General features: G+C 48.3%; 1 protein-coding gene across 1 annotated transcript; it reads left to right on the forward strand.

Moving 5' to 3' along the window:
- The first annotated feature begins 596 nt into the window (after nucleotides 1-596).
- LOC145358193 (laminin subunit gamma-3-like) lies at nucleotides 597-115622 on the forward strand. Its single transcript, XM_080211973.1, has 28 exons — nucleotides 597-1036; nucleotides 33267-33571; nucleotides 40110-40240; nucleotides 54135-54301; nucleotides 55730-55918; nucleotides 56786-56903; nucleotides 58395-58493; nucleotides 61096-61232; nucleotides 63274-63384; nucleotides 65298-65481; nucleotides 70320-70426; nucleotides 71768-71980; nucleotides 76277-76465; nucleotides 80105-80350; nucleotides 83973-84126; nucleotides 85863-86005; nucleotides 87498-87676; nucleotides 89503-89641; nucleotides 90508-90710; nucleotides 92752-92837; nucleotides 97978-98112; nucleotides 99792-99939; nucleotides 101693-101839; nucleotides 103677-103779; nucleotides 106071-106273; nucleotides 109017-109175; nucleotides 112342-112441; nucleotides 114156-115622. The coding sequence occupies exons 1-28, from the start codon at nucleotides 661-663 to the stop codon at nucleotides 114404-114406; spliced, it is 4722 nt and encodes a 1573-aa protein (XP_080068099.1). The 5' UTR covers nucleotides 597-660; the 3' UTR covers nucleotides 114407-115622.
- Nucleotides 115623-122842: the final 7220 nt, after the last annotated feature.

The following is a 122842-nucleotide window of genomic DNA, read 5'->3' on the forward strand; positions in this document are numbered from 1 at the left end:
GCACAATGGCACAGTGGTTAGCACTGCTGCCTCACAACGCCAGGGACTCAGGTTCAATTCTGGTCTTGGTCACTATCTAAAGGAGTTTTGCTCATTCTCCCTGTCTGGGTGGGTTTCCTCCGGGATGCTCCAGTTTCCTCTCATAGTCCAAAGATGTGCTGGTTAGGTGGATTGGCCATGCTAAATTGCCCCTCCTGTCAGGGGGATTAGCAGGGTAAATGTGTGGGGTTAGGGGAATCCTGGGTAGGATTGTGGTCACACAGATGGATGGGCTGAATGGTCTCCTGCACTGTAGGGACTCTATGATTCGATGACTGCCTCATAGCAGTTTGTGGAAGCATGCTGTGAGCAAATTGGCTGTTACATTTCCTACCCCACAACAGTGACCACTTGAAAAGGTTCTTCACTGGGTGTAAAACTATATGAAACATTGGGTGGCCATCGAAGATTCAAGCTGTATAAATGCAGATCTTAATTGCAGACTGCACTCAGACATTCCTCTCCAGCAGAGGGCGGGTACCAGGAACATTCCCCCAAAATTACTTTCCTGTCGTCATGGGATGAAGTTGATTTGTGTTTGAGGGTCCGGACTGCATTCAGGCAGAGAGGGAGAGGGTGAGGAGAGGGGCAGATCCGCCAGCAGGGATTTGTGGTGTTGTCATGGGGCAGTTGGTTGCTTTCCTCGCTGCACTGTCTCTGCACCTTTCCAATGCTTTGGCCGGGATGGATTCCTGTTATCAGGAGTCAGGGAAAGCACAGAGGTGCATGCCCGAATTCTGCAACGCTGCTTTCGGGCGGACTGTGCTGGCGAGCCATGTGTGCGGCTCTCCCCTCCCGGAGGAGTTCTGCTTACAGACCGGGGTGACTGGAGTCACCAAGTCCTGCCATGTGTGCGATGCCCAGGATGCCCAGAGGAGCCACAATGCCAGCTCCCTGAACGACTTCCACAGTGAGGAGGAGCCCAGCTGGTGGCAAAGTCCATCCATGCTGCATGGGATCCAGTTCCCCAACTCTGTCAACCTGACTCTACATCTGGGTGAGTGAGAGGAGCCGGGAGCCAGTTCCAATCACCCAGATCATGGGAATTGTTACAATCCTGGCTCACTTCTTACAGTGCCTGGATGAATTATAAACTTTAGGACCAGTTAGTAATGTGTTACAATACTCTGTCACTTGTTAAACTTGACAATCAAATGGGTAACTAGTTAAATTTGTTACTATCGTTGAGTGAGTTGTAAACTTTAGAACCAGTTAGGAATGGTGGGTAACTTTTTAAACTTCTTACAATCCCTGGATGAATTGTAAACTTTAGAACCAGTTAGTAAAGTGTTACAATACTGTGTCACTTGTTAAACTTGTCCATCAGTGGGTAACTAGTTAAATATATCACTATTGTTGAGTGAGTTATAAACTTTAGAAAGAGTTAGTAACATCGGGTAACTTGTTAAATTTCTTACAATCCCTGGATGAACTGTAAAGTTTAGGACCAGTTAGTAATTTGTTATCGTACTGCGTCACTTGTTTCTTTTTTGAAATCTTTCCATAATCATTCATTTATTGCTTATGTTTCCAACTAAGCTCAATTTTGGTATTGACTGTGTCACTTGTTGAACTTGTCAATCAGTGGGTTACTTATTAAACTTATTACTGCCATTGAGTGAATTGTGAAGTTTAAGAACCAGTGGGCGATTTGTTGCAATCTAGTTAAACTTGTTACAATTCACTGAGATATTTGTTCCAGCCGCTTGTTAAACTTGCAGCAACAAATGGGCTGAATTTAACTCCGTTCCTGAACTTTATTAATGATGAAAAGCAAGAGGAAGAGTTTCACTTCGTGAGGTCTCGGGGGGCTTGGGGGGGGGGGGGTGAAATCCAGGCAAAATCTGGCGGATATTTCACAAGTGATGGTCTTTCACACGGTCTGAACCGCCTCTTGTCCCAGACACCCAGCAAGTTCAAAGATGTGATTTCTCTCTGTCTCTGTGAATAACGCGGAGAGGGAGGTGGGGGGTTGTTTTTTCTGCCGGTTAGTGCGAGACATGAAACTGGAGTTTAATCAGCGGGAAAACTCAGACCTCAGGTTGTATTTTAGTTTCTCAACTCAGTAGAATTGCTTTCCAGTTTAACAGGATCTGTCAACACATAAAAGTTAACATGAAACTGGGGGGAAAAGCAACAATTAAAACAAAATAACCCTCGGGAATATTATTTACTTGGAGAGGTTGTTATTTCTGTTGCTCTTTAAAACTCCGAGTCCAAAAAACTTAATCATACAAGTTCATCAATGTTCGAATTGGTTAAACAAGTTAGGCGGCACAGTGGGTTAGCACTGCTGCCTCACAGCACCAGGGACCTGGGTTTGATTCCCACTTGGGCCACCATCTGTGCAGAGTTTGCACATTCTCCCCGTGTCTGCGTGGGTTTCCTGTGGGTGCTCTAGTTTCCTCCCACAGCCTGAAAGACGTGCTGGCTGCGTGCATTAGCCAGGTTAAATTCTCCCTCACTGTACCCGAACAGGCGCAGGAGTGCAGCGACTAGAGGATTTTCACCGTAGCTTCATTGCAGTTTCAATGAATGAACTCGAGTAGGCGCTAGGACCACACAGTGTACCTGGAGTCTTCACACAGGGAGAGGGTGGGTTTTAGAATGTAATCTGACCAATGAGAGCTGGGTATGTATATTGATTCAAGGCATAGAACCCTGATTCTAATCAGCCTTCAGGTATGTAAATTAGGGGGTGGTGTCTCAGTCACGTGTTTGAAAGGTTGGGTAAATGGGTGTGGGGAGTGCCACACTGTCAGAGGGTCAGTGCTGAGGGAGTGCCGCACTGTCAGAGGGTCGGTGCTGAGGGAGTGCCGCACTGTCAGAGGGTCGGTGCTGAGGGAGTGCCGCACTGTCAGAGGGTCGGTGCTGAGGGAGTGTCGCACTGTCAGAGGGTCGGTGCTGAGGGAGTGTCGCACTGTCAGAGGGTCGGTGCTGAGGGAGTGCCGCACTGTCAGAGGGTCGGTGCTGAGGGAGTGCCGCACTGTCAGAGGGTCGGTGCTGAGGGAGTGCCGCACTGTCAGAGGGTCGGTGCTGAGGGAGTGCCGCACTGTCAGAGGGTCGGTGCTGAGGGAGTGCCGCACTGTCAGAGGGTCGGTGCTGAGGGAGTGCCGCACTGTCAGAGGGTCGGTGCTGAGGGAGTGCCGCACTGTCAGAGGGTCGGTGCTGAGGGAGTGCCGCACTGTCAGAGGGTCGGTGCTGAGGGAGTGCCGCACTGTCAGAGGGTCTGTGCTGAGGGAGTGCCGCACTGTCAGAGGGTCAGTGCTGAGGGAGTGCCGCACTGTCAGAGGGTCAGTGCTGAGGGAGCGCCGCACTGTCAGAGGGTCAGTACTGAGGGAGTGCTGCACTGTCAGAGGGTCAACACTGAGGGAGTGCCACACTGTCAGAGGGTCAGTGCTGAGGGAGTGCCGCACTGTCAGAGGGTCAGTACTGAGGGAGTGCTGCACTGTCAGAGGGTCAGTGCTGAGGGAGTGCTGCACTGTCAGAGGGTCAGTGCTGCACTGTCAGAGGGTCAGTGCTGAGGGAGTGCCGCACTGTCAGAGGGTCAGTACTGAGGGAGTGCTGCACTGTCAGAGGGTCAACACTGAGGGAGTGCCGCATTGTCAGAGGGTCGGTGCTGAGGGGGCGCCGCACTGTCAGAGGGTCAGTGCTGAGGGAGTGCTGCACTGTCAGAGGGTCAGTACTGAGGGAGTGCTGCACTGTCAGAGGGTCAACACTGAGGGAGTGCCGCACTGTCAGAGGGTCAGTGCTGAGGGAGCGCCGCACTGTCAGAGGGTCAGTGCTGAGGGAGTGCTGCACTGTCAGAGGGTCAGTACTGAGGGAGTGCTGCACTGTCAGAGGGTCAACACTGAGGGAGTGCCACATTGTCAGAGGGTCGGTGCTGAGGGGGCACCACACTGTCAGAGGGTCAGTGCTGAGGGAGTGCCGCACTGTCAGAGGGTCAGTGCTGAGGGAGTGCCGCACTGTCAGAGGGTCAGTACTGAGGGAGTGCTGCACTGTCAGAGGGTCAGTGCTGAGGGAGTGCCGCACTGTCAGAGGGTCAGTACTGAGGGAGTGCTGCACTGTCAGAGGGTCAACACTGAGGGAGTGCCGCATTGTCAGAGAGTCAGTGCTGAGGGAGCGCCGCACTGTCGGAGGGGTCAGTGCTGAGGGAGCGCCGCACTGTCGGAGGGGTCAGTGCTGAGGGAGTGCCGCACTGTCAGAGGGTCAGTGCTGAGGGAGCGCTGCACTGTCGGAGGGGTCAGTGCTGAGGGAGCGCTGCACTGTCGGAGGGGTCAGTGCTGAGGGAGCGCCGCACTGTCAGATGGTCAGTGCTGAGGGAGTGCTGCACTGTCAGAGGGTCAGTGCTGAGGGAGCGCTGCTCTATCAGAGGGTCAGTGCTGAGGGAGCACTGCACTGTCGGAGGGGTCAGTGCTGAGGGAGTGCCACACTGTCAGGGGGCTGCTGAAGATCTTGGGTCGATTTTCCATCCAAACCACCACATATTTCGCGATAGTTGAGGTAGCCTGTCATTGGCCAGTGGGGAGATCTTCTGGTGCTGATGTTGTAGATGATCCATCCCTCACTGCCATAGCCCCCGGAGTGGGTAGGCAGGGGGTGAGTCGTGGGGATGGTGTTTGGGGATGAGGGGCATTCAGTGGGTGAGGTGATGCGGGCATTGGCAGCAGAACGAACTGGAGGATCCTGCTGGCTTGAACTTCTAGAATGTTCCAGCCCTCGTGAGCAGAAGAATCCTTCCCTGTGCCCTGGCCAATATTTAACTTTCAACCAACATCAACAAAACGGTTTATTAGTTAACATGTTCCCTCCATTACAACAGTAATTACGCTTCAAAACATATTAAATTGGCTTTAAATCACCTCACGGTGCTTAGTCATTGTGAAATATTGAAGTTTTCATTCTCCTGTTTTAAAGTATTACTGTTGTTTCCAAAAAAAGGGAAGACTTGCATTTTTGTAGCGCCTATCACAATCTCTGGACATTCCAAAGCATTCTGAAATCATTATTGGTTGTAGAATGCCCTGGGTCATCCTGAGATTGTGAAAGATGCTATAGAAGTGCAAGTTTTCCTTCTCCAATGGTTTGTTTTGGTTTATTATGGCCACATGTATTGGTATGCAGTGAGTGAAAAGTATTGTTTCTTGCACGCTGTCCAGACAAAACATACCATTCAGAGCATAGAGGGGAGAAGGAAGGAGAGAGTGCAGAATGTAGTGTTGCAAGAGCAGCTTAATATAAAGTTTGTCCATTTGAGAATCATTGAATCCCTACCGTGCAGAAGGAAGCCATTCAGCCCATTGAGTCTGCACCGACCACAATCCTATCCAGGCCCTATTTCCTGCAACCCCCACATATTTACCCTGCTAATCCCCTCCCCTGACACTACGGTCAATTTAGCATGGCCAATCAACCTAATCCTCACAAATTTGGACTCTGGAAGGAAACCGGAGCACCTGGAAGGAACCCACGCAGACATGGCGAAAATGTGCAAACTCCACACGCACACAGCGACCCGAAGCCGGGATTGAATCTGGGTCCCTGGCGCTGTGAGGCAGCAGCGCTAACCATTGTGCTGCCCAGATTTGACAGAAGTCTGATGGCAGCAGGGAAGAAGCTGTTCTTGAGTCAGTTGGTATGTGACCTCAGACTTCTGTATCTTTTTCCTAATGGAAGGGAGAATGACTAGGTTGCATGAATCTTTTTCTCCATCCTCACTCCCTGGTGCCTTGGAGCTTCTGCTCTTTGCTCAGTCATTGACTGCTCCCTTTGTCTCAGTGTACTTGTCCTTTTCGTCGTAGAACATTACAATGCAGTACAGGCCCTTCAGCCCTCGATGTTGCGCCGACCTGTGAAACCAATCTAAAGCCCATCTAACCTACGCTATTCCAATATCATCCATATGTTTATCTAAAGACAATTTAAATGCCCTTAACGTTGGTGAGTCCACTACAGTTGCAGGCAGGCCATTCCACGCCCTTAATACTACCTCTGACTTCTGTCCTATATCTTCACCCCTCAGTTTAAAGCTATGTCCCATTATGTGTTTTATTGATGAGTGGTGGACATTCTGTTGCTGGTTGAGTTGATCCACTCCACAAACCCCGTGTTTCATTGGGAATGAAGATATGGCCTGTGTGACAGACAGGGCTCCTGCACGAATCCTTCTCGAAATTTGCGTGCTCAGCCGTTGAACTGAGAACTGTCTGTCTTATAATTTATGGATGTGTCTGGCTCAGGCAAAAATGCGGCACTTTATTTGCTGATGTTTTCTTTCAGAAGTGTAAATACTCAGTTGGTAAGAAGCCCAGCTGAAGCAACACAAAAGGGTTTGCTCCCCTGACTTAATATGTTTAGACTTCTGATGTGGGACTGACATCCTCAAATGTCTGGGCCTGATTTCTATCTGTGTGTGATAATCGCAGAATCAAATGAGACTTGGAATCTCTTCCTTATTCCACCCCAGTTTTGCTCATCCGAGTGGGCCAGTGTTGTGCAATTTAAAGAACATAAGAAACAGGAGCAGGAGTAGGCCATCTAGCCCCTCAAGCCTGCCCCGCCATTCAATAAGATCATGGCTGATCTGTCATGTCTCAAAGGGAAAGCCACTCCAGCTCACTGCCTCTCTATGTCTGAGACAGAAAGTTGTGGGTTCAATTTCCATTTCATTGAGTCCACAATACAGGTTGACGCTCCCAGTGCAACACTGAGGGTGTGCCGCACTGACGGAGGTGTTATATCATGGGAGAAACTTCTGTGACCTCTCAGGCAGAAGTAGAGGATTCACAGGAATATTTCAGAATAGAATGCAGAATCCCTCCCTGTTTTCCAAACCATTATTTACCCCTGTCTCTCGGTCTATCTCAGCTTTGAACATATTTAATGACCCAGCCTCTACAGCCCTCAGCGGTAGTGAATTCCACAGAGTCATTCCCCTCTGAGAGGAGAAATTTATCGTAATTTCTGTCTTAAGTGGATGACCCCCTTACTCTGTGTTTAAGCCCTCTGGTCCGAGACTCCCCCACAAGGTGAAACAACCTCTCAGCATTGACCCTGTCAATCCTCCTGAGAATCCTGTGTGTCTCAATAAGGTCACGTCTCATTCTTCTAAACTCCAATGAGCACAGACCCAACCTATCAATCCCCTCCTCATTAAAAAATCCCTCCATACCCGGGATCAACCAAGTGAACCTTCTCTGGACTGTCTCCAGTGCCAGCTGTCTTTCCTCAGATAAGGAGGCCAAAACTGTTCACAATATTCCAGCTGCGGTCTAACCAGTGCCTTGTATAGTTGGGCTGGAGAAGGATATGGATATCAGGAAGGGGCAAGATCACAGAGAGACTGGAAGACAAATAACAACTTTTAAAATTTGAGATGTTGGCAGACTAGGATACAACGTAACAAAAAGAAAAAGTCTGGAGAAACTCAGCAAGTCTGATAGGATCCGTGAAGAGAGAATGGAGCCTCAAATCTGGATTACCCTTTCTCAGAGTGAGGCAGGGTCACCCAGACTCGAAACGTTGGCTATAGTCTCTTCCACAGATGCTGTCAGACTGGCTGAGTTTCTCCAACATTTTCTGTTTTTGTTTCAGATTCCAGCTTCCTCAGAACTTTGCCTTTATGTTTGGATACAATGTGGGTCAGTGAGCACGAAGGACTGATGGGTGAAAGTTTATTTATCAGTCACAAGTAGGCTTACATTAACACTGCAGTGAAGTTACTGTGACAATCCCCTAGTTGCCACACTCTGGTGCCTGTTCGAATACACTGAGGGAGAATTTAGCATGGCTAATCCACCTAACCTGCACATCATTGGACTGTGCAAGGAAACTGGAGCACCCAGAGGAAATCCAAGCAGACACGGGGAGAATGTGCAGACTCCACACTGACAGTGACCCAAACCGGGGATTGAACCCTGGTCCCTGGCACTGGTGAGGCAGCAGTGCTAATCACTGTGCCACTATACTCCCCTTGGTGTGAATAGCTGACTTCGTGTGAGTTAGGATGTGGACAGCAGAGTGTGGATGAGCTGATGTTTACTGTAAATTATGTATGGTTTTCTCAAATCCCTGAGACGCTGTGGAGCGCTCTTCACTTAGGGGCTTACCTCTGACGTGTGATGACTATGGCTACATCGAGCTGTACTGTCACTTTAGACTGTGCTTGGCCTGTAGATTCCCTGCTCCCATTTTGGAGCTGCTGCAGTGTATTCACACCATTCAAACCGAAGATAAAGGCAAAGTTCTGAGGATGCTGGAATCTGAAACAAAAACAGAAAATGTTGGAGAAACTCAGCCAGTCTGACAGCATCTGTGGAAGAGACTATAGCCAACGTTTCGAGTCTGGGTGACCCTGCGTCACTCTGAGAAAGGGTAATCCACTCTAAATAAACATGGAAATGTGTTCAAATTCCTTCCGAGATTCCATGAACTTGAAACTTAAGACTTATACAAGTGATCATTGTTTAAATCAACATTACTTTATGATGTCTGGTAAATAAATTAATGGCTCACGTGAGTCCAGATTTCTCTTTCCATGAAAATAATGGAAATGATTGTGTAGATTGAGTGATAAACAGGAACTGTTGGGAGTCTGTTAGCTTGCTGTACGATCGTGGGAATGATGGGTGGAAGGACAAAACTCAGTGCTCCTTAGGAGTCACATCTGCTCCTCTGTTATAATTCACTGCGTGCAGATGGCACAGTGGTTAGCACTGCTGCCTCACAGCGCCAGGGAACCCGGGTTCAAGTCCGGTTGCAGGTGACTGTAGTGAGTTTGCACATTCTTCCCATGTCTGCGTGGGTTTCCTCTGGGTGCTTTGGTTTTCTCCCACACACCAAAGACGTGTGGGTTAGGTGCATTGGGCATGCTAAATTGACCCTTAGTGTCAGGGGGATTAGGAAGGTAAATATGTGAGGTTATGGAGAGAGGGTCTGGGTGAGACTGTTGTTGGTGCAGACTCGATGGGCTGAATGGCCTCCTTCTCCACTGTAGGGATTCTATGGTATTATGACTCTGGAGCCAGTTTTTCCTCAATGTGGGTTAATTCACATAATCCAGAGAATATGGGAATAAACTCCTGTTTCCTTTGATAAAAGTAAATTACTGTGGATGCTGGAATCAACCCTTTGGCTAAGATCAAGTGTAGTTTTGTTGTCCTGCACTTGTTTTGAAGTCATGAGGTTACACTGAGGCTTCATTTGAAGCAATTTTTTAAAGCGGCGTCTCGGCCTTTTAGAACATAGAACATAGAACATAGAACATTACAGCGCAGAACAGGCCCTTCGGCCCACGATGTTGCGCCGACCAGTTACAAAAACAATGACCCACTAGCCTATACCAATCCCTTTTCATCCATAAACCTATCCAGAGATCTCTTAAACGCCCCCAAACTAGACGCATTTACAACTGCAGCAGGCAGGGCATTCCAATCCCTCACCACCCGCTGGGTAAAGAACCTACCCCTGACATCCGTCCTGTAGCTACCCCCCCTTAATTTAAAGCCATGCCCCCTCGTGCTAGCTTTCTCCATCCGAGGAAAAAGGCTATCACTATCCACCCTATCTAAACCTCTAATCATCTTATATGTTTCAATAAGATCCCCTCTTAGCCGCCTTCTTTCCAACGAAAACAACCCTAAATCCCTCAGTCTCTCCTCATAGGACCTCCCCACCATACCAGGCAACATCCTAGTAAACCTCCTCTGCACCCTCTCCAACGCCTCCACATCCTTCTTGTAATGCGGGGACCAGAACTGCACACAGTACTCCAAGTGCGGCCGCACTAGAGTAGTGTACAGTTGCAACATTACACTGCGACTCCTAAATTCAATCCCCCTACCAATAAACGCCAAGATGGCTAAGATGCAAATGAGATCAAGCCTTGGAGGAGGAGCAATGTCTGCTCCAATCAGCTTGGATCATATAGATCAAGCCCAAGACAGGAAGTGGTGAGGCCTGCCCTATCAGCTTGGATCGGGAATGTCTCACTGCTGAGACTTTGAATTGGACTTTGATCGGACTGAATTGGATATAAACAAAAAAAAATCTGAATTTAGAAGAGAAAATGCTGGAAAATCTCAGCGGGTCTGGCAGCATCTGTAAGGAGAGAAAAGAGCTGACGTTTCGAGTCCAAATGACCCTTTGTCAAAGCTAAAAGGCACAGAAAGTGGGAGATATTTATACTGCAGGGGGAGAGAATGAAAGATGAGTCATAGCCACAGAAACAAGGGGAAAGGCTGCTAATGGCAGCTCAGAGAGAGAATATAAGGTGCGAATGGCCAAAGGACAGAGAAACTGAAATCAGAGGATAAACTGTGACAGATGAAGATGTTGTGGGGGGTGGGGGGGGGTCGGAGAGAGAGGTAGAATTGAGAAAAAGGGAAGCGAGGGAAGATAAAATAGGGGGAGAGAGTTGGGGGGGAGGGAAGAAAAATAAAGAAATAAAATGTAGAGAACACCTTTTACTTCCACTGGTCACAGATGGAAACCAGCACTTATATGTACTTGAGAACGATGCCCTAACTTCTCCAGTTAGTAGCAGCTGCTTTCTCTTACAACTTGTTTCAATGTGAGAGGATTACAACATTAACACCGTCCACCAGAGGATATCCTGGACAGGCCATCTCCCAATCTTCACCTGGCTTACACAGCACACACGAGGCTGTTCAGTCCGTTGTGCCTGCGCCAGCTCTCTGCCTGCCCTTTCCCCCTATCTCCGGAGGAAGGCTCCAACACTTTTGCCTCACTCTCTCCCGAATTGAAATGCTACTGGGGGTTCAGAGTGATGTCAGCAGACCCTAATTAGCATATTCAAAGAAAGACCCCACTGTGCTGCTACCCCCCCCCCACCCACTCCCCAACCCCACACCCCCCTCACCTGCTCAGGTTAAAATTGGATGAGGTGAGTCAGTAACCCATCCAATTACTGTTGCACAGAAACATGATAACATTCCCGCATCACCCACTTTGAGGTTTGTTGTGGTGCTTTTTAAATGTTAGTTATTTTTTTTCTGGGTCTTTAGAACATAAGAACATAAGAAATAGGAGCAGGAGTAGGCCATCTAGCCCTTCGAGCCTGCCCCGCCATTCAATAAGATCATGGCTGATCTGTCGTGGCTCAGTTCCACATTCCCGCCCTCTCCCCATAACCCTTAATCCCCTCTCTTATCAAAAACCCAGCAACCCACGTCTTAAAAATATTTAGCGAGGCAGCCTCCACCACTTCAACGGGCAGAGAATTCCAGAGATTCACCACCCTTTGAGTGAAGAAGTTCCTCCTCAACTCCGTTCTAAACCGCCCCCCCTTTATCTTGAGGCTGTGCCCCCTAGTCCTACTGTCCTTTCTGAGCGGGAAGAGTCTCTCCACCTCTATCCTATCCATCCCATTCATCATCTTATACGTCTCAATGAGATCTCCCCTCATTCTTCTAAACTCTAACGAGTACAAGCCTAGTTTATTCAGCCTCTCCTCATAGCTCAACCCCCTCAACTCCGGCATCAGCCTAGTAAACCTCCTCCGCACTCCCTCCAAGGCCAAAATATCCTTGCGTAAGTTGTGCCTGCGATGGGGAGACTTTTCCAATACAATTACATCGAGAATACAGCACAGAAACAGGCCATTCAGCCCATTGAGCCTGTGCTGTTGTTTATACTCAGCTAGCCTCCTCCCATTCACTTTCTATCTCAACCTTTCCCTCTATCTTTCTATTCCCTTTTCTCTGGCATGCTCGTATAATTTCCATTTGAAAGCATTTATTTAGTAACTGTTCTGTGGTTCCTCATTTTGGATCTCCTACAAAGAGAAACATCTTCACCGCATTTTGCTTTGTCAAACCCGTTTATAATTTCAAACACTCCATCAGGTCGCCTCCAGGCCTTTCCTGAAGAAGAAAAGCACCAATTGGTTGAATCTTTTTCCTATCTGTTTTCCAGAGAGACTCCTGATTCTCTTTGTGGGTGGAATTAATCTTTCAGGAGTGTCATGAGACCGTGGCTCAGTCAGCCCTCTCAGATGCATATTCAATATTCCAGGACACTGTTCTGAGGAAGAGCTGATGAATAGTCAGTATCGTGGCCAACATTTCTCCCTCAGCCAACATCACAAAGACAAATAAGCTGATTGTTTATCTCACCCCTGTTTTTGGGGGCTTGCTGGGTACTCACATTTCATAGAATCGTAGAATCTGACAGTGCAGAAGGAGGCCATTCGGCCCATCGAGTCTGCACCGAGCACAATCCCACGCAAGCCCTATCCCCGTGCATTTACCCTAGCTCGTCCCTCCGACATTAAGGGGCAATTTAGCATGGCCAATCCACCAAACACGCATATCTTTGGACTGTGGGAGGAAACTGGAGCACCCGGAGGAAACCCACGCAGACATGGGAAGAATGTGCAACTCCACACAGACAGTGACCCAAACCGGGAATTGAACCCAGGTCCCTGGCACTATGAGGCAGCGGTGCTAACCACTGTGCCACCGTGCTGCCCTTGCATTACAATTATGACTATGCATCAAAAGTATTTCATCAACTGTGAAGTGCTTTGGGATGTCCTGAGGTCTTAACTGAATAAATACTGAACTTTATTTGGAAAGGTAAGAATTTTATCACTATACCAACACCTAGACCAGAATTTTACTGCCTCGCCCACCACAAGAATTGGAGCGGGTGAGGGGCAGGCCATGGAAGGGTTTGTTGACCTTGGGAGGGATTTTACGGTTTCAGGATGAGCAAGTCTGGAAAATCCTGACCCTAGAATGGGAGTCGGAGAGACTGAGTCTGATGTGCCATCTGTTGAAGAGAGTTGATTTCTCCTTTACAGAGTCAGCCATTCCTGTGCTGCAGGAGTCCAGCGTTCTAAGGCCTAAGAATGGACAAATTCTGTCTTTCTGTCTATAACAAGGCGGCATGATGGCGCAGTGGTTAGCACTGCTGCCTCACAGTGCCAGGGACCCGGGTTCAATTCCAGCCTCGGGTCACTGTGCAGAGTTTGCACATTCTGCCCATGTCTGCATGGGTTTCCTCCAGGTGCTCCAGTTTCTTCCCACAGTCCAAAGATGTGCAGGTAGGTTGATTGGCCCTAGTAAAATTGCCCCTTAGTGCCAGGGAGATTAGCAGGGTAAATACATAGGGTTAATTGGATAGGGCAAGGGTGAGATTGTTGTCGGGGCAGGCTCGATGAGCTGAATGGCCTTCTTCTGTATGGTAGGGATTCAATGATTCTATGAACTTCATCTCTGTATCTCTCTCACTCTTTCTGTCTGCTCTCTCTATCTGAACTTCTCTCTCCTTCTCTCTGTCTGCCCCTGTCTGTCTTTGGCTCACTCTTTTTCTTTGCCTTTTCCTCTCTCTCAGTTTCTCCCTGGGTCTTTCTCTTTTTTTTTGTCTATCTGTCCGTCTCTCCCTCTCTCTGTCTCTCTCTGTCTCTCTCTCTCTCTCCTTTTATCTGTCTCCCTCATTATCCGCCTACCCATTTTTCTGGGCTGTGAGATTTGGGTCAGGTTGTTCCCAAAGCGGACACAGTCCAAGTATCCCACAGATGTTCCCAATCCAGGGGAAGTTTAGATTCGATTTCCTGCTGTGGGAGATAAAAGACAAAACACTTTGCAACTCCCCAGACCTGGGATGTTCCCAAACATGAATAACCATGTGTGCTTTTTAATCAGACTTAATTTTAATGAGAGCGTAACTAGGCCTCAAGCATTTCACCTCTCTCATACCCATCGCTGTTGTGGCAATTTACATTTGCAAATGAGTACATTTCAATCTCACAACATTCAGCAGTAGATTTTACTCAAGAGGCTGTTAGTAATTATTGGTTTAGTTGAAACCAGCCATGGTCCATGTCTCATTTTTTTTCTTGATGTATCTAATTACACTGTAAAATCATTGAAAGCTTGAATGTTTGTCTCTGGTGCCTTTAACTGGATGATTTGGAGTTTAACTCCATCTCTCTAACTTCCTCCAGCCCGACAGTCTTTTTTTTAAAGTTTATTCGTTCGCCACAAGTAAGGCTTACATTAACACTGCAGTGAAGTTACTGTGAAATTCCCCTAGTCGCCACACTCCAACTCCTCTTCGGGTCAATGCACCCTAATCAGCGCATTTTCCAGACTGTGGGAGGATACCGGAGCGCCCGGAGGAGACCCAGGCAGACACAGAGAGAATGTGCAAACTCCATACAGACAGTGACCCAAGTCGGGAATCAAACCCGGGTCCCTGGCGCAGTGAGGCAGCAGTGCTAACCACTGTGCTACCTTCTTGGCATTCCTCCAATTCTTGAACATCCCTGAATTTAATCGCCCCATGATTGGCTGCTATGCCATTAGCTGCCTAGGTCCCAAACTCTGGAATTCCCTCCCCAAACCACTTGAACATAGAACATAGAACACTACAGCACAAACAGGCCTTTCGGCCCATAAGTTGCGCTGATCACATCTATACCTACCAAGCCCTAGAACTATCTGTAACTCCCAATCCCATTAAATCCCATATACTCATCCAGAAATCTTTTAAAAGACCCCAGCGAGTTCGCCTCTACCACCACCAACGGCAGCCGATTTCACTCACTCACCACCCTCTGAGTGAAAAACTTACCCCTAACATCTCCTCTGTACTTGCTTCCCAGCACCTTAAACCTGTGTCCTCTCATAGCGACCATTTCAGCCCTGGGAAATAGCCTCCGAGAATCCACCCTATCTATTCCTCTCAACATTTTATAAACCTCTATCAGGTCGCCTCTCAACCTTCGTCTCTCCAGGGAGAAGAGCCCTAGCTCCCTCAACCTATCTTCATAAGGCATGCCTCCCAATCCAGGCAACATCCTTGTAAATCTCCTCTGCACCCTCTCAATAGCTTCCACATCCTTCCTGTAGTGAGGCGACCAGAACTGCGCACAGTACTCCAAATGGGGTCTGACAAAGGTCTTATAAAGTTGCAGCATTACCTCCCGACTCCTAACCTCAATCCCTCAATCCCTCTCCTTGAAGCTGTGACTCTGGGTTTTGCCAGGGGCTGAGGGGTCGGTGGGGTGGGGGGGGGGGGGAACGCATTTTGGAAGTGGGGAGTAAAGGGAACATCTGGGGAGGTTAAGTTACTTGGTGCAGGGGCTGGGGTTTTGGTGGGAGCTGTGTTACATGAGGTAGGTGGCTTTGGGGGTGTTGAGTTTGTGTGGGTGTGTGACTTTCGAAGGAGGGGGGTGTGAGTTTCGGTATAGGGTTGAGTTTTAGGGGGTGAGTTTCAGAGGAGGGTGAGTGTGGGGCAGAATGAGTTCAGAGGTTGCTGAGGTTTGGGGCAGGTTTTGAGGGGGTAGGTTTTGGAGGGGCTGGGTTTTGCAGGGTGGGTTTTAGGGATGAGTTTCGGGGAGGCAGAATGAATTTTGGAGGGGGTGAGATTTGCAGGGTGAGTCTTAGGGATGAATTTTGGGGGATGAATTATGGAGAGGGGATGAGTTTCAGGGAGGTCGGTGGTAAGTTTTGGAGGGAGTGAGTTTTGGGGAGGTTGGGAGTGAGTTTTGGAGGGAGTGAGTTTTGGAGGGACTGAGTTTTGAAAGGAGTGAGTTTTGGGGAGGTCGGGGGTGAGTTTTGGAGGGACTGAGTTTTAGGGAGGTTGGGAGTGAGTTTTGGAGGGGGTGGGTTTTGGAGAGAGTGAGTTTTGAAGAGAGTGAGTTTTGGAGGGAGTGAGTTTTGGGGAGGCTGGGAGTGAGTTTTGGAGGGAGTGAGGTTTGGAGGGAGTGAGTTTTGGAGGGAGTGAGTTTTGAAAGGAGTGAGTTTTGGAGGGAGTGAGTTTTGGAGAGAGTGAGTTTTGAAAGGAGTGAGTTTTGAAAGGAGTGAATTTTGGAGGGAGTGAGTTTTGGAGAGAGTGAGTTTTGAAAGGAGTGAGTTTTGGAGGGAGTGCGTTTTGGGAAGGTTGGGAGTGAGTTTTGAAAGGAGTGAGTTTTGAAAGGAGTGAGTTTTGGGGGGAGTGAGTTTTGGAGAGAGTGAGTTTTGGAGGGATTTGCACTTGCTTCCTTTGCTCTATTTATCATTCCGAGTTGGTGTTTGTGTCACTCGATGAGTCAGTTTGAGTTTTGTCTGGTCCGTGTCCTGCCAAAAGAACACAATCTGAACCTCGGGGCAGTGCTGTGGCGGGTACAAGACATTATGTAACTCTGATCTCTGTCGACACTGTCTCCCCAAGGCTGAGAACAGAACAGAATGAAAAATACCGACAATCTTCAAAAACCTGAATGAGGAAAGCAAAAATTCCACAAGTGCACAGGGGTTCTGTAGTGTCAAATGTAGGAATTTACCCAGAGCAGGTCGGAATGGTAGCACAGTAATTAGCACTGCTGCATCACAGCGCCAGGGACCCGGATTTGATTCCTGTCTTGGGTCACTGTCTGTGTGGAGTTTGCACATTCTCCCCGTGTCTGAGTGGGTTTCCTCCGGGTGCTCAGGTTTCCTCCCACACTCTGAAAGATGTGCTGGTTAGGTTCATTGACCCAAACAGGTGCGGGAGTGTGTCCGCTCAGGGAATTTCACAGTAACTTCATTACAGTGTTAATGTGAGCCTTACTTGTGACTAATAAATAAACTTTTTACCTTTTTTTAAACTTTAGAATGTGGAATTGTCGTATTCCCTCTCAGAGAGTGGTCGGTGTGGGAGGAGGGAGTGAGACTGGTGTCGGGGAAGAGGTGTCTGTGGTGTTTAGGGACAGCAAGTGTCAGTGGGATATTAGGCAGTGGGTGTATCAGTAATTTAATCTTATAAATTAAACTGGGACATGATTTAAGTCAGTCGGTGTGTAAAATAGGATACTTTGAACTTGAATTGATGAAACTAGATTTAAGTTGGCTCTGATAAACTGTTCCTTTTATTGAAAGGGTGCTGAATGTTTTGAAATAATCTCCAAACTAAAATTAAGATGCTGGTGACCTTCAGGTTCAGGGGGTTGTTAAACCTGCCTGGGCTAGAATACTGGAGTGATAATCTAGATGGACTGAACAGTCTACTTCTTTGAATGTTTGATAGGAATTTGTTAATCTTTCCATTTCTTGAGACATTGCGTGGTTTTACATGGTGGGGGGTTGGGCAGGAACAGTGGATGTTGGGGTGTCGGGGAGCAGGACTTGGGGGGGTGGTGGTTTGTGAAGAGACCCAGGCGGAGACCCAGTGGGTGCAGCGCAAATCCAGCAAAATAGTGCAGGGCCTAAAGGGTTAACTTACAAAAGGCGATTTTCCGAGACAGGACTTGAGTACAGGAAACTAGAGGGTGACTTCACTGTGGTGTTTAAAATGATTCTGAAGGTATTGATGGGGTTGATTGTGAGAGAGTATTTCCTCTCACGAGGGCAGTTCAGAACGAGGGGGAAGAACTTTAAACCTGGAGCCAGGCTGTACAGGGATGATGCAGGAACCCCTTCTTCACTCAGAGGAGAGTGGAGTGTTGAGATTGTTTAGCTCACCCCCATAACGCTATTGAGGTTGGTTGGGGGGCAGGGGCTGGTGGTTTTCCGAACCTTTACAGGTGCACCATAGAAAGCATTCTTTCTGGTTGTATCACAGCTTGGTATGGGGCTCCTGCTCTGCCCAAGACCGCAAGGAACTACAAAAGGTCGTGAATGAAGCCCAATCCATCACGCAAACCAGCCTCCCATCCATTGACTCTGTCTACACTTCCCACTGCCTCAGAAAAGCAGCAGCCAGTATAATTAAGGACTCCACGCACCCCGGACATTCTCTCTTCCACCTTCATCCTTCAGGAAAAAGATACAAAAGTCTGAGCTCACGTACCAACCGACTCCCCGCACCCCCCCCACCACCCACCCCACCCCAACCACCCCGAGGCCTCTGCATTCCTTTATATCCGGTCTTGTGAGCATCCTCCTTTTAGACGCTCCTTAAAACCTTTGACAAAGCAGGTTAAATGCAGGTGATTGTTTGCATGGAGATAAATGTAATGTTTCTTCTGAAAGACAATGCAGCAATCCCGCGTGGGAGTGTGAAACTTTATTTCATGGACTTAGCCCCTGCCACGGAGCCTGGACCCAAATCTTGTTGGGGGGAGGTTGGGGGGGGGGGGGCGGTGTGCGGCGAGCGTGGTGTAGAGCTGGGGGGTGGTTACACTGGTGGAGATCTATATTTGCCTGGTCTGGTGAACCCCACAATACACTGTGAGGAGAGCAGGGTAATCTCCCGGGTGTTACTGACAACCAGCATCCCTCCCTCAAACAACCACAGCATCAACACAAAAAGGAATGAGTTTATTTATTAGTGTCACAAGTAAGGCTTACATTAACACTGCAATGAAGTTACTGTGAAAATCCCAAAGTCGCCACACTCCTGTTCGGGTCAATACCCCTAACCAGCACGTCTTTGGACTGTGGGAGGGAACCCACGCAGACATGGGGAGAATGTGCAAACTCCTCACAGACAGTGACCCAAGCAGGGAATCGAATCTGGGTCCCTGGCGCTGTGAGGCAGCAGTGCTAACCCACTGTGCCAGCGTGCTGCCCTGGGTCCCTGGCGCTGTGAGACAGCAGTGCTAACCCACTGTGCCAGCGTGCTGCCCTGGGTCCCTGGCGCTGTGAGACAGCAGTGCTAACCCACTGTGCCAGCATGCTGCCCTGGGTCCCTGGCGCTGTGAGACAGCAGTGCTAACCCACTGTGCCAGTGTGCTGCCCTGGGTCCCTGGCGCTGTGAGACAGCAGTGCTAACCCACTGTGCCAGCATGCTGCCTGTTGTTGGTTCTCTCGCCACCTGCCGCAGTCCCAGTCTAGCAGTGATGTAGGACGTGGTCAGCTTGGTCTGTGGTGGTGTTACCAAGCTGCACTGGGTGACGGACGGTGAAATCTCCCACCTTGCCGTGTTGATGATTGTGTTCTCCTTCATCGGAGCAGCTACCACTCCTCAGGATCCTCCGGCCTCCTCCACCCCAACCAGCAGTCATTGTGGTGGACGGGATGGGAAGATCTGGAGAGCGCGCTGGTGTCATGGATGGAAAATCCTGCCCATTATAAGTGAAACGTATTGCGATGTTTGAGAGATGTAACCCAAATATACAGCACAGCTGGAGGCCATTTGAGCCCTGGTGCCAGTTGTCCCAGCTCTTTGATAGCGTTTATCCAATTAGTCTTTTCTCATTCCTGTAAATATTTCCTTCAGAATATTTCATCCAGTTCCCTTTTCCGATCTGTTTCCACCTCCCATTCAGGCAACACATAATAGATCAAAATAACTGATTACTTAGTCTCTTATCGCAAATCTGTTCTCTGATTACTGACCTTCCTGCCTGATTCTCCTTTTGTACTCTGTCAAAACCCTCATTATGGTGACCGATTATATTAAATCTCCCTTTATTAGTCTGCAGCAGTCGTTGGATCTGGGGCCAGCTGTTTTCTTACACTGAGAGTTGATTCCTCAGTCAAGGTTCGGGTGACAAAGCAGTGACGAAACTATCAGAATCTTGTGTGTTTTCTTTCGCAGCTTGAGGATATGTCATGAGGAGGTCAGTGTTTGTACTGGGCTCATTTTTTTTCAAAAAGCAAAATAAGAAACACATTTCAGTGAGACACGGGCACTGGTGCTGGAACAAGTCTCAGAGTGAGATTGGGGTCAGTTTACTTTGGATCAGAACCACTACCCTTTTTCAAGAAACAGTCACACTGCGCAGAGTCCACTGAAATATCGGCACTTTCATCAGGGAAACACTGATTCCACTCAGCCAGGGCTCAATGGGAAGCAATAACATTTCTGAATCAGTTGATTGGAGACCCCATTTCAGAGGATTGAGCAGATGAACCTAGGCTGCTACTCCCACTGCAGTGCTGAGGGAGTGCCGCACTGTCAGAGGGTCAGTGCTGAGGGAGCGCCGCACTGTCAGAGGGTCAGTGCTGAGGGAGTGCTGCACTGTCAGAGGGTCAGTACTGAGGGAGTGCCACACTGACAGAGGGTCAGTGCTGAGGAAGTGTCACACTATCAGAGGGTCAGTGCTGAGGGAGCGCCGCACTGTCAGAGGGTCAGTGCTGAGGGAGCACCGCGCTGTCAGAGGGTCAGTGCTGACGGAGCGCCGCACTGTCAGAGGGTCAGTGCTGAGGGAGCGCCGCACTGTCAGAGGCTCAGCGCTGTGGGAGTGCTGCACTGTCAGAGGGTCAGCGCTGAGGGAGTGCCGCACTGTCAGAGGGTCAGTGCTGAGGGAGCGCCGCACTGTCAGAGGGTCAGTGCTGAGGGAGCGCCGCACTGTCAGAGGGTCAGTGCTGAGGGAGTGCCGCACTGTCAGAGGGTCAGTGCTGAGGGAGCGCCGTGCTGTCAGAATCTGCGATCTCTTCATTAAGTATATTCAGTGAACATTCTGTGACGCTACTCAGATCAAAACAGGAGTATCTCTGATCCAGCTACTACCTTCCCTGTTTAATCTTTCCTTTCAAATCCTTCTGTGCTGTTTCCTGTTGCTCCCCATTTTCTCACCTGTTTTTCATTGCAGTAAAAACCACACTGTTTACTTTTCTCTCTCTTTCCCTCTCTCTCTCTCTCTCCCCACACAAGAAAAAACTAACACAAATTATAATATATCAGAAGAAAAAGGCCCAGGAGGCAAGAAAACAACAAGCCACAAGATAAAGGCAAGGAATCACAGGGAGCAACAACAGTTGGACGTGAGCCGAAAGAAAAGTGACAGAGCACGAAGGAAAGGGGACATGTTCTCTCTCTGTCTGACCCTCCAGAACAAATCTCTCTCTCTCTCTGATCCATTCACTCAGTGTTACACTCTTCATGTTTCCACATCTCTCTGAAATCTGTTCCCAAGTGTTCTTATTTATCTCCCATCCCCTGCAAAGGATCTCCAGACAGGAAAACGACATTCCAGCTGCTCTCACACAAAGCTCCAGGAATATACTGTAACCAGACTTGACAACCTCCTAAAGTACAAGAGGAAACAGCTGGCAGAGCTGAATGGATTGGCCTGTTCCTTGAATCATTCCCAGCTCCAGAGTTTAGAATGCACGGTGGTTAGCCCTGCTGCCTCACAGCGCCAGGGACCCGGGTTTGATTCCCGGCTTGGGTCACTGTCTGTGCGGAGTCTGCACATTCTCCCCATATCTGCGTGGGTTTCCTCCGGGTGCTTCGATTTCCTCCCACAGTCTAAAGATGTGCAGGTTAGGTTGGCGGCATTAGGAGGGTCTGGGTAAGATGCTCTTTTGGAGAGCCAGTGAAGACTCAGTGGGCTGAATGGCCTCTTTCTGCACTGCTGGGATTCTATGGTTCTAATGCATTCAGCCTTTTGCACCAAGAAATCAAGAGAAACTTGCATTTACATAACGCCTTTTGCAACCACTGGACGTTTCAAAGTTCTTCGCAGCCAATGAAGTACTTTTTGAATTGTAGTCAGTGCTATAAATGGGGAATATGGCAGCCAATTTGGACACAGCAGGACCCCACATTCAGCAATGTGATATTGACCAGGCAATCTGATGTTGATTCAGGGATATGGTGTGCAGATATTGGGGGGGAGGGGTGCGGTTAGGCTGTTGGAGCCACGGCGGTGGACTGGGATGGGCTCAGTAAGAAGTCTCTCAACACCAGGTTAAAGTCCAATTGATTTATTTGGTAGCACAAACTTTCGGAGCGCTGCCCCTTCATCGTTCACCTGATGAAGCGCTCCGAAAGTTCGTGATTCCAAATAATCCCGTTGGACTTTATCCTGATCGTGGGATAAATATTGCCGGAACCATGGAGAAAGAACTTTTCTGTTCCTCTTTGAAATAGTGGCCAAGGTGTCTTCTGCATCCACCTCTGAGGGCAGACGAGGTCTGACTTTAATGTCTCATCCAAAAAAAAGGTACCTCAGACACTGCAGCACTCCCTCAGGACTGCACCGGGAACATCAGCCGAGACCGTGGGGCTCAAATCACTGCAGGGACTTAAATTGATGACTGAAAGGAGGAGATGGTGTGAGAGGAGGGGTGGGGTAGGGGGTAGGAGGAGGAGGGGGGGCGGGGTGGAGGCTGCTGGAGTCATGGCGAATGCAGAACCTGGTGACTTACATCCCCAATAAGACACGCTGAGGTTGTCTCAAAACATTATGTATTTCGGGTTTTTGAGTCTGGAATGCATACGTCCACTGTTCAAAGTTCAGTCTGATTAAAGGAGGAGGTTTGGGATGTCGCTCATTTTGCGGTGAATGCGAATGCTGTTATTGTCAGTGTCTAATTCTTCGAGAATTCCACTGATGAGGTTGTGTTGGAATGTGGAGTCAGAAGTCAGGAATGGTCCGAGGGCAGCACAGAAGAGAACGCCTCAGTTTTAACATTTTCACATTCCTTTTCAATCCCTCCAGTGCCCTCATGTCTCCATCTCTGTAACCTCCTCCAGCCCACAACCCTCCAAGATCTCTGCCCTCCTCCAATTCCAGCTATTTACACATCCTTTGTTGCAATTACTTCACCGTTAAATGCACAGTAGAAAATATGAAGTGTTTTGGGATGCACACAGGTAGTGAAAGGCGCTATAAAAATGCAACACTGACAATCGAGCAGTGCCTCACGGGCGTGGAGAGAGATAGAGAGGCTGAGTTGCTCAGTGAGGGAGGGATGTATTCAGACCAGCTCACACCATTCAACTTGCAAAGAGACCATGGAGCAGTTACAATAATGCAAAGGAAATCGGAGTTGTGTCTGTGTGTGTGAGAGAGAGAGACAGTCTGTGTGTGTGAGAGAGACAGTCTGTGTGTGTGAGAGAGAGAGACAGTCTGTGTGTGTGAGAGAGAGAGACAGTCTGTGTGTGTGAGAGAGAGTCTGTGTGTGTGAGAGAGAGTGTGTGAGAGAGAGAGAGACAGTCTGTGTGTGTGAGAGACAGTCTGTGTGTGTGAGAGAGAGAGAGAGTCTGTGTGTGTGTGAGAGAGAGTGTGTGTGAGAGAGAGACAGTCTGTGTGTGTGAGAGAGAGTGTGTGAGAGAGAGAGAGACAGTCTGTGTGTGTGAGAGAGAGTGTGTGAGAGAGAGAGAGAGACAGTCTGCGTGTGTGAGAGACAGTCTGTGTGTGTGAGAGAGAGAGAGAGTCTGTGTGTGTGTGAGAGAGAGTGTGTGTGAGAGAGAGACAGTCTGTGTGTGTGAGAGAGAGTGTGTGAGAGAGAGACAGTCTGCGTGTGTGAGAGACAGTCTGCGTGTGTGAGAGACAGTCTGCGTGTGTGAGAGAGAGAGAGAGTCTGTGTGTGTGTGAGAGAGTGTGTGTGTGAGAGAGAGACAGTCTGTGTGTGTGAGAGAGAGTGTGAGAGAGAGAGAGAGACAGTCTGCGTGTGTGAGAGAGAGAGAGAGTCTGCGTGTGTGAGAGAGAGAGACAGTCTGTGTGTGTGAGTGAGAGTGTGTGAGAGAGAGAGTCTGTGTGTGTGTGAGAGACAGTCTGTGTGTGTGTGAGAGACAGTCTGTGTGTGTGAGAGAGAGTCTGTGTGTGTGTGAGAGACAGTCTGTGTGTGTGAGAGAGAGTGTGTGAGAGAGAGACAGTCTGTGTGTGTGAGAGAGAGTGTGAGAGAGAGAGTCTGTGTGTGTGTGAGAGAGAGAGTCTGTGTGTGTGTGAGAGAGACAGTCTGTGTGTGTGAGAGAGAGACAGTCTGTGTGTGAGAGAGGGAGTGTGTGAGAGAGAGTGAGTGTGTGAGCGAGAAAATGTGCGTGCGAGACACAGAGGCACAGTGGTTAGCACTCACAGCGCCAGCAACCCAGGTTCAATTCTGGCCTCAGGTCACTGTCTGTGTGGCGTCTGCACATTCTCCCTGTGTCTGCATGGGTTTCCTCCGGGTGCTCCGGTTTTTTCCCACATCTAAAGATGTGTGGATTAGGTGGATTGTCTATGCTAAATTAAACGGGGGATTAGCTAGAGGAAATGTGGGGTTACAGGAATTGAGCGTGGGTGGGATTGTGGTCGGTACAGATTTGATGGGCCAAATGGCCTCCTTCTGTACTGTAGGGATTCTGTGATTCTATGAAACAGCGAGAGAGTGAGTGTGTGTGAGAGAGAATGTCTGTGCGAGGGAGAGAGAGTGTTTGTGGGGGGTTAGAGGGGGAGAGAGAGAGTGTGGGGGGGGGGTTAGAGAGGGAGGGAGTATGTGGGGGGGTTAGAGAGGGAGAGAGTGTGTGTGGGAGGGAATAGAGAGGGAGAGAAAGTGTGTGTGTCGAGGTGAGAGTGTGTGTATGTTGGGGTTAGAGAGGGAGAGAGCATATGTCGGGGGAGTTTGAAAGCGGGTGTGTGTGTGTGTGTGGGGATGTTACAGAGGGAGACTGTGTGTGTGTGCTTGTGGGGACGTAGTTAGAGAGGGAGAGAGTGTGTGTGGGGAGGTTACAGAGGGAGAGAGTTTGTGTGTGTGTGGTTGGGGGGTGGGTTACAGAAGGACAGAGTGTGTTGGCAAGTTACAGAGGGAGAGTGTGTGTGTGGGCGGGTTACAGAGGGAGAGAGTTTGTATGTGTGTGTGTGTGTGGTGGGGGGTTAGAGAGGGACAGAGTGTGTTGGCAGGTTACAGAGGGAGACTGTGTTGTGTATGGGTGGGTTACAGAGGGAGAGAGTTTGTGTGTATGTTGCGGGAGGGCGGGGAAGTGGGGTTAGAGTGGAAAGGTGAAAGTAGAGTAAGGTTCAGCATCCTTTTACTGGATTTTGCTTTGACCCTGAGCTGTCAGCTCCTTCCTGTTCTCGTTTGAGAGGAATCTCAGCATTTGGCCTCCCTGACTGTGAGGAGGGGGAGTCACTCTGGGCCTGAGAGACCACATCTGCTGCTGTTTATATGAAGGTCCTGGTGGAACAAGTATTGTCTCAGAAAAGATGGGAGGGTAATTCTCACAAGCAGTGGGGGATCAGAGGGTGGTCTCTAACTGCCCTCCCTTTCTCCTTGCACAATAATAAAACTGCCCCCCCCCCCCCCCCCCTCAGCTCCCCACATGGTGATGTTTGGTGGGAATGTATATAGAATCTAGTGCACAGGAACAGGCCACTTGACCACACTGATCTGTGTTTCAGATCAGCATCCTCTGCCCTATTTACTTACCCACTCACCGTACCCTTCTATTCCTTTGTTCCTAGTATGTTTATCTTTTCTTTGTGGCATCATAGAATCTCTACAGTGTGGAGGAGGTCATTTGACCCATCGAGTCTGCACCCACGTTCTGACAGAGTATCTCACCTGTTGGACTTTAACCTGATGTTGTGAGACTTCTTACTGTTCTCTTTGGTAGATAAATCTCCCAATATATCCAGTCTTTTCTGTCAAATGTTATCCTCGGTTCTTGTGTCATCCTTGTGAATCATTTTTGCATCTTTTCCAGTGTTTATCCTCCTTGTAAAATGGAAATCAGAACTGTTCACAGTTCCTCCAAGTGTGGACTAACCAAGATTCTATAAAGTTAACGTGTCTTCTCTGGAAATCATATTTAGTTTGTTTTTCTTACAACTTACTAACCTGTGTTGTAATGGATTTGGGGTTTGTGTACCTGTTCCTGATGACATAAAAATAGCTGGGACTGTAAGTTGCAATGAGGAAATAAGAACCTTACAAATGGATATAGCTAGGTTAGGCGAGTGGCAGATGGAGTTTAATGTGGATAAATGTGAGGTCATGCATTTTGGTTGGAAACATGGTAAGGCGACTTATTATTTAAATGGAGAGAGACTTCAGGGTGCTCCAGTGCAGAGGGATCTGGGTGTCCTCGTTCATAAGTCATGGAAAACTAACATGCAGATACAACAGATAATAAAGAAACTGAACGGAATGTTGGTATTTGCAGCTAAAGGAATAGAATATAAAAGTAAGGAAGTATTACTGCAACTATACAAAGCATTGGTGAGGCCACACCTGGAGTATTGTGCACAGTTTTGGTCCCCTCATTTGAGGAAAGATGGAGGCAGTTCAGAGGAGGTTCACTAGATTGATTCCAGAGATGAGGGGTTTGTCGTATTGAACAGTTTAGGTTGATACTCTCTGGAATTGAGAAGAATGAGGAGAGATCAAATTGAGATATAGAAGATGATAAAAGGTACGGATAAAGTAGACGTGGAGTGGATGCTTCCTCTTGTGGGGCATTCTAGGACGAGAGGTCATAGCCTTAGGAAAAGGGGTAGCAAATTTAAAACAGAGTTGAGGAGAAACTACTTCTCCCAAAGGGTTGTGAATCTGTGGAATTCACTATCCCAAAGTGTGACGGATTTTTAATTGGTAATGGGTTGAAGGGTTATGGGGAGAAGGCAGGAGAATGGGGAAAAGGAGCCTATCAGTGATGATTGAATGGCAGAGCAGACCTGATGGGCCGAATGGCCTAATTCTGCTCCTGTATCTTAGGAACTTATGAACCTCCAGATCCCTTAGTTTGTCTGTTCCATTTCGATTCTTATTCTGAGAGGAGAACCCTCTGACTGGAGGAAGAGGCTCTCCGATGTTGAACATTCTGTCGGAGAATTCCCTTGAGGTTTTTCAAGTCTCAGGTTGTTTCTGAGAGTTCCACTGATCTTTCACTGAATGTAACTGTGATAGATCGGGAGATTCACTGCGCTCTTTATAACCCTTAAATTCCTGATCTTCAAGGAGCTGTAGCTCCTCTGGAGCCCATGGGAATAATTCATGGTGTCATGAACATGTAAAGATCATTTCCTCTATCTGCTCTGTGAGCGAAAGATTTATGTGCTTGAAGCCACCTTCTGAGTGCAAGTGATTCAATTTAAAAATAACCACCAGTAAAGATTTTGCCCTAAACAGGATGAAGGTTTGTTTATTACAAATCTATTTCAATAAATACTGAAATAAAAGCAATAAAGTCACTACAGTGACTAACTGCATACAAAGATTAAACACAAGTAAGGATAAAAGATACTTATCAAGATAAAACCTAGTTCAGTCTTTGAAAATGTTGTTATAGCTTGCGAGCTTGCAATCAAACCACCAATTGTCTGGAGTGAAGAGATGAGTTGAAGACTTGTGCTCAGCAGCTGCGACAGGTTCTGTAGTCAGTTAGTCACTATTTACCTTTTCAGATGAACTCGTTGGGTTTAATCAGTTTAAGGGAGAGGGAAATTTTCTTGTTCTTCACTAGTTCCCCTCCCCCCCCATGCCGACTCTATAAACAAGAAAGCTCACCAACACCTCTACTTTCTCAGACGATTAAGAAAATTTGGCATGTCAGCTACGACTCTCACCAACTTTTACAGGTGCACCATAGAAAGCATTCTTTCCGGTTGTATCCCAGCTTGGTATGGGCTCCTGCTGCGCCCAAGACCGCAAGGAACTACAGAAGGTCGTGAATGTAGCCCAATCCATCACGCAAACCAGCCTCCCATCCTTGACTCTGTTTATACTTCCTGCTCAGCGAAGCGGCCAGCGTAAGTAAGGACCCCATGCACCCCGGACATTCTCTCTTCCATCGGGAAAAAGATACAAAGGCCTGAGGACTCAAGAACAGCTTCTTCCCTGCCGCTGTCAGACTTTTGAATGGACTTAACCTTGCATTAAGTTGATTTTTCTGTACGCCCTAGCTATGACTGTAACACTACATTCAGCACTCTCTCGTTTCCTTCTCTATAAACGGTATGTTTTGTCTGTATAGCGTGCAAGAAACACTACTTTTCACAGTACCCCAATACATGTGACAATAATAAACCAAATCAAACATTCTGTGGTTATGTCACTTGAAGATGGCTTAAATTTCTTCAACCAGAATAGCAGTTGATTTTGAGATATTTTGGCCAGAATATTACTGCCCCGCTCGCCAAGGTAATTGGAGCAGACTGGGTGGACCGTGGAGAGGTCTGTTGACTCTGTACGGGATTTTACTGTTTCGGGACGAGCGAGGCCATAAAATCCCGCCTGTTGTATTTTGTTCTCCCTTGGCCGAGAACATAAGAACTAGGCGCAGGAGTAGGCAATCTGCACCCTTGAGCCTGCTCCGCCATTCAATAAGATCAGAGCTGATCTTTTCATGGACTCAGCTCCACGTACCCGCCCGCTCACCAGAACCCTTAATCCCTTTACCGTTCAAAAATCTGTCTAATGATGTCTCTCAGAATTCTTCCAGGGGGTTCCGCACGTTTGGCTTTTATATTGTGTCATTATCACAACCAGAGTCAAATAGCTGCTATGTTAATTTCAAACGAGCTGTTTTTTCACCAGGCAAAGTAGCTAATTATGGTGGGGTCCTTTGAAGTTCCTTCCTGTTCTCTCAGAAACGAAGGGGTCTTCACATGTTAAGAAGATTCGGTGGATATCCCGGGAGGACGTCCCTGGACACTGACACAGGACGGTGCCGGAGTGCCTGTCCATACCTCCACTTTGAAGAGGGCTTTTAAGCTCAAGAGTTTGAAAGCAAAAATACAACTTTAAGATAGTATTCCTTAAAATCAGTCATATTATCATCACACTTTACTGACAAAAGGAACAGGAGAAGGCCATTCAGCCCTTCAAGCCTAGTCTGCTGCTGGGTAGCACAGTGGTTGGCACTGCTGCCTCACAGCGCCGGGGTCCCAGGTTTGGTTCCTGGCCTTGGGTCACTGTCTGTGCATTCTTCTCATGTCTGCGTGGGTTTCCTCTAGTTCTCCAGTTTCCTCCCACAGTCGGAAAGACGTGCTGGTTGGGTGAATTGGCCGTGCTAAATTCTCCTTCAGTGTACTCAAATAGGTGCTGGGGCGAAGCGACCAGGAGATTTTCACAGTAACTTCATTGCAGTGTTAATGCAAGCCTACTTATGACTAATAAATAAACTTTAACTTCTATGACTGCTCTGGATCTCTTTATCTGTCTGCCTCGGTTCCATCATCACTCTTACCGAACATAAATCTATCCAAGTGATCAATTCATCCTCAGACTCAACAGTTTTCTGAGGGAGGACATTCCCGGGGGAGTGGGGGCAGGGCAGGGGTGGGGGCGTAGGTGCTGGTGGGATGTCCCATGCAGGGTTCAGTCTGGATGAAGTGTTTTTTTCCTTTCTAACTCTTTCAGAGTAACTATGAAGGTGAAACTGGCAGGATCAGCCGATGTTAGCGATTTAAATCACATTGTTCCCAGCCCAGCGTGTTTGTCCTGGGGAAGTTAGCGCCTCTGGATAATTGTTGGGTAAACTCTTACGAAGGAACCTCCCAGAGGGATCAATGCATCACTGGGGTAACCCTAAAATGTGATACTGGGGAGCCTGGAGGCTCTGACCCAGTTATCTCCGCCACTCTGATTTGATTTGATTTATTATTGTCACATGTATTAGCATAAAGTGAAAACTGTTGTTTCTTGTGTGCTATATAACTAAAGCATACCGTTCGTAGAGAAGGAAAGGAGAGAGTGCAGAATGTAGTGTTGCAGTCATAGCTAGGTGTAGAGAAAGATCAACTTAATGTGAGGTAGGTCCATTCAGAAGTCTGATGGCAGCAGGGAAGAAGCTGTTCTTAAGCTGTTGTCAACAACCATCTCAAACCCCTCAGCGAGATCACCCCTCTTGTCACCCAAATTCAAGGGATTGCAGACCTTGTCTATGCAGCCCATCCTCATCATTCAACCTGGGATGTCCTGACCTCGTGAAAGACTCTGTCCAAATGCACCTTTACCTATTTTTCATCCAATGGGTTTTGTGCTGTCGGGGAGAATAATCTGTGACTGTTAGCTCCAAATTAATCCCATCTCCAGAATAAACCGGCCAATTCGGTTTCCTGTGCGGGGCTAATGTTTTTTTTGGGATGGAAGTATTAAATTTGAGAAAGATCAGGGACTCAGGAAGAGCAGAGATAAAACCAGCCAGCGTCCCTGGGTAACAAATCATTGATTAGTAACTCAGGCTGGTTCCTGGGATGAAGAGGGGAGATTAAATCAGTTAGGGTTATGTTCACTGGAGTTTAGAAGAGTGAGAGGGGATCTCATAGAAACTTATAAAATTCTAACAGGGTGAGAGAGGGGAGATTCAGAAAGAATGTTCCCATTCATCACCTAAGGATAAGGAGTAAACCTTTTAGAACTGAGATGAGGAGAGATTTCTTCAACCAGAGGGTGGTGAAAGTATGGAATTCACTACCACAGAAAGTAGTTGAGGTTAAAACATTGTCTGCTTTCAAGAAGAAATTAGATATAGCTCTTGGGGCTAAAGGGATTAAGGGATATGGGGGGAAGGGGGGATCAGGATATTGAATTCGATGATCAGCCATGATCAAAATGAATGGTGGAGCAGGCTCGAAGGGCCAAACGGCCTCCTCCTGCTTCTCGTTTCTCAGAGTCGATGATTCCACATGCAGAATGGATTAAAGGACAATGGAGATCTCCACATTCCTCGCACTCACTTCATGCCAGTGACATTTTAGCAGACAAACTGTGTAGGAGGTTTTCTCAGACTGACGGTATGCCAGAACCACTCTGAGGAAAGGTCACTGTTCAAATCTCAATCAGAAATGGCCTGTTTTGAGATGTTAATAAAAACCAAAGCCAAATAATGCGCCCACGCCTTTGACAATGTACACATTGCTGTCTATTAATGAGTCCTTAGTATCTAGGCAGCAGCCTGTCAGAGGGAGCCCTGATTGACAATCTGTGCGTTGTGTTGGATCACTGCTGAACTCAGTTATTATCATCGATTTGATGACATTTATCACTTGATTAAATATTTCCCTGCGTAATTAACAGCAAGAGGATTAAGTTTATTTATTACTCACAAGTAAGATTTACATTAACACTGCAATGAAGTTGCTATGAAATTCCCCTAGTCGCCACACCCCAGTGCCTGTTTGGGTCAATGCACCTAACCAGCATGTCCTTCAGAATGTGAGAGGAAACCGGAGCACCTGGAGAAAACCCACGCAGACACGGGGAGAATGTGCAAACTCCGCACGGACAGTGGCCCGATCCGGGAATCGAACCCAGGTCCCTAGTGCTGTGAGGCAGCAGCGCTAACCACTGTGCCACCCTGATTATTGATGAAGGAGCAGAGTAATTAGGACTGAGTTCTTTATGTTTCAGGACTGATTTAGCAGTGGTACAACACGGCTGTGATGAGGTGACCGCTGGCTGAGTGGGTCGTGCTGTTAAACCTCCGAGTCAGAGGGTCGTGGGTTCAGGTTTTTCATCTGAGCAGGAATTCCAGGCTGACGCTCTGGTATGGGGCTGTCACAGGCGCTGTCTGTCTCTGGAGGTTCTAAGCTGCCTTTCCAGCTGAAAAAGTCACTGTAGCACTATTTGGATGAAGAGCAGCACCCCCCCACCCCCCTCCCCACCGTGTCCTTCCCGATATTTACCCCTTAACCAATGAAACAGAAATCTGAGAATCTGATTTTTCTCCATTTCTGTTTGTGGGCGCATCCCATGTGCAAATTCACTGTCATATTTCACGGAACCCCTACAGCACAGCAGGTGACCATTCGGCCCATTGAGTCCATAATCCCACCCAGGCTCCATTCCCATAACCCTCATTTATCCTTCTAACCCCCCTGACACTAAGCATCAATTTAGCATGGCCAATCAACCTAACACACACATCTTTGGACTGTGGGAGGAAACCGGAGCACCCGGAGGGAACCCACGTAGACACGGGGAGGATGTACAGACTCTGCACAGTCAGTGACCCGAGGCCGGAATTGAACCCGGGTCCCTGGCATTGTGAGGCAGCAGTGCTAACCACTGTGCCACCCTGTAGTTTCCCACATTACAGCAGGGTCTAGACTTTTAAAATACCTCATTGGCTATCGTATGCTCTGGGAGCCTCTGAGCTCGATTTGACGAGGAGATATTGGAGACAGGTGAGCAAAACGATAGTCAAAGGGGCGCGAGTTTTATGGAGAAGTTCAAAAGAGACGAAAGGGCAGGATATTAATATGGAATCGAGAAAATGCTGGAAATCTCAGCAGGCCTGGCAGCATCTGTAAGGAGAGAAAAGAGCTGACGTTTCGAGTCCCGATGACCCCATGTTAAAGTTTTGACAAAGGGTCATCTGGACTCGAAACATCAGCTCTTTTCTCTCCTTACGGATGCTGCCAGATCTGCTGAGATTTTCCAGCATTTTCTCGATTCCATACTAGTATCCTGCCCTTTCTTCCCTTTCCAGCATTTTCCCTTTTGGTTTTAGATCCCAGCACCTGCAGTAATTTGCTTTTATGAGTGTGGAATAGGTTCTGCTGGTGGATGTTAAATAGCCGGTGGTTTGGGGCAATAAGATGGGTTGGTGTTGAGCATTGATCAGTTAATTATACTTCGGGTGTGATCTTACTGGTCGCTCGTACCACACGCCCACTCCAGCGAGGACAGAGGATTTGGTGCCCAGCTAAAGCTCTGTCGCTGCAGCAGGATGGGAAAATCCCAATGGCATAAATAGCCGGAACGTTCGGTGTTAGAGGCTGCTAGCACTGACGGACTGGCTGGTGGGCAGGCGGGCAGGGGCTGGATTATTTGATTTGATTTATTATTGTCACGTGCATTGGTGTACAGTGAAAATACAGTACAGACAAAGCATACCGTTCATAGAGAAGGAAAGGAGAGGGTGCAGAATGTAGTGTTACAGTCACAGCTCGGGTGTAGAGAAAGATCAACTTAATGCAAGGTAGATCCATTCAAAAGTTTGACGGCAGCAGGGAAGAAGCTGTTCTTGAGTCTTTGTGTCTTTTTCTGGACGGAAGAAGGTGGAAGAGAGAATGCCCAGGGTGTGTGGGGAGAATTAGAGGGGAGAAGTGAGCTCTGTGGCCAGCAAGAAACAGCCTTCACCAAACCATAAGACTGGAAATTTCCGCCCGAGGTCAACAGACCTTTACACAGTCCATTAAATTTTCTGTCCCGCCCGTTATAATTCCCGCTGAGGGCGGGAAGAGAGCATTCTGCCCTCAGTGTCTTCTTCACAGCCAGGCTTGAGAATTCCGTTGACACTGGTTATGTTTCGGGACAGAATTCCAAAGCCAAAGGCGGAGGCAGCTGAAGGCATGGTCACCACTGGTGGAGCGACTAAAATCAAGGCAGTACTGAGGGCCGAAACTGAAGGAATGTCGATCTGTCCTGGGTTGTGGGGCTTGGAGGAGGTCAGAGAGACAGAGAGGGCAAGACCATGAAGGAGCTGAACGTGAGAACTTGAATTTAAAATCCCCAGTATTGGAAATACTTTTGATTTACTGTCCAGGTGTCAGTGCAGAATTCTGGTCCAGTAAAGTGGGCAGCACATTGCCTGGCGTAATGGAGATTTAACTCCCAGTAAATGGGCCGTTGGGATTGCTGACCATTTGTCAACATCTTTGAGTGAAATATTGAACAACGTCCATATTTCCTTTGCTTTAGGAAAGTCTTTCGAGATCACCTACATCCGACTGAAGTTTCACACCAGCAGGCCGGAGAGTTTTGCCATCTATAAGAGGACCCGGGAGGGTGCCCCCTGGACCCCCTACCAGTATTACAGCGCCTCGTGCCGCCAGACGTATGGCCAGTCGGCTGGGAGCTTCCTGCGGTCAGGGGTGGAGGAGCGGGTGGCCTTCTGTACGGACGAGTTCAGTGACATCTCCCCGCTGACTGGTGGGAACGTGGCCTTTTCCACCTTGGAAGGGAGGCCCAGTGCGTACAGCTTCGACAGCAGCCCCATGCTGCAGGTAACTCAACACCATCCCCACACTCCATCCTGCCTCCCACCCTTCTCCCTGCCCTCTGCCGCCCCCACCCACAGGGGAAACCTGTGGTACTCGGGCACTCAATGCTTCGGGTATTGGCTATGGTTCGGGAGGTTGCTGTCTGAGGTTCATGGGTTCCACTCCAGACACGTGATCATAAAATCCAGGCCAGAGTACAGAGAGTGATAGACTTCAGGAGGTGCTGTCTCTCAGATGAATATTGGTGCAGTTTTGGTCTCCTTTTCTGGGGAAGGATGTTCTTGCTCTTGAGGGAGTGCAGAGAACGTTTACCAGGCTGATTCCGGGGATGGTGGGACTGATGTATGAGGAGAGATTGACTAGGTTAGGATTGTATTCGCTGGAGTTCAGGTGAATATCTCAAAGAGTATCTCAAACAGACTTATAAAATTCTGACAGGACTAGACAGGGTAGTTGCAGGGAGGATGTTCCCGATGGTGGGGGAGTCCAGAACCAAGAGTCACAGTCTGAGGATTCAGGGAAGACCATTTAGGACAGAGATAAGGAGACATTTCTTCACCCAAAGAGTGGTGAGCCTGTGGAATTCATTATCACAGGAAGTAGTTGTATTCAAGAGGCGGCTGGATATAGCACTTGGGGTGAATGGGTTCAAAGGTTATGGGGAGAAAGCAGGATTAGGCTATTGAGTCAGGCAATCAGCCGTGATTGTCATAAATGGTGGAACAGGCTTGAAGGGCTGAATGGCCTCCTCCTGCTCCTACCCTCTATTTTTCCAAGAGACCTTAAACCTAGGTCCCATCTGTATACTTAGGTAACAGATTTTGGGGCCACTATTTCAAAGTAGAACAGGGGTGTTTTCTGCAGTGTCCTCACCAATCTTTATCCCTCAGTCAACATCACTCAAAAAACAGATCATTTTGATCATTATCATATCACTGTGGGAGCCTGCTGTGCGTGAATTGGCTGCTGTGTTTCCTACATTGCAACATTGACAGCACTTAGATATGTGGCAATCGCTGATAAACACTTTGAGGATGTCCTGAGGTTGTGAAAAATGCTTTATAAATTCAAATAATTTCTCTTCCATTTTTTACTTAATCCATGGGGAGTTATGGTGGATATTGCAGCTGGGAGAATTATGTGGTCAACATTTTAAACCTAAGGATTAGCATCATGTTCTTTTTGGTCAGGTGCGAAACCATTCAATATTTCTAAACAGCACTAGATACAGATAGTGTAAAGCTCCTTCAACACTGCCCCCATCAAACACCCCCAGGACAGGTACAGCACAGGGTTAGATACAGAGTAAAGCTCCCTCTACACTGTCCCCCATCAAACACTCCCAGGACAGGTACAGCACGGGGTTAGATACAGAGTAAAGCTCCCTCTACACTGTCCCCCATCAAACACTCCCAGGACAGGTACAGCACGGGGTTAGATACAGAGTAAAGCTCCCTCTACACTGTCCCCCATCAGACACTCCCAGGACAGGTACAGCACGGGGTTAGATACAGAGTAAAGCTCCCTCTACACTGTCCCCCATCAAACACTCCCAGGACAGGTACAGCACGGGGTTAGATACAGAGTAAAGCTCCCTCTACACTGTCCCCCATCAGACACTCCCAGGACAGGTACAGCACATGGTTAGATACAGAGTAAAGCTCCCTCTACACTGTCCCCCATCAAACACTCCCAGGACAGGTACAGCACGGGGTTAGATACAGAGTAAAGTTCCCTCTGGGTAAGTTCAAGTTAAAGTTTATTTATTAGTCACAATTAGCTCACATTAACGCTGCAATGAAGTTACTGTGAAAATTCCCTAGTTGCCACACTCCAGCATCTGTTTGGATACACTGAGGGAGAATTTAGCATGGCCAATGCACCCTAACCAAGATGTCTTTGGACTGTGGGAAGAAACTGGAGCACCTGGAGGAAACCCATGCAGACATAGGGAGAACATGCAAACTCCACACAGACAGTGACCCAAGCAGGGAATCGAACGTGGGTCGCTGGCATTGTGAGGCAGCAGTGCTAACCACTGTGCCACCAGGCTGCCCTTCACACTGCTTCCCTCAAAGAATCTGGAACCAGGAACAGCATGGTTTAAATATGTAAATTCACACCCAATCTTCATAGATACATACACGTACATGGCCACACTAGTGCACACACACACAGGCAGAATGTGCTGTTCTGATTATGCAAGTTCCATTAAGACCAGCTAATGAAATCCCAACTCTCCTGAGAGGCAACAGCTGCATTTTTCAATGTGAGAGAGAGAGAGAGAGGAGATGGGATGGTTTCTTTCCAGTCCCTCTCCATCTCCTCACCAGTTAATAACACACCCTAACTCTGTCACGGAGCAGCATCCTGTAATCCAAGGCACCAACCCTCTCATTTCCTCTGGAGCTTTTCCTGATTGAAGGTGGCCAATTAGTGCTGCAGACGTCTGTGGGAATTGCATAGTGATTGGCTGGAGATACAGTGACCACATCAAAGCCTTTTGGCCATGAGGATTTGCCGCAGACTGCTGTTCTTGTTCAAAACACGCTTCAGACTGTGGAGTTGGGAAGTCGTTAGGGTTAGGCTTCCCACTGCTCTTTCACCTCTTCAGTGTGAGGGTCAAATTGCTGACTGCCCTTGCACGCTCCTCACTGAAACTGGCTGCCTCAGTTCTTGTCAAAAAACTTGACAGATTGAGTCGTTGCAAATGGAAGATATTCGGGAGTGTTGATATCTTCCTGCAGCCACTGTGTTTGTGCTGACAGAGCTCAAGGAAAGGATCGTCTGGACTCGAAACGTCAGCTCTTTCCTCTCCTTACAGATGCTGCCTGACCCGCTGAGATTTTCCAGCATTTTTCTCTTCTGGTCACAGAAAGTGCTCCCTCCGTCTGGGCCTGTCTCTGTTGATCATCCTCTCTCCACAGGCTCCTTCCGGACCATTAATTGTCCCTGTTTTGCACTGATTCTCAGCCTCCCTCCCCTCACTGCTGACCACAACCAAACCTTAGTTGGTAACACACTCACCTCTGAGTCAGGAGACCGTGGGTTTGATTCCCATTGTAAAATCCAGGCCGACGTTCCAGTGCAGTACTGAGGGAGTGCTGCCCTGTCGGAGGTGCTGTCTTTTTGGCTGAGATGTACAAGCTTGGGTTTTCTGCTCTCTGGGATGGATGTAGAAGATCTCTTGGCCCTATTTTGGTAAAAAAAAGGGCAGCGGGGAGTTCTCCCTGATGCACTGGATAATACTTAGCGCTCAAACAACACAAAACACATGGGAAGGAATTTTACTGGCCCACCTGCCACAGGAATTAACACGGGCGAGGGCTGAACCATGGATCTCGGGGGGGATTTTACAGAGTGAGGCAGTAAAATTCCACCCTTTATCTGATTAACGAAAGCAAAATACTGCAGCTGCTGGAAATCTGAAATAAGAACAAAATGCTGGATCTTGCAGTAGATCTGCGATATCTACTGCAGTAGGTCTGTGGACAGTTCAATGAAAGTTCACTAGACTAGTTCCATAGAATCCCGACAACGCAGATAGAGGCCATCGAGTTTGCACCAACCCTCCAAAAGAGCATCCCACCCAAGCCCTCCCCTCCAGCCTATCCCCCTGTAACCCCGCACATTTAGCATGGCCAGTCCACCTAACCTGCACATGTTTGGGCTGTGGGAGGAAACCAGAACGTCCGGAGGAAACCCACGCAGACACGGGGAGAACTTGCAAACTCCACACAGACACTGACCCAAGGCCAGAACTGAACCCGGTCCCTGGTGTCATGAGGCAGCAGTGCTAACCACTGTGCCACCGTGCCACCCAGTTCCTAGGATGAGGATAAGGTTCGATGCTTAGAGATTGAGTAGATTAGGCCAATGGACCCTGGAGGTCAGGCAGCATCTGTGGAGAGAAACATCTGGTTCGTTGTCTCATTGATGTCTGTGGGATCTTGCTGTCTGCAAGTTGGGAACGCTGTTCCCTATATTTGAAGTGCTTACATTTTCAATTACTTCATTGGTTGAAAAATGCTGACCATGTGAAAGGTTCCATTGAAATGCGAGCCTTTCTTTAGAGAATTGGCTGGCACGATGGCTCAGTGGTTAGCACTGCTGCCTCACAGCGCCAGACGAGCTGGGTTCAATTCCCCGCTTGGGTCATTGTCTGTGTGGAGTTTGCACGTTCTCCCCATGTCTGCGTGGGTTTCCTCCAGATGCTCCAGTTTCCTCCCACAGTCCAAAGATGTGCAGGTTAGGTGGACTGGCCATGCTAAATTGCCCCTTAGTGTTGGGGGACCAGCTAGGGGTAAATGCATGGGGATATGGGGATAAGGTCTGGGTGGGATTGTGGTTGGTGCAGATTCAATGGGCCTCCTTCTGCACTGTAGGATTCGATGATCTCAATCCTAAATGGTCAACTGTTTTATTCTGAGACTGTGACCCTTTTAGATTCCCCAGCCAGGGGAAACAATCTCTCAGTGACTACCTGGTCAAGACACTTGAGAAAGATACGTTTCGATGAGATCACTTCTCAGATTTTTACACTCCAGGGTCCGTTGGCCTAATCTACTCAATCTCTAAGCATCGAACCTTATCCTCATCCTAGGAACTGGGTGGCACGGTGGCACAGTGGTTAGCACTGCTGCCTCATGACACCAGGGACCGGGTTCAGTTCTGGCCTTGGGTCAGTGTCTGTGCGGAGTTTGCAAGTTCTCCCCGTGTCTGCGTGGGTTTCCTCCGGACGTTCTGGTTTCCTCCCACAGCCCAAACATGTGCAGGTTAGGTGGACTGGCCATGCTAAATGTGCGGGGTTACAGGGGGATAGGCTGGAGGGGAGGGCTTGGGTGGGATGCTCTTTTGGAGGGTTGGTGCAGACTCGATGGCCTCTATCTGCGTTGTCGGGATTCTATGGAACTAGTCTAGTGAACTTTCATTGAACTGTCTCTGAGGGAATCTGTCCCTCCTTCAGATGGCTGGGGATTAGTCTTCCATTCCTGGGGGGGTTGGACACCATGCACCCACCCGCAGACAGGAAGAGGGACATGGGGTCGCGACCTGACCTCCTGGTCTCAATTAAAAAATAAAACCAAATTCTTTGCTTTGGGATTTGTTTTTGTTGGCAATCTAACAGCCGCAGTGCGTGCTGTATGTTTGTGTGGGAATGTCACAAAGTGGCCAAACAAATGAATGAGGCCGTGTGAATGTATGTTCATTCAGAAACGTCCAAACGATAGCCCTTCCCAGGAACCACTAGGTGAACAGCGTCCCCGTTCCCCCCCACCTCCCCCCTCCCCCCACCATGGCCCTGTACATACGATGCAGACTCTCACATTCCCTGCTCTCCGGGAACCTCTCTGCCATGTTCTTCCTTTGGATTTGAACTGGTGATTATACTCTGTGTCCCTGCCACAGCTGAAACTAAACTCAGGATGGTCTCTCTGAGCTTTGCTGTGGTTTTGTTCCTTCACTCTCACTTTGTATCTGTCACTCTCTCTCTTTCTATTTTCTTCCTCCTTCTCTGCCTCAATCTCTTTTCCAATCTTTTACACTCTCGCTCTACCCCTTTATCTCCCTTTCTCTCTCTCTCTCGCACTCTCTCCCTTTCTTTCTCCCCCCTCACTCTTTCCCTCCCTCTCTCTCCTTTGCTCTGAGTTTGTCTTTCCTACCCTTCCCTCTTTCTCCTACCCCCTCTCCCCCTCAATCTTTCTCACCCCCCTCAATTTCTCTCTCTCTTTCTCCCTCTTCTCTCCCTCTCTCTGTGCTTGTTCTTGTCCCTCCCTCCCCTTGCCTCCATCTCTCTCCTCTTCCCCTTCTCTTTCTCACCTCCCTCTCTCCTTCAGCCTTTCTTTCACTCTCTCTCTCTCCCTACCCTCTCTTTTTCTTCCTCCTTCTCTCTCTCTCCTCTTCCATCATGTCTCCCTCTCTTTCTCTCTCTCCTCTCGCCCTCCCTTGCTCCCTCCCTCCTTCTCTCATTCCCTGTCTCCCCTTCCTTCCTCTCTTGCTCTCCCTCCCTCTTTCTCCCTTTCCACCCCACTTTGCTCCTTCCCTCACTCTTTCCTCTTCACTCCCTCCTTCTCCCTTTCCCTTCCTCTCATGGCGGCACGGTGGTTAGCTTGGCTGCCTCACAGTGCTGGGGACCCGGGTTCGATTCCCGGCTTGAGTCACCGTCTGTATGGAGTGTGCACATTCTCCACATGTCTGCTTGGGTTTCCTCCGGGTGCTCCAGTTCCCTTCCACAGTGCTGGTTAGGGTGCATTGGCCATGCTAAATTCTCCCTTAGTGTACCCAAACAGGCGCTGGAGTGTGGCGACCAGGGGAATTTCACAGTAACTGTGTGAACCCAGAGAGTAATGGGAATCTGGAGCTGGGATCACCAGGAGTACTTGAGATAGAAGTTCATACTTGTGACAGTAATCAATAAACTAAACTAAGTCTTCCCTCTGTCTCCACTCTCTCTTCCTCCTTCTCCCCCTCCTTCTCTCTCTCCCTCTCTATCTCTCTTTCTCCTTCCCTAGTTCTAACATTGTGCCTTTCCTCTGTTCAGGACTGGGTTACGGCCACTGATCTGCTCATTTCCCTAACACGATTGAACACGTTTGGAGATGACATCTTCCGGGATCACCGGGTGCTGCGTTCCTATTACTATGCCATCTCCGATCTGTCTGTGGGCGGCAGGTAAGTGATCAGCGTCACCCGGATTACAACAACAACCTGCGTTTCTATTTCTCCTTTAACACTGCGAAAGAACATAAGAACATAAGAAATAGGAGCAGGAGTAGGCCATCTAGCCCTTCGAGCCTGCCCCACCATTCAATAAGATCATGGCTGATCCGTCGTGGCTCAGTTCCACTTTCCCGCCCTCTCCCCATAACCCTTAATCCCCTCTCTTATCAAGAACCCATCAACCCGCTTCTTAAAAATATTTAGCGAGGCAGCCTCCACCACTTCAACGGGCAGAGAATTCCAGAGATTCACCACCCTTTGAGTGAAGAAGTTCCTCCTCAACTCCGTTCTAAACCGCCTCCCCTTTATCTTGAGGCTATGCCCCCTAGTCCTACTGTCTTTTTTGAGCGGGAAGAGTCTCTCCACCTCTATCCTATCCATCCCATTCATCATCTTATACGTCTCAATGAGATCTCCCCTCATTCTTCTAAACTCTAACGAGTAAAGCCTAGTTTATTCAGCCTCTCCTCATAGCTCAAAGCCTCATAGCCTCATAGCTAGAAAGGCCCCAAGACATTTCACAGGAGCATTAATCAAACAGCATTTGACACGAAGGTGTTATTGTGAATGGTGATTGAAAGCTTTGCCAATGAGACTGTTTTTAAGTGGCAGCTTAAAGGAGAGAGAGAGAGAGAGAGAGATGGAGAGGTTGAGGGAGGGAATTCCAGAGCTTTGGGTCCAGGTGGTGGGAGAGGAATGATCTTCAGATCTGCTGAAGGATCTATTTCGAGTCTCTTTTCCACCTTCACTGTGTGAATGAAACTCAATGAATTCATTCATAGGAATGGATTCTAACAATCCAGTCACAAATTCACAAGAATTGTATCAGAACTGAGAAGCAAAAGTAAAGTTTATTTATTAGTGTCACTGGTAGGCTTACATTAACACCGCAATGAAGTTACTGTGAAAATCTCCTAGTCGCCGCACTCCGGCGTCTGTTTGGGTACACTGAGGGAGAATTTAGCACGGCCAATGCACCCTAACCAGCACGTCTATCGGACTGAGGGGAAACCGGAGCACCTGGAGGAAGCCCACGCAGACACAGGGAGAACGTGCAGACTCAGCACAGACCGTGACCCAAACCCAAGTGCCTGGCGCTGAGAGGCAGCAGTGCTAACCACCGTGCCACCCGGTTATAACCAGCAGGAAACATTGAACAGACTGGGGCTCTTTTCTCTAGAAAACTGAGAGGCGATCTGATGAAATTTGTTGAGATTATGAAAGGGTTTGACAGGGTAGATGCAGAGAAGATGTTTATTCTTGTGAGGAGACCAGCCGTACGTACGCAATAGTCACCAGTGAATCCAGTTGGGAATGTGGGACAACTCTCTCTACCCAGAGAGCAGTGAGAATCTGGAGCTGGCATCACAAGGAGTATTTGAGATAGAATTTTATAGAATCAGTGCAGAAGAGGCCATTTGGCCCATCAAGTCTGCACTGACTGTCTGACAGAGTTTCTTACCCAGGCACTCTCACTCACTCTATCCCACATATTTCCCATGGTTAATCCCATTGAACCTACATGTTTTGGGAGACCGAGGGACAATTTAGCTTGGCCAATCCATCTCACCTACACATTTTTGGACAATAAGGGGCAAGTCACCATGGCCAATCCACCTAACCTGCACATCTTTGGACAACAAGGAGCAATTTAGCATGGCTAATCCACCTAACATCTTTACTGTGGGAGGAAACCGGAGCACCCGGAGGAAACCCACGCAGACACAGGGAGAACGTGCAGACTCCACACAGATAGTGACCCAAGCCGGGAATCGAACCCGGGTCCCTGATGTTGTGAGGTAGCAGTGCTAACCACTGTGCCACCATGTCGCCCTGATGAATCAGGTGAATAGCTAGAATAACAATTGAGTATGAAAGGAACTAAAGGAATGCTGATGGGGTGAAATAAAGAAAAATAGGAGGAGGTTTGAGTGAGGCATAAAGACCAGCATGGGCTGATTGGCCTCTATGCTGCATACTCTTTGGGTGTCTGGGTGGGTGCCGTCTCCCTCCTCCTCTTGTCTCTGAGTCACATAGTTCCAGGTTACACTCCAGTAGAAAAGTATGATATTATGGGGCAGCCCTGAGGGAATGCTGCACTGTTGGCGGTGCTGTCTTTCACTCAATCAAGGTGCTGGCTGCCAGCTCAGGTCTTTCTTAAGATGATTTCTCCTGGGGTGTGACTGTCCAGCTGTCATGGTGAGATTGGAATCCACCTCCCCTCGGAGCGTTAGACCTGGATTACTCATCCAGTGACATTACCATTGTGCCACCATCCCCTTGGGTAGATGTACAAGTTCCTGTGGGGCTATTTTGAAGAAAAGCCAGTTATCTCCAGTCTACTGGCCCATATTCATCAGGACATTATCCCATTGCTGCTTGTGAGACCTTGTTGTACACAAGTTTCAGAAACTATTTAATTGACTGTAAGGTACTTTGAGAGAAGTGGTGGTTGTGAAAGGTGCTATATAAATACAGGTCCCTCTCTTTCCAACTGTCCAAAGATGTGTGGGTTCAGTTGATTGGCCATGCTGAATTGACCCTTAGTGTCGGAGGATTAGCAGGGTAAATATGTGGGGTTATGGGAATAGGGCCTGGATGGGACTGTGGTCAGTGCAGAGTTGATGGGCCGAATGATCTCCTTCTGCATTGTAGGGATTCTATCTATCAATAAAATGGCCCAAATGGCCTCCTCCTGCACTACAACAGTTCTGAAAATCAGTCTCTTTTTTTCTGTGTCTTGAGCCCTTTTTTGCCGTTTTTCTCAAGCTCTGTCCCTCTCTGTTTATCTCTCTCGTGCTCTGTCCCTGTTTTCCTTTGGATTTCTTGTTCCTTGATCTCTTCCTTTCTCCCTCGCTATTTGACCATGTATACCTCGGTCTCTCCTCTCTGTTACTGACCCTCGTGGCGTCTCCTTCTCTTTCTCCCTCTCATCATTCCCTACTCTCCTTCCCTCTCTCTGTCTCCTTCACTTCCTCTGTTCCCTGTCTCATTCTTTCCCCCCACTCTGAACCCATTATTTTGACCACATCAAAGCAGCCATGTGCCCAAGCCTCTGTCACAGACATCTCTCGGTGCTCTGTTGACTGCAGGCACTCAGACAAACAAACAAAACATTTTTAATCCCTTGCCAGGCCTCGCAGTAAAGGAGTGTTGAGGCTGTCGAGTTATCAGTTTGTTGCTGTGTTGCCGACACCCTCCCCGACAACCTCATTACACTCTTGGGAACACACAGCTTTGTTTCCAAGCCTGAGGTGGAAGGGAACCTGGTGATTGCTGGCGTGGTGTCCACGTACCACCATGAGCTCATGATGCAGAAGGCCCAGTACATAGATGGTGGCATAGTGGCAATATCATTGGAATAGCAGTCCAGAGGCCCAGGCCAATGCTCTAAGAACATGGGTTCAAATCCCACCACGGCAGCTGATGTTTAAATCCAATAATAGATCTAGAGTATGAAGCTAGTCTCAGTAATGGTGACCATGAAACTGTCATTGATAAAAATTCACCTGGTTCACTAATGTCCTTTAGGGAAGGAAATCTGAAACAATAACAGAAAACACTAAAATCTCAGCAGGTCTGACAGCATCTGTGGAGAGAGAATGACCTTTGTCAGAGGTCATCTAGACTCGAAACGTTGCGTCTTTTCTCTCCCCACAGATGCTGTCAGACCTGCTGAGATTTTCCAACATTTTCTGTTTTTGTTTCAGATTTCAGCGTCTGCGATCTTTTGCTTTCATCTTAAGGGAGGAAATCTGTCGTCTTTCCCCGATCCGGCCAAACGTGACTCCAGACCCTCAGCAATGTGGTGGACTCTTACCGGCCCTCTGAAATGGCCTAGCAAAACCACTCAGCTCAAGGGCAATTAGGGCTGGGCAACAAATGCTAACCTTCCCAGCGAGGCCCACATCCCAGGAATGAACAAATAGAAAGCAGTGTCTCAATAACCCGTCTTACACAAGGTTCCTGGGCATAGGTCAGCCTTGCCGCTGGGTTAGGGTCCCAAACTGGCCCTAGGTAGAGTGGCTGGGAGGAAAGGAGGGAGTGGGGGTTTGTAGGGAGCTGGTAGGTGTTGGTAGGCACCCACTTATGAGTATCCTTTGCTTTGTTCCCCACTCAGCCCCATCTAAATCCCCACTCCTGATTGGGGGGGAGGAGGTAGGACGAAGAGATATTCATTTTGTCCAGTGATGTTGATGATGTGGGTCCCCTCGCACCCACCAGTGGAATATTCTGAAGCAGGAAACAGGAGAGAGAATGAAACGATTACTGGCCGTATTAATTTCTGTTCTCCATTGAAGGATCACAGGATCTGTGTCCACTCAGCCCAGGGTGGCACAGTGGTCAGCACTGTTGCCTCACAGCGCCAGGGGCCCAGGTTCAATTCCCGGCACGGGTCACTGCCTGTGCGGAGACTGCACATTCTCCCCGTGTCTGTGCGGGTTTCCTCCGGGTGCTCCGGTTTCCTCTCACAGTCTGAAAGATGTGCTGGTTAGGGTGCATTGGCCGTGCTAAATTCTCCCTCAGTGTACCCGAACAGGCGCCGGAGTGTGGTGACTAGGGGATTTTCACCGTAACTTCATTGCAGTCTACTTGTGATAAGTAAACTTTAAAAACAAAGGTGGAGAATGTCAGCAAAAATTCATGTTTACAGGATGTGGGTGTCGCTGGCTGGACCAGTATTTATTGCCCATCCCTAATTGCCCCTGAGGTACAAGCCTGTAGCCAATTCTCCGATCCTGGTTTTCTTTGGCCCTTGACCTCCGCCAAACGTACTCTTAGTTACAAAATGTGGCAAGTCCAACCCTCCCAAAGTCGCTCCTAAAGTCCCAAAGTCTTCCCACCGAGAGTCCCTGTCCCCATTCCAGCAATGTTTACAAACCCGCTGCTACATCTTCTCTGAGGGGCAGTTCCCCCTGTGCTTGGTGTCGAGGTGCAGCAATAAATACCTTCTCCCTTGTGAATATTTGCCGAGTTCACCAGACAATTCAACCAAAGGAAATCTTCTCATATCATTTACACAGCTGCTACTGGAATAAATCTTGACCACAGGCAACGTGGGATTCAGAGGCCTGTCTTGTTTTTGTTTTGTTGTCTGATGAGGTGCCAGTTGGTAGACCTCTTGTCTTCACCAGGGAGAAGTGTGTTCAAATCCCACTCCGGAGCTTGATTCCAAACATCAGGGTGTGGAGATGTTGGCGCTGGGCTGGGGTGGGCACAGTAAGAAGTCTCACACCATCAGGTTAAAGTCCAACAGGCTTATCACGAGCTTTTGGAGCACTGCCCCTTCATTAAGCGAGTCACCTGATGAAGGGGCGGTGCTCCGAGAGCTCGTGATTCCAAATGAACCTGCTGGATTTTAACCTGGTGTTGTGAGACTTCTTACTGTATAAAAATCAGCTGGCACTCCAGTGCAGGTACACTGGCAATTTTGCACTGCCTTTAGGGTGAATAATTAAACTAAGACCCAGTCTGTCCTCTCAAGTAGATATTAAAAATCCCATGCTGCTATTTAGATGAAGATCACCCTTATATCTTGGGCCAATATTGATCCCTCAACCATCATCATCGGAACAAATTAACTGGGGCTTATCACATTGCTGTTTGTGGGATCTTGCTGTGTACATATTTCCCCTACATTACAACACTGACGATGCTTCAGAAGTACTTAATTGTAAAGCACGATGGGATGACCTGAGCTTGTGAAAGGCACCATATAAGTACAAGTCTTCCTTTATCAATAAGAAAGGTTAAATTAGTCCAAATGTTGATGTAAGAAGCCACTTCTGTTCTTCTAAGCAACAAGATTTCAAAAGCATCGGCTTGAGTCTTGGACAGCTGTTAAACATCTGGTTCTTGGAATTCTGATCTCTAGATTGAAATGATTTCCATGTAATGCAGCTGGAACTAATCTCCACACACTTTGCTCCATTGCTGTCTCTCTCTCTTGCTCTCTCTCACTCTCTGTCTCTCTCTCTCGCTCTCTCTCTGTCTCTCTCTGTTGTGGTCCATGTTTTACCCTCAGTGCTGTCTGCTGAGCAATTTGGGGGGGGTTGAAGGTGCTATTGTAGTTTGATGGCCCTTGAAGGGGAGGGTGCGGCAGGGTGGGGAGGCAGAGGAGGTGGGGGGGGAATGGAGATGCAGGAAGGATAGATATACATAGTAAACAAGGAAAAAGGAAGATGGACCATGAGAGGAGGCCATTCAGCCCTCCCAGTACGTCCTGCCATTTGATCAGATCCTGATGGATAAAAGGGCAGCATGGTGGCACAATGTTAGCTGTCTCATAGCGCCAGGGACCCAAATTCAATTCCCGGCTTGAGTGACTGTCTGATGGAGTCTGTATGTTTTCCCCCTGTCTGCATGGGTTTCCTCCGAGTGCTCTGGTTTCCTCCCATCTAAAGATGTGCGGGTTAGGTTGATTGGCCTTGCTAAATTCCCTGTTGGTGTCCTGGGATGCATAGGTTAGAGGGAATAGAAGGGTAAATATGTAGGGTTCTGGGGATAGGACCTAGGTGGGATTGTTGTCTTGATTTCGGGGTACAAGAACAGAAATCACAAAAAATCAGTGAAGAGGTGAGAAAAAATAATTTAGAAAAAAGAAAGTAATTTTAAAGGTTAATTTAATGTTGGCCTTTATCTGAAGGGGAATGGACTACAAAGAGATGGCAGTTATGTTACAGTTTACATAAAGCTTTGGTTAGACCAACAAAGAACAACAAAGAACAAAAACAGCCCGGGAAACAGGCCCTTCGGCCCAACGAGCCCGCACCGCCATCTCAACACCACCAGTCCTCCTCTCCACCCACGACCCCTGTCTAATGTTTTATGGCCATCCAGATTGAGGGAAACTGATTTAGGGACAATTTATTCCTGCCAATCAGCCTAACAGCACATCTTTGGGGTGTGGGAGGAAACCGGAGCACCCGGAGAAAACCCACGCAAGCACGGGGAGAATGCGCAAACTCCCACAGACACCGGCCCAAATCCATGTGTCTGCACAGCAATCAGCGATAGCCACTGAGCTGTCGTCTTGCCCAGTATCTGGCCCAGTTGAGGCACACACTAACGACATGAAGCACTGGGCCAATCTCGAACAACCAAGAGCAGCCCCAAGTACGACCCATCGCGTGTATGCCCCTCGTTGGACACGAGGTGGACCGACTTAAAACCTGTGAATGAAAAGGAAAAGAAAAACATTAAGAAAAACCATTATTATCATACCAGATCCAGAGTAACTGCGTTCAGTTCCAGGATGCCTCAGGAAAGTTAACACAAATTTGGAGGGGGTGTGGATCAGATTCAGCAGAATGACCCTGGGATAATTGTGAAGATAGATGTCACAGACTAGACTCGCTTTTCCTTCCATTAAGGAGTGATCTAATCAAGGTGTTTAGAACCCAATGGGTTGAATGGACTCCTGCTGCATTGTAGGCATTCTATGATTCTGTATTTTAGCTTCACTTACCCACCTTGGCTTTTTTTAACCATTTTTAAAAAATTGTTTTTTATGGTATGTGGCTATCGCTGGCCAGCCAGCATTTATTGCCCATCCCTACTTGTCCTTGATGGGGCAGTTGAGAGTCAGCCCCATTGCTGTGGCTCCGGAGTCACACATAAGCCAGACTAGGAAAGGAAGGCAGATTTCCCTCTGTAAAGGATGTTAGTGAACCAGGTGGAGTTTTATTAACTATCAACAATGATTTCATAATCATCAGGAAACTTCCAATTCCAGATTTTTTTTATTGAAATTCAAATTTTTCCATCTGCTGTGAGCGAGATTTGAACCCAGGTCCCCATATCTTGAGTCTCTGGATTATTAGTTCAGTGACAATAACAGCACACCCTTTACTCCAGTACCCTTTACCCAAATAAAAACAGAAGTTCTCACAACACCAGGTTAAAGTCCAACAGGTTTATTTGGAATCACGAGCTTTCAGAGCACTGCTCCTTCATCAGGTCAGTAAACCCTGTTGGATTTTAACCTGGTGAAGTGAGACTTCTTACCGTGCCCACCCCAATCCAACGCCGGCATCTCTGCATCACAAATAGAATCATTATACCCTTCCATAATAATGGCAGTTGTGGAATTTTGAACTGATTTAACAGCTTTGTTGGGGGAAGGAGTTCCCCTCCCCCTGCTCTGAGTGAAGAAATGCTTCTGCACATCACTCCTGAATGGCCTGACTTGAATTTCAAAGTCCTGCCCTCTTGTTCCTGACTGTCCTCATCAGAGGAAATAGTTTCTGTCTATTAACTGTAATATAATCATCCTAAATACGTTGATTAGATCACCCCTTAACGGAAGGAAAAGCGAGTCTAGTCTGTGACTTCTATCTTCACACAGTTATCCCGGGGTCATTCTGTTGAATCTGATCCACAAACCCTTCCAAATTTGGGTTAACTTTCCTGAGGTATCCTGGAACTGAACTCAGTTACTCTGGATCTGGTCTAACCAGAGCTTTATGTAAACTGCAACATAACTGCCATCTCTTTGTAGTCCATTCCCCATCAGATAAAGTCCAACACTAAATTAACCTTTAAAATTACTTTTTATTTTCTGAATTATTTTTTCTCACCTCTTCACTGATTTTTCATGATTTCTGTTCTTGTAAAGAGAAATCTCTTCAGGCCATAAAATATAGGAGCAGAATTAGGCCACTCGGCCCATCGAGTCATTCAATCACGGCTGATATTTTTCTCATCCCCATTCTCCTGTCTTTTCCCCCGATCCCCTTATTAATCAAGAACCTATCTGTCTCTGTTTCAAAGACACTCAATGACCTGGCCTCCACAGTCTTCTACAACAAAGAGTTCCACAGATTCACCACTCTCTGGCTGATGAAATTCCTCCTCATCTCTGATTTCAAGGATCGCCCCTTTAGCCTGAGGTTGTACCCTCTGGTTCTAGTTATTCCTACTAGTGGAAACATCCTGTCCATGTCCACTCTATCCAGGCCTCGCGTATCCCAACGAGTACAGACCCAGAGTCCTCAACCATTCCTCATTTGGCAAGCTCTTCATTCCACTAATTCACAACTCCTAACTTCCTGACAATTAGAAAGTACCAGAGCCAAAGTTCAGGGACATAATCACAGAATCCTACAGTGGAGAAGGAGGCCATTTGGCCCATTGAGTCTGTACCAACCACAATCCCACCCAGGCCCTATCCCCATAACCTAATGCATTTACCCTCGCTAGTCCCCCTGACACTAGGGTCAATTTAGCATGGCCAAACCACCTAACCTGCACATCTTTGGACTGTGGGAGGAAACCGGAGCACCCGGAGAAAATCCACCCAGACATGGAGAGAACGTACATAAGAACATAAGAACATAAGAAATAGGAGCAGGAGTAGGCCATCTAGCCCCTCGAGCCTGCCCCACCATTCAATAAGATCATGGCTGATCTGTCGTGGCTCAGTTCCACATTCCCGCCCTCTCCCCATAACCCTTAATCCCCTCTCTTATCAAAAACCCATCAACCCGCGTCTTAAAAATATTTAGCGAGGTAGCCTCCACCACTTCAACGGGCAGAGAATTCCAGAGATTCACCACCCTTTGAGTGAAGAAGTTCTTCCTCAACTCCATTCTAAACCGCCCCCCCTTTATCTTGAGGCTGTGCCCCCTAGTCCTACTGTCCTTTCTGAGCGGGAAGAGTCTCTCCACGTCTATCCTATCCATCCCATTCATCATCTTATATGTCTCAATGAGATCTCCCCTCATTCTTCTAAACTCTAACGAGTACAAGCCCAGTTTATTCAGCCTCTCCTCATAGCTCAACCCCCTCAACTCCGGCATCAGCCTTGTTAAACTCCTCTGCACTCCCTCCAAGGCCAAAATATCCTTGCGTAAGTACGGCGCCCAAAACTGCACACAGTACTCCAGCTGCGGCCTCACCAATGCCCTATATAGCCGCAGCAAGACCTCCCTACTTTTATATTCAATCCCCCTCGCTATGAAGGCCAGCATCCCATTTGCCTTCCTGACCACCTGCTGCACCTGCAAGCTGGGTTTTTGCGACTCATGCACAAGGACCCTGAGGTCCCTCTGCACCGTCGCCTGCTGCAGTTTTTCTCCACGTAAGTAATAATCCTTCCTACCATTATTCCTACCAAAGTGGACCACTTCGCACTTGCCAACATTAAATTCCATTTGCCAGTTCCTGGCCCATTCGCCCAGCCTATCTAGATCCTTCTGTAGACTCTCCACACCCTCCGCGCAATTTGCCGTTCCACCCCCAAACTCCACACAGACAGTGATCCAAGCCAGGAATTGGATCCGGATTCCTGGCGCTGTGAGGCCGCAGTGCTAACCACTGCGCCGCATTCTGTTTACTCAGTGGAACTTCTAGAATCTCCTAGCACCGCAAAACTTCCGAAGAGCCAAATGGCTCCATGGAGTCTCCCAGCTATTGGCGTGGCAACATGTGATCCTGAGATCAGAATCTGTTCAGCTTCAAGGATCGTAGAATCCCCACAGTGCAGAACAGGCCATTTGACCCATCAGCTCTGCACTGACTCTCTGATAGAGTATCTCATCCAGGCCCACCCATCATCCTATCCCCATAACCCCACATATTTCCCATGGCTAATCCGTCTAACCTACACATCTTGAGATATTAAGGGCAGTTTAACATGGCCGTTCCACACAACCTACACATCTTTGGACTGCATTCCCTGAGTTTTAAATAAACCATGTGGATTTTATTTTTAACAAACCTTTTAAAGACTCAGGAATGCATTTTAATGACTGTTTTGTTTTGAAATGACTTTTAACAAAACATTGGAACTGTTAAGATGTTGCCACACTGATGATCTCTTTTTGGACAAGAGGTTCCAGTTGATGGATTCAGTTCCCTGAGCTGGCGTCTCTTGCTTATAACTAATGCTCACTTTTAACAATTCATAAACGTGCAAGTTCCAAAAGACGTACTATAATCAAGAGTTATTGAGTGTGGGATGAGAGTCACCAGTCACCTCCTGGGCCTGTTGACTTGGGAAAATTGTGTGGTTTTCCCATTGATCTACAAGGCTGGGAATTCCATTTCTCTTCCCACACTGAGTGGAACAGGAAGACAGACTTCCATCTGTTTCCATAGCTGGAAATTCCCCAAAATGTTGTGAGTCAGTTGCCAGGGGCACCACTCCACATCACGCGTGGCTGACCAGAAGTTTCTCCCATTCTTGCCGGCAGCCATTGATGTGTTTGCAAGGATCTGTAGACTGACACACTCAACTTGTTTGACCACGTTATGAACACAAGGTCCTTGGCCATCAAGTCCTGGGGTGGGACTCAAACCCAGAGCTTCTGGCTCTGAGGCAGGGATGCTGCCCACTGCGCCACAAGGCCGATTTGAGGCTAGGAATTGGTACAAAATAATCACATTTCCAGTTATAAGACATAGCAGCAGAACTAGGCCACTCGGCCCATCAAGTCTGCTCTGCCATTCAATCATGGCTGATATTTTTCTCATCCCCATTCTCCTGTCTTTTCCCCTGATCCCCTTATTAATCAAGAACCTGTTGTCCACGGACAGCCAAGTGAGTGCTCTTCCAGCCTGCAGATAGAACCCCAGTGATTCCAGTATCGAGGAGAGATTCTGTCCGCACTCAGTGAGGGGGAATTGGAAATATGTTTGTGATCTCACGGCAATCCTTTTCTCCAGCGCCACCAGGCTCTCCCGTTAGTACAGCTTTATTCTCCATGGGTCATAACTGGGGTCTCCCTTGTTATTGCCAAAAGGAAAGGAGAACAATTAAACAAACTACAGTTTCAGCCACGGCTCAGGCGCTCACACTCTGGGCCCATGGCAGTCACACCTTCAATTGCCTGGAGCCGAAATTCGGGAGTTCTCTCTCTGAACCTCTCCGTCTATCTCTACCTCTGCTTTAATATGGAAATGCTGGCATTGGACTAGGGTGGATACCGTAAGAATTCTCACAACACCAAGTCCAACAGGTTTATTTGCTGGCACAAACTTACACAGCGCTGCCCCTTCATCAGGTGACTTACCTGCTGAAGGAGCAGTGCTCCGAAAGCTCATGATTCCAAATAAACCTGTTGGATTTTAATCTAGTGTTGTGAGACTTCTTACTTTACCTGTACTTTAAGACACTCCTTAAAACCTACCTGTGACGAAGCTTCTGGTTCTGTGACCGAATATCTCCTTTGCTAATACAGAATTCGAATGTTGCTGAAAAAAGAGTTTTTGTTGAAGTTTTTTGTCTTGTGGCAGGATCTCCAGAATGGAGCGGTGGCACAGTGGTTAGCATTGCTGCCTCACAGCGCCAGGGACCCAGGTTCAATTCCCAACTTGGGTCACTGTCTGTTTGGAGTCTGCGTGTTCTCCCCGTGTCTGCATGAGTTTCCTCCCACAGTCTGAAAGATGTGCTGGTTAGGGTGCATTGGCTGTCCTAAATTCTCCCTCAGTGTACCCGAACAGGCGCTGGAGTGTGGCAACTCGGGGACTTTCACAGTGACTTCATTGCAGTGTTAATGTAAGCCTACGTGTGACACTAATCAATAAACTTTAACGTTGCACTCATCAGAACTTCCATAAGAATACGATGCCTGGGAAATGATCAGATCTATACTGTATGAGAAGAGAGTGCTGATTGGCTGCCAGGTAGATTCTGGGAGACGTGCTGCCATCAGTTGATACATTCTCCATGGCAACACCTCTACTCATTACAATCCACCTGCCAACCAATCAGCACTCTCTTCCCATGGTTTAAATTGTTGATTTCCCAGGCATTGTATTCTTGTGAATATTCTGATGAGTGCAAGATGAAAAGCTTTGACAAAAACGTCTCTTCTTTTTCAGCAATCTTCTCTGCAGCTCTGTGTTAAATTTTGTTCTATAACTCTCCTGTGAAGCACCTTGTGACGTTTTATTATATTAAAGTGATGTCCCCCTGTCCCTGTAGCCCTTGTCCTTCTAGATGGTCAGGGTCATGGGTCTCATAGAATCACAGAATCCCTACAGTGCAGAAGGAGGCCATTTGGCCCATCGAGTCTGCATCAACCACAATCCCTCCTAGGGTCTATTCCTGACACTGAGGAGAATTTAGCGTGGCCAATCAATCTAACCCGCACACCTTTAAACTGTTGGAGCAAACCAGAGCATCCAGAGGAAACCCATGCAGACACGAGGAGAATGTGCAAACTGCAAACTGACAGTGACCCAAGGCCAGAATTGAACCCGGATCCCTGGCGCAGAGAGGCAGCAATGCTAACCACTGTGCCACCCCATTTGGAAGGTGCTGCAGTGTGGGTTGGTTTTGGTTGTGGATTCAAGATACACTCTGGAACCTTGAACCCCTAATCCAGGCTGAGGCTCCCAGAGCAGGTGCTGAGGGAGTGCCGCACAGTGTTTCAGATGGGTTGTTAAACTGAGGCCAGGTCTGCTGTTACAGGTGGATTGGAAAGGCCCCAGGATGTTATCTGAAGGAGAGCAGGGGAATTCTCCTGGGTTTTCCAACCAATGCTTCAACTAACATCACTAAAATAGATTATCTCGTCATTAATCATATTCTGGGATCTTGCTGTGCAAAATCACTGCTACATTTCCTACATTAAAACATGATGTAGAGATGCTGGAGTTGGTAGTAAGAAGTCTCAGAACACCAGGTTAAAATCCAACAGATTTATTTAGTAGAATGAGGTTTCGGAGCGCTGCCCCTTCATCAGGTGAGTGTTACTTTAACCCGGTGTTGTGAGACTCCTTATTGTACACTACAACAGTGGTTACAGTTCAAACAAAGGACTTCATTGGCTGTAAATGCTTTGGGACTTCCCGAGGCGGTGAAAGACACGAGATAAATGTTCTTACTTTCCATTTTCAGGTGTAAATGTAACGGCCACGCCAGCGAGTGTGTGACCAATGAACAGGGCAGACTGGTGTGTGACTGTCAGCACAACACGACTGGTGTGGACTGCGAACGCTGTCGGCCATTTTTCCATGACAGACCTTGGGCACGTGGATCCTCGCAGGCAGCGAATGAGTGTCGCCGTAAGTCTCTCACCTTCGTCTTCAGAGTCAGGTTGTGATAACCACCAGGCCACAGTCCTGTGAGTAAGTCACAGGATATTTGTCCCCTTGTTCTTGACTCCCACCGTATCAGATGAAATCATTCCTCCGTGTAAACTTATTTCATAATCTTTCAGTCATTTTAAACAAGTTGATCAGATTTCCCCTCCAACTCAAGAGAATTCAAGACAAGTTACCCATGGGATGTGAGTGGGTTTATTGCCCATCGCTAAATGACCCTTGAAAAGGTGAGTCACAAACTGCTCCATGTGGTGTAGGTACACCCACAGTGCTGTCAGGGAGGGAGTTCCAGGATTTTGACCCGGCGACAGTGAAGGAATGGCCGATATATTTCCAAGTCAGGATGGTGTGTGATTTGGAGAGGAACCTCCAGGTGGTGGTGTTCCCAGATATCTGTCCCTCTTGGTGATAGAGATTGTGGGTCCCTCCCACCTCTTGTCAACTCTGATGGGACAGATTCACGATTATTATAGGACTCTGGGGTAAGCGCAGGGGAGGGGGTGGGATTAATTGTATAGCTCGCTCAAAGAGACAGACACAATGAGCCAAGTGGCCTCTTTCTATGTGCTCATGCCCTGCCCCCCCCTCCAACATGATCTATGTTATCTGTAGCTGCCCTCCGAGAGTGAGTGATATCCCCTCTGGCACTGGTCACATTTCTTCCCCATGATGGTTTGATCACATGATCCCCCAATTAACCACCCCACTCCTATGCTGCAGCCATTGGTTACCTGATTGGCTCAGCCTTCCCGCTCCAAGCCAATTGGAGTTTCCTTGACTGTCGTTGGAAACAACCTCTTCCCTGAGTTTTAATATTTTTATGATGATTAAACATGAGTAAACACTGTGCTACCTCGGCATGGTAGGGACCTGGGTTCGATTTCTGGCTTGGGTCACTGTCTGTGTGGAGTTTGCACATTCTCCTCGTGTCTGCGTGGGCTTCCTCCAGGTGCTCCGGTTTCCTCCCACAATCCAAAGATGTGCGGGTTAGGTTGGTTGACCATGTTAAAATTACCCCTTAGTGTCCTGGGATGTGTAGGCTAGAGGGATTAGTGGGTAAATGTGTGAGGATAGGGCCTGGGTGGGATTGTGGTCGGTGCAGACTCGATGGGCCGAAGGGCCTGTTTCTGCACTATAGGATTCTATGATTCTATAATAGAAGGAAAAATTGCACACAGTGACTCAGAGCAGCGCCCCGGACACTCCAGGGTTGGCAACGCCAGCTGAGAGGTTGGGTGGGGATAGGGGAGGAGTTCCGCTCTGCTCTATGTGTGAGGTAAACACTTGGGTAATTTGATCTGCCGTGGTCACTGGAAATGGATAGTCAGGATTAATGACAGTTGGTGACTAAATGGGCTCTAGTGATTCATTAATGCTGCCTTGTTCTAGCCTGCAACTGCAGTGGGAGATCGGAGCAATGTTCCTTCAACATGGATCTGTACCGGAGGACTGGCCATGGAGGGCAGTGCCTGAACTGCAGAGATAACACAACAGGACCTCATTGTGAGACATGCAAAGAACACTTTTACAGAAGCAATGCTGAGGAGGCCTGCCGACACTGTAACTGTAGCATCATGGGTGAGTGAGTATGTGGGATGGGGGTGCTTGGAGTATCCCAGTTCCAGGAATGTGTGTGATTGACTGAGGTTTGAGCGATGGTTGAACTTACAGCCTTGAATTCTGGGAGCGATATTATACATCTGGAAAATCAGCGTTTATGAAGCTCAAAGCCTGGTGTTGTGACAGGGCTGGGCTCTTTCCTCAGAGCAGCCTGACGATTGACTCGATAGAAGCTTTTAATATTCACAGAATGATCACAGTGCAGAAGGAGGCCATTCGTGCCACTGAGTCTGTGCTGGCCCTCTGATAGAGCATTCTATCCAGTCCCTGCCTTATCCCCATAACATTGCACATTCTTTCATATTATAAAGACATTTGATTGGGTCAGCATGGAGAAGATATCGAGCAGTCCAATGCGAAAGGTCTTAAATAGGCGATAGTCATGAAAAAATCCAATGGGGAAATTCAGGAGAAATGTCTTTACCCAGAGAATGGCGAGAATATGGAACAGGCTCCCACAGAGAGTGGCCGAGGTGAACAGTATTGATACGTTTAAGGAGAAGATGGATAAATGCATGGGGGAGACAGGAATGGAAGGACCGGGTGACGGGGTGAGAGGAAGAGAGGTGGGAGGAGACTCATCTTGAGCAGAGATCAGTTAGACCAGTGGCCTGTTCCTCTGCCTTTGAGGGATTGTAATTGTCACTGTGATGTCTAGGTGGTAACCTGAGGAGGGGATTGTCACATGTCCCACTCAGTCTCCACCCTCGCAGTGAAACAGCAATCCACACACAGCGTACCCGGCAGGTACATCTCCTTCAAACCTTGCCCCTCACACCTTTAACCCATGTCCCCCCAGTAATTGATGTTCCTTGTAACCCGCAGGGTCACTGAGTCTGCAGTGTGACCAGAATGGAGACTGTGTCTGCAAAGCTACTGTCATGGGGAAGAAATGTGACCAGTGCCAGAGGGGATATCACTCGCTCTCGGAGGGCGGCTGCAGGTAACACAGGTCACATTGGGGGCGGACAGGGCATGAGCGCACAGAAAGAGGCCACTTGGCTTATTGTGTTTGTGCCAGCTCTGTGAGAGAGCTGTACAATTAATCCCACCCCCTCCCCCGTGCTTACCCCATCATCCTGTGATAGTTTTTTTTTTCTATTTCAAGTCTTTATCCAATTCCCTCCTGAAAGTTATTATTGAATCTGCTTCCATCTCCCTCTCAGGCTGATCACAACTCACTGTGTAAAAAAAACAGCTTCTCATCTCACTCTGGGTGCAATCTTACCGGCTGGTCACGCCACACCCCCACTGCAGCGAGGTCGGAAACCTTTGGGACCAGCCAAATCTCCGTTCACCGTGGCAGGATGGAAAATCCTGATAAGATTCCAGCCTCTGTGTCTTTACTCAATTATCTTCTGCTTACTTACTCCATCAAAACCCCCTCATAGTTTTGAACACCTCGATTGAATCACCCACCGAACCTTCTCTGCTCCAAGGAGAACAATCATCCCAGCCTCTCCACGTTCACTGAAATCCCACATCGCTGATGCTATGGTAAATCTCCGTACCCAAGGCCATGCCATCCTGACTAAAGGGCGGTGCCCAGAATTGGACAAGTACTCCAACTGAGGCTTTAGTAGAATTTCCCTGCTTTATATCTGGAGTCTCTGCACAGTTTCCACCGGGTAGATGTCCACATTGCTTGTTCCTGTAGCAGTTTGATACAACTGAGTGTCTCACTCGGCCATTTCAGAGGGACAGCGAGAGTCAACCACGTTGCTATGGCTCTGGAGCCACGTGTAGGCCAGACCTGGTAAAGGTGGCAGATTTCCTTCCCTTAAGGATATTCATGAACTAGGCTGATTTTTTTAGTTTTACGATCATTATTGATAAGAATCGCTCTTTATTCCAAATTTACTAATTGAATTTAAGCCCCCCACTGTGGTGGTGGGATTTGAACTCATGTCTTAGATGGGTTAGTTCAGGTCTGTGGATGAGTCACATACTCAGCTACACCACCACCACCACCACCACCACCACCACATCTCTGAAACCAATTGAGATTCTCACCAATCAAGAACATTATGTCATGTCGTCCCTTTGCTGAACCCTGAAGATTGCAGCCCCCCCCCCGTTCCCCAATCCCCTCCAGAACCCGCTGAGATCTGCATCTTGCCCTAACTGACAAATCCCTACCCGGACCCTTACTCCAGTTCCCCTTGTGCCCTTGGCTGAGGGAACAGAGAGGGTGCAGCACAGCCTCTTCAGACTTTATATCCCATCGTCCATCTGCACAACCACCGATTTCCCCCTCCCCTGCCGTTGGTGCTACTGTCTAGAGCCAGATGCCTTTCATCCCTTCCACCCCCCCTCCCCCCTCCACCCCAATCCCCCCTCCCCTCCACCCCCACCCCCACCCCCACCACAGTGTGGGGGGAAGAGTTTCTGTAGAGTGACCAGGCTGTACCCAGTGAAAGCTTTCTCTTTTCAGGCAGTGTGCGTGCCAGCCTGAAGGAACTGTGGGTGACTGCGATCCCATCAGTGGGGAATGCGGCTGTAAGGAGAACGTGGAGGGAGCCCTGTGTCACAGGTCAGTCAGTGAAACTCACCCCCCCGAACATTCCCGAGCTGAACCTGAGCTGCTGAGCAGGGGGTCGGGAACGCCGTCTATTTATTACAGAGCGGCAGAGATCGAGAGGAGACTTGTCAGAGATCCATAAAATACTGAAACAGCTGGGAAACTAACCTGTTGACCGGTTACTCTGCACCATTTCATGACAACAGAGGATTTTTTTTATATTGTTGAACTGTTAGCCGTTTGGTTAACACAGAATCTGAGCCTTGCTGAAGAAAGACTTTCTATCAAAGCTTTTCGTCTTGTACTCATCAGGATAGATGCAAGAATGCCAAATTTCAAAGAGAACAGTAATTTATGTTGCATGGGAAAAGGATTTGGTTGGCAAGTCAACTCTGATTGGTTGCCATGGAGAATGCACCATGGAATGATCGTCCCCCAGGCTTTTGTTTAATTGATTTTTTGAAGTGCGATGTCTGGACATGTTCCTTTTGCCTGCAGAGGACGGGTTTCTGTGTGTGAATGCATGTTGGATATATATTGATGGACTGTGTACAAGTACAAGTTGATGAGCAAACATTGATTGTTTGTGTACATTTAGGAAGGCCAGTGCTCTGTGTTTCTGTAATGTGTGCTGGGTTCTCACACCCGCTCTATCAGACGCTGCTGCTATTCCCACTCCAATACCACTGTCATTATCACATTGTTGCCTCCTGTCTCCTCAAAGCCTGTCCACCATCTACGAGGCACAAGTCAGGAGTGTGATGGAATACTCCCCACTTGCTCTGGATGGGGGCAGTTCCAACAACACTCAAGAAGCTCAACACCATCCAGGACAAAGCAGCCCCGCTTGATTAGCGCCCCATCCGCCACCTTCAACATTTGTGCCCTCCAGCACGAGTTCACAGTGGCAGCCACGTGTACCGTCTATAAGATGCACTGCAGGAGCTCATTAAGGCTCCTTAGGCAGCATCTTCCAAATCTACAACCTCTATCACCTAGAAGGACAAGGGCAGTGGACATATAGGAACACCACCCCCTGGAAGCTCCCCTCCAAGTCACATACCACCCTGATTTGGAAATATATTACCATTCCTTCACTGCCTCTGGGTCAAAACCCTAAAATTCCCTCATAAACAGCACTGTGGGTTTACCTACGCTAGACAAACTGCAACAGTTCAAGAAGGCAGCTCAACTTCCCAACTGTAATGAGGGATGGACAATAATAGCAGCCCTACATTGCAGAAACAAGCCATTCGGCCCATCGAGTCTGCACCGATTCTGTAACAGAGCATCTCACCGAGACACAATACTCATAACCCCATGTAACCCCGCTAATCCCCCTAACCTGCATGTTTTGGACACTGAGGACCAACCCAGCATGGCCAGTCCACCCAACCTGCACAACTTTGGAGTATCGGAGGAGACCCGCACAGACACGGGGAGAATGTGCAGACTCCACGCATCAAAGGCTGGGATTGAACCTGGATCCCTGGCGCTGTGAGGCAGCAGTGCTAACCACTGTGCCACCGTGATGTCCTGCTGGTGTTGCCATCGATACTCATATCTCATAAACAAATGTGAAAAATGTAGATAATCTTTTAGAGTGGACACGATGAGCAGAAACCCAACCACTCCGCAAACACCACCCAAGCTAACATAAATGGTAGAACAATTAGGAGCACAGACACACAGAGAGATCTGGGCGTGTAGATTCACAGATCCTTAAAAGTGGCAGCACAGGTGGAAGAGGTGGTGAAGAAAGCATATGGCATCGGACAGAGCATTGAGTATAAAAGTTGGCAAATAATGTTACCGTTGTATAAAACGTTGGTTAGGCCACATTTGGAATACCGTGTTCAATTTTGGTGGCTACACCACCAGAAGGACATGGAGGCTTTGGGGAGAAAGGTTTACCAGGATGTTGCCCTGGTGTGGAGGGTATTAGCGAAGAGGAGAGATTGAATAAACTGGGATTGTTCTCCCTGGAAAGACGGAGGCTGATGGGCGACCTGATAGAAGTTTATAAAATTACAAGGGGTATGGATAGGGTGAACAGTTCGAAGCTTTTTTCCAGGGTGGAAATGACAATTACAAGGGGGCACAAATTCAAGGTCAGGGGGGAGAGGTTCAGTGGAGATGTGCGGGGGAGGTTTTTACGCAGAGGGTGGTGGGGGCCTGGAATGCACAGCCACGTGAGGTGGTTGAGGCAGTTACGTTAGCCACATTTATCTGATAGACGCATGAACAGTGAGGGAATGGAGGGATACAGGCGGTTGTCTCGATAGGACAATGTGATCGGTGCAGGGTTGGAAGGTCGAAGGGCCTGTTCCTGTATTGTTCTTTGTTCTTTGGTGTGGCGAGACTGAACTAAAACTGCTGATGTTAGTGGACATTGCTGTGTGAGCCTGTGTACCCTGGAGGTGGAGAGGGTGAAGGGCTGTGTTGGTGGTGTTCTGTGTTAAGTGGTGAATACTTGTTGGTTTACACTGATTCACTTTTTAAATTCTTCACACTGCTCTTGTTCGCACAGAGGTGCCTGCGTTCTAATGAGAAAATCAGCTTACAAACTGATATATTTTCTCACATTGCAATGATTCTGTTTTTCTTTCATCAGATGCAAGTCAGGAACTTTCAACTTACAAGCTCACAATCCTCACGGCTGCAGCAGCTGCTTCTGCTTTGGACATTCAGCAGCTTGTACCTCAGCCTCCCAGTTCGCTGTTCATCACATCGTCTCAACCTTTCACCAAGGTATCCCTCACTCCTCTACACAGCAACACAGAATGGCAAGATTCCCCACACTCCCTCAGCACTGACCCTCTGACAGTGCGGCACTCCCTCAGCGCTGACCCTCTGACAGTGCGGCACTCCCTCAGCACTGACCCTCTTGACAGTGCGGCACTCCCTCAGCACTGACCCTCTGACAGTGCGGCACTCCCTCAGCACTGACCCTCTTGACAGTGCGGCACTCCCTCAGCACTGACCCTCTGACAGTGCGGCGCTCCCTCAGCGCTGACCCTCTGACAGTGCGGCACTCCCTCAGCACTGACCCTCTTGACAGTGCGGCACTCCCTCAGCACTGACCCTCTGACAGTGCGGCACTCCCTCAGCACTGACCCTCTGACAGTGCGGCACTCCCTCAGCGCTGACCCTCTGACAGTGCGGCACTCCCTCAGCACTGACCCTCTTGACAGTGCGGCACTCCCTCAGCACTGACCCTCTGACAGTGCGGCACTCCCTCAGCACTGACCCTCTTGACAGTGCGGCACTCCCTCAGCACTGACCCTCTGACAGTGCGGCGCTCCCTCAGCGCTGACCCTCTGACAGTGCGGCACTCCCTCAGCACTGACCCTCTTGACAGTGCGGCACTCCCTCAGCACTGACCCTCTGACAGTGCGGCACTCCCTCAGCACTGACCCTCTGACAGTGCAGCACTCCCTCAGCGCTGACCCTCTGACAGTGCGGCACTCCCTCAGTACTGACCCTCTGACAGTGCAGCACTCTCTCAGTACTGACCCTCTGACAGTGCAGCACTCTCTCAGTACTGACCCTCTGACAGTGTGGCACTCCCTCACTACTGACCCTCTGACAGTGCGGCACTCCCTCAGCACTGACCCTCTGACAGTGCGGCACTCCCTCAGTACTGACCCTCTGACAGTGTGGCACTCCCTCACTACTGACCCTCTGAAAGTGCGGCACTCCCTCAGCACTGACCCTCTGACAGTGCGGCACTCCCTCAGCACTGACCCTCTGACAGTGCAGCACTCCCTCAGTACTGACCCTCTGACAGTGCGGCACTCCCTCAGCACTGACCCTCTGACAGTGCGGCACTCCCTCAGTACTGACTCTCTGACAGTGCAGCACTCCCTCAGCGCTGACCCTCTGGCAGTGTGGCACTCCCTCGGTACTGACCTTCTGACAGAGCAGCACTCCCTCAGCACTGATCCTCTGATAGCATGACACTCCCTCAGCACTGACCCTCTGACAGTGTGGCACTCCCTCAGCACTGACCCACTGACAGTGCGGCACTCTCTCAGTACTGACCCTCTGACAGTGTGGCACTCCCTCACTACTGACCCTCTGAAAGTGCGGCACTCCGTCAGCACTGACCCTCTGACAGTGCGGCACTCCCTCAGCACTGACCCTCTGACAGTGCGGCACTCCCACAGCACTGACCCTCTGACAGTGTGGCACTCCCTCAGCACTGACCCTCTGACAGTGTGGCACTCCCTCAGCACTGACCCTCTGACAGTGTGGCACTCCCTCAGCACTGACCCTCTGACAGTGCGGCACTCCCTCAGCACTGATCCTCTGACAGTGCGGCACTCCCTCAGCACTGACCCTCTGACAGTGTGGCACTCCCTCAGCACTGACCCTCTGACAGTGCGGCACTCCCTCAGCACTGATCCTCTGACAGTGCGGCACTCCCTCAGCACTGACCCTCTGACAGTGCGGCACTCCCTCACCACTGATCCTCTGACAGTGCGGCACTCCCTCAGCACTAACCCTCTGACAGCGCAGCACTCCAACAATGCTCCACTGTGTACTCTGGCCTTGGGTCTGCTGTCAAGTCTGGTGGACACTCGATGGGCTGAATGGCCTCCTTCTGACCCAGAGGCGAGATTGTTATCCCCTGAATCAAGGCCACCTCCTGTGTGTTCTCCATGCAGCAAAGGCTCAGCCACTGTGGGGAAGCATTGAAATACCTGCCAATAGTCAGTTCATTCAAAGCCTTGGGCTGATAGGCTGCATGGTGACCTTTAACCCTGTCTGGTTCTTTCTGTAAACACAGATGATTGGCGAGGGCAGAATTTTTCAAGAGAGGAATTTCCACTTTCCTGGGAGAAAGAACGGATCAGTCTGTTTCCGGAGGATGGGGTATTGGAATATTACAGTGCCCCAGGTAAGTGTCTGTGTGGGTTTCCTCCGGGTTCCACAGTCCAAAGATGTGTGGGCTAGGTGGATTGGCCATGCTAAATTGCCCCCGAATGTCAGGGAGACTAGTTAGGGTAAATGCATGGGATTACGGGGATAGGGCCTGGGTGGGATTGTGGTCGGTGCAGACTTGATGGGCTGAATGGCCTCCTTCTGCACTGTACAGATTCAGTGTGCATGAAAACATTTAGCTTACAGCCGAGTAGACAAACGTGTCACCTGTTGTGTTTTGTTTGTGGGTCACCGGGAGTTTGGAGTACTGGTGTGGTTACTGTCCCTTTAATGTGGTTGCTTCCAATACTTCCAATTGAAGATAATCTGGTCAGGATGAATTGCTGTGACTCAGGGAAGTTCATCTGTACGTGGGCAGATTCTTGTAAATTTCCTGATACTAGATCATAGAATGAGGAGCAAATAGCTGTTTCAATTTATTTTTTGTTATTGTCACATGTATTGGCATACAGTGAAAAGTATTGTTTCTTGCACGCATACCATTCATTGAGTAGGAAACGAGAGAGTGCAGAATGTATTGTTACAGCTATAGCTAAGGTCTAGAGAAAGATCAACTTAGTGCGAGGTAGGTCCATCTAAAAGTCTGATGGCAGCAGGGAAGAAGATGTTCTTGAATCGGTTGGTATGTGACCTCAAACTTTTATCCCTTTTCCCCAATGGGAAAAGGTGGAAAAGAGAATGTCTGGGGTGCGTGGAGTCCTTAATTATACTGGCTGCTTTGCCAAGGCAGCAGGAAGTGTAGACAGAATCAATGGATGGGAGGCTGGTTTGTGTGATGGATTGGGCTACTTTCACGATCTTTTGTAGTTTCTTGTTATCTTGGGCAGAGCAGGAGCCCATACCAAGCTGTGATACATCCGTAAAGGATGCTTTCTATGGTGTATCTGTAAAAGTTGGTGAGAGTCATAGCTGACATGCCAAATTTCCTTAGTCTTCTGAGAAAGTAGAGGTGTTGGTGGGCTCTTTTAACTCTAGTGTCCACATGGAGGGACTGGGACAGGTTGTTCGTGATCTGGGTACCTAAAAACTTGAAGCTCTCAACCATTTCTGCTTCACCCCCGTTAATGTGGACAGGGGCACGTTCTATGTTTTATTTGTAAGATTTGTTTTATGGTCATTTATCGCTTGAAGATGATATCTCAGACAATAAAGCAACAACTTACATTTCTGTAGCATCTTCAACATAGTAAAATGTCCCAAAGTGCGACACAGGAGCTTAATCTGGCAAACATTGACACCGAGTAACTTGAGGAGAGTTTAGGATTGATGACCAGAAGCATGATCCAAAGTGTAGGTTTTAAAGGAATGCCTTTTGTGGGGGATAATGAGATAGAGAGGGGAAGAGGTTTAGAGAGGGAATTCCGGAGCTTGGAGACCCAGCAGATAAACGCACGGAGCCAGTGGTGAAATGATTAAATTTGGGGATAGGCAGGGAGCCAGAATTGGAGGATCACAAATATCTGTGAGTGGGAGGAGATTATCGAGATGAGAGAGGGGGAGGCCATGGGGAACTTGGCCAGGAGGATGTTAGAGTAGTGGAACCTGATGGTGAGAAAGGCGTGAAGGGTGGTTTCGGTAGGTGAACTGAGCTGAGACAGAATCGGGTGCTGTTATATCTGGAAATAGTCCATCTTGATGCTGTGAATATGTGGTCACAAACACTTCTCAGGGTCAAACATAAGGCCAAGGTTTTGAACAGTTTGCTTCAGCCTCAGGTCATTGTCAGAAAGAGGGATGAAGTCAGTGGCTGGTGAATGGACCGTGGGGTAGGGCCGGAAGGTCCAAAATAATCTGCCCCTATACTTGTCACCCTCAGTTTTGGTTTCAGTAATCCACTTTGATGACCTGTGTTCTTTCCTCCTGTTTTAGCAAAGTTTCTGGGGAACCAACTTCTCAGCTATGGGCAGAACCTCTCCTTCATTCTCCACGTGGAAAGTGAGGAATTAACATCCTTCAGCCTGATCCTGGAAGGTTCTGGAATCCACGTCTCTGCTTCCGTTTCTGCGCAGGTGCAGAATAACACTTCTCCCTGGGAACAGATGGTTATCTTCACGTGAGTCACAAATGAATCCTTCCATTAGTTTGAGCTCCCAGCGCTGGGGCCTGTGATTTCGTGTTGAGGGCAAATTAATTTAAGTGTTGAGAATTATTGGAATTCCTAAATGATATCTGTGAGATTTATTACCTCTGCCGGTGAAGACGGGCAGAGGTAAGGTTTTCACATATTTGCCTGTAAAGAACATATCTCAAAAATTAAGACACAGGTTTAAAGAACACTTGGTGCACAGCTCGGGCATGGCCCCAGGAAGAACTGATTAATTTTGGATGAAGATTTGGACCCTGGAGGATCTGTTAATTTTGGGAGAGAGGGTAAATTGACTTCTTTTAGAATGTTGTAGATTGTTTCATCAGTGCAACCCATCACAGCCGTTGAAACGTGAACAGAGTTTTCAGAGCAGGTTGTTGGATGTCGATGCAGCCTCCCCAGTGAGATGGAAGCTCTTAATAAAAAGATTTCTCTTTTTCTACTTTGTAGTTTTTTGTTATTCATTCATGGGTATCGCTGGCCAGCCAGCATTGATTGCCCACCCCTCGTCATCCTTGTTCAGAGGACAGTTGAGAGTCAGTCACACTGCTCTGGAGTCACACGTAGATCAGACTGGATAAGGACAGCAGATTTTGATGGCACATTAATGAACCTGATGGTTTTTTTCTGTCAATATATCTCAAGACACAGATTTGAAGAAGACTTGGTGCATAGCTAGGGCATGGCCCAAGGAAGATTCATTTTTGACAAGAATCTGGACCCTGGAATTTTTGAAAGGATCCGTTAATATTGGAAGATAGGGTGGTTTCATGGTTATCACTAGACTTTTAATTCCAGATTTTTTATTGAATTCAAATTCCACTATCTGCCACGGTGGGATTTGAACCCGGATCCCCAGAACATTAGCAGCGTTTCTGGATTAATAGTCTAACAGCACTAGGCCATCATCTCCCTGTTGCAAAGCATCAACCAGGCAGGGAAACATCTCAAGGGAGAGCTGCATGATTGTAACAACATTGGGTTAACAAATCAACTTGCTGCGTTTAAAAAATATCATCCTTCTAGTTCTTGTGTCAATTATCTTCAATCTGTGCCCTCTGGTTACCAACCCTCCTGCCTCTGGGAACTGTTTCTCCACATTAACTCTATCAAAGCCTCTTTGTAATTTTGAATGCCTTTAGTAATTCCTTCCTTAACTTTCTCTACTCTAAGGAAAACCATCCTAATTTCCCGAGGTCTCTCCTGATCTCCATATTGGAGCTGTTCCAGGCCAGGCTGTCCATCCATGGGCAACATGGAATGGCTGAGATCAGAGGCCAGGTATCTTGACCTCGCCTCACTACCACCTGAGTCGATGCTCCCGCCCTTCCGGGGGTGGATGTTTACCGCGACACTTTTCCTAATTGGGATATTGGACTCATGTGCCAGGGACGCGGGTTCGATCCCTGGCTTGGATCACTGCGCGGAGTCTGTACGTTTTCCCTGTGTCTGCGTGGGTTTCCTCCGGGTATTCCGGTTTCCTCCCACAGTCCAAAAGACATGCAGATTATGTGCATTGGCCGTGCTAAATTCTTTCTCGGTGTACCCAACAGGCGCCAAAGTGTGGCGACTGAGGGATTTTCACAGTAACTTCATTGCAGTGTTAGCGTAAGCCTATTTGTGAGACTAATAAATAAATTTAAAACTTTGTGACTTGCTTTTGTTTGCTGTCGTATCCTTGTCGGGGGCTGCCCCTTTGATTTATCCCTCAGTTTGTTTAATTTAGTTGAAATTAACCAAAAGAGGATAAAGAAAGTTGTGCCTTTGGCTTTCTGTGAATGGTGGCACTGTGTGTGTGTGTTTGGTGGGGGGGGGGGGAAAGAGATGGTGGTGGTGTGGGGGTGGTGGGGATGGTGTAGGATGGGGAGGAAGGAGCTGAGGTGCAACATCACAACCAGTAACAATGATATTTTGGTTTAATTAGTTAATTAAGTTTCCTTTTGACACTTTTGCCTGAATTTTACCACTTGCCTGCCCGAGGCTCATAGCATCCCACCCAAGGCCAACAGAAAATGCACGTTCCGGGGGCGGACGGGCCTGTAGAATCCCGGCCTCGGTGTCAAAATGTCCCACCAGAAGCTGTCACATTCTACAGGCCCGTCCGCCCCCGGAACATGCATTCTCTGTTGGCCTTGGGTGGGATGTTATGAGCCTCGGGCAGGCAAGTGGTAAAATTCAGGCAAAAGTGTCAAAAGGAAACTTAATTAACTAATTAAACCAAAATACCATTGTTACTGGTTGTGATATTGCACCTCAGCTCCTTCCTCCCCATCCTACACCTCATTGATTATTAAACTCATTGATTATTGTTTTATTAAATGAGTATAAAGGTTGTCGGGGGAGAATGTGGTGTCACGGCAATGTCACTGGGCTAGTAATTCAGACTCTGGTTCAAATCCCACAACGGCAACTGGTGCAGTTTACATAGAAACGTAGAGACTGGAAGCAGGAGGCAGCCATTCGGCCCATCGAGCCTGCTTCGCCATCCATTATGATCATGGCTGACCATCAAATTCAATATCCTAACCCCCCCACTTCCCCCCCATCCCTCGATCCCTTTATCCCCAAGAGCGATATCTAATTGCTTCTTGAAATCACACAACGTTTTGGCCTCAGTTGCATTCTGTGGCCTATGGCCATGCTTGTCGGAAAATGTCTCATCTCAGAAGCTGAGCTAAACAAGTTCAGTTAGTACTCGGATGGGATTCCGTCTGGGAATACCGAGTGCCGTGGGGGTGATCTGCTGAAGGGGCCGGAATGCATCATCAGCCCCGGAAATGAAATTTTAATTTAATTTGTTAACTTTCGGTTGAAGATTTTGTTTTTAGTTACTGTGCCCCTTCAAAGGCTTGATCATTGGTTTATTAGTTCATTTATTTTCACTGATGCTCATCAGAGTGTAAAGAGAGTCAGTGGGGACTTTGAGTTAATAGTCAGAAGTCTGAAATGCTGTACGCTGAGAATAAACCAAGTCACAAGGGAAACATCTTGTGTCCTGTTCCATACTTCACCATTGGACTTGGATCCATTCAATAAATTATAAACCTCCCAAGCTTGACTTATTAATCGCTTGAGATTTGTGATCATTTGAAAATTGGTATTCTTGCGTTTGTCCCGATGAGTGCAAGATGTAAAACTTCAGCAACAGGTCTCTCTTTTCAGTAATATTCAAGTTCTATACTCTTTATAGAAAGGATATTATTAAACTAGAAAGAGTGCAGAAAAGATTTACTAGGATGCTAGTGGGATTTGATGGTTTGAGTTATAAGGAGAGGCTGGATAGTCTGGGACTTTTTTCCCTGTAAGAAGATAAGGGGTGATCTTACAGAGGTCTATAAAATAATGAAGGGCGTAGATCAGCTAGATAGCCAATATCTTTTCCCAAAGGTAGGGGAATGTAAAACTAGAGGGCATAGGTTTAAGGTGAGAGGGAAGAGATACAAAGGTGTCCAGAGGGGCAATTTTTTTCTCTCAGAGGGTGGTGAGTGTCTGGAATAAGCTGTCAGAGGTAGTAGTAGAGGCGGGTACAATTTTGTCTTTTAAAAAGCGTTTAGACAGTTACATGGGTAAGATGGGAATAGAGGGAGATGGGCCAAATGTGGGCAATTGGGACTAGCTTTGGTGTTTAAAAATAAAGGGCAGCATGGACAAGTTGGGCTGAAGGGTCTGTTTTCATGCTGCAAACCTCTATGACTCTATAAGTGACTGTTACATTGAGAGAATAACATAACTGACATGAGGATGGATCTTCACACACAATGTGACTAATGTTTGGGATGGACCCTGGGGAGGGCCTAAGAAACAGGAGCAGATGGAGCCCAGTGAACCCCTTGGCCTGCATTGCTTTATCTGATTGTGAGTGATGATCTATCTCAACTCAACTTTCGCACACTGTACCTGTGGAATTCATTACCACAGAAAGTACAAAACAGTGAATGTATTCAAGAGGTGGCTGGATATAGCATTTGGGGCAAACAGGATCAAAGGTTATGGGAAGAAAGCAGAATTAGGCTATTGAGTTGGATGTTCAGCCATGAAGAATGGTGGATCAGGCTCGAAGGGCCAAATGGCCTCCTCTTGCTCCTATCTTCTATGTATCCCTATCCCCATTCCCAGAAATCTATCTATCTCTGTCTTGAATCTACTCAACAGCTGAATTCTCAGGGATAGAGAATTACAAAGATTCACACGTCTCCAAGTGTTTTTTAATCATTCGTGGGACATGGGCATCACTGACTGGTCAGCATTTATTGCCCATCCCTAATTGCCAGAGGGACAGTTGAGAGCTAACCACATTGTTGCAGCTCTGGAGTAGCATGTAGGCCTGACCAGATAAGGATGGCAGATTTACTTCCTGACTTGATGTTAGTGAACCAAATGGGTTTCCAACAATCGAGAATGGTTTCATGGTCATCAGTAGATTCTTAATTCCAGATTTTTTTGAAAAAATTGAATTTGAATTCTCCCATGGTGGGATTTGAACCCAGGTTCCCAGAATATTGGCTGAGTTTCTGGATTAATAGTCTAGGTGATAATACCACTAGGCCATCGCCCACATCATTCTTTATTAGTCTTAAATTGCCAATACCTCATTCTGAGACCCCATGTTCTCAATTCCAGCCAATGGGGAAACAGCCTCTCAGCATCTGTCAAACCCTTTAAGAACTTCAGATGTTTTGGTTGGACGGGAAACCCTGGAATCATTTAAGAAACAATTGGTGGACTTGAAGATATCTCTGAATGTTTGGGCGATTGTTTGTTAATCCTGAGTCACATTATTTCAATGGCTGTTTGTGTTTTGGCAGACTGCATGAAGCAGGGGAGGGGATCCAAACTCCAGCCCTGTCCAGTTTCCAGTTTCAGCAACTCCTCTCCAATCTCAGCACCATGAAGCTGGGCAGCAGGAATGCCTGTGAGTGACCTTCACCCTAACTGGGGATATCCGTCTCTCATGCTGTGTCTCTCCGTGTGTGTGTGAGCGTGTGCGTGAGCGTGTGTGTATGCGAGCGTGTGTATGTGTGAGCGTGTGTGTGTGCGAGCATGAGTGTGTGTGTGTCTGTGAGCGTGTGTGTGTGTCTGTGAGCGTGTGTGTGTGTGTGTATGTGTGTGTGTGTGGAAGGTAACTGTGGTCAGTACCTGATTATACCGAGTGCAGCAAGTCAGATCCAGATATGAAAACCCCCCACTCTCCTCCATATGTTATATGAATGTGGGGTGACCAGCCAGGAGTGCAGGATTGTTAAAGCGGCCATTCAGCCCATTGTGTCTGCACTGGCTTTTCAAATGAGTAACTCACCTGGTACCATTCCCCAGCTGTAATGATTTCCATCAGGTCTTTGAGGTTGGCCTATTGGAAAATTAACTCCCAAAGTTAAAACTTTATTTAATAGTCACAGGTAAGGCTTACATTACACTGCAGTGAAATTACTGTGAAATTCCTGATTAAGGATCTAATCAATGGGCCAATCAGGGAGTCTTTTCCTTGTATTTATCCAGGAGTGTCAGTTCCTCTGGCACCCCCGGAGGTAGACTGCTGGCTGCGAGCACTCTGTGTACTGCTGCTGGAACTATAACTAAATGGGTTTTGGTGAAGGGATTTCTGCCTCCGCAGACTTATTAGACCTGCCTTCTCCCCGTAACCCTGCACATTCTCCCTTTCAGATGTAGGCTGTGTTGCTTTTAAAGAGACAGTCATCAGCACAGCCCAATTCCCTTTCGAATGCTTGAATTGAAACTGCCTCCACCACACTCTCAGACAGTGCATTCCAAACCCCAGCCACCCGCTGTGTGAGAAAGCTTCGCCTCATACCGCTTGGCTCAGTGGGTGGCCCTGCTGCCACTGGGTTAGGAAGTTCTGGATTCAAGTCCCACTCCGGCACAAAATTCCAGGCACTGTCAAAGTCGCTGTCTTCCCGGTGGGATTTTTAACCGGAGGCACAGACAGCCGCTCTCAGGGGGATGTGCAAGATTCCATGACCGCTGTTTTGAGGAGGAGTTGGGGGAATTATACCCAGTGTCCTGGCCAATGGTTACCCCTCAGTCAAAACCATAACTTATTATTGGTACCGTTACCTCTGTGCTGCCTGGAGGATCTTTCTGGGTGAAAATTGGCCAACCGCACATCAAAAGTATGTAATTGGTTGTTAAGCATTTTGGAATGCCCGGTGCCCAGGAAAGATGCTGTATAAATGCGGGGTTTTATTTATGTATTGAACCTGTGCTATGTCAGATTGTTTTCTGCTTTCTCCTGCAGTCTCCCTCAGGGAGGTTACCCTGGTTACGGCCCAGGCCGGCCTATCACCCCGAGCAGCCTGGGTGGAGGAGTGTATGTGTCCGGAAGGCTACGTCGGACAGTTCTGCGAGTTCTGTGCCCCGGGCTACAAGCGAGAAGTCCCTTATGGAGGTCCGCTGACTCAGTGCGTCCCCTGTACCTGTAACCAACATGGGACCTGCCACCCGGACTCAGGTCTGTTTATACCGTCAGTTATCCGTGTTTCCATTCCAGTCTCTCAGCCGCCCCTCCCTGACTCCCGGAACCACAGAAACGTTAGGATAGAGGGCAGTTTGGTCTATCATTCACTGGGGTCATAAACTCTGACACCATTGATTTCCCCTTGTTCCTTTTATAACATTCATCTCGAGCTACTGGGACTTAGAATCATAGAATCCAGACAATGCACAAGGAGGCCATTCAGCCCATCGAGCCTGCACTGACCACAATCCCATCCAGGCCCTATCCTCATAACCCTACGAATTTACCCTGCTAATCCCCTTCACACTAAGGGGCAATTTAGCATGGCCAATCCACCCAGCCCGCACATCTTCGGATTGTGGGAGGAAACCGGAGCACCCGGAGGAAACCCACGCAGACACGGGGAGAACGTGCCAATTCCGCAAGGACAGTGACCCGAGGCTAGAATTGAACCCGGGTCCCTGGCGTTGTGAAGCAGCAGCGCTAACCGCTGTGCTGCCCCTTGAGCAGCTAGCAGTGCCGGCACGGTGCTGAGGGAGTGCTGCTGTGTAGGGGGCGCCATCTTTCTGACAAGAAGTTAATCTGAGAGCCCGTCTCCTCCCTTGGATGGGTACGAAAGATCTGGTGGAGCTATTCCCAAGTAGAACCAGGGAGTAGAGCCGAGGGGGGGCAGGGGTTCACGCTGGCGTTCCGGAGCAACACACATCCTTCAGTCAATATCACTAAAAAGAAACCAGATGATCTGACAAATTGCTCACTACTGTCTGTGGGATCTTGCTGTGCTCACATTAGCTGCCTCGTTTCCTACATTCACAGCAGCAAGGGAACTTCGATAAAGAGACTTTGATCAGCGGAACTCAGCCTGGGACACACTGAGGCTTTGTCTAAATACACCACCCCACCCACCGGTCCCCCCCACCCCCTCCCCGCCCCTCCCACTTCACCCCAGGCGCTGTGGTTGCTTCATGTGGAAATACTTTCACACTGAGGTTAGAAACAGAAGTGTCTCCCCTTCCCCTCTGCTTCCACAATGAACAGGAATCTTTTAGGCTTTTATCTTCCCACTAATAGGTCCAAGTAATCCTTCTCTCTTTCCCCAGCCAAAACCTTCCCTGATTATAGACCCATAACTTACAACCTCCGGGGTGTCACACCCCTGGGGGTGGGGGGATCTCTGAAGCTGGTCTGGCTACTCCCGCCCCTCCCAGTGTGAGGACAGCACAGCAATTAACCCACAATTCGAGCTTCCATTGGGTAACTGCCTGGACCATTCAGTAGAACTACAGAACCACAGAATATTACAGCACAGAAACAGGCCTTTTGGCCCCTCTTGTCTGTGCTGAACCATTTTTCTGCCTAGTCCCACGGACCTGCACCCGGACCATATCCCTCCACACCCCTCACATCCATGTATCTGTCCAAGTTTTTCTTAAATGTTAAAAGTGACCCTGTATTTACCACTTTATCTGGCAGCTCATTCCACACTCTCACCGCTCTCTGTGTGAAGAAGCCCCATCTAATATTCCCTTTAAACTTTTCCCCCTTTCACCCTTAACCCACGTCCTCTGGTTTATTTTCTCCCCTAGCCTCAGTGGAAAAAGCCTGCTTGCGTTCGCTCTATTTACACCCATCATAATTTTATACACCTCTATCAAATCTCCCCTCATTCTTCTACAGTCCAGGGAATAAAGTCCTAATCTATTCAACCTTTCTCTGTTACTCAGTTTCTCAAGTCCTGGCAACATCCTTGTGAATCTTCTCTGCACTCTTTCAACCTCATTAATGTTCTTTCTGTAATCAGGTGACCAAAATTGCACACAGTCCTCTAAATTCAGCCTCACCAATGTCTTAAACAATTTCACCATAACATTCCAACTCTTATACTCAATACTTTGATTTATAAAGGCCAATGTACCAAAAGCACTCTTTTTGACCCTATCTACCTGTGATGCCATAGGGCCTAATGGCCTCATCTTGCTCCTGTTTTTGATGTTCTTTCTTCTATACTCTGATTTAAATCAGAGTCTTTGGATCATTCTGACCCTCTGACAGGAGAATTGCCAATAAAAAGTTAGAATTGAAACCATTTTTAACTCCTGGTTAACTGTACTACTGGCACAGTGGTTAATCCTCGGGTCGCTAGCTGTGAGGAGTCTGCACGTTCTCCCCGTATCTGCATGGGTTTCCTCTGGGTGCTCCGGTTTCCTCCCACAGTCCAAAGATGTTCAGGTTAGGTTGATTGGCCATGCTAAATTGACCCTTAGTGTTAGGGGACTAACAGGGTAAATACACGGAGCTATGGGGATAGGGCTTGAGTGGGATTGTGGTCGGTGCAGACTCAATGGGCAGAATGACCTCCTCCTGCACTGTTGAGATTCTATGATTCTATGAACACCCTCTCTGGACCCCACGTGGGACCCCTTCCAAACATCCCCTTCTGCCATGACTACCTGCCCCCTAACTATCTCCCCAACGAATCTCCCAATCACTCTTAGGATGCCCCAACTACCCTCCCCACCACCACAACTACCCTCCTGACCCCCAAGGGAACTCCCTCCACCCCTGTGCATTCTTCATCAGAAATGTGCTGGGTGGGGGGTGTGTTGGGGGCAGGATGGCCCTAGCACCTGTTTGATGCCCCCTTTGCCATCTTGGTATCCCTGAGCCGGTCTGTATGAGGCCTGACCAGTAATCCTTCAAGGATGCCACTGCAATGGTAATTTCTCTGAATGTGGCTCTGGGGATGTGTAGTACGCCCCATGGCCCAACATCAAGTCCCACAATCCACTGGTGCCTGGGGAAGTGGGCATTCAGTGATGAGGGAACGGTGTGGGTGCTAACCTCTGGGAGGGAACGGGCTGACAAGCGGAGGTGTAACTGGTCAGAGCGACCAGCCCAGCGCTGTGTGTTATTCCTGAGGAGCGCTTGAGGGGAGCACTGTCCCTTCCACCCACTCTCCCTGCTCTGATGTGTCAGTGTGTATTCCAGCTGGTATTTGCTGAGTCTGCCTCTCCACTGATCGATCAGAGCCCCACTATTCATTACACGCTCCAGAGCAACATGTTTAATTATTCTGAGGGAGATCTTCAGGCAGTTTGAGGTTAATTTAATTATTCTCAGCTGATCATCAGGACAATTAGAGTTTAATTGCTCCTGGTCAGAACTTCAGGTCAATTAGAGGTTAACGCCTCAGGTAGATCCTCTGGTCAGTTACAGATTAACTGCTAGGGTAAATCCTCTGGTCAGTTAGAGATTAATTGCTAGGGTAAATCCTCTGGTCAGTTAGAGATTAATTACTAGGGTAAATCCTCTGGCCAGTTAGAGATTAATTGCAAGGGTAAATCCTCTGGCCAGTTAGAGATTAATTGCAAGGGTAAATCCTCTGGTCAGTTAGAGATTAATTGCTAGGGTAAATTCTCTGATCAGTTAGAGATTAATTGCAAGGGTAAATCCTCTGGCCAGTTAGAGATTAATTACTAGGGTAAATCCTCTGGCCAGTTAGAGATTAATTACTCGGGTAAATCCTCTGGTCAGTTAGAAATTAATTGCTAGGGTAAATCCTCTGGCCAGTTAGAGATCAATTGCAAGGATAAATCCTCTGGCCAGTTAGAGATTAATTGCAAGGGTAAATCCTCTGGTCAGTTAGAGATTAATTGCTAGGGTAAATTCTCTGATCAGTTAGAGATTAATTGCTAGGGTAAATCCTCTGGTCAGTTAGAGATTAATTACTCGGGTAAATCCTCTGGTCAGTTAGAGATTAATTGCTAGGGTAAATCCTCTGGTCAGTTAGAGATTAATTACTCGGGTAAATCCTCTGGTCAGTTAGAGATTAATTACTAGGGTAAATCCTCTGGCCAGTTAGAGATTAATTGCTAGGGTAAATCCTCTGGTCAGTTAGAGATTAATTACTCGGGTAAATCCTCTGGTCAGTTAGAGATTAATTACTAGGGTAAATCCTCTGGCCAGTTAGAGATTAATTGCTAGGGTAAATCCTCTGGTCAGTTAGAGATTAATTGCTTGGTGGACCTTCAGGAGGAAGCTGTGAGGAATCTTTCTCAGTATGTTTGAAGTGTGGTTGATCGATTTACATCTGGGATAACCGCAGGGTGAGGGAGGTGGTGTGATTCCCAGAGACTGCTGCACGGTGATGTCTGTGTGGGATTTATCAGTCATTATTATTGGGAGTCTGTGTTTCCTGAGAGTTTTGTTCCCTACGCTTACATTAAGCCTCTGGAGTTTTGAACATGAAGTGTGGACTCTCTGTTAAACTGGATTTCTTTTCCATCACAGGGATTTGCCAGTGTGTGCACAACACCATCGGGCCTTCCTGTGAGCAGTGTGCGAGCGGTTACTATGGCAACCCGTTCCGGGGCAGGTACAATGATTGTAAGCCTTGCCCTTGCCCCAATCAGTCTAACTGCGCCATTATGGAGGATACAAAAGAAGTGATTTGTACGGACTGCCCTGAAGGACAGACAGGTAAACAGTGGCCTCCTGGCTTGACGTCAGCTCCCTCTGGGTGGGTCACGTCGCAGCTTCCTCCAGTTACCGAGCCAATGACAGCAAGTTCTGAGGGTCCCTCGCCCATCGGGACCCTATTGGATGCTGGTGTTGCCTGTGCTTCTGAAAGGGGGATGATAGTTCTCCGGAGCTCCCATTCAGAGCCACCTCCTTCCCCCGTCCGCCCCCAACACACTGTTGGAAGTTAGGTGGCTGGTGGTCAGGTTTCGGCCTGTTTTGATGCCTCACGTTGTTGAATGGCCTATTGGCAGTTACTGGGCCTCAGATGAGAAGGATTGCTGAATGGGCTGGATATTGAGGATGGTCCTTCCCACATTCCTCACGCCCTCCTCCTCAGCAAACTGTAACACATCCAGATATGGAGGAGATAAAAATGGGAACCAGAATGGCACGTTATGGAGCCCAGGGGTTCAAACACCCCAGTGGCAAGCTATGAAATCTAATCAGTGAAAGAAATATTGTGATTTTTTTTAAAAATTCTTTTATGGATCTGAGTGGCGCTGGTAAGCCATTTATTGCCCATTCCTAATTGCCCCTTGAATTGAGTTCAGCCATTTCAGAGGGCATTAAGAGTCGACCACATTGCTGTGGCTCTGGAGTCACATGTAGACCAGACCGGGTAAGGACGGCAGATTTCCTTCCTTAAAAGACATTAATTAATGGGTTTTTATCACAATCGACAATGGTTTCATGGTCACCGTTACTGAGACTAGCTCTCAATTCTAGATTTTATTCACTGCATTTAAATCCCCCCAGCTGCCATGGTGGGATTTGAACCCCTGTCCCCAGACCATTGGGTTGGATCTCTGGATGACTAGTACAGTGATATTACCACTATGCCACCGTCTCCAACTCTACGTCACTGTGGACCTGGTCCTTCTGGTCTGGTCTATCAGTGAAACCAGGGCCCGGCCATTGAATGACTCTGACATCACCACAGCCACCCCAGGAAGGCTCCAGCCCCTCCATCAGAGCAGAGGATGCAGTTTCATACACATCCTGAGAGCAAATCTGCCTCCAAAACAATAACAGATGATTCCATTTTTAACCACTCAACATGATCCATGTTGGATATCGAATTATAATTACGACTGAATAGAAATTGATTGACAATTTCTGGAGACCAATCATCATCTGTCTGGATGGCAGAACAGACTAGAGGGGCTGAATGGTCTCCTCTTGTCCCCATCTGCCAGAAATCCTGGTAAATGATCAGGAGGATGAGCATTGTTAAAACCCAGGCCAGAAACTCCAAGGTGTTTTATAAAGTTAGTCTTGACCTGAAGTTTTACATTTGATTTTGGCATTAGGGTAAGCACAACATGTTTCAGTCCAGGTATGATTCAAGTGATCCACTTGGAAGTTTTTAATCAAATAAAATACATTTAAGAACACAGTTACAGTATCTCAAAAAAAATTAGCATAACTTTTACCGATTATCTGACTTAAACACAACACAGTGTAACCCCTAACAGCGAGCTATCTCTGTTGTTCCAAGCTAAAGTGATATCCCATAGACATACGCCCTTCTTCAGGATTAGCACAAAAGCAAGTATGCTCACATGATGCTGGATTTTCAGCTGTTTAACACTTCTGAACAGAGATCCAGCAATTTTCAGAGAAGGATATATGCTCAAAACAGAAAAACCTCAGAGAAGCAAATCCAGCCTCTGGCAGCTCCCAGCCTCTGGAAGATCCCAGAGACAGAAAGGATATTTCTTCCTCTGCAGCTTCCAGAGCAGTAACTCTTACAAAACAGAATTTCCAAAACACCTTATTTCCTGGCAGATTCCAGTCTCCGACTGCAGAGAGGGCAAAAGAGAGAGACTGCTCTCCCTTAACTCAAAAGCAGCATCAAAGTTGAAATATTCTGTGAAAAAGCCCAGTTTCCCCATCACATGACCATACCTGCCAAGCATCCCATTGAAGCCCCACTCTGCAAAATCCCAGGGGAAAACAGCAGAACAGCATTAGTTCAGATGAAAACCAACATTCTAGCCATTGGAAACAAGTAAGCTGCCTCAACAACAATGCAGCATGCTGGTAGACACTACGGCTCCGAGTGCGTAAAAACTGTTACAACAGATCCTGCACAAGAACATGGCTCAAATACATTCCTTAAAGGCACAGGATCACCACATCATTACCTGGTTGAGTGGCAGAACGGCTGAAGGGCCTCCTCCTGTCTCCATCTTCTAGAAATCCTGGTACATAATCAGGAGGATGACCAGAAAGATCTGAAGAATGATATAATCGCTACAGTGCAGAAGGAGGCCATTTGGCCCATTGAGTATGCACCAACTCTCTGACAGAGAATTTTACCCAGGCCAAACTCTCCCTCATCCCCCTAAACCCATACATTACCTCACACACATAGGGGCAATTTAGCATGGCCAATCCACCCAAGGTATTGACAAGACTTCCCACCTCCGATTGTCTCTTCCCAACTCTCCCCCTATCAATGGCAGTCTTCCCACTCTCCTACCATCAGTCACCTGACACACCAAGCCTCCTTCCCACAGCCAATTGGAAAGCTGGCAAGCTCTTTGATACCTGATTGGATGATTCTTAACCATTAGTCAAACGTTAGTTTTCTGGCCCTCCCCAAATGTTAGGATAAGGAGTAAGCAGCAATCACAGATGTTACTCAATGCAGACAAGGAAAAGGAATTAAGATATCAATCAGCTGTGATGGAAGTGAGTGGCAGAACAGGCCTGAGGGGCTGAATGGCCTCTTTTTTTTATTCATTGGTGGGACATGGGCATCGATGGCTGGGCCAACATTTATTGCCCGTCCCAATTGCCTGAGGGCAGCTGAGAATCAACCACATTGCTGTGGCTCTGGAGTCACGTGTAGGCCAGGCCGGGTAAGGATGGCAGATTTCCTTCCCTGAAGGACATTGGTGAACCAGATTGGTTTTTCCGACAATCGACAACGGTTTGATGGTCATCAGTAGGTTCTTAATTTCAGGTATTTTTTATTGAATTCTAATTCCACCATTAGCCGTGCAGGATTCGAACCTGGGTCCCCAGAACATTAGCTGAGTTTTTAATAGTCCAGTAATGATACCACTCGGCCGTCGCCTCCCCCTTCTTACAGCCCAATAACCAAGAACAGCTTCTTCCCTGCTGCTGTCAGACTTCTGAATGGACCTTCCTCGCATTGAGTTGATCTTTCTCTGCACCCGAGCTACGACTGTAACACTACATTCCGCACTGTCTCCTTTCCTTCTCTATGAACGGTATGCTTTGTCTGTATAGCGCACAAGAAACAGTACTTTTCATTGAATACAAATGCGTGTGACAGTAATAAAATCAAATCAAAACATAAAAAAATTAAGATCTTACATCCTGAAGTTGCTTTCAAAATATCCTGGAAATCAACTTTTAATTTGTGGAGACTCCAGGATATTCCGGGAGATTTGGGAACCCCCGTAGGACATCTCCCTTTACCCGGCAGTAAAACCCCTAAAGTTACTCAGATGAAAGGTTGGAAAATTCTGGTGTAAGAAAGCTACCTTTCTCCAGCCAGTGTCTTTGTGATGTTTCTGACCAGTTTTCTGATCTCTCTCTCTCTCTCTCTCTCTGTCTCTCCAGGCAAGCGCTGTGAAATGTGTGATGATGGTTTCTTTGGCGACCCACTGGGTCTTCACCGGTTTGTCCGCCCCTGTACCCGGTGCCAGTGTAACGGGAATACTGATCCCAATGCCGTGGGCAACTGCGATCAGCTGACCGGGGAGTGCCTGAAATGCCTGTTCCACACTGTCGGCCATTACTGCGACCGCTGCGATGACGGTTTCTATGGAAACGCTCTGACCCCCAACCCGTCTGACAAGTGCCGGAGTGAGTGAGAGGTTTAGACGAGGGGAGTGGAATGTTTCTGTGAGCGTAGGAGCGAGTTCCGTGTGAGGTGATGTCACCGAGTGCCTGTTACCGCTCTGTGTGTGTGTGAGAGGAATAATTACCAAACCATTAATAATGTGGTTCTCTTTAAGATGTATGATGCTTTTGTTAAGAGTTACTGAATTGTGGAGGTTGAAATGTAACAATGTTAAGAACACGAAAAGGCCATTCGGCCCCTTGGCTCTCCTCTGAAATTCCACATGGTCATTGGCTGAATATCGATTTCCTAATAATCTATCGATCTCCATTTGGAAGGTTAAGTTTATAAATTTTCGGTTTATTTTGTTAGTGTCACAAGTAGGCTTACATTAACACTGCAATGAAGTTACCGTGAAAATCCTCCAGTCGGCACACTCAGGCGCCTGTTCGGGTCCACTGAGGGAGAATTTAGCACGGACAATCCACCCTAACCAGCGCATCTTTGGATTGTGGAAGGAAACCGGAGCACCTGGAGGAAACCCACGCAGACACGGAGAGAATGTGCAAACTCCACACAGACAGTGACCCAAGCCGGGAATCGAACCCGGGTCCCTGGCGCTGTGAGGCCGCAGTGCTAACCACTGTGCCATCATGCCACCCATATTCATTGACTGGAGGGCTCCCAACAGTTTGTGCAGAGATTTCTCCTCATCTCGGTTCAAACCTGAAACTGTGATCCTGTGCTCTGGATTCTCCACCATGGAGGGGAGGGGTGGGGGTGCAGCCTCTCCCTGATCGAAGCCAGCTGGGCCCTGGGCTGTTTCTGCTTCTGTTCAGTATCTATCCTTTTGTGTCACGTAATTCCATCCCATTCAAAAACAGGTCCACCTCGCGCTCGCAAAAATTCAGTGAATCAGTTTTCACTGCGAGAGAGTGCTGCTTGCTCCTCAAGATGCTTTGAATAACCTAGTCACACCTTTCCACAGTCAAGGTGTTCTCCTCGAAATATAGAGAAGATATTCCCACTTCATTGAATTATGGAATCTACGGCACGGAGACAGGCCCTACAGCCCATACTAGTCATGCCAACCAGATGGCACGGCACAGTGGTTAGCACTGCTGCCTCACAGTGCCGGGGATCCAGGTTCAATTCCCAGCTCGGGTCACCGTCTGTGTGGAATCTGCACATTCTCCCCGTGTCTGCGTGAGTTTCCTCCGGGTGCTCCAGTTTCCTCCCACAGTCCAAAAGACGTGCTGGTTAGATGCATTGGCCGTGCTAAATTCTCCCTCAGTGTACCTGAACAGGCACCAGAGTGTGGTGACTAGGGGATTTTCACAGTAGCTTCATTGCAGTGTTAATGTAAGCCTACTTGTGGCACTAATAAAAAAACTTTTAAAAAGCTCATCTAAGCTAACCCCATTTGGCCCGTATCCCTCTAAACCTTTCCTATCCTTGTATCTGTCTAAATGCCTTTTAAACGTTGTCAATGTCCCTGCCTCAACCACTTCCTCGGCAGCTCATTCCACACACGTACCATCCCCTGTAAAAAGTTGCTCCTCAGGCTCCCATTAGTTTTTTTTTCACTTAACTTAAACCTGATCCCTCTAGTTCTCAATTCCCCAACCCTGGGAAAAAGACAGAGTGCATTCACCCTATCCATGGTTCCCATGATCTTTTACACCTCAATAAGATCAGCCCTCAGTCTCCTATGCTCCAAAGAGAAAGTTCCTAGCCTGTCCAACCTCTCCCTATAACTCAGTCCCTTGAGTCCTGGCAACATCCTTGTAAATCTCTTCTGCACTGTCTCCAATTTAATAACATCTTTCCTATAGCAAGGCGACCAAAACTGAACACAATACTCCAGGTCCAGCCTCACCAATGTCCTGTATAACTGCAACATAACTTCCCAACTTCTATTCTCAGTGCCTTGACTGATGAAGGCCAGAATTCCAAAAGCCTTCTTCACTGCCCTATCTACGTGTGATTCCACCTTCAGAGAACTTGTGGAAGAGTCTAAAGGTCAAAGTTATAAATATAAGATAATCATTCATAAATTCAATCGGAAATTCAAGAGAAACTCCTTTACCCAGAGAATGTTTAGGATATCAAACTGGCTACCATAGATGTGGATGTTGCTGGCTGGGCCAGCATTTATTGCACATCCTTAATTAACCTTTGAACTGTGTGGCTCACTCGGCCATTTCAAGGGCCAGTGGGTCTGGAGTCTCATGTAGGCCAGACCAGGTAAGGATGGCAGATTTCCTCCCCTAAAGGACATTAGTGAACCAGAAGGTTTTTTTTGACAATCGACAATAATTTCATTAGGCTTTTAATTCCACCATCTTCTATGGCAGGATTGGAACCCAGGTCCCCAGGGCATGACTTTGAGTTTCCGGATTACTAGTCCAGTAACAATGCCGCCTACCCTCATCTCCCCTTGAACTGAGTTGAATTGTATAGACACATTTAAGGGGAAACTGGATAAACACATGAGGGAAAAAGGAATTGAAGGAGATACTGATTGGGAGAGATGAGAAGGGTGGACAGAGTGGGGGGTGGAGGGGGTGCTGAGTGGGAGGAAGCTCAGCTGATTCCTGGGGTGGTGGGACTGGCATATGAGGAGAGATTGAGTCAGTTAGGATTGTATTTGCTGGAGTTCAGAAGAATGAGGGGGAGTCTTGCAGAAACCTATAGAAGCCTAACAGGACTGGACAGGTAGATGCAGGAAGGATGTTCCTGATGGTGGGGGAATCCAGAACCACGGGTCACAATCTAAAAATGAAAGGTAAAATTTTTTAGGACTGAGATTGGAAGAGATTTCTTCACCTCTGGAATGAAGAGCTTGTCGTATGAGGAACAATTGAGGACTCTGAGTTTGTACTCGGTGGAGTTTAGAAGGATGAGGGGGGAATCTTATTTAAACTTACAGGATACTGCGAAGCCTGGATAGAGTGGACGTGGAGAGGATGTTTCCACTAGTAGGAAAATCTAGAACCAGAGGGCACAACCTCAGGCTAAAGGGACGGTTCTTTAAAACAGAGATGAGGAGGAATTTCTTCAGCCAGAGAGAGGGGAATCTGTGGAACTCTTTGCTGCAGAAGGCTGTGGAGGCCAGGTCATTGAGTGTCTTTAAAACAGAGACAGATAGGTTCTTGATTAATAAGGGGATCAGGGGTTATAGGGAAAAGACAGGAGAATGGAGATGAGAAAAATATCAGCCATGATTGAATGGTGGAGCAGACCTGATCGGCCGAGTGGCCTAATTCTGCTCCTATGTCTTATACCCAGAGATTGGTGAATCTGTGAACTTCACTACGATAGAAAGCAGTTGAGACCAAAATGTTGTATGTTTTCACGAAGGAGTTAGATATAGCTCTTGGGGCAAAAGGGATCAAAGGAAATGGGGGAAAGGTGGGGTCAAGCTCTTGAGTTGGATAATCAGCCATGATCATAATGAATGGTGGCAGAATGGGCTCAAAGGGCCGAATGGCCTCATGCTCCTATTTGCAACGTTTCTATTAACAGCAGGATGGAGAGGATGGGCCGAATGGCCTGTTTCTGTGCTGTAAGTTTGATGTTCTCACCCTGTTTATTGCTGGGAGTCGCGGGAATTGCATTAGTCTGTGTTTCTTTTCTCCGCAGCCTGTAACTGTGATCCAGTTGGTTCAACCAATGAGGCTCAGACCTGCAACCCTGCAAGTGGCCAATGCGAGTGCCTGCCTCACGTGATTGGTCGAGATTGCAGCCAATGTGAGCCAGGCTTCTATAATCTGCAGCCCGCAGTGGGGTGCCTCAGGTAACCAATAGAAGGAGCTGTCATCGGTGAAAATCTTGTTTGGTTCCCCCACCGGCCATCAAACGATCTCTCCAGCCCCAGTATTTTGGCAGCTTTACCCTGTCCTCCTACTGACGTCCAATCCCACCCTTGTTATGACCCTTGACGCCCTATGCCAGTTGGATGTCAGGCTGACAGACAAGGCAGTAAACAGGACTGGAGAATCGAGGGGTCAGGGCAGTAGATGGAACAAGAGGTAAAAAACTCAGCTGAAGAGTACAAGAATTAGGAGCAGGAATAGTGGTCCCTGATCTGATGTTGATTTATTTTTATTATTGTCACATGTATTAACAAACAGTGAAAAGTATTGTTTCTAGCACGTTATACAGACAAAGCATACTATTCATAGAGAAGGAAACAAGAGAGTGCAGAATGTAGTGTTACAGTCATAGCTCGGGTGTAGAGAAAGATCAACTTTACGCAGAATAGGTCTATTCAGAAGTCTGACAGCGGCAGAGAAGAAGCTGCTCTTGGGTCGGTTGGTACGTGACCTCAGACTTTTGTATCTTTTTCCCAAAGGAAGAAGGTGGAAGAGAGAATGTCCGGGGTGTGTGGGGTCCTTAATTATGCTGGCTGCTTTGCCGAGGCAGCGGGAAGTGTAGACAGAGTCAATGGATGGGAGGCTGGTTTGTGTGATGGATTGGGTTACGTCCACAAGCTTTTGTAGTTCCTTGGCAGCCGCCATTCGATGAGACCAGGGCGGAGACTCCTGCTCGCTGCTGACCTATGATTTGCCATGTTAACTGTCCTTCATCTGTGACCTCAGGCAAGTAAAGGTCACGGCAACATTAACAAGATACCATCGGCAGATCCCAGTCAAATATCGGCAGATTATTTTACCGTGAGGGTGAACGTACAACTTTGAGCGCTCCATAGCCTGACATCCAACTGGCATGGGGGTCAAGGGTCATTACAAGGGTGGGATTGGAGGTCAGTAGGAGGACAGAATCGAGGGTCGGGGGATTGAGGGTCAGTGGGAGGACAGGATCGAGGGTCAGGGGATTGAGGTTCAGTAGGACTGGATCGAGGGTCAGGGGATTGAGGGTCAGTACGAGGGTGGGATTGGGGGTCAGCGCGAGGGTGGGATCGGGGGTCAGCGTGAGGGTGGGATCGGGGGTCAGCGCGAGGGTGGGATCGGGGGTCAGTGCGAGGGTGGGATCGGGGGTCAGTGCGAGGGTGGGATCGGGGGTCAGCGCGAGGGTGGGATCGGGGGTCAGCGCGAGGGTGGGATCGGGGGTCAGCGCGAGGGTGGGATCGGGGGTCAGCGCGAGGGTGGGATCGGGGGTCAGCGCGAGGGTGGGATCGGGGGTCAGCGCGAGGGTGGGATCGGGGGTCAGTACGAGGGTGGGATCGGGGGTCAGTACGAGGGTGGGATCGGGGGTCAGCGCGAGGGTGGGATCGGGGGTCAGCGGGATGGTGGGATCGGGGGTCAGTACGAGGGTGGGATCGGGGGTCAGCGCGAGGGTGGGATCGGGGGTCAGCGGGATGGTGGGATCGGGGGTCAGTACGAGGGTGGGATCGGGGGTCAGCGCGAGGGTGGGATCGGGGGTCAGCGCGAGGGTGGGATCGGGGGTCAGCGCGAGGGTGGGATCGGGGGTCAGTGTTTGTTCTGCTCGGTCTGCTGGCTCTGGATGAAGTTCTCAAACGGTGTCTGTATCCACTCGCTCGCCCTGTTACTGTTCCTGTTCTTTCTCCAGCTGTGCCTGCCACCCTATCGGATCACGGAACGGTTACTGCCAAACTCTGACTGGCCAGTGCAACTGTCGGCCTGGCATTGAAGGACGATCATGTGACAAATGCCAACGTGGCTACTTTGACCTCTCTGAGAGGGGCTGTCGAGGTACTGAGTGAGCAGTGTCGTTTATTTAATCTTCTCATTTCCGCTACTCATGGGGCCACAAGGAAACTGCTCTACTCGAATAGCCATTCCTCACGGCTGAACCAAGATGGAGAGAGTTTTCTGACTGTTTGACTGTGGAGGGCATCACATCCAATCTCCAGAGATTTTAGTCGGTGACCATGGCTGATTTCATTGGCCAGAGCTGAGAATATCGACCTTTTACCTCTGCCCATTGCTTAGCACAGTCGCAACAAGCGTGGAAACGCCAGGGTCACTGAGTGGAGCAGTGATTGGAATGAGCCAGAAATTTCCTGAGGAGAGTAAACCAGTTCCTGCTGCACCCTGTCTGCAGAGAGATGAAAGGAATGTTAATGTTTTGAGTTTCATGACCTTAAGCCAGAACATTAATCATCTGTTTCTCTCTGTACTGAAGCTGCCTGATTGCATCACCTGACCCATTGAGAATTTCCTGTATTTTCAATTTTTATTTCAGAATTTCAGTTTCTGCAGCAGTTTCAGGTTTTATCTCAGAATTTCAGTTTCTGCAGCAGTTTCAGGTTTTATCTCAGAATTTCAGTTTCTGCAGCAGTTTCAGATTTTATCTCAGAATTTCAGTTTCTGCAGCAGTTTCAGATTTTATCTCAGAATTTCAGTTTCTGCAGCAGTTTCAGGGTTTTATCTCAAAATTTCAGCTTCTGCAGCAGTTTCAGGGTTTTATCTCGGAATTTCAGCTTCTGCAGCAGTTTCAGGTTTAATCTCAGAATTTCAGCTTCAGTAGCAAGTTCAGGTTTCATTGAATGCTACAGTGCAAAAGGAGGCCATTCGGCCCATCAAGTCTGCACTGACCACAATCCCACACAGGCCCTAGCCACTTAACCTCATGCATTTACCTCAGCTAGTCCTCTTACACCAAGGGGCAATTTAGCTTGGCTAATCCACCTAACCCACACATCTTTGGACTGTGGGAGGAGACTCACGCAGACACAGGGAGAATGTGCCAACTCCACACAGACATTGACCCAAGCTGGGAATTGAACCTGGGTCCCTGGAGCTGAGGGACAGCAGTGCTAACCACTGTGCCACCATGCCGCCCCAGTGACACAGTGGTTAGCATTGTGCTACCAGCTCTGTGGCATTTTCAGGTTTTATCTCAGAATTTCAGCTTCTGCAGCATTTTCAGGTTTTATCTCAGAATTTCAGTTTCTGCAGTATTTTTAGGTTTTATCTCAGCAATTCAGTTCCTGCAGTGTTTTTGGGTTTATCTCAGAAATTCAGCATCTGTCAGTTTTTATTTATTCTGTAAACCCACATGGATACTGCTTGTGACACCAATCACTGTAGGAGGGGGTGGACGGGGTGGGAGGGGTGTGGTGGTTGGGAGGAAGCTACATTAGTGCAGCATGACGCTGTTGGATCTCTCTTGCGGACTGTGTTTGAATGGAGTATTCTGTGCACTAACTCCTTTCCCTCCATCCTCTCTCCTGCCCTGCAGCCTGCGACTGCTCTCCTCTGGGATCTGTGGATATGCAGTGTCAGGAGAATGGCTCCTGCCTCTGTAAGAGGGGTTTTGTGGGAAGGAAGTGCGAGCAATGTCAGGAAAACTATTACTACGAGGCCTCGACGTTTCACTGCCAGCTGTGTCCAGTCTGCTACGGTTTGGTCCAGGATGAGGTAAGGAACTTCCTATCCACTCAAATGGGAACCAGGAGCAATGGACAGCATCTCTTAAACAACTGCTGCAGGCCTAGTGAGGCCTAATATAACCTGCGTGTTTGCCCACACCCTTTAACTGGCTCTAAGTTATTTATTTACAAAGAACAAAGAAAATCACAGCACGGGAACAGGCCCTTTGGCCCTCCAGACTTGCACCGACCATGCTGCCCGACTGAACTAAAACCCCCTACCCTTCCGGGGACCATATCCCTCTATTCCCATCCTATTCATGTATTTGTCCAGATGCCCCTTAAAGGTCACTACCGTATCTGCTTCCACTCCCTCCCCCAGGCAGCGAGTTCCAAGCACCCAACACCCTCTGTGTCAAAAAACCTGCCTCGTACATCTCCTTTAAACCTGTGCCGCTGAGTAATTGACTCTTTCACCCTGGGAAAAACCTTCTGACTATCCACCCTGTCCATGCCCCTCATAATCTTGTAGACTTCAATCAGGTCGCCCCTCAACCTCCATCATTCCAGTGAGAACAAACCAAGTTTCTCCAACCTCTCCTCATAGCTAATGCCCTCCATGCCAGGCAACATCCTGGTAAATCTTTTCTGTACCCTCTCCAAAGCCTCCACATTCCTTCTGGTAGTGTGGCGACCAGAATTGAACGCTATATTCCAAGTGTGGCCTAACTAAGGTTCTGTAAAGCTGCAACATGACTCGCCAATTTTTAAACTCGGTGCCCCAGCCGATGAAGGCAAGCACGCCTTTCTTGACTACCCTCTCCACCTGACACGGTGTCCACTCTGATTGAGTGTCATTGCTGTGGGAAACAGCCCAGGCTGCTGTAACTCAACACAGTAAGAAGTCTGACAACGCCAGGTTTAAGTCCAACTGATTTATTTTTTAGTAAACTCACAAGCTTTCGGGTTTGTCCCTTCATCAGGTGAATGGAGAGTTCTGGCCTCAGACAGAGCATATAAAGCACACAGACAGTTTATGTGCTTTATATGCTCTGTCTGAGGCCAGGACTCTCCATTCACCTGACGAAGAGGGAAACCTCTAAAGCTTGTGAGTTTACTATCAAATGAATCGGTTGGACTTAAACCGGGTGTTGTCAGACTTCTTACTGTGTTTACCCCAGTCCAACGCCGGCATCTCCACATCTTAACTCAGCTCAGCAGCTGCTGACTTCTTCATCCAAGCTTTAGTTACCTCCCAACCTGACAATTCCAATATTCTCCTGTCCGTCTCCCACATTTCACTCTCCGCAACCATCAGATTATGCGAGGCTCAGCTGCTAAATCCCTTTCTTCCCCATCTCCCTGACACGGTCGTTGACCTACACTGGCTCCTGGTTGAGCAATGTCTTGAAAGTAAAATTCTCATCCTTGTTTCTGAATCTGGCCTCACCCCTCTCTATCTCTGTAATTCCCTCCTGCCCCTCAAACCTCCAGGAAATCTTCTGGCCTTTTAATTTGCCCAGCCATTGGTAGCCGTGCCTTCAGCTGCCTGGGCCCTAAGCTGTGGAACAGTCACCCTGAACCCTACCCTTTGAGAGAATCCTACCATCCTACCTCAGTGTGGTGTGTGCCCATGGTTCGCTGATTTGGCTGTAGTAAAGGCCAGAGCCCCTGAGGGACAGAGAGGGCCCGGCTTCCTGGGCCTAGCATCATGAGGCTTCACTGCGGTTTTCCCTCTGCTCTTTGTGAGGGCAGTGTGCTGGTGGGCCAGCTCTGCTCTGCCTCTCCGTGTGGATAGATCTGGGTAAAGCCCAAGGCCCCAAGTTTGCGAGTGGCCTGATTCTGTGACAGGGAGCTAGAGTTTCCCCTTTCCAGGTGAATCGACTGAAGCAGAGGATGACAGAGCTGGAGGAGGAACTGGAAAGGTTCAGCAGCCACCCTGAGGAGTTCTATCAGCTCTACACCAATCGCCTACAGGAGACTATCAGAGACATGGAGGCCCAGTCAATGCAGGGTGAGTGAGGGCCTGAGGCCTCATGGGGGGAGCGTGAGGAGGGCCTGGGATGGACAAGGGGTGGGGACAGGGGAAGAGAAAGAAAGTGAGTAAATGGGCTGGTGTCAGGGGGGTAGAGAGAGATGGTGAGGGGCTGGCAGGGGAAAGAGAGAGAGAATGAGTGCGGGAGGCTGGTTTATTGGTTAGTAACTGGGAGCTGGTTTATTGGTTAGTAACCGGGGACTGGTTTATTGGTTAGTAACCGGGGGGGGTGCTGGTTTATTGGTTAGTAACTGGGGGTGCTGGTTTATTGGTTAGTAACCGGGGGCTGGTTTATTGGTTAGTAACCGGGGGGGGGGGTGCTGGTTTATTGGTTAGTAACTGGGGGGACTGGTTTATTGGTTAGTAACCGGGGGGGGTGTGCTGGTTTATTGGTTAGTAACTGGGGCTAGTTTATTGGTTAGTAACCGGGGGCTGGTTTATTGGTTAGTAACCGGGGGCTGGTTTATTGGTTAGTAACTGGGGGCTAGTTTATTGGTTAGTAACTGGGGCGGGGGGGGGCTGGCTTATTGGTTAGTAACCGGGGACTGGTTTATTGGTTAGTAACTGGGGGCTGGTTTATTGGTTCGTAACTGGGGGTGCTGGTTTATTGGTTAGTAACTGGGGGGGGGGGGGGGGCTGGTTTATTGGTTAGTAACCGGGGACTGGTTTATTGGTTAGTAACTGGGGGCTGGTTTATTGGTTAGTAACTGGGGGGGGCTGGTTTATTGGTTAGTAACTGGGGGGGGGCTGGTTTATTGGTTAGTAACTGGGGGCTGGTTTATTGGTTAGTAACCGGGGGCTGGTTTATTGGTTAGTAACTTAGGGGGGGGCTGGTTTATTCACAGGTCCCCAGGGTCAGTTTGTGCAGCTTATGGATGAAGTGGATTTCTCGCTGGACAGAATTGGACAGAAACTGGGCAACGTCACTCAGAGCCTGGACTGTGAGGGGACGGAGCGTAAACACTGTCACATCGTCTCCAGCACTGAGCTCATTGTGGAGAGAACCCGCAGGGAGCTGGAGGCAGCCAGGGAGGCCTTGGACAATACGGTACAGCTCACCCCCCGCCCCCTGCCCCCACCACCACCACCGCTCCTCCCCCCCCCCGACGCAGCAGCTCTTGGAGTCACCTCTATCCCCTCCCCACCCCCACTAACCCATTCGCTTTAACCCCCCCCCCTTCCCAGTGGCCCACTGGCTTAAGCACCCCGCACTAACCCACTGAGTTTACCCCCAATAACTGCACTGGCTTTACCCCCTCACTTACCCATTGCGTTTACCCCCCTCCCCCCACTAGCCGCACTGATGTTACCCCCCCCCACCCCCCAGTAGCCACACTGACGTTACCCCACGAGTTCATTGCATTCCACATTCACAACCCTGTACTTTGTTTTTAGTTACGTCGATGATAGATTTAAAAGTGGGATTATTTTGTTCCCTCTCTGGGCTGTTCCAGTTCAAACCCGTGTGTCCAGCCGCTCCCCAGGACACAGCCCCATGCAGCCGCTCCTCAAATGTACATCTGCTCAGGGCATTCAACTACAGGAGGCTTCAAAAGCAAGGCTGCGTCTTTCCCATATGAATTGTATGGCTCCGTCCCTCCCCCTTCCCCTCCTTCTCCCTCACTCCCACTCTCCCCCTCCCTCTCCCCCTCCCTCTCCCCCTCCCTCTCCCCCTCGCTCTCCCCCTCCCTCGCACAGGGCTTTGCACTGTGATTCAGAATCGCTGCTATTTTTGCAGAGATAGCAAACGGGGGGACCTGAGAACGGGTCTAAAAGTTGGGTCTGAAACACTCCCAGTTTCAAGTCCACCCAGCACTTAGAGTTAAAATGATAAAATAGGGCCCACACTGTCCGGTTACACACTTGATGCACACACACACGCTCACGCGCACACACACATACACACACACACGCTCACACACACACTCATGCTCACACACATACACACACTCACGCTCACACACACACACATACACACACTCACGCTCACACACACTCACACACACACACACACACTCACGCACACACACATACACACTCACGCACACACACATACACACTCACGCTCACGCACACACACACGCTCACACACACACGCACACACACGCATACACACACATGCTCACACACACACGCTCACACACACACACTCACGCTCACACACATACACACACTCACGCTCACACACGCTCACACACACGCGCACACACGCTCACACACACACACACACTCACGCACACACACATACACACTCACGCTCACGCACACACGCTCACACACACACACTCACGCTCACACATACACACACTCATGCTCACACACACACGCTCACACACACGCGCGCACACATGTGCACACACACGTGCACACACACGCTCACACACACACTCACACACACACACTCACGCACACACACACACTCACGCTCACACACACACTCACGCTCACACACACACACACGCTCACACACACACACACGCTCACACACACACACACGCTCACACGCACACACACACACACGCTCACACACACACTCACACTCACACACACACACACACACACAACACACACACTCACGCTCACGCACACATACACACACACACAGTCACACGCCGCTGGTTAGTGAATGGGAGTGGAATGCCTCCTTGCCCTGTGAATCTGAAGACTCTGTAACTCCTTTCCCAGCGTTTCAAATCAGTATCACAAGTGGGAGAAATCACAGCAGCTGCTGACGGGACGTCCTGTTTTGAGTTACAGGCACAGGCATGACTGCACCTGGAGATGGAAAGGTGCCGTACGCTCAGATCAACATGTAGTGCACAATGAAGAAGGTTTGAAGGGCAGAGTGGCTCAGAATCAAGTGAAACAGACCCGGAGATTCCCGTAACGAGTGACTGGCTTCTCCCATGGTCCTTGTTTCTGGAGTCTCCAATCAGTAAATCGGTGTCTCTCTGGCTCTGTGACTCAGAGGCGGTTATGGGTGGCAGATAACAACAAGAGACTAAATCTGCCTTTCCGTCCCTCATGCACTGATCTGGCAGCTGTGGTGTTAACTGTGCCGTGACTGATGCTTGTTTCTGGTTAAGCAGATCCCATGGCTGGTTTCTCGTTCTCCCACTGATGAAGCCCGGAACTGGACAAGGCTGGTTAAGGAATCTCGCACTTTGGCAGAAAGGTAAATCCTGAGAATGTTGGTTCTATCTGAGTTGCTGCTCTCCGTAACAACACAGCACAGCACGGTGGTTAGCACTGCTGCGTCACAGTGCCATGGACCCTGGTTCGATTCCTGGGTTTGGTCACTGTTTGTGTGGAGTCTGCACGTTCTCCCCGTGTCTGTGTGGGTTTCCTCCGGTTAACTCCCACAGTCTGAAAGACGTGCTGGTTAGATGCATTGGCCGTGCTAAATTTTCCCTCGATGAACCCGAACAGGCACCAGAGTGTGACGACTGGGGGTTTTCACAGTCGCTTCATCGCAGTGTTAATGTAAGCCTACCTGTGACACTAATAAAGTTAAGAAGTAAAATTAAAGTTTATTTATTAGTCACGAGTAAGGCTTACATTAACACTGCAATGAAGTTACTGTGAAAATCTCCTAGTCGCCACACTCCAGCGCCTGTTTGGGTACACTGAGGGTCAGTTTAGCATAGCAAATGCACCTAACATGCACATCTTTGGACTGTAGGAAGAAACCAGAGCACCTGGAGGAAACCCACGCAGACGTGGGGAGAACATGCAGACTCCGCACAGACAGTGACCCAAGCCGGGAATCGAACCTGGGTCCTTGGCGCTATGAGGCAGCAGTGCTAACCACTGTCCCACCATTCCACCCCAGATAAATAAGTTACATGACATTATTCTGGTCATGTTTGATGGGATGCTCTGATCAAATTGATACACATTGAGGCCCAGTTCCCCCTCACTCAAAAAACAAAGAAAATTACAGCAGAGGAACAGGACCTTTGGCCTCCAAACCTGCACCGACCATGCTGCCTGACTGAACTAAAACCCCCTACCCTTACGGGGACCATATCCCTCTATTCCCATCATATTCATGTATTTGTCAAGATACCCCTTAAAAGTCACTATTGTATCCACTTCCAGCACCTACCCCAGCAATGAATTCCAGACATCCATCACCCTCTGTGTGAAAAATCTGCATCGTACACCTCCTTTAAACTTTGCTCCTCGCACCTTAAGCCTGTGCCCCCGAGTAATTGTCTCTTCCACCCTGGGGAAAAAGCTTCTGACTATCCACTCTGTCCATGTCTCTCATAATCTTGTAGACTTCTGTCAGGTCGCCCCTCAACCTCCATCACTCCAGTGAGAACAAACCAAGTTTCTCCAACCTCTCCTCATAGCTAATGCCCTCCATACCAGGCAACATCCTGGTAAATCTTTTCTGTACCCTCTCCAAAGCCTCCACATCCTATTGGTAGTGTGGCGACTAGAATTGAACACTAGATTCCAAGTACGGCCTAACTAAGGGTTTATAAAGCTGCAACGTGACTTGCCAATTTTTAAACTCAATGCTCTGGCCGATGAAGGCAAGCATGCCGTATGCCTTCTTGACTACCTTCTCCACCTGCATTGCCACTTTCAGTGACCTGTGTACCTGTACACTCAGATCCCTCTGCCTATCAATACTCCTAAGGGTTCTGCCATTTACTGTATATTTCCTATCTGTATTAGACCCTCCAAAATGCATTACCTCATGTTTGTCTGGATTAAACTCCATCTGCCATCTCTCCACCCAAGTTTCCAACTGATCTGTATCTGATGGTCCTCATCGCTATCAGCAGATCCACCAATCTTTGTGTCGTCCACAAACTTACTAATCAAACCAGTTACATTTTCCTCCAAATCATTGATATATATTACAAACGGCAAAGGTCCCAGCCCTGATCCCTGAGGAACGCCACTTGTCACAGCCCTCCATTCAGAAACACACCCTTCCACCGCTACCCTCTGCCTTCTTTGACTGAGCCAGTTCTGTATCCACCTTGCCAGCTCACCTCTGATCCCGTGTGACTTCACCTCCTGCACCCGTCTGCCATGAGGGACCTTGTCCCTCCAGCAGAGGGAATAAACCACACTGCCCTCCCCGGGGTGAACCTGGCATTCTGCCCGTTGTAGCTTCCACCTGATCGAGTTAGTGGATATGAAACTGGATATTCTTCACTGCCTGTCCCACACCGCTCTTTGGAAATCACACCCTGCCTCCTGCAGATTAATCATACAGGTGTCTTTCCCAGTAAGTGTGACCGGAAACCCTTTCTGCCCCCTGAATGTCCACTCCCGAGCTCCGGGCACTAAGTGCCAACGTTCTGATGGCAACGCAGGCAGCAACATGGGAATTTCAAAGCAGTGCTTGGGGTGCCACTAGGTGGCCAGCACTGGAATTGCAGGCATGTTGATTTACGGTCAGAGTCCAGTTAGAAAGTGTCGTTTGAACTGTTGACAACTTTTGATGCAAATCTGCCTGGCGAACATCACCAAATATTCACAATTGGTAAAAGGTCCCCAGTCATCACTTTGTGGAAGATTTGTGGGGGGAGTTGGGGTTCTCCCCAGTGTCTTGGGCAATCGTTATCTCTCAATCAACCTCGCTAAACGGACTACCTGGTCATTATTAACATTATTGCTGGTTCCAAACTGGCTCCTGTGTTTCCTACAATAGTGACTACATTTCAGAAAGTATTTCATTGGTTATGAAGTGATTTGGGATGTCCTGAAGTTGTGAAAATTATTTAAGTCAAGTCTTTCTTTGAGATAAAACTCAAGAAATAAAACTGGGATTACAGAAAACAAAGAAAATAGAAGCAGAATGAGGCCATTCAGCCCATTGATCGGATCTCATGTAATTATTTTTGCTGTATTTACACATCGGAACAGGAAGAGGCCATTCAGCCGCTTGAACCTGTTCTACCAGTCGAGTAGATGATGGGTGACTTGGATGAAAGCAAATTTCCACAGATCTGAAACCAAGTGAGAAAACGCTGGAAAATCTCAGCAGGTCTGGCAGCGTCTGTAAGGAGAGAAGAGAGCTGACGTTTCGAGACCCTTTGTCAACGTCTTTCTTTTTAACTTTCTTTTAACCCAATTTTGGGGTATTTCAGTTGAGAATCTGAACGTGAAAATCTTAACAAGTGGGACTTGGGTTTGGGTTTTTATCAGGTGTGGCAGTTGCTGATTTTAACAGTGCAGACAGGAATTGGAGGGTAGATCTCTCTCTTTACCCCTCAGACTCCCACTCATTGTCAGGGTGCAGCATTGGAAAACAATCTCATCACACATCCAGGTTTAAAAAACCCTTCCTCTGGGGAACGTGTTCAAAGAACAATCTAAAAACAGCACAGCACGAGAACAGGCCCACCAAACCTGCACTGATCACGTTGTCCTATATAAACCATTGACCTGTATCCCTCTATTCCCTGTCTGTTCATCTGCCTATCCAGATAAGCCTTAAATGTCACTAACGTAACTGCCTCAACCACCTCACTTGGCCGTGCATTCCAGGCCCCCACCGTCCCCTGAGTAAAAACCTTCCCCCGCACATCTCCCCTGAAACTCTCCCCCCTTATCTTGAATTTGTGCCCCCTTGGAATTGTCATTTCTGCCCTGGGGAGAAAGCTTCCGACTGTTCACCCTATCCACACCCCTCATAATTTTATAAACTTCTATCAGGTCGCCCCTCAACCTCCACCTTCACAGGGAGAACAATCCCAGTTTGCTCAATCTCTCCTCATGATTAATACCCTCGATACCAGGCAACATCCTGATAAACCTTTACTGTACACTCTCCAAAACCTGCACGTCCTTCTGGTAGTGTGATGACCAGAATTAGACAATAATTCAAGCATTATTGAATGTGATCTTGTGGTTGGGACGGTGTTAATGTGGTCAGGTTGATGTGTTTCGGACTGGGTTGGAGTTTTATTTGCACTGGAGATAGATTTTCTACAAAATTAAACAGGATCGGTGATCCATGGATTTACTCTGATCACAGAAATGTTACGGTGCAGAAGGAGGCCGTTCGGTCCATCGTGTCTGCACCATCTCTCCAAATGAAAATTTTATTTATTAATGTCACAAGTCGGCTTACATTAACACTGCAATGAAGTGACTGCGAAAATCCCCTAGTCGCCTGTTTGGGTTACTCTGGGAGAGAATTTAGCGTGGCCAATGCACCCTAACCAGCACATCTTTCGGATTGTGGGAGGAAATCTGAGCACCCGGAGGAAACCCACACAGACATGGGGAGAATGTGCAAACTCCACACAGACAGTGACCCAAGCCGGGAATCGAATCTGGCTTCCTGGCGCTGTGAGGCAGCAGTGCTAACCACTGTGCCGCCTTTATGACTTAGTGCCATTCTCCTATCTTTTCCCCAACCCCTGCACATTGTTTCTATGCAGGTGATCTATACAAGAGGGATGGTATAGTAGCACAGTGCTTCACAGAGCCAGGGACCCGGGATCGATTCCTGGTTCGGGTCACTGTCTGTGTGGAGTTTGCACATTATCCCCATGTCTGTGTGGGTTTCTCTGGGTGCTCCGATTTCCTCCCACAGTCAGAAAGACGTGCTGGTTAGATGCATTGGCCGTGCTAAATTCTCCCTCAGTGTACCCAAGCAGGCGCTGGAGCGAGGCGACTAGGGGGTTTTCACAGTAACTTCATTGCAGTGTTAATGTAAGGCTACTTGTGACACTAATTAAAATAAAAGTAATCATCTAACATCCTCTTGAATTTCTCGACTGAACCTGCCTCGATCACACGTCCTGGCATCGCATTCCAGACCCTAACGTGAAGCATAACTCTGTTTCTCTCTCCGCAGTCACTGCCAGACCTGCCGAGTATTTCCAGCAGTTTCTGTTTCTATTTTAGGTTTCCAGCATCTGCAGTATTTTGCTTTTCTACAAACTCTCTCCTTAAATCTTCCCGGCGGAGAGATTCCGGCTTCTCTGTGTCACTCCCAGGGAAAGGCAACCCAAAAGCTGATGTGTTTGACTCACTGCTGACCTTCTTCTGCCCTGATGACCCCCCCCAACCCCTTACCACTCCCACTCACCCCCTACCCCTCCCCCTCACCCCCCGACCCCTCCACCCCTACCCCCCATCCCTCCCATTTACCCCTTACCCCTCCTCCTCCTCACCCCCCGACCCTTCCACCCCTACCCCCCATCCCTCCCATTTACCCCTTACCCCTCCTCCTCCTCACCCCCCGACCCTTCCACCCCTACCCCCTACCCCTCCCACTTACCCCCTACCCTCCACCCCTACCCCTCCACTCCCACCTTCCCTCTCTCATTGTACAGTCAGGCCAGAGTTGCCGTGGAGATCGAGTCGATAGTGAAAGAGGCCCTGGCCACGTCAAACCGAAGCTACCTCCTCCTGTCGGGCATCATCGAGGACACCTCCATAGCCGCTAACATCACAGAGACCGAGGATCGGTGAGTGTGACCCCGTTCCCCCCCACCCCACCCCACCACCCCACCCCCGTCCCCGAAACCCCCCCCAAGCCTGGTCTCCATCACTCCCACAGGGGGCACTGATCCCAGTAATGGACACCTCGCCCACAGAGGCGTCGGGACGGGTAACCGAGGAGCGAAGGACCTGGATTTCAAAGAGGGTTTTGGGAGAGGAAGTTCCCGAGGTCGGGGCCCAGGCTCCACCACCAGTGGTGGAATGTCGAGGAGGGGATACCCTGGAGGCTAAAATGAGAGGATTTGGAGGAAGGGGAGGGGAGGGGGGGGGATCTCGGGGGAGGGGGGAGGGGGGGAGGTTAGGGGAACAATCTAATCCTTCAGGGTATTGACGTCAATAAAATGTTCTCGGTCTCAATCCGAGAATTCAAACCAATCAGAGTTGGCCACAGGTGAGTTCACGGCGCCACAGGTACGATGATGTCAGGTCCACAAATCCGGAACGCAGTTGGCTAAAACCCGCCGTGAACGCAACAAAAACCCACGCTTGGATCCCCAACCGCACAAACAGGAAGTCACCCAGCGAACGGCTCCCAACAAAATAATACAGGGCCCCCCGATTCTGCCGTCGTGTTTGCGCCCGATTCTGGGCGTGAAAATTCGGTAAAATCGGGCACGAGGTGACCAGCGCGACCCGTGTCCGCCTCAGCGCCTGTTCCCCTTTACCAGTGACCTAAAACGGCCGCGGGGTGGGATTATACGGCAGGGGAGTGTGCGCATGTGCAGTTGGAAGCGCCCGTTGGAGCTGCGGGGTTTTGGGTGTGATAAGCCCCGCCCACGGGCCCCTGCAGCGCGAGTCGGAATCGCTGATATTTTTTCAGGCGGAGTTTAGGGGGGGGGGGGGGGGGGGGGCGCGAGTGGGGGTGTCCTGAGAACGGGTCTGAAAGTCGGATCTGAAACACTCCCGGTTTCAAGCCCACCCAGCACTTAGCATTCAAATGGGGCCCAGTGTCTCCTCTGGAAAGACAACACAGCCCCTGACGCACACACGGATCTCTGCCAGAATGGGGTGAGGAAATTTTCACTTTGTTTCCCTGTCTCGGTGGTTCACTCTCTCACCTCCGCCAGGATTTTCCGCACTTGGCCCCCTGACCGGGAAATCCCAGCCAAGGTCAGCATTGTCCCGCCCGAGGTCTTGTGTTGTCCGTGTCCCGCCCGCTGCGATCCCCGTGGCAGGATGGACGGGAAATTCCGTTCCTCCAAATCAGAAGGTGTTTGGTTCGAATCCCACGCGCACAGCCTGGAGTGACACCGGACTGCAGTACTGAGGGAGTGCTGCACTGTCAGAGGTGCCGTCTTTCAGATCAGGCCCCCGTCTGCCTCTCGGTGGCGTAAAAGACGCTAAGGCGGACAAATAGAGTTGAGTCACAGAACAATCGTGATCCAGTTGAATGTTGGAACCGACTTGAGGGGCTGAATGGCCTCGTCTTGTTCCTCCCTGAACTATCATTGAAAACAGATGATCAGATCATTATCATGTTCCTGTTAGTGGGAGCTTGCTGTGCACAAATTGGTTACTGTGTTTGCTGGTGGCTACGCTTTGAACGTACTTCATTGGCTGGAAAGAGTTTTTCTTGAGGTGGGGACGGGTGCTATAGAAATGCAGGTTCTGTTTTTCCTGGTAGGTCGATCTTTTTCTTTTCCAGATTGCAGACATTGCAAGGTAAGATGTCAGGCCTGGAGGAGGAGGTGGAGGAGGTGCTGAAGGAGGTGAAGCGGTTGTACACCTCAACTCAACAAGCTCAAAGGGCGAGTCTCAGTCTGCTTCAGAACCACACGCAGCTGGAGCCCGAGGTTTGTGCACAGGCCCCCTCGCTGATGTGCAGTTAAATTGCCCCTTAGTGTCAGGGGGTCTAGCTAGGGTAAATCCATCGGGATAGGGCCTGGGTGGGATTGTGGTCAATGCAGACTTGATGGGCCGAATGGCCTTCATCTGCACGGTAGGGATTCTGCGATTGGCATCGACAGACCTCCCACGACGATGCTCCAGTCTGGCCTCGGATCTCTTTGCCGCAGAGAGCTGTGGAGGCCGGGACATTGCGTGTCTTTAAGACAGAGATAGATTGGTTCTTGATTAATAAGGGGATCAGGGATCATGGGGAAAAGGCAGGAGAATGGGGGATGAGAAAAATATCAGCCATGATTGAATGGCGGAGCAGACTCGATGGGCCGAGTGGCCTAATCCTGCTCCTATGTCTGATGGTCTTATGGACCTGGATTGCGGTTATAGACCCTGGCCCCTCCCTTTGCTTCATCTGCGGGAGTGCTGGGAATAGGCACATCCTGAGGCCAATGACAGTCACTGTTGGCACTTCCTCTACATCAGCAGCACCTCTGGCGCGACAGGCCGGGGTACCTGCAGGTTTGGGAAAGAAAGGAAATTCCTTTAACTGAGCTTCCTTCACCCTCAGGCATCTCCTCAGTTGTGAGATGTTGATGGTTGGTGGAGAGTGTGACGTCTGGAGATATTAGTCATGTCTCAGTCTCCCACCTCGGAGAATTCCCCATTCCAGAATCTCCATTGCCAGGCTGACACTCCAAGTGCGGTGCTAAGGGAGTGCCGCACTGTCGGAGGCCCACCTTTCAGATAAAACATTCGCCCCTCTCAGGTGTTCCGGACAGCATTGATCCCTCAATCAATATCTAAAGATAGATTATCTGCTCATGATGCCACAAACAGCAATGGGATCTTGCTGTGCATAAATGGGTCTACGTTACAACAGTGGCAATGCTCCAAAACCATTTAAATTGGACACTTCCCCAGTTGTCTGGCCTACAGTCATCCCCCGAACCCAAGAGTCAGAGTCATGATGACACAGAAGGAGGCCATTCAGCCTATTGTGTCCATGCTAGCTCTCTGGAGTCTACTCCAGTCAGTCCTAATTCCCACTTTACAAACTTGAAAACCTTCAGCAATCTGACTTCCCACAGTTTACTCTTCATAAACTCGAGATCATTCAAATTCTGTCTCCTGTATCCTAACTCACACCCTGTGTCCCGTTCCCCCCCCGACCGTCCCATTTCCCCCTCACCTCTCTGCTGGCTGATCTACGTTGGCTCCTGTCTATCAATGTCTTGTTTTAAAGATCCTAATCCTTGTTTTGCAATCCCTCCATGGCCCCCGTCCTGCCTATCTCTGTAATCTCCTCCAGCCCCTCAGCGCTCCCAGCTCCCTGTCCCCCACCAGTTCTGACACTCCAACACCCTTCAACACCCATCGCTCCACCATTGGCCGCCGTGCCTTTGCCCCTCTGGACTCTAGACTCTGAAATGATCTCCCTCAACCTCTCCACCTCCCTTCCCTCCTTTAAAACCTCGCCCTTTCAACACTCGGTCACTGGTCCGAATGTCTCTTTATTTGGACATGGTGTCAAACCCTGTCCCACTCACACTCCTGTGAAGCACTAGTGATTAGGTTAAAGGTGCTATGAAAATGCAAGTTGTTGTTGTGTGGTGATCTGTGTGTTTATTGGCCCCCGATCGTGCTTTTAGTATCATTGGACTCGAAGTCTTTCCCCTGATTGTGTTCTCTTTGACTCTGCGAAAGGACTGGGATAATTTCACCAGCGAGCTGGAAGATTTAGAGAATACCCTTCAGAGCAAAGAGAGGCAAATCGAGAAGCTTCTTGTGGAGTTGGAGCCTCGGGTAAAGGTCTTGAAGATGGGAGAGGAAACCAAGGAGTTGTATGATGAGGTGAGGAGGCTCGGAGCAGGAGCTGTAATCCGCACCTTGTGATAAATCCTACCGTCACCCAGCGTTACAGCTGAGGCTGTTCTTCATTGGCTGGAAACACTGGGGACGTGCTGAGGTTGTAAATGTTTACAGCGTACAGGAAGGCCATTCGGCCCCTCGAGTCTGCACTGACTCTCTGAAAGATCATTCCACCCAATCCTACTCCCGTGCCTCATCCCCATAACCTTGCACATTCTCTTTTCTGATAGCAATCCAATTCCCTTTTGTCTACCGCCATCGAACCTGCCTCCATCACCTGCTCAGCACGTTCATTCCAGATTACAGCCATCACATTTTCCTCACGTTTACTCCTATAGCCCAGTATTTTGAATCTGTGTTTGATTTTGATTTCATTGATTTGATTTATTACTGTCACATGTATTAGTATACAGTGAAAAATATTGTTTCTTGTGCACTATACAGGCAAAGCATACTGTTCATAGAGAAGGAAAGGAGAGAGTGCAGAATGTAGCGTTACAGTCATAGCTAGGGTGTAGAGAAAGATCAACATAGTGCGAGGTAGGTCCATTGAAAACTCTGATGGCAGCAGCAGGGAAGAAGCTGTTCTTGGGTCGGTTGGTACGTGACCTCAGTCTTTTGTATCTTTTTCCCAACGGAAAAAGGTGGAAGAGAGAATGTCCGGGGTCATTGATTATGTTGGCTGCTTTTCCGGGACAACAGGAAGTGTAGACGGAGTTAATGGATGGGAGGCTGGTTTGCGTGATGGACTGGGCTTCATTCACGACCCTTTGTCATTCCTTGTGGTCTTGGGCAGAACAGGAGACCAGACCAAACTGTGATACAACCAGAAAGAACGCTTTCTATGGTGCATCTGTAAAAATTGATAAGAGTCATAGCTGACATGCCAAATTTCCTCAGTCTCCTGAGAAAGTAGAGGTGTTGGCGAGCTCCTCCAGTTCTTGATGTTCTCTCGAGAGGGAACAGTTTCTTTCTGTTTATCCTGTCCAAGCACCTCAGGAAGTCAAGTCTCCTCAGCCTTCTTTGCTCGATCCTCATGCCTACAGTTGTTTATCCCTGGAATCATTCTTATGAATCTCCTCTGTAATCTCTCCAATCCCTTGGCATCCTTCCTCAGTTATGGTGCCCAGAGCTGGACACAGTGCTCCAGGTGAGGCCTACCCTTTTCTTTCTTCTCCCCCTTTTTCTTTGTTTCTTTCTCTCTTCCTTTCTTACTCTGGAGCCATTGAGGCCGACGTCACTATTGGAATATTCGATGCAGCTTTGATGTCCTCTGAGGTCGTGGCTTTGTCCCTTCCTGTGAAGAGTATTTTTCTACAGTTAGTCCTGCAGTATCGACACAATGGGTTGATTCTTCTTACAAAGGTGTTTGTCTTAGGAGGGAAGGTTGAGCAGGTTAAGCCGATACTTCCTGGGGTTTAGGAGAACGAGAGGTGATCTCATGGAAACATAAGAGAGCTTCACAGGGTGGATACTGAGAGGATGTTTCCCCCTGTGGGAGTCTGGGACGAAGGGGCAGTTTCAACACAAGGAAAGTTTCCTGTTGAAGATGGAGATGAGGAGAAATTCTTCTCTCTGGGGGTTGTCAGTCTGGATTCTCTTTGCCAGAGAGCATTGGAGGCTGTGGGTCAGTGAATATATTCAAGGCTGAGATAGACAGAGTTCTTCCTGACAAGGGATTCCAGGCTTATGGGAACAAGCAAGAAAGTGGAGTTAAGACCACAATCAGATCAGCGATTGAATGGTGGAACAGGCTGAATGGGCTGAATGGCCTAACCCTGCTTCTTAACATTACCTTCTGATCTTTCTCCTCCTTTAGCTCCTGAGTCGTGTTAAATCTGCCCAGGCCACGGCGAGGGCGTCAATCCAACAAGCCAAAGGCATAAAGGAAGAAGCGATGTCCTTGCTGAAAACTCTGGAAGGTATCGTCTGGGATCCCTGCTCCCGTCCCCTTTGAGAAATTGTCCAATCAGATGGGGGATGGGTGTGTCAGCTGGCCAATGGTGGGCATGTGATTGTGGGTCACCATGGCGATGGGTGTGCTGGATGGCCAATAGGGGGAATGTGGGGGCGGGTAACTATGGCAGTGGACATTCTCGATGGCCAATGGCAGGAATGTTGGGAGATGGGGGGTGGAGTTGGCAGATGTGGTGGCATTGTGAGGAATAGGCCATGGGTGAACCTGGGCTCTTTGTGTTCTATGTGTGGGGCTCAGTACCGTATGACTTTGGGTGGGGCAAGCGAGCAGATGCTGGGATTGAGCTGGAGACCTGCGGGGGGCTGAAATGGGGGGTTTATTCGGGTTCTGTTCCCACCCTGGCACAAACACCAAAAACAAAATGGCAGCAGTGTACCGTCAGAGAATTTGGGCAGAATTTTACTGGCATGCCCGCCCCGATTCCGGCTCACCGAACTGCATTCTCCGTTAGCCTCGGGCGGGATCTAATGAGGCCCGGGCAGGCGAGACGGTAAAACTCCGGTCCTTGTCTCTGGTTTGAACTCGCCACAGAACGAGCACGTGTGAATTCAATGTCTTAATGTTCCACCCCCCCACGGCCCCACCCCACACCCTTTCTGCTGTGACCTGTGTCCTCTCTAAGTGATTACACAGAAGCTGGAGGAGGCCATTCAGCCCCTTGATCTTGTTGTACCATTCAACTAGACCAAGGCTGAGCTGCACCTTATCTCTTTGCTTGATTTTGTAACCGGGTTAAAAAAAACACTAAGATCAGCTTTGAAACTTTTAATTAATCCGCAGCTTTGATGGCTCTTTGGGAAGAGAGACACGGTGGCACGGTGGTTAGCACCGCTGCCTCTCAGCGCTGGGGACTCAGGTTCAATTACTGGCTTGGCTCATTGTCTGTGCGGAGTCTGCACGTTCTCCCCGTGTCTGCGTGGGTTTCCTCCGGATGCTCTGGTTTCCTCCCACAGTCTAAAAGATGTGCTGGTTAGGTGCGTTGGCCGTGCTAAATTCTCCCTCAGTGTACCCAAACAGGCACTGGAGTGTGATGACACGGGGATTTTCACAGTAACTTCATTGCAGTGTTAATGTAAGCCTACTTGTGACACTAATAAATAAACTTTAAAAGATTCCGAATGGCTGCTACATTTTCTCAAAGAGTCATAGAGGTTGGCCTTTCAGCCCAACTTGTCTATGCTGCCCTTTTTTTTAAAACCCCTAAACTAGTCCCAATTGCCCGCGTTTGGCCCATATCCCTCTATACCCATCATACCCATGTAACTGTCTAAATGCTTTTTAAAGACAAAATTGTACCCGCCTCTACTACTGCCTCTGGCAGCTTGTTCCAGACACTCACCACCCTCTTAAGTGAAAAAGTTGTCCCCTCTGGGCACTTTTGTATCTCTCCCCTCTCACCTTAAACCTATGCCCTCTAGTTTTAGACTCCCCAACTTTGGGAAAGAGATGTTGACTATCTGCGTTATCTATGCCCCTTGTTATTTTATAGACCTCTATAAGGTCACCCCTCAGCCTCCTACACTTCAGGGAAAAAAGTCCCAGTCTACCCAGCCTCTCCTTATAACTCAAACCATCAAGTCTTGGTAAATCCTAGGAAATCTAGTGTTTCCTGACATCAGCCCTGAACAGCGAGGTTCTGAGTTTAATGTGAATGTTCTGCCCCCTTGTTCTGGACCCTCCCCACCAGAGGAAAGAGTTTGAACATAAGAACATAAGAAATAGGAGCAGGAGTAGGCCATCTAGCCCCTCGAGCCTGCCCCGCCATTCAATAAGATCATGGCTGATCTGAAGTGGATCAGTTCCACTTTCCCACTTTCTCCCCATAACCCTTACTTCCCTTGTCTATCAGAAACCTATCCACCCGTGACTTAAATATATTTAGCGAGGCAGCCTCCACCACTTCAACGGGCAGAGAATTCCAGAGATTCACCACCCTTTGAGTGAAGAAGTTCCTCCTCAACTCCGATCTAAACCGTACCCCCCCCTTATCTTGAGGCTGTGCCCTCTCGTCCTGCTGTCCTTTCTAAGCGGGAAGAATCTCTCTACCTCTACCCTATCCATCCCCTTCATTATCTTATACGTTTGTCTCTAACGACCCTGTCAAATTCTACAATCATCTGAAACTCCTGCGTCAGACCAGCCCCAAACATTCTGTACTCGACGGAATACAATCCTCGCCTTTTCATTCCACCTTCACGGTTTAACTGGTGTTTCATTTCGTTACTGCTCTTTCAGACAATAAGAAACTGTTTTCAGCGAGGAAGATGAGAAACAAAGGAACTTTCCGGAAGATGGGAATTATCAGGGAGCGGCTGGTGGCGGAGGCGAGAAGGAAGACGGCGCACGCTGGCCGGGTATTACGAGTTGCCGAGCCGAGTTCCACCATCAGCAACCGCACAGCTGGCCAAGCAGCGAACCTCACCAGAGACGTTGCAAAGGTCAGAGGGGAACGCTGTTTGACACCCCCCACCTCCCCGCTTTGTCCCCCCCTTGCTTTTAACCCAGTTCAACCAGACACCTCTTCTCCTTTAGATAGGTTTCTAGATACCTGAATAATGAAAGAGAGAGAAGGGAATCTGTCGGTGTTCACACAGGCTGGGATTTTACCACCTCACTCGGGCGAGGCTCGTAAAATCCCGCCCGAGGCCAACAGAGAATTCCGATTCCGGGACGGTGCAGACAGTGGACTGTTCTTGCTCTTTATCCATTCAACCCTACCAGCCCATGACAATGATTATCATAGAATCATACAGTGCAGAGGAGGCCCTTCAGCCCATTGAGTCAGCACTAACAGGCGAGAAACACCTGACCTCCCACCTAATCCCATTTACCAACGCTTGGCCCATGGCCTCGAATGTTCTGATGTGTCAAATGCTCATCCAGGTATTTTTTGCGCTCCACTCAGGCCTCCCCCCATCTTCCCTCAGCTAAATCTATCGTTGTAACCCTCCGTGGGTAAATCTGTAGGGATATGGGGGATGGGGCCTGTGTGGGATTGTGGTCGGTGCAGACTCGATGGGCCAAATGGCCTCTTTCTGCACTGTAAGATTTCAATGATGATTTCTATGATGTTCCGATTCTTCCTCCTGGGTTTGTATAATTTCCTTTTAACAGCATCTTCACTTCAACCACTCCCAGTTGGCAGTTTAATCCAAAGTCAGGTGGTGGACAATTAATCTGGACATTATTCCATTTCTTGATAGCGTTAGTGTCCCGGACCAGAATCCCCAGGTACATTACAAAGCCAGACTCGACCCCAACAATTTTTATTCTACTAACAAATTAGGCATTTTTTAAGCAAAACAAGCTTTTTCATAACAGTTTAAATATAACTCTCTCAAAATTAAGCAGTTTAGCTTTTAAAAGTTGAACAATAGTTAAAAAATGAAGGGAAACAACGTTATTTCAGTTCCAAGTAAGCAACATTCCTCATGGGCTTAAATGCCACTTTAAATACAGCTAGCAAACTGAGACAAACTTGCTATGAATTGGGTTAACAGCCTTGAAGCTTTCAGAGTGATTTTGATTTTCAGAGCAGCTTGCAGACTTTTGTCTTTAAACAATCCCAGCCAGAAACAGGAAACTAGTTCTTTGCTACAAACCTGGCTCCTCCCATAAACCACATCATATAAGTGCCCATGGTGTTAAGGGTAAGATCCTGGCATGGATAGAGGATTGGCTGACTGGCGGAAGGCAGAGAGTGGGGATGGCAGCCGGTGACTAGTGGTGTGCCTCAGGGCTTGGTGCTGGGACCACAACTTTTCACAATATATATATTAACGATTTGTAGGAAGGAACTGAAGGCACTGTTGCTAAGTTTGCAGATGATACAAAGATATATAGAGGGACAGGTAGTATTGAGGAAGCGGGGGGGGCTGCAGAAGGACTTGGACAGGTTAGGAGAGTGGGCAAAGAAGAGGCACTTAATTTGTCAATGCCCCTCATCTATGTATCCTTAATCTTGATAATATATTTAAGACACCTGTGGTAGCTGATTCCCCATCGGCATCACTCCCGGGGGGAAGAAGTTTCTCCTGAATTTCCGGTTGGATTACTCGGTGACTATCTTACATTGACGGCCTGTGGTTCTGTCCTTCCCCACAAGAGGGAAACATTCTCTCTGTATCCGCTCCATCAAAACCTTACATAATTTTAAAGTTCTTTATTAGGTCACTCCCCCTCAGCTTTCTTTTCAAGAGAGAAAAAAAACCCAGCTTGTGTCGCGCTTCCCGATGTGCAAACCATTTCTCCTCTCACCTTTTGATAAAAAAGCAAGGGTTTGCCGTCTTCCATTGGCAGGAGGGGTTGGGAACCAGAGGACCTGGAGCGAAGATAACCGGCAAGAGAACTCGAGGATAAGATGAGGAGAAATATTTTTATGCAGCAAGTTTATGTGATCTGGAACGGGCTGCCTGAAAGAGTGGGAGAGAATTCTATAACAGCTTTCCAAAGGTCAAAGAATAAGTAAAAATAAGAGGAAGAAGATGACAGGGTGGAAAGAGCAGGGGAGTGGGACAAACTGGAAAACTCTTTCCAGGAGCCAGCACGAGGCACAATGGACTGAATGGCCTCCTTTGCATTTTTACCATTGTTTGAATACTGATTGGGGTATATTAGGATTAGACAGGGTAGATGCAGGGAGGATGTTCCCGATGGAGGGGTGGGGGGGTCCAGAACCAAGGGTCACAGTCTGAGGATTTGGGGAAGACCATTTAGGACGGGGATGAGGAGACATTTCTTCACCCAAGGGGTGGTGAGCCTGTGGAATTCATTATCACAGGAAGTAGTTGATGTCAAACATTGAACGTATTGAAGAAGCAGCTGGATATCGCACTTGGGATGAATGGGATCAAAGGTTATGGGGAGAAAGCAGGATTAGGCTGTTGAGTTGGACGATCAGCCATGATCGTGATAAATGGCAGAGCAGGCTTGAAGGGCCGAATGGCCTCCTCCTGCTCCTATCTTCTCTGTTTCTATCTTCAGCAGATGACCTCCTGCCCTTTAATCTTTGACTCTCTGGGATCAACTTTCACTTTGATCCAAGCTGGGTCCCTGGCATTGTGAGACAGCAGTGCTAACCACTGTGCCACCGAAATGGATCTGGCTGGTGGACTAGAATTCTCCGGGGCTCCTCTCTGTTCCTAAGTGTTGGACAACTTCTGACTTCCTTCTACCTTCCAGGAAGCCCAGAAAATCAGGAGACGAGCCCAGGATCAGGCCACGCAATCCAACTCACTCCGTCCGTATTTGGAGGCTATGCAGGAACGACTCGAGGCCCAGGAGGACCAGACTGCAGCCTTGAAGATGACAGCCCAGGAGGACTCAGAAGCAGCGGCAAAGGTAAGGCCAAAAGAACATTATCCCGTTGAGGCGTCCCACATTTCGTAGGCTGTTAACCTTTAGTCGGTTGTCGAGATAAAGTTTTATATCTGTTGTCATGGACTACCAACCCTCCAGAGTTTTCCGGAGTCTTCAGAAATCAAAAATTAATCACCAAGTTATTGCCAGCAAAAAAAACCCACAGGAGCGTTAAAGATAATTTAAAAAGTATCTGTATTTTTCAGCTCGTTTTATGAGTTACAAAAATATTGACAATTGGAGAGAGAAAATGCTGACAGCCACAAACCATCCGGCAAAGCAGTGAAAAGCCCGTTTGTTTTCCGATTAGTTGTAGGAAGGTGGAAAGGGGCAAAGATGGGCATATCAGTCAGGAGAGAGAGAGGGGCTGGAGTGTTTGGAGACTGGAACACACACAGCAACACCTCTGGGAATGGACCCAAGTCGAATCAGCAAATCCCGGGATGTGTGTGTGTGTGTGTGTGTGTGTGTGTGTGTGTGTGTGTGTGTGTGTGTGTGTGTGTGTGTGTGTGTGTGTGTGTGTGTGTGTCATGCATCATGTTTATATGTTGGACAAACTTTAGCTAAATATCATTGATGCATTTACGTACAAACGTGCAGCGTGGCACAGTGGTTAGGCACTGCTGCTTCTCAGCACCAGGGACCTGGGTTCGATTCCCCACTTGGGTCACTGTCAGTGTGGAGTCTGCACGTTCTCCCTGTGTCTGTGTGGGTTTCCCTCGGGTGCTCCTCCCACAGTCTGAAAGACGTGCTGGTTAGGGTGCATTGGCCGTGCTAAATTCTCCCTCAGTGTACCCGAACGGGCGCCAGAGTGTGGCAACTAGGGGATTTTCACAGTAACTTCATTGCAGTGTTAATGTAAGCCTACTTGTGACTAATAAATAAATTAACTTTACATACGAGTTAGGAGTGTGAGCTGGATATTCGACATGAAGAGGTACTTGATAGTTTCTCATTACTAATCTATCTCCATGGGCAGGAGTTTGGTAACCAGGAGATACAGACTTGAGGAGTGGGATTTTACAACCTCACTCAGGCGAGGCTCATAAAATCCCACCCGAGGCCAGTGGAGAATTCTGTTCTGCAAGCGTCACCCACATTGATTCCGGAGTGGGCGAGGTATTAAAATTCCAGCTAAAATCTCCAGCAAAGGAACTGGATGGAGATGAGGAACTAAATAGAAAGGAAAGGCTTGCATTTCTATAGCGCCTTTCCTGAGCACAGGATGTCCCAAAGCACTTTCCAGCTAGTGCGGTATTTACAAAGTCAAGTTACTGTTGTGATGGAGGACGCGTGGCAGTCAATTTGTGCGCAGTAAGCTCCCACAGACAACGATATGATAAAGAGAAAGCAGTCTCTTCTTGGTTATATTGCCGGGGAGAACTCCCATGTGCTCCTCTGAATAGTCATGATGTGGAGATGCCGGCATTGGACTGGGGTAAACACAGGAAGAAGTCTCACAACACCAGGTTAAAGTCCAACCAGTTTATTTCCACACAGTTCCACACACCTGACGAAGGAACAGTGTTTCCAAAAGCTTGTGGGTTTACTATCAAATAAACTGGTTGGACTTTAACCTGGTGTTGTGAGTCTCATCTGAATAGTGCCACGGGATCTTTTATATTCACCTGCGAGGGGAGATGGGGTCTCACTTCAATTATTCATCCAAACTGCTGACAGTGCAGCACTCCCTCAGTACGATATTGGGAGTGTCAGATTACAATATGGGCTGAAATTGAGCTTTTCTTTTGGTTTATCCAAAGAATGCGGGTGTCGTTGGTTCGGCCAGCATTAATTTTCTATCCCTGATGGCCCTTTGAGAAGGTGGTGCTGAGCTACCTTCTTGAACCACTGCAGTTCCTGTGGTGTAGGTACACCCACAGTGCTGTTAGGAAGGGAGTTCCAGGATTCTAACAAAGCGACAGTGAAGGAATGGTGATATATTTCCAAGTCGGGATGGTGAACCCACAACCTACTGAGCTCCATCTCCCACGGTTGCAGGAACAGGGTGAAGTGGGCGGCACAGTGGTTAGCTCTGCTGCCTCACAGCGCCAGGGACCCGGGTTCGATTCCAGCCTTGGGTCACTGTCTGTGTGAAGTTTGCCCATTCTCCCTGTGTCAGTGTGGGTTTCCTCCAGTTTTGTCCCACAGTCCAAAGATGTGCGGGTTAGGTTGATTGGCCATGCTAAACTAACCCTAGTGTCAGGGGATTAGCAGGGTAAATATACGGTGTTATGGATGTGGGACTTGGGTGGGATTGTGATGGGTGCAGATTCAATGGGCTGAATGGCCTCCTGCATTGTGGGGATTCAATGGGAAGTGGGAAAAGTCACTCGGCATTGCCGTGTTAATGTCAATGTAGTGGGTAATGTAGCGTTAGAATGGGCAACACTATCACCCTAGATAAACCCCACCAGCTGCAGCTGAGCGAGAGCCGGGTCACAGTAAGAATCAGACAGATGATATTTGAATGCTTCAATACAGCAGCTGGAGCAGTGCTGACAGAGTGCTACACTGTCACAGGTCCCCTTCACACATGTAACGTTGAACCAGTTCAAATGATTTGCTGCTCTTTGTGGGATCCTACCATGTACGGAATGACTTTTAGTTTAAGTTCATTTATTAGTGTCACAAATAGGCTTACATTAACGCTGCAATGAAGTTACTGTGAAAATCCCCTTGTCGCCACACTCTGGCGCCTGTTCGGGTTACACTGAGGGAGAATTTAGCACGGCCAATGCACCCTAACCAGCACATCTTTCAGACGGTGGGAGGAAACCAGAACACCCGGAGGAAACCGATGCAGACACGGGGAGAACATGCAGACTCCGCACAGACAGTGACCCGAGGTCAGATTCAAATCTGGGTCCCTGATCCTGTGAGGCGGCAGTGCCAAGCACTGTGCCACCGTACTGCCCAGACTAGAAATAGTAGCATGGTGTGAGAACTTGCTGTTCTTCTGTGTGAGACCTTTAACATCCACCTCAAGCACTGACGCTTTAGTCTGTTACCACCCCTGCTGCATGGCATCCCCTAACCGTGCAGCACCCTCTCTCGGTCCTGCCCACTGGGATTGAAGGACAGAGCAGGTTACCAGCTGACCTAGGCTGACACGTTGACCTTGTGTTGGTTTCCCTGTCTGCTACAGCTCCTGCGCGAGACAACAGTGATGGACAAGAACGTGGAGGAAGCAAAAGACTCGCTTGATGGTGACCTGAAGCAGCTGATGCAGTTGATGAGAACAGTCGGTACGTTTGTGGGCTGGGGACAGTCTGTTGAAGAGAGAGCCAGGCTGCAGGGTCGCAGAGCCCATGGTCATAGAAACATGGAAACTAGAAGCAGGAGGAGGCCATTTGGCCCTTCGAGCCTGCTCCGCCATTCATTACAATCATGGCTGATCATTGAATTCAATATCCTGTTCCCCCCTCTCCCCCCATATCCCTTGATTCCTTTATTTCTTCTTGAACGCAGACGTTTTGGCCTCAATTACTTCCTGTGGTAATGAATTTCACACATTCAGCACCATCTGGGTGTAGAAATTTCTTCTCACCTCAATTCTAAAAGGATTACACCTTATCCTCAAATTAGAGGGCATAGGTTTAAGGTGAGAGGAGGGAGATATAAAAGTGTCCAGAGGGGCAATTTTTTCACACAGAGGGTGGTGAGTGTCTGGAATGAGCTGCCAGAGGCAGTAGTAGAGGTGAGTACAATTTTGTCTTTTAGAAAGCATTTAGACAGTTACGTGGGTACAATGGGTGTAGAGGGCCAAATGTGGGCAACTGGGAAGAGCTTAGTGGTTTAAAGAAAAGGGTGGCATGGACAAGTTGGGCCAAAAGGCCCATTTCCATGCTGTAAACCTCTATGACTATGATCCTTAGTTCTGGACTCCCTCATCATCAGGAATATTCTTTCTGAATCTACCCTTTCTAACCATGTTGGAATTTTATAAGTTTCTACGCGGTCCCCTCTCATTCTTCGAAACTGATTTAGCCTCTCCTCATATGACACACCTGCCATCCCAGCAATCAGCCTGGTAAACCTTTGCTGTGCTCCCTCTATAGCAAGGACATCCTTCCTCAGATAAGAACACCAAAACTGCACACAGTACTCCAGGTGTGGCCTCACCAATTCCCTTTACAATTGTAGTAAAGCATCCCTATCCCTGCACTCAAATCCTCTCGCTGTGAAGGCCAACGTACCATTTGCCTTCTTTACTTCCTGCTACACCTACATGTCTACTTTTCAGCGACTGATGCATGAGGACACCAAGGTCTCGCTGAGTATCCACCATTCTCAATTTACACTCATTCAGATAATAATCTGCCTTCCTATTATTGCGACTGAAGTGGATAAGTTCACATTTACTCACATTATACTGTATCTGCCATGCATTTAGCTTCACTCAAACTGCCCAAATCGCACTGAAGCATCTCTGCATCCTCCTCACAGCTCACCCTCCCTCCCAACTTTGTATCATCTGCAAATTTGGAGATAATATATTCAGTTCCCTCTTCCAAATCATTAATATCGAATGTTGACAGTTGGGGTCTAGCACAGGTCCATGCAATACTAATCTAGCATTGAGCCCTGCACCAAGTCTTGGCTCACAGTCCCAGGTCATTGGGTGACAGAGTCTCGGGCTGCAGGGTCACAGGGTCACGGAGCCATGGGTCACGGGGTCACAGAGACCTGGGTCACAGGGTCACTGACTTGCAGGGTCATGGACCCTTAGGCTGCAGGGTCATGGAGCCCTGGTCACAAGGTCACTGACTCGCGGGGTCATGGACCCTCAGGCTGCAGGGTCACGGAGCCCTGGTCATAGGTGACAGAGTCGCGGGGTCACAGAGTCGCGGGGTCACAAAGGCAGAGATCACAGTATCATGGAACCACTGAATAGAGACTCCTGTTGTGAAACTGCAGAGGTGCTACTGTATGAAACCTCGTTTTTTTTTCTTTTGACAGAGAGTCTTGAGATTGACCAGGTGACAGAGGAAACACTGAATAAAACACAGACTCAGATGGGTGCTCTGAGGTGGACGATTGATCGGAAATTGGCACAGAAGGTGCGGGAGCTGGAAGCTGCCTCTGAGATGCAGATCCTGAAAATGAAAACATTTGAAAAGGACATTGAGGAGATCGAGACAGAGAAACACAACCTGGAGGACATTGTTGAGAACTTACCGCAAGGCTGCTACAACAGAGTGGGCTTGTAGAGGTTCAGGGAGGTTAGAGAGAGGAGACGTGATTACTGTGGACAATTTCTATGTTATAATCTCAAGGCGTTGGCCACCGCTGACATTTTGAATGAGTAATTTGATTGGATATTTAACCCCCTTCAACATTCCTCCCAATTTTAACCAAATAACATCTCCTGGCTTTGCACCGTTGGATAGGTGTCCAGGAAGTCAACCAGCTACCCATTGTTCATACAATGTTAATAAGACACCCATTTGGACTAACACTGCCCCTGCACCCCAGTGTGCAGACTCTTAACAGGAGACTGTTCTGCTCTCTCACTGATCCGCAGAGCTCAGAGTCTATCCTTGCACTCCCAGATTCATTCTCTTTAGTGTTTCATTCAACTGATAGAATTGCTGGGTTACATTAACTGAGGACAGTTAATGGTCACATATAGGCCAGACTGGGTAAGGACAGCACATGCGGCGCGGTGGCACAGCGGTTAGCACTGCTGCCTCACAGCACCGGGGACCCAGGTTCGATTCCTGACTTGGGTGACTGTCTGTGTGGAGTTTGCACATTCTCCCTGTGCCTGCGTGGGTTTCCTCTAGGTGCTCCGGTTTCCTCCCACAGTCCAAAGATGTGTGGATTAGGTGAATTGGCCATGCTAAATTGACCCTTAATGTCAGGGAGACTAGCTAGGGTAAATGCATGGGGTTATGGAGATAGGGACTGGGTGGGATTGTGGTTGGTGCAGACTTGATGGGCCAAATGGCCTCTTTCTGCACTGTAGGATTCTACTATATCCTTCCTTAAACCAGATGGGTTTCTATGACAATTTGATAGTTTCACAATAACCAATAGTGTTGCCAGAATTTTATTCCAGATTTATTGATGAAACTTAAATTCTCTCAGCTGGTGTGCTGTGATTTGAATGAATGTCTCAGGATCATTAGCCTCTGGATTACTATTCCAGTGAGGTTAACACTGATGGTCTGTCCCTGTTTACCCTGTGGCCACGTGAACTGCAGTGGTTACAGAAGGCGTTCACCATCACCTTCTTGAGGGTAATTAGAGACAGGTGATAAAAGCTGACCCATCCAGCGACACCCACATCCCCAGAGTGAGTTTAAAACAAACAGGTTGAGCCTGAAGCCTTCACGTTCCTGCATCATCCAGTGTCGCTGACGGTGAATCAGTGCCACATTCTGAAATTGGCCGAGATCTGGAAATCCCGACTGCCGGCCAGTCTTTGACAGGATCACACTGCCACTGTGGTACCTCAACCCTATTGGCTGAATAGCAAAGCATCACTTTCTTTCTACCGCAAATTACGTAAGTTAATATCTTTCAGAGAAAATGACAATTGCTGACTGTCAAAGTCACGGGTGTTATTGTTGACTTTGGAGTTGCGCTAATCCGGGGAGGTGAAGGTCACTTTTAACACTTTATTCTTGCTCCATTAACATCAGCAAAGAGCATTGAGCAAAAGTGGGAGTTATTTTGCCCGTAGGATCTCGTACCCACCTGACACTGTGTGTAAGGAATCTCGTACCACCTGACAATTTCTGAAAGAACCTGGACTACTGGCAATGTGTATAAGGACCCTCAGACCCACCTAGCACTCTGTCCAAAAGAATCTCAGATCACTGGCAATGTGTGTAAGGAACCTCAGAGCACCTAGCACTCTGTCCAAAAGAATCTTGTACCTTATGGTCCCTCTATATGAGCAAATGCAGTTGTTTTTTTCTAACTTTTCACTGGCCTGGAGCCAAACTTTACCAGAAGCTGCGAATGTACAAAGCACAATCTAATTTCATCTCAGATTAACCATCAGGCACTTTCTAGCTGTTAGACATTAACCTTTAACAGCAGAATAATACTTTGTCCGGTACAGTGTTTATAAAGAAGTGTATTGAACAAACTAATTAACTTAGGTCGCACAACCTCAGAACATCTCAAAATGTTTTCCAGTCAATGACAACCTTTATCATTCTGCTTACCGTAAACAATACCACGACAGGTTCACCACAACAACCACCTGCATTTACATAGCACCTTTAACCCAGCACCCAAGGCGCTTCACAGGAGCGATTACCAAAGGGAATTTGAACCTGAGTCACAGAATGAGAATATCTGGACGAGTGGCCTAAAGGTTGGTCAGAGAGAGAGGTTGTAAGGTGCATGCTATAAGAGAGATTTATAGAAGCAACTCCAGAGAGAGATCAATAAGGTGCCAGCCTGAAGGTGAGTAATGAAAGTAACTATTAATAATTAACTGCTCTTTATCAAAGCCACTCAGAAATGTATTACCTTCAGATTATTCAGAGAGATGTTTACTGGAAATAGACACTGACTTTTATAATGCAATGTCAATAAACACATTCATTAGGCAGGCTGAAATTGCCTTTCAATCCACCTTTATGCAAAGCAAGGTCTCAGAAAGAGGATCATTCGGTCAATTTGCAATAACGATACACAAGCTTCCTCTGGCCCCATCCAACATTCCTGCCAGTCCCTCTTCCCCCTTTCCCGATAACGTATCGGAAATTCAAGTGCACATTGTTTGTGCTGTTCCACTCATTTAAAAAGCAGCCGGTGATCTTGTTTTTCTGTAGAACCTTTCACAATCTCAGGACAGCCCAAAGCATTTTACAGCCAATGACATTTCGCAGTGTGGTCACTGTGGTAATGTCGGGATAAACCTGGCAGCCAATTTCCACCAAAAGAGAAAATGCTGGAAAACCTCAGCGGGTCTGGCAGCATCTGTAAGGAGAGAAAAGAGCTGACATTTCGAATCCAGATGACCCTCTGTCAAAGCTTTAATAAGGGTCATCTGGACTCAAAATGTCAGCTGTTTTCTCTCCTTCCAGATGCTGCCAGACCTGCTGAGATTTTCCAGCATTTTCTCTTTTGGTTTCAGATTCCAGCGTCTGCAGTAATTTGCTTTTAGCCAATTTCCATGCTGTAAACTCCCACTAACAGCAATGTGACAAAGGGCAGATAATCTCTTCTTAGAATCTCTATTGTGCAAAAGTAGCCATTCGGCCCATTGAATCTGCACCGACCACAATCCCACCCAGCCCTGATTCCCGTAACCCCACATATTTACCCTGCTAATCCCCTGACACTTCTGGGTAATTTAGCATGGCTAATCCACCCCAACTCGCACACCTTTGGAATGTGGGAGGAAACCGGAGCACCCGGAGGAAACCACGCTGACACGAGGAGAATGTGCAAACTCCACACAGGCAGTGACCCGAGGCTGGAATTGAACCCGGGTCCCTGGCACTGTGAGGCAGCAGTGCTAACCACTGTGCCACTGATTGAATGATAAATATTGGCCAGGACATGGGGAGACTCCACTGCTCTTCTTCCAAGTAGTGGCCATGGGATATAGAGTCATAAGAACATAAGAAATAGGAGCAGGAGTAGGCCATCTAGCCCTTCGAGCCTGCCCCGCCATTCAATAAGATCATGGCTGATCTGTCGTGGCTCAGTTCCACATTTCCGCCCTCTCCCCATAACCCTTAATCCCCTCGCTTATCAAAAACCCATCAACCCGCGTCTTAAAAATATTTAGCGAGGCAGCCTCCACCACTTCAACGGGCAGAGAATTCCAGAGATTCACCACCCTTTGAGTGAAGAAGTTCCTCCTCAACTCTGTTCTAAACCGCCCCCCCTTTATCTTGAAGCTGTGCCCCCTGTAGTCCTACTGTCCTTTCCGAGCGGGAAGAGTCTCTCCACCTCTATCCTATCCATCCCATTCATCATCTTATATGTCTCAATGAGATCTCCCCTCATTCTTCTAAACTCTAATGAGTACAAGCCTAGTGTATTCAGCCATAAGAGGTTTACAACATGGAAACAGGCCCTTCGGCCCAACTTGTCCATGCCACCCTTTTTTTAAACCCTAAGCTAGTCCTAATTGCCCGTGTTTGGCCCATATCCCTCTATACCCATCTTACCCATGTAACTGTCTAAACGTGTTTTAAAAGACAAAATTGTACCCGCCTCTACTACCACCTCTGGCAGCTTGTTCCAGACACTCACCACCCTCTGAGTGAAAAAATTGCCCCTCTGGACCCTTTTGCATCTCTCCCCTCTCCCCTTAAATCTATGCCCTCTAGTTTTAGACTCCCCTACCATTGGGAAAAGATATTGGTTGATTTATGCCCCTCATTATTTTATAGACCTCTATAAGATCACCCCTAAGCCTCCTGCACTGCAGAGGAAAAAGGTCCCAGTCTAACTGGCCTCTCCTTATAACTCAAACCATCAAGTCCCGGTAGCACATTAGTAAATCTTTTCTGCACCCTTTCTAGTTTAATAATATCCTTTCTATAATAGGGTGACCAGAACTGTACATAGTATTCCAAATATGGCCTTAACAATGTCTTGTATAACTTCAACAACAAGTTACATACACAGCAGACAGGCCTCACTCTCATTGGAAACTCAGTACAAAACCCTAAATTCAAGCAAAATACTGCAAATGTTGAAAATCTGAAGTAAAAGCAGAAAGTGCAGAAAAGCAGGGCAGGCAGCACTGGTGCAGAAAGGAACAGCGTAAACTGTTTCAATAACCAGGAATATGGCTCATTTTCAGAATTTCTTCAGAATCACAAAAGCTGAACTAGCTCACTAACCTGCCACCTGGATACCCGTCATCCTTAGCTGGTCTGGCCTGAACCACAAACTCAGTAACCGCCCTCTGACATAACCCAGCAAAACATCCAGTTGCCAGTCATAAGAACATAAGAAATAGGAGCAGGAGTGGGCCATCTAGCCCTTTGAGCCCGCCCTGCCATTCAATAAGATCATGGCTGATCTGAAGTGGATCAGTTCCACTTTCCCGCTTTCTCCCCATAGCCCTTAATTCCCTTGTCTGTCAAAAACCTATCTACCTGTGACTTAGCGAGGCAGCCTCCACCACTTTAATGGGCAGAGAATTCCAGAGATTCACCACCCTTTGAGTGAAGAAGTTCCTCCTCAACTCTGATCTAAACTGTCCCCCCCCCTTATCTTGAGGCTGTGTCCTCTAGTCCTGCTATCCTTTCTAAGCGGGAAGAATCTCTCTACCTCTACCCTATCCATCCCCTTCATTATCTTTTACGTCTCTATAAGATCCCCCCTCATCCTTCTAAACTCCAATGAGTACAGACCCAGTCTAATCTTCATAGTCCAACCCCCTCATCTCCGGTATCAGCCTAGTGAACCTCCTCTGCACTCCCTCCAAGGCCAAAATGTCCTACCGCAAGTGCGGTGACCAAAACTGCACACAGTACTCCAGTCATCTCTATAGTGTTCCTAAAAAATAGGAAACCCAGAGCTTTCTCAGGAGAAATGGAAATTGTGGGTGCCACGACGGTTAGCGCTGCTGCCTCACAGCGCCAGGAAACCATTCTCCCTGCACATTCTCCCTGTGTCTGTGTGGGTTTCCTCCGGGTGCACCGGTTTCCTCCCATGAATGATGTGCTGGTTAGATGCATTGGCCGTGCTAAATTCTCCCACAGTGTACCCGGACACTGGAGTGTAGGGGATTTTCACAGTAACTTCACTACAGTGTTAATGTAAGCCTGCTTGTGACAATAATTCATTAATTAAATAAATAAATAAAAGTGTCTTATAGGCAACATTCACATTCCAAAGACAAATATTTGAAAGGAGACTTAGCTTCTGTGTGAAATAGTACGCACCACCTTGTATTACCTGCGCTACACGCCTACGTAGCGGGGATATGAGAAAGCAAATAAAGAGTGTGTTTCCTGTGGCAGGAGGGTCAGTAACCAGAGGGACACAAGTTTAAGGCAAAGGAACTGGGGGAAATGAGAAGAAAATTTTTAAGCAGTGATTACTAGAGGCACACGCTTAATGAAGACTGGTTTGGAGTTCTGTGATGATTTCCAAATTGGCCGTAGTAAAAAGGGACACACATGAATATTTTAAATTTTAAAAAGTTGCATTTATGTAGTATCTTTCCTGATCTCAGGATATCCAAAAAGGCTTTGCAGTCAATGAAATTCTGAGTCACTGTCATAATGTAGGAAATATAAACTGGGTGAAGAATCTAGATTATTGCCATCTATGGAACCATCCCACCATTGAGATTTAATGGAGTAATTTTGATGGGAAAAATCTCTCTCCTGATTTTTAATTCCAGCTACTTGGAGTGCACAGTCTGAAAGGGCAGTAAAAATACAGTAAGTTTAGAAAGTAGGTTGGATATAAAGTTGAATTGGAAGAGTCTGGAGGGCCTTGGGGAAAGGACAGGAAGGAGTGCAACTCACTGAATAGCTCTTTCTAAGAGCCATTAAAAGCTCAATGGGCAGAATGGCCTCCAGCTGTACTGTAAGATGAAACAGAATTCCTTATTTCAATAAGAAAGCTCACTCTAAAACATCGCCAGTGTCTGATTTGGAATTTAAGAATTTCTGAATCCCAGCACTCCACACCCAAGACTGTGTCACGTCTCCTTCAGTCTTGCATGAGAAATTCCTTCAACACAACCTATCTAAAATCAAATTTATATGAATTGATTGAAAACACAGACATGCTTGTAAGATATTTAATCGCTTATTAAATGGTTATTTTGATGAATACATTATAGTGGTGTGCATCGTGTGGTTTATGCGTATCAGAGCCAGTCAGCTAGATTGCTTTGTCACATCATGTTATTGATATTGGCACCTCAGCTGTCAACCCTCTCTGCAATTGCCTCAGGTTTTACTGCCCGTTTACTGATCTAAGGATGTGATGAATGATGGTGTGCAATGTAGGGGGGGCACGGTGGCACAGTGGTTAACATTGCTGCCTCACAGCCCCGGGGACCCAGGTTCAATTCCAGCCTTAGGTTGGTGTCTGTGTGGAGTTTGCACATTCTCCCCATGTCTGCGTGGGTTTCCTCCAGGTGCTCCGGTTTCCTCGCACAGTCCAATGATGTGCGGGTTAGGTTGATTGGCCAGGATAAAATGCCCCTTAATGTCCCGAGACATGCAGGTTATGGGGATTGGCAGGGTAAATGTGTGGGGTTACGGGGATGGGGCCCAGGTGGGATTGTTGTCAGTGCAGGCTCAATGGGCCGAATGGCCTCCTTCTGCACTGTAGGGGCTCTATGATTCTATGTATGGCTAACTCTGATGAGGCTGGTCTTGTGGGCAGCACAGAGGAGTCTAGGGTCTGGTGTGACTTCCCTTCCTATCTCTGTATGTAAACATGTGTCACACCTCAAAGCATCACTCCAGAACTGTCCTCATTGGTGCCTGATTAACTCAAAGCTCCTCCTTCTTGAAAGCAGCAACGAATCACTGCTGACAGATTGAGAAACTAACCAATGGGCAAGCAGTATCTGATAGTAGACCAGCCAATGACAGCTGACTTTTGTGTGTGTCTATTTAGAGAAATTATCCCATGTGACTTTAAAAGGTCATTTCAGGTCAATGATCCTTTATCAGAATGACTTGAAACATTGACGATTGGGGGCGGCATGGTGGCACAGTGGTTAGTACTGCACCTCACAGTGCCAGAGACGTGGGTTCGATTCCCGGCTTGGGTCACTATCTGTGTGGAGTTTGCATGTTCTCCCCGTGTCTGTGTGGGTTTCCTCCGGGTGCTCCGGTTTCCTCCCACAGTCTGAAGATGTGTAGGTTAGATGGATTGGCCATGATCAATTTTTTTTTTCCAAAAATATACTTTATTCATAAAAATCTCAAGTAATCTATTACAGTGTACAGGGCTTCGAATAGCAAAACAATGCAAAATCAAAACATTTTTGCAGATCTGTCCAAACTACAGTGACTACATTTCAGTACTTAAAAAACTATGTCCATGTCTCAATATTTACATATTTGTACTAATTACAATGATTACATTTCAATACTTAAAAACTATATACACGCCTCAATAGATTACTGTGTGCCATTATTTCTCAGATTGGCACACAGTTACGCAGGTTGAGGGTATTCTGCAGTTCCTGGGCCCTCGGTCTGCCTCCGTTAGAAGGCCTTACAGTGTGGCCTTTCCCCATTGTGCCTTTGTGGCAGCTGCCCCAAGCTTCAGCGCGTCCCTCAGCACGTAGTCCTGGACCTTGGAATGTGCCAGTCTGCAACACTCGGTCGAGGACAGTTCTTTCAGCTGGAAGATCAGCAAGTTTCGGGTGGACCAAAGTGCGTCCTTCACCGAGTTGATGACCTTCCAGCAGCAGTTGATATTTGTCTCGGTGTGCGTTCCCGGAAACAGCCCGTAGAGCACAGAGTCCTGCGTCACCGAGCTGCTCGGGACGAACCTCGACAAATACCACTGCATCTCGCTCCAGACCTTCTTTGCAAAGGCACGTTCCACAAGGAGGTGTGCGACCGTCTCGTCAGCCCCGCAGCCGCTTCGAGGGCAGCGTGCGGTGATGTTGAGACCTCGAGCGTGCATAAAGGACCTGACGGGGAGTGCCCTTCTCACCACCAGCCAAGCCAGATCTT

This window comes from Carcharhinus amblyrhynchos, chromosome 25, assembly GCF_965287045.1.
Source record: "Carcharhinus amblyrhynchos chromosome 25, sCarAmb.v2.hapA, whole genome shotgun sequence".
Classification (NCBI taxonomy): domain Eukaryota; kingdom Metazoa; phylum Chordata; class Chondrichthyes; order Carcharhiniformes; family Carcharhinidae; genus Carcharhinus; species Carcharhinus amblyrhynchos.

Coding starts and splice junctions, on each gene's coding strand:
- LOC145358193 (XM_080211973.1), top strand. CDS start 661: ATGGGGCAGTTGGTTGCTTTCCTCGCTGCACTGTCTCTGCACCTTTCC. Junction 63,385..65,297: donor GGAATATTACAGTGCCCCAG/GTAAGTGTCTGT, acceptor CTCCTGTTTTAG/CAAAGTTTCTGGGGAACCAA. Junction 98,113..99,791: donor ATCACAGAGACCGAGGATCG/GTGAGTGTGACC, acceptor TTTCTTTTCCAG/ATTGCAGACATTGCAAGGTA.